At 39.5% G+C, this 127,662-nt stretch overlaps 11 protein-coding genes across 13 annotated transcripts; 4 read left to right on the top strand and 7 right to left on the bottom strand.

Moving 5' to 3' along the window:
* Positions 1-17,407: 17,407 nt before the first annotated feature.
* On the bottom strand, positions 17,408-17,905 carry LOC110726058 (RING-H2 finger protein ATL47-like). Its single transcript, XM_021905526.1, has one exon. It carries the CDS (start codon positions 17,903-17,905, stop codon positions 17,408-17,410), a length of 498 nt encoding a protein of 165 aa, XP_021761218.1.
* A 2,435-nt stretch (positions 17,906-20,340) lies between these two features.
* LOC110726048 lies at positions 20,341-23,476 on the top strand. The gene is made up of 2 exons (XM_021905520.1): positions 20,341-20,469; positions 22,595-23,476. The coding sequence occupies exons 1-2, from the start codon at positions 20,341-20,343 to the stop codon at positions 23,474-23,476; spliced, it is 1,011 nt and encodes a 336-aa protein (XP_021761212.1).
* A 9,680-nt stretch (positions 23,477-33,156) lies between these two features.
* Positions 33,157-34,243, bottom strand: LOC110727343 (defensin-like protein). The gene is made up of 2 exons (XM_021906910.1): positions 34,085-34,243; positions 33,157-33,544 (listed from the first exon to the last, which is right to left on the bottom strand). The coding sequence occupies exons 1-2, from the start codon at positions 34,146-34,148 to the stop codon at positions 33,372-33,374; spliced, it is 237 nt and encodes a 78-aa protein (XP_021762602.1). The 5' UTR covers positions 34,149-34,243; the 3' UTR covers positions 33,157-33,371.
* Positions 34,244-37,574: 3,331 nt separating this feature from the next.
* LOC110725425 (defensin-like protein 2) lies at positions 37,575-38,459 on the bottom strand. The gene is made up of 2 exons (XM_021904907.1): positions 38,245-38,459; positions 37,575-37,955 (listed from the first exon to the last, which is right to left on the bottom strand). Exons 1-2 carry the CDS (start codon positions 38,306-38,308, stop codon positions 37,786-37,788), a joined length of 234 nt encoding a protein of 77 aa, XP_021760599.1. The 5' UTR covers positions 38,309-38,459; the 3' UTR covers positions 37,575-37,785.
* A 6,246-nt stretch (positions 38,460-44,705) lies between these two features.
* On the top strand, positions 44,706-50,354 carry LOC110727333 (stomatin-like protein 2, mitochondrial). The gene is made up of 9 exons (XM_021906899.1): positions 44,706-45,129; positions 45,836-46,079; positions 46,618-46,767; positions 47,320-47,377; positions 47,482-47,574; positions 49,361-49,426; positions 49,522-49,577; positions 49,655-49,714; positions 49,804-50,354. Exons 1-9 carry the CDS (start codon positions 44,858-44,860, stop codon positions 50,032-50,034), a joined length of 1,230 nt encoding a protein of 409 aa, XP_021762591.1. The 5' UTR covers positions 44,706-44,857; the 3' UTR covers positions 50,035-50,354.
* Positions 50,355-58,394: 8,040 nt separating this feature from the next.
* Positions 58,395-59,497, top strand: LOC110725419 (protein TolA-like). Its single transcript, XM_021904902.1, has 2 exons — positions 58,395-58,639; positions 58,988-59,497. The coding sequence occupies exons 1-2, from the start codon at positions 58,538-58,540 to the stop codon at positions 59,372-59,374; spliced, it is 489 nt and encodes a 162-aa protein (XP_021760594.1). The 5' UTR covers positions 58,395-58,537; the 3' UTR covers positions 59,375-59,497.
* A 1,523-nt stretch (positions 59,498-61,020) lies between these two features.
* On the bottom strand, positions 61,021-63,943 carry LOC110727325 (UNC93-like protein 1). Its single transcript, XM_021906887.1, has 2 exons — positions 61,724-63,943; positions 61,021-61,498 (listed from the first exon to the last, which is right to left on the bottom strand). The coding sequence occupies exons 1-2, from the start codon at positions 62,869-62,871 to the stop codon at positions 61,273-61,275; spliced, it is 1,374 nt and encodes a 457-aa protein (XP_021762579.1). The 5' UTR covers positions 62,872-63,943; the 3' UTR covers positions 61,021-61,272.
* A 1,813-nt stretch (positions 63,944-65,756) lies between these two features.
* On the bottom strand, positions 65,757-67,120 carry LOC110727314. The gene is made up of 2 exons (XM_021906879.1): positions 66,569-67,120; positions 65,757-66,480 (listed from the first exon to the last, which is right to left on the bottom strand). The coding sequence occupies exons 1-2, from the start codon at positions 66,735-66,737 to the stop codon at positions 65,858-65,860; spliced, it is 792 nt and encodes a 263-aa protein (XP_021762571.1). The 5' UTR covers positions 66,738-67,120; the 3' UTR covers positions 65,757-65,857.
* A 1,618-nt stretch (positions 67,121-68,738) lies between these two features.
* Positions 68,739-78,588, top strand: LOC110727298 (endonuclease MutS2-like). Of its 2 annotated transcripts, none has more exons than XM_021906870.1 (20): positions 68,739-69,146; positions 69,225-69,353; positions 70,167-70,334; positions 70,451-70,534; positions 71,021-71,071; positions 71,270-71,326; positions 71,406-71,488; positions 72,786-72,909; positions 73,002-73,061; positions 73,594-73,839; positions 74,060-74,143; positions 74,221-74,368; positions 74,996-75,123; positions 75,513-75,560; positions 75,788-75,918; positions 76,050-76,132; positions 76,422-76,525; positions 77,024-77,094; positions 77,554-77,855; positions 78,051-78,588. In XM_021906870.1, exons 1-20 carry the CDS (start codon positions 68,844-68,846, stop codon positions 78,206-78,208), a joined length of 2,562 nt encoding a protein of 853 aa, XP_021762562.1. In that variant the 5' UTR covers positions 68,739-68,843; the 3' UTR covers positions 78,209-78,588. The 2 variants fall into 2 exon arrangements, with proteins under 2 accessions (XP_021762562.1, XP_021762554.1); XM_021906862.1 differs by having other exon boundaries at positions 78,045-78,588.
* A 1,851-nt stretch (positions 78,589-80,439) lies between these two features.
* Positions 80,440-82,857, bottom strand: LOC110725411. Its single transcript, XM_021904893.1, has 2 exons — positions 82,192-82,857; positions 80,440-81,202 (listed from the first exon to the last, which is right to left on the bottom strand). The coding sequence occupies exons 1-2, from the start codon at positions 82,351-82,353 to the stop codon at positions 80,660-80,662; spliced, it is 705 nt and encodes a 234-aa protein (XP_021760585.1). The 5' UTR covers positions 82,354-82,857; the 3' UTR covers positions 80,440-80,659.
* Positions 82,858-86,370: 3,513 nt separating this feature from the next.
* On the bottom strand, positions 86,371-90,447 carry LOC110727281 (probable ribonuclease P/MRP protein subunit POP5). Of its 2 annotated transcripts, none has more exons than XM_021906855.1 (5): positions 89,973-90,447; positions 89,160-89,187; positions 88,219-88,406; positions 87,988-88,125; positions 86,371-86,960 (listed from the first exon to the last, which is right to left on the bottom strand). In XM_021906855.1, exons 3-5 carry the CDS (start codon positions 88,394-88,396, stop codon positions 86,812-86,814), a joined length of 465 nt encoding a protein of 154 aa, XP_021762547.1. In that variant the 5' UTR covers positions 88,397-88,406; positions 89,160-89,187; positions 89,973-90,447; the 3' UTR covers positions 86,371-86,811. The 2 variants fall into 2 exon arrangements, with proteins under 2 accessions (XP_021762547.1, XP_021762542.1); XM_021906850.1 differs by having other exon boundaries at positions 89,086-89,187; positions 89,973-90,443.
* Between the last annotated feature and the right edge of the window lie 37,215 nt (positions 90,448-127,662).

The raw sequence follows: 127,662 nt of genomic DNA, 5'->3' as shown, positions 1-127,662 counted from the left end.
GGGCCAAGGTCAATAGTAGACAAATTCATGGGCTGGCTTAGACGGCCCGCAAGTGAAACAGATTCAAGAACTTGACAATTTATCTCAGCATCTCTTTCAACCTCGTCCATTTTTGCTCTTGATTAGTCTATTAAGAAATAAACAAGTGTATTGCGTCAAAAAAAAAAAAAAAAAAAAGTGTAATGTTATATTAATTGGAATATTATTATGGCAAGACAATATACTTGTACTGTGTACTTCGTATGAATTTCTGTATAAGTTGCTACGCATTATTTGTCCAATAAAATGTATTTCTTTTAACGATCATTAATAAAAATTGTCTAATAACTACTCGTAGCAGAATTTAATATATATATATATATATATATATATATATATATATATATATATATATATATATATATATATATATATATATATATATATATATATATATATATATATATATATAAGAGAAGGTATTGCGTCAGTCCAGCGGATTTTTGATATCTTATATTGGCTGGATAATATCCTTTACTGGATGATATCCTCTACTAGCTGGATGATATCCTCAACTGGCTGGATGATATCCTCTATTGGCTATATGATATTATCCAGCCATGATATCATATAGCCAATAGAGGATATCATCCAGCCATGATATCATATAACCAATAGAGGATATCATCCAGCAAATAAAGGATATCATGGACACAATCATAAATGATATACATATAACCAATAGACATCTAGCCATGATATCATTAGGCCAATAGAGGATATCATCCAGCCAATAGAGGATATCATCCAGCTAATAAAGGATATCATAGACACAATCATAAATGATATCATATAGCCAATAGAAGATATCATCAAGCCATAATATCATATAGTCAATACAGGATATCATCCAACCAATAGAGGATATCATCCAGCCGGTAGATGATATGTATAAAATATTGGAGGATATAAATTATTTGATGGAGGATATGTATAACTTGTTTGAGAAAAGGTATAATTTGTTTGATGATATGTATAACAATGGCGGAACCTCCATTGAAGATCTCATACTAAAGGTCATGGGTATAACATAACTTGCTCATTTCTCAACCAAAATACATGCATTTGTCATCAAACTGCTCACAATTCAACATACAATCATATGGGACAAACAATTTCAACAATTATACATCACATAAAAAAGCCCCAATTCGATTTTTTGGGCATTTTTCGAAAAATCCGAGACTTAAACTTTCTCTCTCTTCCGCCATGAATGACCTCACTTCTCTCCTTCGCCATTGATGTCGTCATCGTCATCGTCATCGTCGCCTACAGGGAGAGAAGGAGATCCCCCATTGTTGTCATCATCGTCATCTCCTCCACCGCACGAATTATTTGGTTAGGCTTGATTGACCCAATAGTTTGTGTATATATAAAGGGGAGTTTTTTCCCGAGATTTTAAAGCGCCACTTAGGATTTTAATTTTTTTAAAAATTATTAGAGAGCCACGTAAGATTAATATTTTTAAAACGCTACAATAAGATTATGCCACGCAAGATTGTCATTTTTAAAGTGCTATGTAGGTTAATAATAGAAAAAAACCGCCACATAGGATTAGTATTTTTAAAACGCTATGATAGGATTACGCCACGTAAGATTAGTTTTTTTTTTAAAGCCACCACGTAAGATTATAATAAAAAAAAATATTATCAAAGCCACTACGTAAGATATTTTAGAGCGTCACATAGGAAAATGTTATATTTTAGCCGATGAAAAATAGAATTTCTATTTATTATCTAAAATTTTATATTAATTATAAAAGCAAAATTAGCGCATTTTTTGTGGCTTGCCATATCGTGTAACCGCTGACCGTTCGAGTAACCCCTAATCAATCGAGTAATCCTTTACAGCCGAGTAACCTTTGACCAAGTAATCCTAACCACATGGTGGCCAACCACACATGAAACTTTGTGAAATAAAATACTATCTTTTTTATATTAAGAATTTTATCTAAATATGATAAACAAAATTTATAATTCATTTTATAATAAAAAATTCAAGTAGTAAACAAGTGAATATCACAAAGTTTATCAGATATATATATTTAGTAAATATTTTATTTGAAATAAATACAAACAAACCGTGCATCGCACGGGTTTCATCTAGTATTATGTAACTGACAACTAAAATAAGAATACAACAAATAATCTGTGTTTGGGTCCAATTTAGTCAAAATTGGGCCTGAGCACTAAATGATCCAATTAAAAGCCCAAGGTCAAGGTTCAACTCTCCAATTGCTCAAAAGTCAAAAGTCAGCCCACAAAGTAAGCCAATTGGGCTAAAGCCCAACCTCTCCAAGTATGATGAGGTATAAAAGCCCTCATATTATCACATACACTATCAGACACGAGAACACATACATCATCACATACATGATCTCATACACCGATTATTCCAATTTCGTATGCTCATTCTTGCATTGAGAAATACTCCACAAAAGCCTCAAGCTACAAACTCTCTTGCATAGTGTCTTCCTTTTTACACATTGTACTGACTTTAGCATCGGAGGGGCCTTCCTCGGAAACACCCCCGAGGCTAGTTTACGTGTGTTCACTGTGCAGGAAACCTTCGGCCCAACACAGCTTGGATCGAATCCAGTCTTCTCCATTTCAGTGGACCTTCGGCAAGGTCCCATTGTTTTCAACCGAAACAATTTGGCGCCGTCTGTGGGGAAGACTTTCAAAAATCTTTAAGCCAAATTCCTAACCAAGATCATCTTGCAATTATCTTAGCAGCCATGGCTAAGAACCGCAAGAGCAAAAGCCTCCGTCAAGGAGCGGGCGAAAAGCCTAAAACCCCTACACCATCGCCCTCGCCGGACCGGAACTCTCCCAAGGGTGCCGGATCGGGGGGAGGATCACACAAGGAGGATTCCCTATCTCCTATAATGCATGACTCTCAATATAGGCCGGACCACTCTCGGTCTAGCAGGGGTCAGTCTGATCATAGGACATATTCGGTGTCCCGAAGCCAACCATCGGCTGCACGGCCTCATGCCCACACTCGGCCGGGGACCCCTTTGACGGGGCCCAGTTCGGAAGAGGTGGCAAGAGCGCTGGCAGTACTCATGGAGGCAATGAGGGCACAGAATATGCCACCGCCTCGTGATCGAACTCCTCCGCATACCCGGCATCAGCGGAGGAAGTTAGACCATGACGGTGGGAAGCTTCCTTCCTTCCGGGAACTGGAAGAGTGGGAGGAGGATTCTTGGAAAAATGAAAAACAGAGGAAGAAGAACTCTCAATTATTTAAAGGATCCTCATCCTCAAGACCAGCAGCGCATAAGAGCAGCAGCTCAGCTTCTCGGCCAGAATCTACTCGCCGGGAACCTGAGACTGCTCGCAGAAGCGTCCTTGACCGACTCGGCGGCCAGGAACCGAGCGTGCGTAGTCGCCTCACGTTCCCTGCAGCCGAGGCCCAGACTTCCCAGCCAGGGACGAAAACCACTCCTACCTCTCTAAGAGGGCGGAGCGCGGTCCCTTCGGCCAGGAACAAGGGCAAGGCCATTATGCTTCCCGCTAGTTCACCATTCGAGCAATGGATACTGGAAGAGCGCGTACCCACGGTTAAAATACCGTCGCATATCACATATGACGGGACCACGGATCCGAAGGACCACGTGGCCTCGTATGAGACTCATATGCATCTTTGCCCCAGATCCGAGGCGACTTGGTGCAAATATTTCCCAACCACTCTCAAGGGGGTCGCGCAAGCGTGGATCTCCAAGGGAGTAAGGCAAGGCTCCATAACAGGTTGGGATGATCTGTCCTCCAAGTTCAGGAGCAAGTTTTCCACGGCAAACCGCCGAGAGAAGACTACCGCAGAGCTCATGGGTCTGCAACAGGGGGAAACCGAAAGCCTCCGAGACTACCTGACCCGTTTCAGTAACGAGTCATCAAGCGTCTCTCAGCTGGACCAGGGGCTAGCTGTTTTTGCAATGCAGAATGGCCTTCAGCCAGGAAAATTCCTAGACTTCATGGTCATGCATACCCCGCAGACCTTGGAGGAAGCTCTTAGTGCTTCGGATAAGTTCATCCGAGCCGAAGAATGGAATAAAGCAAAAACCCAACCTCAATCCGGGGGAGGGAAACAGAGGCAAATACCCTTGTCTGAAGGCCAAGGCCATAAGGCAAAGGGAAAATCAAAGGTTCCGGAGCCATCTCCGGCCAACGACCTAAAGAAGGACAGGTTTGCCTCATACACAGGCAGATACGAGTCCTACACTCCGCTCTCTCTTCCACGCGCCAAAATTTACAGTGTGACGAAGGAGGAGCAGAGTTACCGAAAGCCGAGACCACTCCCAGAGTGGTATCAGCGAAAAAATAAAAATCAGTGGTGTGAGTTCCACGAGTCTTCGGGCCACAACACTGAAGAGTGTATCCAGCTGAAGGACCAGATAGAAGACATGGTCCGGAAGGGATACTTGAAAAAATACATCGCGGATCACCGCGAGAAAAAAGAATCCGAAAGGTTAGCAAAGGACCCTCGGCAGGACCTTGATTTCCCTCGGAAAAACAGTAAAAAACCGGAGGGGAAATTCCCTCCGATCAATGTTATCTCGGGAGGAATATACTCTCGGAGGGAGCACAAGCGTCACCTTAGAGCTTTGACTCACCAGGTGAACAACGCTAACATTCAATCTCCCCAGTCGCCGGTGCCGAACATGACGTTCACAGCCGCCGACTGCCGGGGGATTACGTTCCCTCACGAGGATCCGTTGGTGATCATCGCCACGGTGGCCAACCACGACGTCAGTAAGGTCCTTGTTGACGGTGGCAGCGGAGCAAACATTCTGTTCCGAAAGGCCTACAACCAAATTAAGCTGAAGCCCAAGCACCTTACGCCGGTACCCTATCCGGTATCCGGGTTCAATGGGGCTTCAACTTATCCAGATGGGAAGGTGACACTTCCTGTCACCATCGGTTGCGATGAGGCAGCCCGGAACGTCATGATTGAGTTTTTGGTCATCGACGCTCCTTCAGTGTACAACGTGATTTTGGGGAGACCCATAATTCACGAGATCCAAGGGGTCGTCTCAACTTATCATCAGCTGATGATTTATGTCTCAGACGCCGGCTTCCCCGAAAGGATACAGGGCAACCAGAAGGACGCCCGAAGGTGCAACTACCTCAAGCCATCCAGTAGTCGCCCAGATAACGACAAGGAGGAGGAGGAGAAAGAAAAAGAAAGAGAGCCAAGCACAAAAAAGCCGAAAGGCCTAAGTGCTTCGGCCCAAGGATCAGTGCCCAGAGAAAAAGGTCCCGAAAGGGAAAAGGTTGACTCTTCATCTGAGCCGAAAGACTCAGAGAGCCAGCCGAAGAACACAAAGACTGGGACACCTGCTGACATTGACAGCAGACCAGATTCTGAAGAGTCCAGTCCATCGGCAATGGACATGGACCAACAGACTGAAACAGCAGAGTTGGCCGAAGGAGATGCTGAGAAATGTGTAACAATCGGGATGGACCTTGATCCTAACACCCGTTGTGAACTTATTCAGCTCCTGCGGGATAACAGAGATGTGTTTGCTTTCTCGGCAGCTGATATGCCCGGGATAAGTTCAGACCTCATCTCCCATAACCGAAGGGTCCATGCAAGGCCTCTCAAAATTGGGGATCTTGTCCTTCGGAATGCTGCTGCAGTTCAGAAAGGCCGAATCCATGGGAAGCTCTCAGCTACATGGGAGGGACCTTATGAAATTTATGATGAGCTTCAGCCAGGGACATACCGACTTCGGAAGTTGGATGGAACTGAGTTGAAGAATCACTGGAATGCTGATGTACTGAAAAAATACCATGTGTAAACCCTTCGGGGCAGAACAATCTTTGTAAGTACATTTTGAACTAATGACAGGCCTTGGAGCCGCCATTTATATAAAATTTACAACTTTTTATCCTTTCAAAATTTTCTTTGTTCTATCTACTCTTTGAGGGTTTTTTATTCAGCCTCGTCTGAAGCCTTCGCCTTCGGGTAACTGGGTTTCAGATTGCTGACAAAACCTGTCTTTTTAAAGAACACCGGTCTTTCAGCTGAAGTCAAACTTCAGTAAGACTTGTTCTCCAAAGACATGAGTCCATGGACAATTCTGGGATATTGCCTTAACTGAGCCTTGTATCCCAGAGAGCCATTATCCGAAACATTGCCTTAAGTTGGCCCTGTGTTTCGGGTATCCATTTTTTCAAAGATAGACAGAAAATCAAGGATAACAGCAACAGTTGAAAATTTTTAAATCAGCCTCGTCTGAAACCTTCGCCTTCGGGTAACTGGGTTTCAGATGGCTTACAAAACTCAGTCTTTTTAAAGAACACTGGTCTTTCAGCTGAAATCAAACATCAGTAAGACCTGTTCTCCAAAGACATGAGTCCATGGACAATTCTGGGATATTGCCTTAACTGAGCCTTGTATCCCAGAGAGCCATTATCCGAAACATTGCCTTAAGTTGGCCCTGTGTTTTGGGTATCCATTTTTCAAAGATAGACAGAAAATCAAGGATAACAGCCTTTTTAAATCAGCCTCGTCTGAAACCTTCGCCTTCGGGTAACTGGGTTTCAGATGGCTTACAAAACTCAGTCTTTTTAAAGAACACTGGTCTTTCAGCTGAAATCAAACATCAGTAAGACCTGTTCTCCAAAGACATGAGTCCATGGACAATCCTGGGATATTGCCTTAACTGAGCCTTGTATCCCAGAGAGCCATTATCCGAAACATTGCCTTAAGTTGGCCCTGTGTTTCGGATATGCGTCTTCTTTAAGAACGCTGGTCTTTCAGCTAAAGTCAAATTTCAGTAAGACTTGTTCTAAAGAGGTTAGTCCCAGAAAGCTAATATCCCAAGCATTGCCTTCAGTTGGCCCTGTGTTTCGGATATCCAACTTTCAGACAGTCAATCTTCAGTAAGACTTGTATCCCAGAAGCATTGCCTTCAGTTGGCCCTGTGTTTCGGATATCCATTTTGAAGAAGTTCAGAAATTGCTTATTCAACTAAAGTCATACTTCAATTTCTGTGGGGGCAAGAAGCATGCAGTGCAGCTATGTTCGGCAGAGTTGAAGAAAAGAAACAGTAAAGCATTCAAAAATAAAGCAACTGAAGAAAAAAAAATTGAGCTACAAGTTCAATAATTCAGTATCGGCAGCCGCCCACAAGCGGAAAATAACAGCTGCCGAAATACGTACATAAGCAAAAAAATAAAACTGCTGTACGACAAGGCAAGCTGAAGCAAAAAACAAGGCAAAAAAAACTCAGAAAGCGGCAAGTCTAAAGTTAAGCACATGATGAACCGCAAGATTCTGAAGACGACTGCCCGAGTTCCTATGCTTCAGCCGGCGGATCAGACTGATCAGCGTTGAGTCCCATGGTGGCCTCAGCCCCAGCAGCAGAAGAGGCGGGCTTTGCACTTTGCCGAGCCTCCCTTTCCCTCTGCTCAGCTTCCAACTCCAGTCTTTCAGCTTCCTCTTCGGCTTCCTCAGCCTTAAGAATTTCAGCTTCAGCTGGAGTTGCATACTTCATGTGAGGGTCTTCGGGATTCTGGACCCACTCAGCACATTTAGACCAGTCCAGTTTCGGCTCAGCATGAAGGCAGACTCTTCGGCATACTCGGAATCCGTTTCTGAAACCCATCTCATATTCCTCTTGGGTATAAACACGGACCTTGAGTGAAGCCTCAGCATCAGCCAGCTTCTTCTGGGTCTCCTCCAAGTCTTCCTTGGATTTCTTCAGCTCATCAGCGACTTTGGAGGAGGAACCCTTCAGCTCATTCAGCTCTTGCTGAATTTGGAAAGCCTTTGTCTGAGCTTGGGCCACTTCAACTTTCTGGATCAGCAGTTGATCCTCAGCCTCTTGGAATTTAGCTCTTTGGGCTTCAGCAGCAGCAGCAGCCTCTGAGAGTTGGACGTCTTTGGCCAGGAGCAACTCTTCAGCAGCCATTCGGCTGGCTTCAAGAGCCTCTAGACGCTGCTGCACTTCAGCTTGTGCAGCAGTTCCTTCTTGAATTCGGCTCTCAATAGCAGCCTTGAATTTGGAGACGTCCACTCCCATATGCTCCTGGAGGAATTTTTCCCCTTCCATCAGTGGGGGAAAAACCTCCATCTCCATAGCATCGCAGAAGGTTTTCAGAGCTTCGGCAGCTTTTTTACCGTACTCCTCAACCTCCTGCTGCTTCTCTTCAGCTGCTGCTTGCTTCAGCTTAGCAAGCTTAACTTCCTCTTCAGCCACCTTCCTTTCGTGCACAGCAGCGTCTACCCTATCTTGTAGGGTATCAATCAGCTCTACAGTGAGAGTCTGATTGTGCACGAACTGAAAACAGGAAGACAAAAAAAAAAATAATAAGTAATAAGAAAAAAAAATATAGAGCTGAATTTCGGAGGAAATGAAGGAAAATTACCTGCATCATCAGCAGTTGGTTAGACCTGGCTGGGTCAGGAACTGATCTACTGGATTCGCCCATCCCAGCAGTGGCCTTCAGCGACCAGATCCTTGCCCTGTCTACTTCGGACATGCCAGCAAAACTGCCGAAGTAGGCTTCAGCTCCTTCTCGGTTTTGACCCCATATGAGGTCCCAGATGTGATCTGGGATTGGAATTCGGGGGGCCGAGAAACCCATTTCTCCAGAATGCAGAGTCTGGAAAGAAGGGAAGGACGACGATGGAGCTTGATTAGCTTTGGTTGTCTCAGCATCATCCTTCTCAGAGGAGTCAAGTACTATGACCTCCTCTTCTTCAGGGGTGAGGACGAAAGCCTCAACCTCTCTGGCGATATCTGCCGTGAAGCCCTCAGCACTGGACATCACGGCATCTTTATTTTCGTGCTCAGCAGCACTCTCCTTGATTTCTTCTTGGACCCCTCCCTTAGGTTCGGGAGTTCTCTGATCCACCTCCATCTCAGGAGGTGGCGGAGGGGTCTTTTGAGGAGATTGGGGTGTTGGCTGGGGAACCCTCGGCGATCCATTGCCTTCCTCAGGTTCCCTTATTGCGACGCCGATGGTCATCGGCCTCTGCTGAAAGTCATGAGGGCCGATGATGGCCATCCTTCGGCGCCTTTTCAGAAGAGGCTGCTCGTCCATATCTGAGTCTGAAGACTCTTGTATTTGATCTTCGGGACGAACAGGAGCTTTGCCTTCTCTGTGTCTGTTACTCTCTTCAGACTGTAACAGACAGGGGGGAAGAAGAGTGTGAGTAAAAAAAAAAAAAAAAAAAGAAAAGAAAAAGAAGAAATGAAAACTCACCGAGGTTTTCAGCAAAGCCTCGTCTTCTTCAGCTGCTCTAGCTGCAGCTTCGGCTTCAGCAGCTCTGGAGGACCCTTCTCCTCCTTCACAAGCCTCAAGTACCCGTGCAACCTCTTCGGCTGTGCGGGCAGCTTCAGCTTCTTCGTTCAGCAGCTGAAACCAAGGGTCTCTCTTCTTCCACCAAGGCTTCTGCCTCTGATACAGAGCAACAGCCTCAATTTGGAAGTGGGAAGAGTCCAGATGAACTTCCCTATGCCTCGGCTCAGTGATAGACGGGGCCCGTTCAGTTACAACTCGCTCTCGGTTAACACCAAGACGAGCGTAGTTAATACCAACGTTGGTCTCGTCCCGCTCTGAAAAAAGGAAAGGGAAAAAGTTTAGCTCAGATATGTTGGCACAGCATAAAAAAGCAAAGCGAGAGAAGAAAAAGAGGTAGTTAAAAGCCTCGGCCCCAGCCGAAGAAGCTTACCATCCTTAAACTTTCGGCTGAGGCCAACAGCTGCTAGCATATTCTCTTGGAAAACGTAATGCGTATCGGGGAGCCAAGTCTCCGGGATATGCTGCATTCGACCACTCCCCCCCGGGTTCGGCAGCTTGCCGAAGATATGTTGCTGATCCAGGTTCGGATCCGCCCCGTTATCTGCGGGGGGACCTAGACTTCCCATTTCGGGATCAGGCTCAGCTAAGTACCGGGGAGCGCTGAAGACGCAAGGGTGGCCCGGATCTGTGGGTGCCCTAACCCAAATCCATTGACCTCTCCAGTCCTTGTCTGAAGAGTCATTTGGCCACATGGTCAAGTATTGGGGCCGGGACTCAATCCGATACCACCCAGAACCATGGCTTCCGTGCCCACTTTGAATATTTGGCACTAGCCGATGGAGCTTTCTGAAGCAGTGCAGGTTCGGCACGTATTTGAAGAACTTGCAGACCCATAAGTATGTCATCACCCTTCGGATGCTGGTGGGGGTTAGCTGACATAGGGAAATGTTGTAATGGATCAGCAAGTCTCGGACGAAAACGTCCAAAGGGAACCTCAGCCCATACTGAAGCTGTCTCGTGTACACCCCCACATACCCCGGGGGTGGACGATGGATTCTATCGGATGCTGAGGGCATTCGGCACCAATATCCATCAGCTTCAAAAATGCCGTAGTGCAACTCAATTTGCTCAGCAAATCGATATTGATCGGCGTTCTCTACCCACCATGAGTAGGGGCGGTTCTTTATCATGGCCGAAGCGACTTCGGCATTCTCCCACTCTGAAAACCCAGGGAGGATATCCCAAAGGACAGCGGGAATTTCATCGTCCCGTCCAGAAGCACTCGGCTCATCCGTTCTTTGAGGAGGAGCCGAGGAAAGGGGAGTCGCCCTAATCCCTTCAGCATGGTCAGACTCCGGCCTTCGACCATTCCAGGTCCCAATCCTATTCCTAGGATCGGGAATCGGCCTTGCTCTTCTTGGAGCACGGGCTCTACCTCTAACTCCTCTTGCCATGGATTATTTCGAAGAGAAAAGTCGAAAGAAAAGGGGAAGGAGTTCGAATTCGAAGAAAAATAAACTGAAATCAAAGGAATTTACCTTAATCTGAAGCGAAAGTTGCCGATTTACGAGTTCGTAGTGGCAAGTCTCAGTTTCTAAGCTCAATGCTCGGGGGAATTTGCGAAGTTTTGATGCGGGTTCTTGGTTTCTCTCTCGAAGAATTCTGGGTTTGTGTTGGTGAATAAGTGAGGAGAATGACGCGCCTCTGTTTATATCTCCAGGTACGGGATACGAAGAGTCTGTGCTTTAATTTCTCTTAAGTATCCACTAAGTAACCATTAAACACATGTCTTGTGATTAAACCGCCCATTATCCGTCCAACTTCCGCAAATCATTAACCGTTGTTATCTCATTAATTACGGTTTAAATTCAAATTTTTGGATCAATTAAATCATTTACTTCCCTCCTTTTCTGAGTTAAATCAAACCCGACCCGTCATTCTTCCAAATCGGGTCTGGGGGGCAAGTTGTTTGGGTCCAATTTAGTCAAAATTGGGCCTGAGCACTAAATGATCCAATTAAAAGCCCAAGGTCAAGGTTCAACTCTCCAATTGCTCAAAAGTCAAAAGTCAGCCCACAAAGTAAGCCAATTGGGCTAAAGCCCAACCTCTCCAAGTATGATGAGGTATAAAAGCCCTCATATTATCACATACACTATCAGACACGAGAACACATACATCATCACATACATGATCTCATACACCGATTATTCCAATTTCGTATGCTCATTCTTGCATTGAGAAATACTCCACAAAAGCCTCAAGCTACAAACTCTCTTGCATAGTGTCTTCCTTTTTACACATTGTACTGACTTTAGCATCGGAGGGGCCTTCCTCGGAAACACCCCCGAGGCTAGTTTACGTGTGTTCACTGTGCAGGAAACCTTCGGCCCAACACAGCTTGGATCGAATCCAGTCTTCTCCATTTCAGTGGACCTTCGGCAAGGTCCCATTGTTTTCAACCGAAACAATCTGGATTGAACAAAATTTTATTAGAATTTTACACTGAGAAAAGGCTTGAATTCCAACTTGTATGTGAAGCAAATCAAAATAAACAAAAAATTGCATCAAAAGCTACAAGTGCAAGTGCATGTTAGTTATCTTGAAATTGAATGCTTGATATAGTTTTTGAAATTATCAATTACAATGATATATACTCTAAAAATTATACAGAGTGTATAAGATAGAAACATACGTGATTTTGGTAATATGGAAGAGAAAAGCGCAAGTATAACAAATCTTCTCATTGTGAAACAAAGAGGTTCATTTTGATTATATATAATAATGGGTAAAGCTACGAGACTTGTTCAATTTCCATGGAAAGAACAAAAAACAAAAATTAAAAGGAAAAATTCACTGTAATAATCTCACCTTTACGCCATTCAAAATTAATATCCCACCTTTTGATTATTATTTAATAATCCAACCTTTGGGTGCCTTTAATTTTTATTGGTCCCATTTGACCAGAAACCGATTAAGTAGGTAAATTTTTTTTTTTTAAGTTTAATTTACACGTGTCACAATTTTATTTGTCCAAAATTAAAAAAAAAAAAAATATCCACCCACCACCACATCCCTTCCCCATTTCCTCCCTAGCCTACCGGAAACCACCACCCTTGCTCCAAAACAACCCGCAACCCCACCCTATCTAGCCGACCGTTCAAACCCCACCCCACCACACTAGCAACCTGATAAACCCCACCGTAATTCCAGCCCCAACCAACCACCACCGAACAACCACCACAGCCCCAACCACCTCCTCCACCTGCCCCGACCATCAGATCGAAGCTCATGTCGTAGCCACCTTGCCCCTCAACCCCATCCCCGAAACCCTTGTTCACCTTTGAGGGTAACGGAAATCGAACCCCCTCCCTTCTCCACTTCCAAAACCGGCCCACCCCATAATTCGGGCACCCTTTCTTTCTCTCTCCGTTCCCCACTGCCGAATCTGGTGGTCCTTCACCACTAAAACACCAGTTTTGAGGGATGGGGGAAAGAGAAGGGGGTGGATTTCTAGGGTGAGGGTTTAGGGTGGTTTCAGAGTGGGGGGTTCGAGTTAGGGGCGATTTGGGGGGGGGGGGGCTGGGGAGGGGGTCTGTTCTGGTCAAGTGGTTGTGGAAGGAGGGTGGTTTCGGCGGTGGGGCAGGGGAAGGGGTGGTTGTCGGGGCTGAGGCAGGGTAAGGGAGTGGTTGCCGGGACGAAAATGGACGTGGGTGGGGAGTTCAGTTCGGTCGTTTCCCTGGTGGTGGTTGTGATGGAGTGAACACAGAGGAAGAGAGAGGAGAGAGAGAAGCAGGAGGGGAAGGGGAGGGAGGCCGGCGGCCGGCGGCGCGCCTGCCGGAGCAGGTACCAGCGTCCAGCGGCAGGGGGCTGGGGTGGCTCCATGGTGGCTGGGTGTTTTTTTTTTTTTTTTTGCTAATTTTTTTTTGTTAATTTTTTTTTTTAATTTTTTTAGTTTTTTTTACCAATCACAGGCCGCCACGTGTCATGTAACCTGTTATAACAAGTTACATGACCGGTTGGGACCAATAAAAAATTAAAGGCACCCAAAGGTCGGATTATTAAATAATAATCAAAAGATGGGATTATTAATTTTGAATGGCCCAAAGGTGAGATTATTCCAGTGAATTTTTTCAAATTAAAATATACTTGAATAAGAACATAAGGTAAGAAGATAAAAAAAAAAAAATGGATCCCAACTATTACACTAATATTGAAGGGTCACAATTAATGGACTGATCAGTAAAAGTATACTTGTACGTAGTGTAAGCTAAGTAGATAAAATTGGATCCCAACTACTATACTAGTATTGAAGGGTCACAAATAATGAACTGATCAAGAAAACGATTGCATTTGACATTTTAGGAACTAAGCTAGTGTGTATCTAACTAGTGTATGTGTATCCCAGGTAGTGACGTAGTGTCCCAAGTTATTATTTTTAATGATTTTTGTATATGGGAAAATTTTAAAGTTATACGAAGTAATCAAGTAATTTGATAAGTAATTGCCTGACATTCGAAATCATTTTTAAATGTATCATTATCATAAGAAGTGGTTTACAAAAATCTAAAATACTTTTTTGTTATTATTGTAGATGTGGTGGAGGCATATTTAATTACGAAGTGGTATTGTAAGAATACATAATCAGAAGACTATTGTTTTTAATTTTTAAACATTTGACATTGATGTAATGGTGGATTAAAGGCTATGTCTACACTTTTCATTTAATAAATCATGTGTTTAAAACCTTGTGGTAACTAGTAACTATACTTAATTTTTGAATTGAGAAGCTAACATGGATATTGAACATTTGCAGGGGGGGAGTGCCATGTAAGATGGGACACCTAAACTTAATTTGGCGCACTGTTTAATACATAAAAATAAAAGTATAAATATAAATTCTAGTCGATTACGGAGTATTATGTAATAATAAATTAAATATATTTTTTTTTCCGAAAAAAAAATTAAATTACTTGGTACATTAATTATTAACAAAGTCGTTGCATGTCGTTGTCTAGATCCAATTGCTCTATTCATGCGAATAAATAGTCATTTTAATCTATTAATTTGACCTATTGATATGATTATTAATTTCATGCGGAGAACATGACACGTATACATATAGCCATATACAGAACATACTCCCTCCGTGTTTTAATAAGTGTTACACTTATTAAACACGACCGTGTTTTAATAAGTGTTACACTTTCTTTTTTGGCAAAAAATTACAATTTAATATAATATCTTTCTCCTCTCATGGTCCCCATCCAAACCCACTACTATTTTTTTAATTATTTCTTTCCTCTCTTATTATTTATTTTTCAATAAACTATTAACCCCACTATCTTCCTTTTACGAATTTTTTAATACTCTAATTACCCCACTTACCCCTTATTTTATTTAAGTCAATTAAATTGCCTAAAACTATGTACCGGTCAAAGTGTAACACTTATTAAAACACGGTGGGAGTAGGTAAAGATTAACTAAAAACACATTTTTTATACTAATAAACCGAACAATATCTTCTACAAATATGATGTAACTACTACTAATACAGTAGAATGGCTTGACTAATTATCCTCAGATGAGTAGCCAAATTGAGGTTTCTAATCTAATACTTAATTAAGAAATGAGAAATTCTCAATGGTATTCATCAGTTTTATTTTTTTCTTAATGGTAAACACTAAAATATTAAATTATCTTTAGTAATCCATAATTTGTAAAACTAATTCAATGGTAACATTAGTTAAGCATTTTAAGAAATATTAACCATGGTTAATGTTTTATAAGGGAGACAAAAGAGAAATGTCTAAAATACCCCTATGTTTAAAAAAAATAAAATACCATTCACTTCTTCCGCCTACCCACGACCCCGGCGCCAGCGCCGACCCCAACGGCTATTTCCTTTCTCTCTTTCATGGCGCCCACCATAATCATCACCATCACATCATCATCATTTCACCATCAACAGAACACCCACCATCATTCATCATTTTCACCATTAACAACAACCCTAGGTTTCGATGAAGATCGAACCGGGCTAGCGGATTTCCAGCTCAACGAAACGGTTCAACGACTGCGACGGTCAGAAATCGGTGTTAGATCATTGGAGAGCGTGGTTTTGATGCAGATTTGCTTCTAGATGTTTGTCGGAGGCTTTGCCGCATGTAACATGAATCGGGAGCTAACTTCACGAACCCTAAGACGAGATTAACGAGGTTGTTGGAGATTTGTCAGCATGGGAGTTGAAATTTCAGATTATATTTGGGGTTTAAGGTTTTCCGACGCCATTGTTGGTTGGGGATGGTTGGGGGGTTTTTCGAGCGTTAGGGTTGCGCCCTAAGGGTTTAGAGTTTCGTGGGGGTAGGGAGGGGGGCTAGTGGTTCGTGCGACGCCGGCGCTGAAGGGTCTGGGCGCGGCCGGCGCCAGGGGAAGGGGGATCGAGGCTAGGCGTGGGTGGTGGCTGGCGGATTGTTGGCTGTGGTAGCTGGGGGAAATTGTGTTTGGTGTTTTTTTTTTTGGATGATTTCACTTTTGCTACCACCAAAACACATGCATCTCACTTTTGCTACCCCTTAATTTTTTTTTTTGTTTTGCTATCACACAAAAATAACTTTGTCAAAATTTGCTACCTTTTAAAGGAATGGGTTAGGGTTCTGTTAAGTTTATTCAAAAAAAAAATTAAAATGTTTAAAAAATAAACCCATCCAGCCACCCTCCCCTCTCCCTTTCCTCCACCTATGCAGCCCACCACCTTCAATTGCCCAGCCAGCCCCCTCCCGTCAGCCAGCCTCCCCCCTGTCGGCGACCGGCGCCCAAAGTTTTGGCCGGCGTCGGCGACCCCACCCCAATCCCTTTCCCCCTCCTACGCAGCCACCCCCTCCCTTTTCCCCTTCTTGTTGCCCCGACCCCCACTCCGAACCGGAAACCGACCCCTTCCCCATTTGCCCCACCGGAATCGACCCCCCTCCCTATTCCCCCACCAGAATCGTCCCCCCCCCCTCCCCTACTCTTTTCAGCCACCCCTAACCCTAACCCACCACCCCTAAACCACCATAAGCGAAACCCTAAAACCCGTTTAGGGTGGTTTTGGGCTAGTGGTTTAAGGTTAGAGGTGCCGGTTTTTGGGTGGGGGAAAGGGAGGGGAGGGGGTTCGATTTCGGTGGGGGAATAGGGAGGGGGCCCGATTTCGGTAGGGAGAATGGGGAGGGGGGTGGTTTCCGGTTCGGGGTGGGGGTCGGGGCAGCAAGAAGGGGAAAAGGGAGGGGGGTGGCTACGTAGGTGGGGGAAAGGGATTGGGGTGGGGTCGCCAGCGTTGGCCCAAGCTTTGGGCGCCGGCCGCCGGCCGGGGGGGAGGGGGGAAGTTGGGCAATTGAGGGTGGCTGGGTTTTTTTTTTTTTTTTTAATTTTTTTAATTTTTTTAATTTTTTGAATAAACTTAACGGAACCCTAACGGATTCCGTTAAGTGGTAGTGAAATTTAAATTATGTGATTTAGGCGGTAGTAAAATTTTAAAAAAAAATTAAGGGGTAGCAAAAGTGAGATGCATGTGTTTTGGTGGTAGCAAAAGTGAAATTGTCCTTTTTTTTTAACAAAAAAAATTAGAAAATCTTATTTTCAAGGATATATTAGTCATTTCGCCTTTAGTTAACTCTGGTTAGCCTTATAATTGTAAATTAATCTCATTAATGTCACCACTGAATTAATAACACAAATAGTTGATTACCAAAGATAATTTGATTTTTTAATGTTTACCATTGAGAAAAATAAAAAACTCAAGAGTATTATTGAGAATTTCCCTTAAGAAATCTACTAGTTCAACAACATTTCAGTGGGATGTGTTTAATTAAAACCATTCTTCTATGGAACTAATCCACCCTCAGCTTCATTGCGATATTGACGTCTATCAGTCTATGTGGTTGGATTCCAATCCAACAATATTCCATGAAACTTACATTTATTAATCTACTTGACTATATCGTGCATATAGTAAATAGTTGTTGCATCTATAATAGAAATTTGAAATGGGTATGCACATGGCTACCTTAAAGTCACAAGTTCGATTAAAATGACTGATCGAATATGATACAAATATACTCCGTGCTTCATATTTATTACGTAAAAATCATTTTACAAACAGGACATTGAGCCTGTTTTCGAAGCCATGGATCGATACACTTAACATGGAACGGGTGAGCACAAGGCAACCGCCTTACGACGTCATCATGAGAGTATTTCTCCATGCATATTGCACAATTAGCTGCATCATCAATATTTTCCTCGGGTACTCTAACTCCAAATAGGCCAATCGGGTAAGAATCTATAGTGGGCTGATCAAGGCCTTTTAATGTGATGTTGGATCGTAATTGCTCATTACGTGTTCTTGGGTCGGGTCGGATCCAATCATCAAAATCATAACCCAATTCATGAAATGGATTTACCGGGGATTGGATTCTATGAAGGATATTCTCCTCATCTTCATAATATCCAATCTCTCTTCCACCTAATCTCACACATAATTCTTCCAAATAACAATATAGAAAGATGATTAATGGAATTACAACTAATGCAACCACGACACACATCACGATTAAATCGCTTGTGGAAACCATTAATTATGTGTGTTTTAAATGTCTTGAGTAAAAAAGTCAATTAATAAGTTACCACGTCAAAAATTTTAATTCGAAATTTGTTTGATTTATTAGCTTTTGTTATTTTTTTAAAAAGAAAATTCGAGTTAAAAGAATAAAAATACATGTACTAAAACCCTTTATAAAACATGTATAAAAACAATATAAACAAACAAAAACCAAAAAATATACGATGTATAAATTATTTACTTTGGGTATAGAATATACATGTGTTGATGTGTTATTTAGAAACTAGACATGCTAGTGTGTTGAATTCAAGACATGCTACCTATTATATTAAGAACTCTATACAATATAATTGTACAAGGAGAGTGAGTTTACCACAAGAGTTAGACCTTGTATAATTGTTCTTCAAAATTCCTTGCTACAATGATCCAAATGAGTACATTGCAGGATGAAAATCAGGATTATATCATATATATGGCTTAAGCATTTATCGATCTTTAATTGGATCGGATCTATATGTAGAAGAACACCAAGATAAAGAATTAATAGTGTATAGTACGAGTAGAAATTAAGGAATAATAAATCAATATTATATATAATGAGTGTTATGCCTAAATTTTCATCACAGGTTCACTTGTTCGCAGGTTGTTAGGTTACGGGTTACAGGTTATCACATAGTCAACTACCCAGTTCTAGGCTCTAAGCGAAGTCAAACAAAGACTCTTCCAAGGGTATCCTGAATTGAACAAGTCAAGAGAGGTGACTAAGAATATCGGAACCATAAGCATTTGCTTGCCGTTGATGAAGACTAGTTCAAACTACAACGGATAAGTCCTCAAAGATAGTGGCGAGGAAGTAGGAACTACCTTGACCCACTAGCTCCGCATCGGAATGGAGCCGTTGAAACCTTTCAAGTTAATTCTTATGCTATAAATAGGAAAATAATCATTGTACAAAGGCATGACAAATATTCCAACCTTATTACTCATAGAAATTAAGTATTCTTTAGCAATCCTAAGCATCGTTATTATCAAATTGTAAACCTAAATTGTACTTGTTTCAACCTGACAACCTAGTGGATTGGTGGACTTATTGCCACCCGCAGTTTTTACCCTTATTCTCGGGGTTTTGTGAGTCACCATTTTGTGTCTCTTCTCCCTTTCCCTTTTGCTCATTATTTGCATACCTTTTATCTTGATTTTTTGAACCTGCATTGTCATTTGCATTTCAATCAATCTAGTTGTTGTCTTATTGAGCCTGGTCTAATATAGCGATCAGATTTTTAACTAAACAGTTTGGCGCCGTTTATGGGGACACAGTTAGATCATTTTATCCATTTTATTTGATCAGTCAATCGCCATGGCCGAAATTCCTAATCAAGGTCCTACCATGGCCGAAATTGCTGAGCAGTTACGGGAAACCCGAGAAGAGTTAAGAGCTGCCCGGGAGTAGAATCTAAAACTCCAGAATGAATCTCAATCTCATCAGGCATCCTTGGAGAAGCTGAACAAGGAGCTTGAATCTATCAAGAGCAACAAGAAAAAGGGGTTCAAAACCAGTGATATTCCCCAATTCTCCCTGATTTCATCTGATGAATCTAAAAGGGAAGCATATGATCCCAAAAAGAATGATACGGAATCTGGCGAAAACCCTGATCATATGGCCCAGGAGGTGGCTATTATTAAGGCCCAGAATCGAAAAATGATGAAGCTCTTGACCCGGTTACCAGGTGTGCCAAAACCTATGGCCTATGAATCTCGTGATGGGTTTGCTGAATCCCCTTTTGTGGAAGAAATTTCCAAAGTCCTAATTCCCACGAAGTTAAATATCCCATCCTTCTCTAAGTTGTACGATGGAACCACTGACCCTCAAGATCATGTGGCCCATTACAAGCAGAAAATGTGGCAGCTATCCATTCCATGGGATCTTATTGAACCCACCATGTGCAAGTCCTTCGGTGCTACTTTATCAGGACCTGTACTCCAATGGTTGATCAACCTGAAGCCTAAATCTATCAACAACTTCTTTAGTCTGGTGAACAAGTTCTACCAGCAGTTTGCTACCAGCAGAGAGCTGGAAAAGTAGAGCAGTGACCTGTACCGAGTCGTCTAGAAGCAGAATGAGACGACCAAGCAATATTGGGACAGGTTCAATAGAGAGATGGTCAACATCAAGAACTGCGATCATTCACCTGCCATAGAAGCCTTCCGTAAGGGTCTCAATTACCATTCCAGGTTATATTATGAGTTGTCGAGATATTTTTGCGTCTCTTTTAAAGAAGTCAGAACCAGGGCAATGACCGAAGTCCGTGTAGAAGAGGACGAGCAAGCAAGAAATCTGGTTGGGAAAAGGCCAGTTGGGTATTCCGAAATCAATATTCTAGACCTAGGCAGAATAACTAGCGCGATAATCCGAGGCGCAACAATGTGAGCAATGTGTCAAATTCAAGAATGGGTGAAGGCTCCACCAGGCCGGAACCAGAAGATCATCCTGACATCAACTCGTATGGTTTAGATACCGATATAGTAGGAGTTGTCAATGCTCTGAAGGAAATTGGGCAACCTATGAGGTGGCCTAGTGTAGATACCTGATTGTGTCTCCCCAAAAACCAAATCCAGTGATGAGTACCTCTCATGTCTTTGATTATCGAGTTAGGTGAAGAGTTGAAGAGTCTCGTGAATTTCCCTTAAGCCTTGACCATTTATAACCTTTCTCTTTAAATGTTTTAAGAAAAAATCATTCATTTCGTGTCTTTAAACCCTAAATCATTCATTTTGTGTCCTTTAAAATCATTTATTTCGTGTCCTATTTATAAAATCGTCTAAACTAGTTTATTTTGGTCCATAATCCTGGTAAAATTATTGCTTATATGGATAGGGTTTGAAAAGAGCTTTCCAACGATATATTATAAGCTCAAATCCGACTTAAAACGAATAAGTTATGGCCAAAATACTAAACTAAGCCCAAACCGAACCTAGGTCCATCGTACCTACAACCCAATGATCATGTGGAGGGTCCAATACCTTAATCCCATTCCTAAAACAATTAGGATTCATCGGGAACTTCTATAAGCCTCTAGAAGGTTCTAATCTATCCTTTTTGAAAGATAAGATTAAAGAGTTTGAAATTGAATAAAACTCCTCTTTTTGATAATCCTTGTTCCAATCAAATTGAAATATGTTTAGACATGATTTTCGTGCCTCATAATTTTTATCCAAATCTTAAATGGTTGAATAATCCTTGAAATTATATTTCCAATGATATATCATAATCTTAATTCAGAGCTATAACGAAAAAGATATGAATGAAATACTAAACTCTATCCAAAACTGACACCGTTGCACTATTTCGTTCATATATTTTATTATATAAAATATTTTAATCTAATTCTAATTGGGTTAGAAAAAAGACTTTAAGATCTTTCCAACGACATATTATTTATCTTATTCCGATTTCTGGATCAAAAGTTATGATAAAAACAAAATCTGTAAAAACTATTTTTTATCGCGCCGCGATGATTTCATCGCGTCGTGATGGATCTAACGCGCCACGATAAAAGGATTTTTTTTATTCCGATTCGAATTTTGACTCTTTTCTAATCGTTTGACTCTTTTTTCCCCATAAATAGAGGTCGTTTTCCCCCGTTTCAATCATTAACAAGCTTGATCACCAACAATCATCATCTTTTCTCTCTCTAAGCTAAAGCTTATTCTTTCTTTCTCTCTCTCTTTCTTAACCCATCCTAAATACACAAACACCATACGTCCTTTACAAGACTCGAATACACCTAGCCAAGCTCAAAGTTGCCTCGCCCTCGACGTGAAAGGTTGATAATTCTGAGAGTTTGGTCCCAAAACTATATTTCAATTATTCTTTAAATTATTGTTTGATTTAATATTTTCCTTGAAGTTACTAACGTGTGTATTCTTTTAATAGAAAGAGGTACAAGGCTTCAAAGTGAGTAATTTGATTACTTAATTATCCTTTTGATATAGAAATCATGCTTAGAGTATTATTTTAATTCCTAATATCATGTTAGGATTCTTTTTATGGCTTTCTAGTATCATGTTTAACATAAAGCTTTGATTTTTATTGTTTAGTGACATGCTAGAGTTTGTTATTAATCCGTTTAGTATCATGCCTAGGATCTTGCTAATATTTTTATGCTTTAATGATGATATTATTATGATGATGATTGTTGTGTCAATATTATCATACATTGCTTGATTATTATTGTTATTGCTTGATCACGTCTTTTTTGCAGGTTTAAAGGGAATTTGTACTTGAATTACGCCTAATAAGATAATTAATAATTTGATTTTAGGGCTTAATATGATTTTAATTTCAAGTGATTGCCAATAATAGATTTATTTGTGCATTTATAATCAACCAACGTAGATTAAACAGGTTTAGGGCTAATTTGTTGATTGTATGTTGATCGGAAAGCACACATGAATATTATAAGAATAAAATAGAGGCTTATTTAGGGCGGGTTCAATCTCTTTTAGGTTGGATTCGTACCACCATCCCCGAATATCCAGTCATGGTTCCGGACCACTATAGAGTTAGCGATCTCTATGATCGTGAATGGGGTGTAACCTTCACACCCGTGAACGGTTTACAAGTTCCTAAAACTTGTTGGCGACTCTTTTGCTCTAACTTCTTTCCCTTTGGACACCACCATGCTTAAATGCATGATCACAGTGGGGTTCAAAGTTGAGTGTTGAAATATTCCCTACACCTAGAAAGAGCGATAAGCCGGACCACCAAAAAGATAAATCTAGGTGGTGTGAATATCATGGAGATCATGGGCATAGGATCGATGAGTGTAACGGTCTGAAAAGAGAGGTAGCCTGGTTTCTTAAAAAGGGTTACCTGAAAGATCTCGTAGGCAAGAAAGGAAAAAGGCCTGAAGTCAAAAGAGAAGTCCTGCCAAGTCCACCAGCTTTGCCTCCGCATAGCGTCGTGATCAGTGTTATATCAGGAGGATCTAGCATAAGCGGAATGACCTATTCCAATGCGAAGAAGTTAGCAAGGGTTGTCACATCAGCTTCCAGCATCCCTCAAACCTATCTCAGCAGAGAAGTGAAAGCGTTAGATGAAATGAAGATAGTGTTTGATGAAAGCAGATTCAATGAGCTAGAGCATCATGATTGTCTGGTTATTTCCCTCCATGTTGGTCATTGCAATATGAAAAGGGTGCTGGTAGACAATGGGAGCTCGGCTAATATAATATTCAGAGATGCCTTGAATCAAGCTGGGTTCAGTGAGTCAGATATCACCAAGAGGTCTACGGTCCTTGTTGGGTTTAACGGTAAAGGTATGAATACCCCGGGAGAAATCCAGTTGCCAACCTTACTGAAGGGTGTCAATATGATGTATAAGTTCTATGTGATAGATTGCAAGACCGCCTATAATGTGATAGTGGGAACCCCGTGGATCCATAAAATGAAGGCTATCCCGTCAACCTATCATCAGCTTCTGAAATTTCCAAGTCCGTGGGGAGTAGTAATAGTCGAAGGAGATAAAAAGAAAGCCAGAGAATGCTACCAGATCACCATAAAGCCCCATGGGCCCTCAATATAGCAATTACAGTAGAATCCAGCACCGGGACGCCCAGATGAGCTACAGTTAGATGAAGTGATGCTGGATAAATCCAAGCTAGATCAGATAGTCAAGATCGGAGCGGCATTACCTGCAGACCAAAAAGAAGCCATCATAAAATGCTTGAAGGAATATTCAGATTGTTTTGTTTGGTCTCATCGAGATATGAAAAGAATCAGTCTAGAAGTCATTACTCACAAGCTCAATGTAGATCCCAGCATGAAGCCGGTGAAGCAGAAAAGAAGGAAATTTGCACTCGAGCGTAACCAGATTATAAATGAAGAGGTGTGGAAGCTGCTAGATACCGGAAAGATAAGGGAAGTCAAGTATCCATATTGGCTAGCTAATGTGGTCGTCTTCAGCAAAAAGAATGGAACTTGGAGAGTTTGCATCGACTTCACAGATCTAAACAAAGCGTGCCCCAAGGACCCGTTCCCCCTGCTTCATATAGATTCAATGGTAGATGCTACAGCCGGGCACAAGGTTCTTACATTCATGGACGCGTATTTAGGTTACAATCAGATCCTAATGCATCCAGACGATCTAGAGAAGACCGCCTTCATGACAGATAAAGTAATCTACTGCTACAAGGTGATGCCATTCGGGTTGAGAATGTCGTTTCTACCTATCAAAAGCTAGTCAACAAGATGTTCAAAGATTAGCTGGGGGACACCATGGAAGTCTACATGGAAGATTGTTAGTGAAATCAAAGAAAGCAGCTGACCATGTAGATCACCTGAACGAGGCTTTTGGCGTGCTGAGGAAATATGAGATGAAGCTGAATCCATCCAAGTACTCATTTGGAGTATCCACAGGTAAGTTCTTGGGCTATGTAGTTACTCAACGGGGAATCGAGGCTAGCCCAGATTAGGTACGCGCCATTAATCTTTAATCACCTAGAAATCTTATAGAAGTTCAGAAATTGACAAGTAGGATAACTTCATTCAATAGATTCATCTCGAGTTCATTAGATAAATGTCATTTAATTTATAACGTTTTAAAGAAAAATAAAGGTTTTGATTGGACTGATGACCACGAAAAGGCCCTACAGGACCTAAACTCTATTTAATGTCACCTCCTTTATTATCCAAACCTGCTGAAGAAGAGAGTCTTTGCAGCTTTACCTTGATGTTAGCACACAAGCCGTAAGTGCTGTCTTGGCAAGGGATGCTGAGAGTCAGCAGTTACCTGTCTATTATGTTAGCAAAACTCTCCTTAGTGCTGAAACCAGATACTCATCACTTGAAAAGCTGGTATTAGCATTAATAGTAGCTTGCAAGAAACTATGTCACTACTTTGAAACTCACCAAATAGTGGTGAAAACTAACTACCCTATCAAGGCTATGCTACGGAATTGACAGGTTGAATGAGCAAATGGGCAATTGAGCTAAGTGGATTCGACATCAAGTATGAACCAAGAACAGCTATAAAGTTGCAAGCTCTGGCTGACTTTGTGTCTGACTTCAGCCCTGATCTAGAGCATCAAGCAGCTCAAGAAGTAAAACTAACCACTCAAGTCGTAAAACAAGGATCCTAGACCTTGTACGTCAATGGATCATCCAATTCCGAGGTGCAGGTATAGGTGTAGTGTTGAAGTCGCCACAGGAGGACATGATGGTACAATCTATCTATTGTAATTTCAAAGCTACTAACAATGAAGCAGAATATGAAGCTTTGATTGTAGGAATGAATCTAGCGAAAGATCTTGGAGCCTCCAAATTGCAGGTGTTCTGTGACTCTCTTTTGGTAGCAAGTCAAATGAACGGTGAATTCACGGCTAAAGATTCCAAGATGATCTTATACCTAAACTTTGCCAAATCACTAGCAACCAGATTCACTACCTTTTCCATTAAACAAATACCTAGAGACCGGAACGCACAAGCAGATGCCCTAGCTAACCTGCTAGGATCAGCTTTAAGAAAATCCAAGTTCTCATCCACTACCCTAATCCACCTATTAGCACCTGCCATCAACACAAATAACCAAACATCAAAACCCATTTACCTAGATTCCGCCAAGCTAGAACCCAATAGTTCAAAAGTCCTCGAGCCTGACTCGCCCAAACCTATCAAAGATAAACCTACCGAACCCAACATTATTACACCTATAGCAAATCAAACCAGCTGGATCCAAACTATATTTGATTACCTAGAACAGGACACCCTACCTGAAAACAAAGTTGAAGCAAGAGCACTCAGATTCAAAGCATCCAAGTACACGATCATCCAAGGTGTTCTGTTCAAAAAGTTAACCAGAGACATCTTACAGCGCTACATTGAAGAAGATATGTATGAACAGATACTCAAGGACTTTCACGATGGAGAATGTGGAGCTCATTCAGGTGGAAGAACTCTAGCCAACAGGATACTAACCTACGACTACTACTGGCCAACGCTGCGTAACGATGCACAGGTATGTAAGTAAATTGTGACAGTTGTTAGCGTCACTCAGGTATCAATCACAAACCCTCTGAACCTGTGCATCCCACTTTGACACCATGGCCTTTCATGAGATGAGGCATGGACATAGTAAGCAAGCTGCCTCCTACCCCAGGTCAAAAGGTCTATATGTTGGCACAGATTATTACTTTTCTAAGTGGATAGAAGCAGATGCATTCCAACAGGTGAAAGACAAAGAAGTTATCAACTTCATCTGGACTAACATAATCTGCAGATTTGGCGTGCCATCTGAAATTGTTTGTGATAATGGATCCTAGTTCATAAGTGCCCCAACCAGACATTTCTGTGATAAATGGAACATTACTCTCGTTTTCTCAATGCCTAGGTATCCATAAGCAAACGGACAAGCTGAATCCAGCAACAAAGTAATCATCAGTTCTTTGAAGAAGAAGCTGAAAGCGAAAAAGGGCAAGTGGACAGAAAAATTGCCAAATATCCTATGGGCCAACAGAACCACACCAAGGAATGCTATAGGTCAAACCCCTTTTTCCCTGGTATATGGATGCGAAGCAGTTCCACTTGCAGAAGTCACCACTCCAACAGCAAGATATGGCCTGCTAACCCCAAAACGCAACAACGAAGAGCTATCACGTGACCTAGATACCATCAAAGAACGAAGAGACCTGGCATACATAAGGATGGCTACCTATCAGCAAATGGTGGCAAGAAGCTTCAACAAGAATGTGAAAGCCAGGATATACAAAGTAGGAGACTGGGTTCTAAGAAAGGTATTTCAGAACACCAGAGAGCTCAACGCAGGTAAATTAGGGGCAACCTGGGAAGGTCCATACCAGATTGATAGAGTAGTTAGCAAAGGGGCCTACAGGTTAGCCACACCAGACGGTAAGTTGGTACCCAGAAGCTGGAACGCAGCTCATTTGAAACCTTATCATCTCTAAATTATTTCCAAAGTTGTTTCTAAAATTTCCTCCAAGTTATTCCTAAAAATAAATAAATAAATAAAACACAAAAATATTTCTTATCTATTGTTTTTATCTCTACAAGATCAGTACTAACTTAGACATTGCAGGGCCGTTGCTGAAAACACCAATGGTCAGCTCTAACCTGCTGTTTTGTAGGATGGAAGAAGACAATCCCAAGTACTAGGTGCAACCCAGAATCACAAAGGAACAAAGACGCAGCAAAAACATAGAGTAATCTCAAACTTTGCCCATTTATCTTTGTTTATTTTCACAACTTACTAACTTAAGCATCGGAGGGTCATTGGCCATGCCAACGGCCACCCCTAACCCTTGTGATGCAGGTACAGATTCAATCTACCAAAGATGCGAATGAACCACGGGCCTAAGCGCCAGATGTCAAAAATATCCAAATCAAAAAACCATGAGCAATCAGAAGCAAAGTTTAACATGCAACGAAGGTAAAATTCAAAGCCTACGTTACTCAAATAGACCTAGCATCTAGAGTTCAAAGTCAAAAGCATAAAACCTTTACTCCCATGAGCAAAGTAAAACACAAGTTCAAAGATATCAAAAGCAAATGTTTCAAGGCAAGAGTAAACATAAGAACAAAGAACCTAAACTAAGCTTGAGGACCCTCTTCCCCTCTTCAGCTTCCTTAGCTGGAACATCAGCATCATGACCTGGAGAAGTTTCAGCGGTGGACTTCTCAGGATCAAGCTCATCAGCCTTGGCATCCTCAGGAGCTAAATCCCTAATATGACCAACAATCATATATTCATCCACTAGCTGTCGAAGCTTCTTCTTTCCTGGTTCCCCCACATACTTACTCATTAGGAAACCATTAGCCATGTAAGCCTTGATCTTCAAAGTAGCCATCGCTTCAATGTTCCTATTGTCATCCTCTAGATCCACTATCTTGGCATGCAACTCTGTCATCTCTTCCTCCTTCTTCATCAGATTTTTCTCTTTTTCCTGCATATCTTCCTCTCTTTTCTTCATGTATTCCTCAAACTTCTTCCGCTGTTCCTCCATAGCAGTATTGAGATCCTTCTACGGGTGAAACAAATTTGGTTTAAAATCGAACCGAACCGAATTAGGAATATGGTTCGGTTCTTTTCTTAAGTGGTTCAGTTTCGGTTTGTAAAATCAAGATTCCAAAATTATATGGTTCGGTTTCAGAAAATGAAAAACCGAAAAACCGAAACCGAAACCGAATTTTTGGCCCAACCCCAAAAAAACTCTAGCCTAACTCTACATAGTATATAAAGCAAAAACAAAAAAAAAACCTAATCACCTTTCAGCTTCTCACTCTTTCCTTTTCTCTTTTCTCCCTTTCACTTTCCAAAGTTCTCATTTCTCAGTTCTCACTCTCTCTCCTTTCCTCTTCTCTACTCCGTCCTTTCTCTCTCCTCTTCGATTTCTTCTCCACTTTCACTCTCCTCTCCTCTTCGACCAGCAGTACTTAGGCAAACGACCAAGGACAACCACTAGTGTTCACATTCTAAAGGCTTTTCATGTCAAATTTGACCATGAAAATACTAGATCTAGAGTTTTCATGGTCAAATTTGACCTTTAAAACCCAAATTCGAGGTTTTTCGGTGGAATGTGAGGTATGTCCTCTTTTTCTTTCTTTTAATTTGGTTTGAGTTTTTGTTTTCTACTTTATTTTTATGGTGGTGTGTGATTGAATTGCGGTGGTGGTAGGTAGTTTTGGCTCGATCTAGGGTTAGGGTTTGGGTGGAAGGGATGAAGGGTGGTGAAATACGGTGGGTTGTGGGTCGTTGTGGGTTGTGGTGGGTGCAGATCTGGGTTAGGGGTGGTGAAATAAGGTTAAAAATTGTTTAATTATGTTTATATGGATTGGTTTGGTTTGGTTTTGTTTGGTTCGGTTTTAATTGGTGTGGTTTGGTTCCGTTTTTTTGTAAAATTTGATGTTTATGATGCTTGATAGGAAAATTCGGTGCGGTTTGGGTTTTTTTAAGAAAATCAAATTTAGGTGGTTTGGTTTGGTTCGGTTTTAAAGCTAAAGTGGTGCGGTGTGGTTTGAAAAAATCAAGAAACCAAAATATGGTGGTTCGGTTTCAGTTTGGGAAAAAAACCAAACCGAAAACCGAACTTTCACCCCTAGATCCTTCACCTTCTGATTAGATGCATCCCTCTGAATTTGCATGTCTCTTCTGACCTTCTCAGCTCTCTGCAGCTTCCTCTCAATTTCTTCCATGTGAGATTTAGAGTATAAAACATTCTGAAGGTCCTGTTTCACAGAAAAATCCAAGTAAAAAATGCACATAGTCATAAAGCATCACTCAAACACTTAGAGCAGATTAGCAAACCTGTAAAACCAGCTGATCCCTAACTGCCAAAACAGATGTACCATCCATGCTAGCCAGACACTTTTTCAGCTGCTGGGAACAAGAGTTTCTAAGCAGCTGGCCATATTCCATTACCAGTTCCCTCATCAGCCAAGAAATCAGTAGGAAAGCTAGCATCATAAGTATCTGGTATAACGACCGGATCAACGGGGGCATTAGACCTAGTACGATGAATCCTAGAAGGAATAGGTACCTCCCGGTTAGATAAGGTATTAGAAGGACTTTCTTCAATCTGCTGAACTGTGGTATCTACTGATCCACCTTGAGAACCATCCCCTCTCTTCCTTTTAATGCGAGTAAGAGCCTCTTCTCGAGACATCACATAAGCACTCTTCCCTGGTATAATCAAAGTCACTGATTCTTAGTTCCATGTCCAAAGTTTCACAGTAAAAACTAAGTCACAGAAGTAACTTGAAGCCATTGATACACTAGCAGCTGCAGACGTAACATATTGGTCACCAAAAGTCCTATCAGGTACAGAAACCTGGTACAAAGCTTTCACTGCTTCCTCTAAACCATCTTCTGGCTTGAGAGCATCCAAACGCAAATCTACAAATAATAAACAGAGTAAAACCCTTAGTTAATATACTTTATCCAAAGGCTAATTCACATAAGATTGAATGACTACCTTTGTGCCAGCCGCTCCTTAACCACCTTCCAGATTTCCCCAAGGAATCTTTCAAAATAAAGAAAAACCTTGTATTCCACGCTCGATCTTGAGTTTCATACCCAATAATTGGGGGAGGATTAAGTGAGGGTCGCTTATAAATAGTCACCCTATCCATATCCTATTTCCTTAATTCATAGCACCTGATAAAGTCAGCTGCATTCAGCTTTTCCTTCCAATTGGCCGTAATTTCATCCAGCTTACTCATTACCTTCCAAACTGCAGGCATCAGTTGGCCCGGGTTTAAGTCAAAAGTTTCTAGAACTTGCTTGGCCAAAGAGGAAAAGGGGTAGGTGAACCCATTCCTAAAAGGATACTCATAAAAAACAATGTTGTCGTCATTGCAAAGCTACGGCTTATCCTCAGGTCCAGGTACAATTAGTACGACAGACTCAGGGAACCCAGCCATCACCTTTAACTCCTTCAACTCAGCCTCAATGATTGCTAGCTTTATCCTCATCGGCCTTCCCCATCTTACTTTGATTAACTCTCAAGTTCCTATTTAAGTGTCTATGGCATTTTTTCTTAGCAATGTGCTTAATTTTTACCATAATTGAAACGAATTTCGCAACATAATACAACGAAAACAATAAAATCAAAAGAACAAAGAGAGTAATGACGTACCAGGATAAATGAAAAGCTCGACTCCACTACGGCAAAATCCCAGCTTAAATTGCACTTCACCGATGTCGATCTGTTTTCTCCAATTTTCGCAAACGGAACCCTAGATTTTTTATTTTGAAATTATCTTGAAAATTCTGACTTGAGGAAACTCTTTTTTATTAATTTATAACATGCATTTAATGGGTCCAACAGTACAAAGTTATCTTTTCAAGGGAGTATCATTTTGCAACGGATTCGAAAATTTGCATTTATCTTCTGATTTTTGATAATTTTCCATTATTTATCTTAGCTTATCTTTTTGAATAATTAAGCTTGCCTCGTAAAATTCACCAGAACATCAAGCTGGGGGCAAACTGTTGTGCCTAAATTTTCATCACAGTTCACTTGTTCGTAGGTTGTTAGGTTACAGGTTACAGGTTATCACATGGTTAGCTACCCAGTTCTAGGTTCTAAGCGAAGTCAAACAAAGACTCTTCCAAGGGTATCTTGAATTGAACAAGTCAAGAGAGGTGACTAAGAATATCGGAACCATAAGCATTTGCTTGCCGTTGATGAAGACTAGTTCAAACTACAACGAATAAGTCCTCAAAGATAGTGGCGAGGAAGTAGGAACTACCTTGACCCACTAGCTCTGGATCGGAATGGAGCCGTTGAAGCCTTTCAAGTTAATTCTTTGCTATAAATAGGAAAATAATCATTGTACAAAGGCATGACAAATATTCCAGCCTTATTACTCATAGCAATTAAGTATTCTTTAGCAATCCTAATCATCGTTATTATCAAATTGTAAATCCAAATTGTACTTGTTTCAACCTGACAACCTAGTGGATTGGTGGACTTATTGCCACCCGCAGTTTTTACCCTTATTCCTGGGGTTTTGTGCGTCACCATTTTGTGTCTCTTCTCTCCTTTCCCTTTTGCTCATTATTTGCATATCTTTTATCTTGATTTTTTGAACATGTATTGTCATTTGCATTCCGATTAATCTAATTATTGTCTTATTGAGCCTGGTCTAATCTAGCGATCAGATTTTGACCTAAACAATGACCTGACATTTTATTTGGAGTAAAACTTAACAATAAATAAATAAAGGATGTTACGTTACACGTGATTATCTAATGGTTAATGATCGACAATGTCATACGAATCAGGGATCAGTTTAGGATAGTTTTGGAAATGATGAAGTTTGAAGACCCATCATTTCTACTTTCTAGCACCAACATTCTTAGCAGGTTTAAAATACAAATATACATAAAGTATAATAATGTTTTCATCTTTACGATATTCAATTATTCATTTAGCGGTGGTGATACAAGATGGCCTTAGATTGTAAATCTATCTAAAGATTAATCTTACTTAATTATTAATTGTTGGTATTATTTTGACCATTTCTTAATAATGATCGTCTTATTTTACTTTTTTTGTCTTCTTTAAAAGAATATCCCATTTTCATTCTAGCTAACATGATCCTTATAAGTTAATATGATTATTTCTCTCTACTTTATATACTACACACACATTCTAAACAATAAATCTTCATTTAATAATGCCACAATTTAGAATAAACTTAAAAGGACGAAAAAAGTATAAGGAAGTGTCTCTAATTAGTACATACATTGATACATATACAAGTATATGAGTAATATGAGTACATGTGTACCTCTTAAATTTGGTCGGTGCATGCATGATGCGCTATTCTGTTCTAGACGTGTGGTCATTAATTTATACTTGTTTCATACTTCGTATTAGCTACCACTAATTAAAAAAAATACAAACAAAATCAATTTGTTTGATTACATAATTGTTTATATTGCCGTATATTTTAGGAAACTGTCAGAAAATCGCACCGTTTTTCTGATCAAAGCAAAATTATGCTAGCAATATTATTCTCTTCTGAATGTAGTTTTGTTACTATTTTGGATAAAATTATTGAAGAAGTGGAAATCTGACTCAAAAGTTTACAAGAATAGCTTAACATATTCCTTTCATATACGAGTACGAAAGTAGAACCTTAATTAAAAACCTTCATTCTTTTTGCTCACTTCATTGATTAGAATATTTCATTTGAAGAGGCATGAAAGTAGAACCTTAATTAAACACTCTCATTCTTTTTGCTCTTCATTTAGAATACTTCGTATTTCATTTGAAGAGGGACAAATTTTACCATTTATATTCATTAATTATATATAAGTAAGAAAAACATACCCAACTCCGTATTCATATAGTAGTATATGAGATCTTATGAAGTATCTCAATATACGTAGTATTGTTTTTAAAGGTAAGATGAAGGACACTACTGAACCGGCACCTCTCATGGGTTAAAACGAGCCTAGCTTTATAAGTCAACGTTTGAGAATAGAGGGGAGAGGTAAGGAAATCCCCCTACTCCCAAGTAAATGTAGTTGGTGGGGCCCGAATTCGTGACTTCAAAGTCACAAGGTAAGTTTCCCACCATCTCTACCACTCGATATATGTTATGGATTCAAAACATAACCTTTTTGTGTTAATTACTATACGTATATATATAGTATATGTGTATGATGATTAAAAAAAAAAAAAAATTGTAATCAAATATACTATGAAACTTTGAAGAAATGTAAATCAAATAAACAAAAAGGAACAGATGTAACATTAATTACTCTGTAGAAACATTAGGAAGGTAACAACATACGCATCTTATAAAAAGATAATACACAAAGAAGAACATTACTAGCTCATACACGTTGCTTAAAACAACAATTAGAACACAAAAACACAAAGGTACTTCAATGTCATGAGTTCTAGCTAACTAGCTAGCACTCAAAGAAACCGGACTGGATCGGAGCACGATACTTAGGCGCAAGGTTTGTAACAGAAACAACGGCGGCGGAAACCACGGCAACGGCCGCCGGGGAAACCCTCAGTTTTGCAAACATTAGCACAGTTTCTCCTGCTAACACATAGTCCCTTGAACCTGTAACTTGCTGACTCGCAGTATCTTGCTTCTACCACCTTTGCACCAATATCTGTATTTGATAATTTGCGCATTAAATATCATACGTAAATTGACAAGATAAAAAACATTAATAGGCTAACATTGTTATTGTATTATAAGTACTTATTAGAATTCTTTTTAAAGGTAAGAAAAAGAAAGTAAACACTATTACTAGAACAAAGTTGAGTACATCTAACTCTTTTTGTCCGATCTGTTTTCACAAGTTTATTAGGAGATTTATTTATAGCTTGGAATTGAAATAATATCAAGTTATATAAATTTGAATCCGATCATGTTGTTGAGACTCATTTATTTAGAGTTGTCACCTTAGACCGTAGCTTAATATTAAGATCAAGTTATTATTAATTACGGAGCTAGTATATACTTAGCATTTAAGGCTTTTCAATGGCTACATATATATACTATGGACATGTATTTCATATAGTAAGAATGAAATTTAATTATTACATGCTAAGTATTCAAACTCAAGCAAATAACAAATAAATTGAGTTGGGTTATAAATTAATTGAAATAGAATGAATCAATTGAAAGAGAATTAGAGAATATAAACCTGTGGAAATCACAAGCAGAAGCATGAGAAGAACAACTGAAAACACACGTGAGGACCGCTCCATTTTATTTTCTCTCTCTTTCTTCCTCTCACTACAACTTACTTGTATTAAAATAAAACTAGGGTAGATTTTGTGGCACACTACTATCACTACACTAAGCACCTCTTTATATAGCCAGACTGCCAGAGCTATCCTTTTTTTTTTTTTTTTAATTATTACTATTACTATTATTATTATTATTATTATTATTATTCAACAACAGACAAAATCATACGATCTATAAAAAATTAGTGGTAAGCCGAGATAAATATTATTATTATTATTATTATTATCTTTGTCCTTTATAAAAACTAGACCTCATATGTCCTTATTTAATTAATATGGTTAAGGAATTAGGATGTTCACCTCTTATAACCATTTAAATCAATGTACAAACTATATACTTGTTCGATATAAAATATGAATAATAATATTATAATTTGTTTCATGTATGGTACTTTATAATCGGTGTAATTGAAACTAAATAATAGATTATTAATCCAAGTTTAATATCCTTAACCAATAGACATATTCTTATATATGGTCTAGTGGATCTAGTTACACAATTAGTTCAATGATGGTGCGACCGTTTCATATATAAGACACTTAATTGAGTGATAAGGGTTATAATGACTAATTTTTTTCTTATATATAAATCATTACTTCTTAATTTAATTAACACTAGTTAAAATAGCTTGATTATGCATGTAAATACTGCAAAAGGTCTATTTAATTTGAAACAAAAGAATACTTAAGGATGGAAAAAAATATGATTAAGTATTATACTAATTAACCTACTAGCATGTTCGAGATCTAGAAAAAGCTGCATACTGAAAATTAAGATTTAGAAAAAGCATAGATCAACAAATTGAGTGATTCAAATGAAATAATTATGTATGCGGAGTAGGTCTCTTTTCTCTTTTGCGTTGGCTACCATAACATTGATGATTTCCTTTTGAAATGACATTTCACTTACATTAGACATTACTATATGTATAGTGTTACTATTATTTTCTTGCCTTTTTATCTCCTTACTTGTCATCAACATAATCGGGCATTATCTCGATCTTGTATCTTCTCTTTTTCTGGTCTTCCTTTAATTTTAAGTGGGGTCACCTTTTTCATGCAAAATGATTACTACTATCTTTTATTTTTGTATATCTTAGGTGTAAAATTTTGAAGTTAGGTCTAGTGTTTGGCCATCAATTATCAGTTTGAATTTTTTTTTTGTACAAAATTATCAGTTGGACAATTTTATCTTTAATTTCTTAGCTTTTTGCATGAAATTGATGAAAGTAATAATGTTCACCTAATTTTTGTTTTTTGTTTTTTTTTTTATCTTCTGGTTGTTTTTTTGACGTGCTAAACGTTTTGAGACTCATTTATTATATGGCTAAGAGTCTGTTCTCTTCAGCTTAAATTCAGTTCAATTCATTTTAGTTCAGTTCAGTTTTTAATTTCCTTCTCTTATAAACAGTTCAGTTCAATTTAATTCAGTTCACTTCAGCACAGTTCAGTTAATCAGAACAGACCCTAAGTGTAATAATTACTACGTACATATTCTTCCAAAAAAAAAAAAAAAAAAAAAAAACTTACTACGTATATACGTCTTCAATCATAATTATTCAGAGAAAGAATTAATTGACATGCATGATACAATTGAAGTTGCGGGTAGTATAATACGGTCCATCCGGAGTAATGCATTATCTAGTTTAACTTAGAGCGTTTGTCAATATTCAAATTATTTGATCGTTAATTTGTTTGATAATCTATTAGTAGGAAAATTTATTAGAAAGGAGGGATTTTTTTTTTTTTTTTTTTTTTTTTTTTTTTTTTTTTTGGTGAACACGAGGGTCAAGCCCAAAGAAAGGAAAAGCAAAGAAAACGAAAGCAAAAAACAAGGAAAATAACATAAACAAAGCAAAAAAACCAGAAAACTAAAGCAACTAAACACTACGAAGCAGCTCATTTCAACACCATCGTCAAGCAGTCTCTGATGGTACCATCCGAGGCTTCGTCACACCACCAGCTCCAGCAGGGCCTGGGTTTCCTTTGGAAGCGCCATCGGTATTTAAGCGAACCCAACCTTCACGAGGGAAGGTCCAGCTTATTAATTTCTCAGAGCGCTTTCTCTTTTTTGGGGCTGTGTCAAGTAAATTGCTCTCGTATGCTCTCCGAATATCACCCTCCCTTGCCATGATGAAACTGATTTGGTCAATTGGTATAGGTACTTTCTCTTTCAAATCAAAGGAGGTTCTTTTATAATCACATTTCTGTGCCACTTTATTTTTAGGATAGTGTTAACAAGCATCCCGGGGCGTTAGATAAAGTATAATATATTACTTAAAATAATATTAAGTTTCAAATGTATGACAAAATTATGCGTCGATCGGTGTAATTAATGTTAATTTTACTATAATATTTCCACATTTAACTCTCTTATCTAACGCCCGAGGGCGATTGTTAGCTTTTGCCTTATTTTTATAAGGTACTTTTGTGCCTACCCTATTAGTAAATACTAAATACTCTGTATGAAAATATATATATGATATATTGAAAAAAAAAACTTTAATTATTTAACATTAATCCAACAATATTATGATACAGAGTAACATATTACTAAGGCAATTAATACCGTGATTGTGTGATAATATATGGACATCGGTTTTTTGTAATAATATTAAGAGTAATCACCAGTAATAACATATCAAACTCTGTCATCTTGACATGTTCCTTCACTTATACAGTTATATTACGTATTATACATACATATTTTTTTTAACTATGCAATTTTGAAGTGGACTTGCGCAAGTCACAGCTAAGTAAAACACTAATTTGTACGTGTTTTCCTTCTGATAAATAATAGATTCACTCCAGCCATCTTAATCATATTAATTTTATGAATTAGGTCAAGTTCGTGGGCTTCGTGCTTGTATTTGTTAGATCAAATCGATTATGAAATTTCGATTTTCAATTTGGAATTTTACATAGGTGATTTTGAGTTACTTTTGCTAGATCAATAGCTGTAACATAAGAATATAATAAATCAGATTTTTGGCTATTAATAATAAATTAAATAAATTATTGTTTGAATGAGTCATCGCGGTTAAGTACTCTCGTTCTTTTATGTTTTTTTTTACGCTTTGATTACTTTTTTCTCACAAAATAATAATGTGTAGAACAAAAAGGAATGGAAGGAGTAGTATATATTAAACAATTTATTAGTCTGAATAATAAATATGTAATTTTCCACCCCTTGGCCCATGTCATCATCAATGGATGGTAAAAATAGATCAGAGTTGAGAAGAGGTACCTTTCACAGTAGTTTCACCAGATCAAATTCTATGAAATTTGTCAAAATGAATGGTACTAAGGTAATTTGATGAATGTGTAGATTGAATGACAAATTTTACTCAAACTAAAAAATTTAGTACATAACATAATTGTAAATGATATATAAGTATATAACTCCATTTGATTACATAAGCTTTGACAAATTTAAACCTCCACAACATGAAAAGAAACCACATTATTGATTATTATTCAAAACAACCCCAAATTGAAAGGTAACATTCATTACATAGTACATACTATCAAAATTACATATATGAAGTGTTGATATGTGTGTATGGAGTACTCTGTATGCATGCTAAATAATTAATTAGCAATGTCTAGTGCAGAAGCATCGACGACGGAAGCCTCGGCAGTGGCCTCCCTGGAAGCCTTCACCTTGGCAAATAGCAGCACAGTTAGCCTTCCTCCCACACAGCCCCTTGAACCTGTAGCTTTTAGTCTCGCAAGTTCTAGCCTCCGCGACATTTGGCCCTAGCTCTTTTTATGCACAACCATCAATAAAACACGTATTAATTCATGAATTTAGTCATTTCTCTACACTAACAGATGTATTAGTAATTGAAACTCAGTAGTTATAAACTTATAATTCTTTACACATACTAGATTATTAAGTAACGTGTGTACTTAGTTGATTGTTCTTAGGATTTTGTTATAATCTTTAGAAATTACCCCTTAATAAACATTTTTAGTAATACTGTGAACAAATATGTATAAAGAACGTAAACACCCTAAAAATTTGGTAATAATTTTAATCAGATCAACAAACCTGTGGCTGTAAACATGAGCATCACCAAAAGAATAGCTGAAAGAACACGAATGAGGCGCGCCATTTTGCTTCTTCTTAATTCTTGAAATCAAAATTAGTCCAGTAGTTTAAGAGCAATGAGACCTTAATAACACAGATATATATTACAGTGTAAAATATATGGTACATTTATATAGCAAATGGTAAAGGCAAAACCCAGTATATTTTAATTTTAACAAGAAGTTTAGGAATATTAATTAATACCTGGAAATGTAATGAATCAATATGTACACGTTACAAAAAGCAGGGTGCATGAACCAAAAGAGAAAGTTCAATCTCAAAAGAAAAATCCACGTTAGTTTGCATGATTGTATTCCCACCTATTGTAATGTTTTAGCTAAAAGAAGATTATATTACTACTAAATTGTTTGATTTTAATCGACACTTCACACTACTTTTAAAAAGAGCATAATCATTCATTTCACGATAATAGTCTAAGATTTAGGCCATTCAAATTAGATATTGGCTTGAGCGATATAACGGGTCATTATACCTTATACGTATGCACAATCTATCATATACTTTAATACTTTATATTTGGAGATTTTATATTCTTTCCAACATATGACTATATGAGGTCTTGAATTCAATGAGTCTTTTAAACATCAAACTTTTATAATTTTCGTTTCCTGTTCCATTGAAATTGCTTCAAATGCGGGTTTTTTTTTTTTTTTTATTAAGTTTTCCCGTTAAGTCCATAAATGATTAAGAGGCTACCATTAATGTTTAATCTTATCAACTTTATTCAATCAAAGCTTAAAAAGGTACTTCGTATTATAAATACTGTGTAATACGTAATACGAGTACGAAATTTCTCTATAAAGGCAATCCAATGGCAGGGTGGGATTACATGACGGTACAAGCTTAAATAGCAATGCAAATTGAGTTTTTGTGAACTGGATCTCACAAGATGGACAGCATCTGTTGTGGATGGGCCAACTAATGTATTGCCGGCTATTTGCTGCTGGGCTATTGGATTTCTTATTGAACTTTCTATAATCTTATGGGCTGCTTGACATTTGATATAACCTACAAATTTTTACCTCTCTATTGTAGGTAGAATTCCCTACACCACCCCCCGTCCCCACTGTATCACCCTACACCTTTCCCCACTATATCTCCCCATCCTTCCCCTCTTCCAAATTATAACAATTATCACCGCATCTTACCTTCAAATTATATATCCATCTTTATCAACTCTACCAAAGTCCAGCGATCTAACCGCCATTCTCTTTTTCTCCGGCGACATTCTATAACTCGTCCTGTCCGCGAAACCACTGTTTATATACTCCGGTAAAATCCCGAGATTGATCACTTTAAAACACTCGATTCGATAGATAGAGAATCTCGAATCTTTGAAATTAAATTTAGTGGTAAGTTAGCTGTGCTTCTTGTGAAAACAGTTGTGGTTACAGCGATAGTCGTGGTTATGTTGGCGGTAGGCGTATTGGAAGCAGAGAATTGAAAAAAGGCTTCCATTATATGGAGTAGAAGTAGGTGTGGATGATGATATTCCATCGCATCACCATCACCATAGATTGGAAACACGGCGACTTGAATTGATTTAGGATGGCGGTGGGGCTAGAAATATCGAACAGGGGAATTTCGAAAATTGTTGGCAAGCTTTTATTAATGAACATATAATTTCCAAATGAACATTTGTTTTCATAGTTGTAAATGAACATTAATCATGTTATAATTGAACATTTAATTATGGAGCATTAAAATTAACCTATTGCGATTAACGTATCACTTGCAAATTTATTAATTGCTTAGTGAAAAAAAAAACATCTTAGTTTTCCAATCTAAAAGTTAATTACATAAAAATAATAAGATATGTTAATTGTTAATATTTAGTAATATGCACGTGAACATATAGAATCATGAATATGTATTATTTTAATGTTCATTTTTATATGCATAATTCGTAAATGTTCATTGTTACATAATATAATAAATTTTATAAAAATAACTAATACATGATATAATAAGTGTTTTAGTATCAAAATGAACCTTTAAGTATATGGATATGTTCATTTAAATTAAATGCAAGTAATTGTTCATTCAGTATGAAATGATCATGAATCAAAATAAAAATGAGCATTTATTAATATGAAAATGAACGTTTACATATAATAAAAAAATATAAGTTATTTTTTGAAACATTAATAAGCATATTAGTGTATACTATAGAAGTGGAGGTTCAATATGTTAACGATAATTTTATATATTCAATGGGTAAGATGTGTAATAACTAACAATACGTTTTATATACAGAGTAAATTTTTTAGAAAGGTTGTTTACAGTAGTTCTAAAAACTTTATGAGTGAATTTTTAAATTAGAAATAATCATAATACTAGCTTCCAAAATGTACATATTTTTCTTTTAAATTGAACATCCTAGTATAATTAAAATGTACATTTTTGGAGTTGATAATTATTCAAGAAAATTAAAAAACAATGCTAAATCATTACTTCAATTAAGTTGTTTAGATTTTCGAACAATTTTTTTTTTTTTTTTTGTTTATGAACATGCATGTTACTTTCCTAATATGAACACTTTATAGAGTTTAGGAGATCACCCCATAAAATGTTGGTATGTCATTACTTTACCCATTTTACTCTTAGGATTTAAAATATACAAGTATAATTTATTGTGAACATTGTGAATTTTTTAATGAACATATATATATATATATATATATATATACACACGAATTGGCAAGTTGAGACTTCTTTCCCTAAGATTTGATCTAGCCTTCGTGGGTTTATTATTTAGGATAAATTTTATCAATGAAAAAAATTTAAGAATCATGTTAGTAAAGAGTACCTCTTTTGTTATTGTTTATGAACATTTAATGATATGGTAATGAACATATAGTTAAAGAGATGATATAGCATTGAGATTTTGATGAACTAAAATTGAGATAATAATGAACATGTTCATTCTACTTTCATTTGCCAAAAAAAAAAAAAAAAAAAAAAAAACTTTTTTCCCCTATCGATTATTATATGAATTTTAACATACAAAATATATAACTCGTTTATACATCAGATATGTTAAAAACAATATACTATTTTAACAAGAAATTGCTTATAACTCATTTATCATCAATCTTCTTGTCTCCCTTCGTTTTATCTTCGATATATTTCATTCAAAACATATTAGTTGAGGCGTGTATTTGATAGGCAGTTTCTTAATTTGATATTCCTGTATAATAACAAAACCAATATAAATTATAGTTTATTATTGAAAAAAAATAAGTGTCTAAAATTTAATAATATAAACGTAATAAAATATGGTGTAGAACATACAATAACATATAAATGAACGTATAGAAGTGTGATTATGTATATTTATATTATTTGTCTTCAAGTCACAAATTCGTTTTTGTTTTGGGTATGGGACATAATCCACAAGTCCACACTGAATAACCTTATATAAAGGTTGTCTACACAGTGTTTGTGGACTTGTGGTGTTGTATATATTAGTATATGGTTTCAAAATAAACTTTTTATTAGGAAGAAATGAACGTTATGTTTTTTCAATATGAACAATTTAATGATTATTACGATTGACAATTGATATTATATTTTTAAAATTCATTAGCTCATTTTTGAATTAATGATATGTAAATGAACATTATTCGTTTTATGAATGAGCATTTGTTATTTTTACAAATTAAAATCAAAACAAAAATGAACATTCATCACAAAATCTTACATGATAAACTTAAAATTACATTTCAATAACCCTATGAGTATTGATCAAATTATCCAGAAAAGTAGAACAATTAAAATCTATTTTTAAGTTTTGTGTCCAACACTTTTGTAATATAATAACACACCAAAATTTAATTTAACACAAAATAGAGCATACAAAATTCAACTATAATTATAGAAAACCACAATAATTTAATGGCTTGAATTTTCTAGTGAAATTGTAAAATTAACAATAAAAAAAAAATCAATAAGATACAGAGTGTGTAACTGTGTATACCTAACGATGAAAACCAAATTAAAACGTCGACGATAATCTAAATTGTTATCAAACAATCAAATTGAGGAAAAAAATACGGTAATACAATAGTCAATGAACAATCATATCGTTTTTTTTTTTTCAAACTTAGACTTACATTCAACAACGATTCACAAAATAATATATCAAATTGAAAAAGAAGAGAAAATTGGTGGTTTTTTTAAAAAAAAAGACAAATTGGTACCTTAATAACGATCTTGTGTTGGCAATGAAGATTTGGTGAAAAATAAAATGAATGGAGAAAGTTTCTGGACGGAGTAAACAAGAGAGGGAAAATAGAAAAGTTGTATTTAGTATTATGCGCGTCGTTTTGACAAGGGTGTAGGTAGAGTTCCCTACTCTAGAATGTAGGGATATATAATTAGATATAAACTAGGATGGAGATAGGGATCATTGTCTAGGAAAGTCATTTCGATCCAATCTGGTCCATGTGGTGGACGTAGTCACGTAGCAACCGCTAACGTCAATATTGTCCACATAGCAACTTTACAAAAAAGTTTTTCCTGCCTAAATAAAATCTGATGTCATTATATTTTACTTTGAACACTTATTTAGTATATTAAGTAGTTTTCGAATTTTTTAATTTTTTTGATGCTAAGTCTATAATCACAACTTCTTGATAAGGATTGATTGATTCCTGGTCAATTCTTATTTATAACAATTAATTATTTTGTTAATATTCCAAAGTTAGCTCCTAAACTTTAGATTTGTATATATTCTTTCGCATATGCTGCTCATAATCAATGCAAATTAACAATAAGAACTTCCCTCAATATATTCTATCCATTCTCTATATGTATCAGATTCCTTGATCCTAAAGACCTACTCCTTTTCTGTAGTTCTATTTTCACAAAATCTTCAATGGCAGCACAAGTACTTGTTGCGAATGCTACAATCTATAAATTATATATATAAAAAAATTGATTTAGAATTATTTTAAAATCATTTACAAGTACATTGTAAATAGATGAGTAGAATTTTTGTAAAAATCATGCAATGCACAGGCCTAACCTAGTCTATAACTAATAGTAAAGTAACAACTGCTGATGTCATTTTTTTTCCAAAGATGTAAAACGTACTCTATATATTGCTTTTAGTTCACTTTTTTGATTTTTAATTTTGTTGTTTTAATTTTGTAGGTACATAATGCAAACCGATTGAGAGGAAATTGTGATTTGCTAAGATAGATTTTTTAGAAGGCTTAATGTTTTTTGTTTTATTTAAAAGGGTTTACCTAATTTCATCTAATTGCTCCCTCTTTGTTTATGCACCTCTATGTTGTAAAAGATTTTCATATTTCAATTTTTTTAATAACTCCAGTGAAAATATAATACGTGAATTGTTGGCCTTTTTATATACTCCATATTATGCAAACTTTAACCAATTTTAATTGTGAAACCCGTGCATTGTACGGATGTTAACCTAGTTCATTAATAAAAGAAAGTCAAATGACACTTTTAAACAATGAGCCTTATCTCCATTTCCTCCTCTTAAAAATGTTCTTTTGATAAATTGCCTTGTAGTTGATGGATATAATGAATTGTATTAACTAATTTGACTATTTGGTTGTAAATAGTTGTTTGTGTGAAATTGTTTGGTAATTCTCTGACAATTTTTAATTTATCAATCATTTGATGTATTTAATACTGTAACAAAAAAACTAAATGTTCAAAAAGTTTTTTTCATGAGTTTTTTTTAGCCCAAACAGCTATTTCGATAAGCTGTTTAATAAAATCCCAAAGTAGTTTTTTTCACAATGGTCTAATATTTAACAAACCAAGCTCACTAAAAATCTCTATAAAACCCTTCCAGCGTAATAGACCGGTTTACTTGCTAGTTGGACTAATTTAACTAGTATACCATTAAGGCATTTACCAATACCATCATCACTCCAAACTCGCTTGAAATAAATTTAAGGAAAATGCTATATATAGCCCTTAGGGCTATATATAAACATTAAATTTACACTAGAAAGTCGTTTAAATTTAGGAAATCATAAAAATATAAACACTAATTACACTGATTTGCGTGTGTTTTTGTCATGAATTCCTAATTTTATACATTTTCAAGAGTGCATTTAATACTACATATAACATTACCCTAAATTTAAAAATACTATCATACATTCATACACCCTATATAATACAAGAAGCAAGGTGACCCCTGTTAAGGAGGTCAAACCAATATTCCAAATTATATGGTAATTTTTTATAAAAGTATTTTTAATGGTTAATTAATCACTCTTCAGTCTTCAAGCAAACATTTTCATAAAAAGAAAATTAAGTATTTTTTATGTTTATTTATTTATTTTTTGACTGGGTTAATTAATTACTCTTCAAGCAATTATTTTATTTTATTTTATTACCGAAAATAAAACACTCAAAAAATTGTTCTACAAGCAAACACTAATCATCTGTATAAATTCTCCCTCTAAAAATGATCTCGTCCTCTTAAAAAAAAAGGGTTTTAGCTTGAACTTCGTTTATTCTAGGGCTTAAGCACAGAAATTCTTCAAGCTTTCAAAACCTGCTAAAAATGTCGATCTCAAGATTAACAAGAACTAGGGTTCTTGAATCTTCTGCAAAATCACTTCCAATTGCATATTCTACAATTTCTCGTCAATTTTTCACCAATTTTTCGCACCAAAATTCAACTACTTGTTCTTCTCCAATTCCCAATCAACTAAGAAGTGTCTCTACTTCATCGATTCTCAATCAATCTCCTTTTTATCCCTCTAATCATTTCTCGTCGCTACTTACTCAGTCTCGCAATTTCTCCTCTGGTCGTAATTTTGATCCTTATGAGAGGTATATTTTCTTGATTTCGATTTAGAAATGTAATTTCGTTTCTAGTGGAGTAACATTTTGTGTTAATGTGACTTAGAATTTTTGTAGTTGTAATTGAAAATGTTCGTTATTAGTGTGATTCTTGAAATATTGAAGTAATTGTTGCTCTTAATATTTGGTATGAAGTTGTAATTTCTTGAGAGTGTGTGATTTGTGGCGAATTTTATGCTTAAATGAGTTCAGATTTTGGTTTATACTTTGATTATTGTGCTCAATTTTTGTTGAATTTGTGTTATTGTGAAAATTGAAGTCGTGATTTGCAAATGTTGTTGTAAATGATGTTCTTATTATTCAACTCCATTTGAGGTACATTATTCTCGGGAGCGGCGAGATTTGCGATAAATTGTTTGCGATATTTTATACTCCTCTTTGCTTTCTATTGTACATTTTTGTGTGCTTTGCTAAGAAATGTTTGCTCAACTACAATCTATAGACCTTAGAGTTTATGTTGGAGAATTTTGTTCTCAATTTTCTATGTGAGATAATATGTTGTTTGTTGAGAGGACTTGAGAGTTGAGACAACAATTTGGATGAACAAAATTTTGCAAATGATGAATAAGTGGTAGATACAAATGTACAATGATGATTTTGGAGGTTTTTGCAATTGTATTGTGTTAGTATGTTGGGATATCAGTGTAATTTGTATGCAACTTGACTATTTGAGTAGGTATATGAGAAGGACAGCTATCAATTGGGGTATAAGATTTGTACCTCAACAAGAAGCATATGTCATTGAACGTTTTGGGAAGTTCAGTAGTGTTCTTGAAGCAGGGTTGCATTTACTAATACCATTTGTGGACCGAATAGCATACATACACTCACTGAAAGAACAGACCATCGAAATACCTGAGCAACCTGCTGTTACTACTGACAATGTTAGCATTAGGGTGAATGGTGTCCTCTTTGTCAAGGTATTCTGGTACTTTCTTGTGTTTTTGTGTGTGTTTGTGTAATGTTTAGTTATAGCCAGATTGTTATCATACTCCACAGCCTTTTGCCACTTGGTATAAACGTTGTTATCGGCAAAGCAGTGACATATTGGTATAATAATAATACGCACATATGACTCTTTTTAAAGTTGTTATTGGTGAAGCAGTGACATATTAGTAATTCACTATCCAGAGCGTTTCTTTACGTTATTGAGAGTTTAATGCACTTAGTGCTAAGTGGGAAAGGAGAGGAATGATGAGAATGGGGAATAACTAAAAAGTAACAAATAGACTAGAGTAAATATAAAATATTGCAAAAACAGAGAAAATAATGACATGAGCCGTTTGTGCATGCTCCAGTACAAAGCTATGTTCAAATGTTGCCGCCTATTTAGTCTTATACCAATATGTTACCGCTGGTGATTGGTGTTATACCAGTGTGACAAAAGGGTGAAAAGTTTATCAATCTGGCTACTGGCCATTTGTTGCGTGTGCTGAACTTTGGAATGTCAAATTGTAGGTTGTTGATGCAAAACAGGCGTCATATGGCAATGATAATGTCCTCTATGCAGTAACTCAGTTAGCACAAACTGTGATGCGTAGTGCTATTGGAAAAATGCCACTTGACAGGACCTTTATGGAGAGAGACACTATAAATGCAAACATTGTGGTATGATTCTTATCACCATGTCCTTAATCCTTTACTATTATACTTTTATCTCTGAATATTGACATATATATTCCTTATGCTTGCAGTGTATGATCTTATTTGCCTTAGTAGGGTTTCTTCATATTGTGTTTCAATGTGTGATGTATGAGTAAGTTTATATTTTACATGAATTACTAGAATTAAAAACTTGCATAAGTAACAACATTTTGATGTTGAGGTCTTCAGTTACAGCTTATGAGAAACCCATACTGTATTTCCATGCAATTGACGATATCATTTATAGATTTGTCATTTACCACATTATACTTTGTACTGTATGCTATCGCCTATCCTTTATAAAAGTTGATCTATAGAAACTCAGGTGATCATAGTTGAGATAATGCTTTTTTTTTTTTTTTTTTTTTTTTTTTTTTTTTTTTTTTTTACTAGTTCTTGATTGCTGTGCTTAACTTTATCTGGCTCATATATTTGCTCCAAGTACGCGCATTAAAATTGTACTAGTATTTTAGAGAGATTTCAACTGATTATTGCTTTATATATATATTTAATCAGGAAGCTATCAATGAAGTTGCCTCACAATGGGGTCTTATCTGTCGCCGTTATGAGATAAGTAAGCGGCTTTTATCACCAACTTAGAATTATAACTTTTTTATTCAACCTAAAATAAATTTCCCCCCTAAATGCTTTTCTTTGTTTATTATTCAAATTCTTCAGGGGATATTCTTCCACCTCCTGGGATACGAGAAAGTATGGAAAAGCAAGCTGAAGCAGAGAGGTTGAAAAGAGCTTTAATCATTGAGGCAGAAGGTCTGTCAAGCTTTATCCTTCTATTATTCATGACTTTGGATGTGAATGCTGTTAGGTGTAGGTTATTATATACATATCATCATGAGCTGAACTCCCATACTAAGTATCATCAGTTGGCTATTGGAGTCTGTCCATCTTACTTAGCCTTTTGGAAATAAACGTGTGATGCAATATTGTCTAAAATATGATGAGTCGAGTAGAATTTGTTCCTAGTATGTATTGCCTTATTAATCGATTCTTCGTCCCCAATCCACAATCGTGGTGCTCTTGACTCTATTCACACACATGTATGTTCTTTGTACTGTCACTTGCATCTTCTCATCTACTCTGATGCATTGAAATTGTATTTTTGATGTATCAATTGTTCTTTTCATTCAGTTTTACCCCTGTACAAGCATATGGTAAGAATCAAGATGATGCAAAATCATAGTGTTGTTTGATTATAACTTTTGAAGGTTGATTATAGTGGGTAATGTACTTACTTTTGGCTGTTCATTATATGCTGTGTTTTTGTCCCTTTTTGCGGAAACCGCTCCTAAAATTTGCTTCTAATATTTTAGGTTATGATTAGGAATTTTTTTCTACGGTTGGCTGTAGGATTAATGTTTGATGTTTTCTGGTTGGTATCTATGAAAACTAGTGTCGAAGTTGTTAAGAAATGGGATGGATTAAAAAGCCATGATAGTCAATCAGCAGATGACATGAGCTTTCTCATTTTACCCTTGTAGTGCAACTTTCACTTGGAAATGAACTAGAAAACCCTACTAAATTGATACTCCAAGTTTTAGCTGAAACTGTAGTGTTACAGGTTGATTATGCTTCATCACATGAATTTTTCCTGGAAAATTTTCTCTCATAGGTTGTCAATTTTTAACTATGCAACAGCTTTAATCTCTTCTGTATGCTTTACGAGCAATGTTGATATAGTGTTTTAGAGCTGTGAAAATGGAATCATTTAACCTCTTCTATTACCATTACCAATTGTTTGGGATGAGAGTTTGGGTAACACCCTCTATTTCCTAAGGGTAACATTACCACCTATCAGTTTCCCTTCCCTACCCTGTTCTAGTGCTCCCTATGGTAACAGATACGTTTTCTTCTTCGATCCCCGATTTTATATGAAGGATTGCTTTCCTTTGGTAGATAACGACCAATAATAAAGTAACACTTAACATTACCCTTCCGCTTTCTTATATGTTTCCATTCTATTTTCTTCCCTAAATTTATGCCAAACATGCACTTATTTCCTGTGCTCATTAGCATAAGGTTTATGGCCTCATGGGTGTGCAATAATAGTTGTCCTACTCCCCTAGCCATAGTTTCCAAGTACTTTTTTAAGCATCAATTTCCTGAATTACATCCTTGTCTTTGGTAATGTTATCATCCTGAATCATTTATCATACCTAAGGTTTCTACTCCAGCCTTGGTCTAGCAAGCAAGGCATGGTAGTCGGTTATAGTTTAGGGATAAGTACGTTTTTGAAAACTTTTTTTCTGACATGAACTAAACAACAAAATACGGAGTACTAATTTTAATGAATCAATCAGCATGTCTAAGGTGCATATATGTCCAAAAATTCTCTGAACTTACCTGGGTTTGTCGAAGTGTCATACAAGCTCTAGGTTTGTGGTTTATCAACAAACTGAGCTGCATTGTTGAAATTGGTTTTTGTTCTGCTGAGATGCCTGAAAAACTGCATCTTCTTATTGATTTGGAAATTTACTGTGTCTGCAAGACAGTCTTTTACTGTCAAATGTTTATTTATTGTGTCATTTGTGTGTAACAGGAAAGAAAGAAGCTGTTGTATTAACTTCAGATGCTGCAAAGATGGACCAAATTAACCGGGCAACAGGTCTATGTTATGCCTTAATTGATGCCATTTGAATTTGTAATTTTTGCTAGTCATTGGGCTGTTAATGAACTATGTATAATCATATGTGGATATAGGTGAAGCAGAGGCCATCCGTATCGTTTCTGAAGCTCTTAAAGGAAACGGTCAAGCGGTATAGTCTTCATGTTCATTTAGTTATTGTAGCAATAAACTTATGTTGGTATTTATTGACCTTGTGAAATTTTGTAGGCTGCAAATCTCAAATTGGCCCGAGAATATGTGCAAGCTTATAACAACATGGCTAAGGAAGTACATAACTGACCTATAACAGCTCTTCTAATTAAGTGTTCTAACATGAGGTGTCGATTTAATTTTTGCCATTTTTGTTGTTTTTTCAGTCTACAATTATGGTGCTTCCTGCAGCAATGAATGATATTTCCAGCACAATGGCAATGGGTCTTTCTCTCTATCAGAAAATGTTTGCAAACAGCAAAGGAGAGAATCCAAGTTTTATGTCTTTCAATCCAACATCGTCAGCCACACATAATGAGAGTAAAGATGATAAAAAAGCTTCAGCAGCAGAAGACAAACCTGTTTTTTCACTTCAAAGCCCGAAGAAACCTGAGTAGGAGAATTATAGGACATACAAGGGAGATCTACTTTTAGTTTGTTAAATAGAGAAGTGAACTCGGAAAATTTTGCTTGATGTAATGTTTCATTCATTTAGCCTTTAAGGTACGCAAACTCATTCTGCTTAACAGATACGTCTAGTTGACCTAATTGTTTAGCTTAATGGAGGAACCATGCCCTCATTTCTCATTCTGTTGGAATGTGCTTGGGGCTACCTTCAGGGCGTCAGGCTCCAGTCTGTCAGAATAATGTTTTGAACAAAATTGTGGTTTTGTTCTTCCCTCTTTAATGATGAAGGTATCAAACCAATTGTGGAATATTTACTTGATTTATGATGCCTCTTCCTTTTATGTGACATAACTACTACTCATGTATGAAAGATGGCACCCGAGCTGAGGCATGTCTCAAGACGTGGCTTTGCATGATGAAGTATGGCAAATGACGATGATGGTGCAGTGGGAAATACGTAAAACTTGGCCAAGACATGGCGTGGCATGGCTCTGGCATAGAGCCATGTAAAGCTACTTCGGACTAAGGTGTCAAGATCTTTATATTATGCTTTTGAAAAGACTTTTTTTTCCACAATTACAATATACAAGATATTATACATTTATACTCATAAAGTAAAGAGTAAGAAATTTTCATATCAATATGAATTTGTCAAATACAAATACATACATAAAAGAATAATAATCACACCCAAAAATAAATAAATTACAATCCTCTGAAATTAGAACCTAAAATCAAACTCATTTTCTCAAATACATACAACAATCCCTTCTACAAAGAATTAGTACAAATCTCAAATTTTCAAAGCAACCCACAAAGAACAGAAAAGCCTAAAACAATCAACCAAATCAAATGAACCAACAAAAAAGCTTGACCCGACAATGGGCCCGACCCACCATTTCCCACCTGACAAAACCCACGTTTGGCGACCCGAGTACCAGCGCAATGAGCATCTGCGCAACCGCACCAATAAGTCACCCCATTTTCGCCGCAAACCGGGTCGGGTCGAAAACATTTAACCGGGCAGGATTTCCCGGATGATTCTTCCGGCGAGCATAATTCAGCATTTCTGGAGAAATCGGAAGGTAATCGAATGACGGAAGTTTGGGTGTCGGATTTTACAAATTGAGTAAAGGAAATTAGGAGGAGGGAGAAAATTACGAAAGAGAAATTTAAATTTCGGTGAGTCATATTAATGGAGATTAAATTATGAAATTTAGGGTTTGTGAGGAATTGTAATTGGGGTCCTCAAACCCTAAAATTTGGGGATTTTGGGGGAGAATGGAAGAGAAATTGAAATGGTACGCCAGGTATGGTATGGGTCAAATGGTGGTTGAGTTGGTTTACTGGTTATTCTTTGGTTAGCTGTTGTACGCTGTTTTCTTTACTTTTTATCAAAAAGGAAACATGCCGTTGATATGAATTAACTATGGGAAAATGTTTTTTCTTATCAAGTCCTTGTTTGTTTTCAAGTAGCGGTTTTGCTTGTACGAGTCATATTATGAAATTAACTAGAGCTCTCTAGTTTGAAATCCCATTATACTTCCTTTGTTGCATAATGATTGATAGTTAAATTTGACATATATGTCAATACTATTATCGATATCACTTGGATGGTTATTTGTCTTCTATTATTTTACCTCGCGTGTTGATCGATTAAAGTATAAGAAGTGATGTGTTTTTAGGATTGTAGCTCACCTTGAATTTCACGGTGTTGCCTTGAATTTGAACCCTCATCGGAGTCGGGCCATAAGGAGGGTTGGGAATGAGAGTTGATATAAGAGTTATTTCTAGTCTTCTAGATAGAGCCTGGGGGTGTTTGGTACATGGGAGTTGAGGGTGGGATTGGGAATTTTAATCCCAACTCAAAAAAATTTCCTTGTTTGTTACTCCCTCTATCCCTATTTTTTTTTGTGAATCGCTAAACATCGCCCGCAAATTACCATATAAAGCCCACAAATATGACTTGGTGTGACAATTATGCCCTTTTTCTAAAATTGAACAAATCTCGATTTAAAAACCGTGGAGCCGTGCTAAGTTGCTGCGGTATTCCATTTTCTATAATTGAACAAATCTCGAATTAAAAAAAGTGGAGCCGTACTAACTCGCCAGGGGATTCCATTTTCTAAAATTGAACAAATCTCGATTTAAAAAATGTGGAGCCGTACTAACTCGCCGGGGGAGACTGGAGGGCAGGCCGGAGTTGTGGGGGACGCCGGAGGTACGTCGTCGTCGTCGGAAAACGAGGTAAGTCACCGTTAAAATTCACGGTTTACCGTAGGGGTGGCTCCGGCGCCTAGGGGGGACGCCCAAACCGTAGCACGGACGTCCAAGCCAGACGCCAAAACCACCGGCCCGGCGTCCAGCCCAGACGCCCCAACCACCAGACTGGCGCCTGGCCAGGACGCCAGTCTGCTGGCTGAGGCGGCCCTGCCAGGCGCCAGTCCAGTGGCTGTAGCGGCCCTGGCAGACGCCACCCCTATTTTTTTTTTTCCTTTTTTTTTTCCTTCTTTGATTTTGTTGTTGGGCCTAATTTTTATTTTTTAAAAAAAAATAAATAGAAAATGAGTTTTTAAAAATTTCAAAATGGCTTTTTTTAAAATTAATTTTGAAAATTCGAATAGGTTTTTGTAAAATTAAGTTTGAAAATTCGAAATGGTATTTTTTTTAAATTTAGTTTGAAAATTCGAATTGGGTTTTTTTAAAAATTAAGTTTGATTGTTGAGAAAGGTTTTTTTTTAAAATTAAGTTTGACAATTCGAAATTGTATTTAAAAAAAATTGAAATGGTTTTTTTGTTTTTTTTTTGTTTTCAATTTATTTCAAATTGAAAATTCAAAACGGTGTTTTTTTAAAATTATGTTTAATTATTTAATGTGTTTATGTATGTAGTGAGTAGATTTGTGTTAATGTATATCAAAATATTTAATTGTTTATGTGACTTTTATAAATGAGTGTGTTTAAAAATTTCTATGTGTATGTGTATGAATAATATTATACGTAATTATGTTTTTTTTTGTGTTAATTATGTGTAAATATAGAAATTAAATGTATTATGCGTTAAATGTATTTATTATAATATATAATTCATGCAGAATTATGGTGGAGACGGAAATGATTACAGTGGGATATTTGGACATGATGGTCCATTCGAAGAAGCTCAACAAGCGATTGATTGGGCAAAACAAGTTGCAATTGCAGCTGGATTTTGCTTGGTAGTAGTAACCCATAAATCTCAACGGGATGGTAGAATGAATCGCATTTTGAGATGTGACCGTTATCGCAAAAGAGAAGAAAGAGATTTTCGTACAACCACTCGGTTTGATATAAAGCGGAAAGGCTGTGGGTGTGAGTTCAGAGTAAAGGTCCGACAACTACGGAGTCGTGACGGTTGGGAAGTGATTGGTTACTCTAAATGGGGGTATCACAACCATGACATGATAGTATATGAAGAGGGTCATCGACAGCTGAGCGGCTTAAGTCCTGCTGCGAAACTGGTTGTGAAAGAAATGAGTGATGCTCAAGTCAAGCCTGCTAAAATATTAGCATCTGTGTTAGAGAAATTTCCAGAAGAGCATCCAAACCGAAGACACATCTACAACGTCAGACAGCAACTCAGGTTTGAACGGTCAGAGGGAAGGAACCCTATACAGCAGCTGCTACACCAGGCACAATCACGTGGTTACCTGTTCTGGTTTGATTCTGATGAAGATACAACGGAGGTGACTCCCTCCTCGACGCCGACTCCCAATGCGCAAGGGTCTGTTCCAGACTATCAACAGTAGCTCTCACTGTTGCACTCATGCTGTCCTTCTCCAGAGAGAGTTTCTGTACGTCCTGCATTATCTTCCCCATCCACTGCATACAACAAAAAATAAAATATGAAATACAATAACAACATATAAAACAATTAAAAAACAACGATAAATATTTTATGAGACATACAGCTTCCGTGGCAGTAGACAGTGGCAAACAATCATCATCGCTGTGGTCGAGATCTGCGATCAATCTCGGGTGCGAATACCGGTTGAACCATTCCATGTAGTACTGGTCACACATGGGAGGAAGCCCAGAGGGCGCCCGCTGCAACTCCGCAGTCCATAAGCGGGCCACCATCGGAAACTGGTCCCACGTCGCAGTCATGATATCTGGCCATCGCACGACGTAGTCCCTCGACGATGCAGTCCTGGGTACCCTAACACTAGGGTGCGGGCCGAAAGGCATCCAGTTCACCTGCACATAGTTTTAAAATTTAATAACATGAATATAATATGTGCAAATAATAAAATGTAGAAACAATTTATAAACGTTACCTCTAAGGGGGACAACCTGTCAAGCAATAACCGTATCGATCGGAGGCGGTCAACGGACTTCTTCTCCGAGCGCGGACTCCATGCACATGCACGCGGCATCCCCTCATCAATGGGAACCGGGTCACGATGTGGTCGCAATGCAGGAAAGTACTCGTATATCCAGGTCTGCAATAGAGTCAGACACCCAGTGACACCTGCCGCGTCCGCCCGACTCGCAAATCCTAGTTGGCGATACAAATACGCCAACGTAGCCGATCCCCAGGAAAACTGGCCTACGCTGTCGGGGTCAGACGCCTCTACTATGTCGCGTGGCCTGAGCTTGTTTCCGCCACTCTTATCCGGAAACAAGGTACATCCGAGGAGTAGAAAAACATAAGCACTAAGCTGTGCGTCGTGCGTCCTACGTGCGCTGGGGTACAAACACCGCCGCAACACGGATACGATCTTCACACCGCCGTGTTCCCAAACACCCAGCGCCTCGGTGTACAGTGCAACCCTGTCCACCGCCAACAACTCCGCCAGCAAATCTGCCTGATCCGCATTAGCCACAGCGCAAAGTCGTTTACCCTCAACACGAATCCCCAGAATGGCCTCGACGTCATGTAACATGATCGTCATCTCACCAAACGGAAGGTGAAAAGAGTTTGTATCCGGCTGCCATCGCTCAACGAAAGCCGTGATCAGCGTACTGTCAATCTTATCGTGCATGATGGCAGGAACGTGATTCACCCCAGTGCCCTCCAGTCGCTCGAACATCTCGCTCTCCGCCGGCCAAGCCTCAGCCCATGTACGCAAAAAGCTACAAGTCTTTTCCCGGGTATGACATTTCAACAACCCCGTAACTGAAGGCCTCTCCTGGTCCTCCCACATACGGGCAACTATGTGTCCTAGAAAGCTAGGAATCACACTCCCGTCAACAGGCCCACCGGGCAATTCACTCCTAACAACCCAAGAATCATTAACGGCCCTCGACCGTTTCCTACTTGCCCCAGATACAGTGGACGTAGATGATGTGCCAGATCTACTAACAAACCTACCACCCCTACCCTTACGCACCTCCACCATATGTGCCTCGTACATGTCATCAACCCTCTGACTGAATGGACCGTAATCTTCATACGGTCCACTCCCATCGTCCACATCCTCATCCTCATATGCGCCCTCCTCCTGCTCCTCCTCCTGGTCACCCTCCTCAGCATCATCATCGTCATCGTCATCCTCATCCCGCCGGTGGATCCGTTCTCTACGAGCCGAGGCCGAAATACCTCGGGATCTAACATGTCTATGCCCCGACCTCTCCACTGAATAGGTTCTACTAAGAAGCTCTACATTCTTCCCCGCACCATGACGACCCAGTGAATTCTACAAAAAATTTAACAAATTATTTCAACTAATTAGGACACAAAACAAAAATTTCAAATTATTTCAACTAATTAAACACAGAATAATATTATACGGCATACACAAATACACACATAATACCCTAATATATTACAAAATGTATGATTTCCAAAAAAAATAAAAATTATTTCAAATAACTAACCATAAAAAATAAAAAACAAATATATTACACATACACAAATACACACATAATACCCTAATGTATTATACATTTTAAATAAAAAAACAATTACACATTAACACAAACAATTACCACATACTACATCAATTAAGGCATAAAAAATGTTTAAACATCAAACATAAAAAAAAAATAAAATATAAACACAAAAAAAAAATCTGATTTTATAAAAATAAAGTATACACGATTTATTAAAAAAAACACATAAAGTTGATAAATATTTAAACAAAAATAAAACACATTAACAAAAAAAAAAAATAGACATAAAACTAAATTATTTTAAATAAAACTAATTTTCTGATTTTGCAAAATAAAAAAAAAAACCAAAAAAAATCAGAAAAAACAAAAACAAAAAAAAAAAAGAAAAAAAGGGGGGGGGGGGGGTTGGGCGCCTGGCCAGGACGCCCACCCACTGGCGGTGGCGCCAGCTCCGGCAGCCATAGCCAGTGGGCAGGCGCCTGAGCTAGAAGCCCACCCAATGGCACAGGCGCCAGATCTGGACGCCACAGCCAATGGGCTGGCTCCTGGTTTGGACGCCTGCGCCGGTGGCTGGGCTTCCAAGCCAGACGCCACCCCACCGGCTTTGGTGGCCGGAGCTGACGCCACCGCACGCGCCACCGTCTTCTTTTTATTTTTTTTTATAAAAAAAATAATTAAATAATTACCTTGCCACCAGGTCGCCGCCTTTCCTCCGCCGTCGCCGCCGCCACCTCTTTCCCTTGCCGCCGCGACATTGTCGTAATTAATTTTTTTAAGAGAGGTAGATTTTCTGATTTTTTTTAGAGAGAAGTATAGAGTGTTTTTTTTAGAATGAAAAGGGCAATAGAGTCAAAACAAGTTATATTTGTGGGCTTTATATGGTAATTTGCGGGCGATGTTTAACAAATCCCTTTTTTTTGCCCCATTTGACTGTGTATGGTCTCCAAGACGCGTATTAAAATGTCTATATCTTTATTTCCATACACATAAAAATTATAAAAACATGATATTAATAAAATATACAATGAGACAAATCTAACAACACCACTCATGACTATATTGTCTTTATACACTAACGGTAATTTATGGTCAAAATTTTCAAAATTTGACCCTAAAAACGGCAATGGGGCAAAAATAAAGGGACGAAGGGAGTAGATGGGATTGGGAATAAATGGGGGTGAATTCCCACCATTTTATTAATTAGGGAGGGTAGGTAATAAAATGGATGGGAATGAGAATTGGTAAAAAATGACATTTTTGCCATTATTGAAAAGAGAGGAAGAGAAAGATTAGTAAGGATAATTTTGTATTTTTTGTTATTTATTCCCTACCTATTCCCATCCACTACCCAAACAAGGTATTGTCATAATTTTTATATATTCCCAACCATCAATTCCCAATTTCATTCCTATATTTTATTACCCAAACTCCCATTCCCACATTCCAAATGCTCCGTAAGAGTTAAGACTTGATAAAGGAGATTGATGTCCACAAAAGATTGATGATCATTACAAACTCTCAAATCTTAGACGATCTATTATATTCCACACTGCGGTAGTTTATTTTATCACGAATTCAATAAAAATCAAGTCTAGTTTGATAAAAGTAGATTTAAATTTGTAAAAACAAGTAGAATTAAGTAACATCAATTTTAGTTACTCTGTAGTATATATTAGTTTCATAGGAAAGAAATATTATAGATTTACAATGAACCACTAGAAAAATTCAACTTTTATACTCCGTAGTAATCAATTTCAGTTAGTACAAATCAATAATTTAACTACATGTACCACTACTCCACTAGCCATTAGTCTCAGAATTTTATTTTATTTTATTTTTTTTGGTTAAACTACATTTTTAGTATGTGTGATCAAAACTGATGCATGCACTCACAATTAATTCAAGGACATGCTGATTTGTAATTGATCAAAAGTTGATAAAAATTACACTGTTGTAACTTTTTAGGCATTCTTGATCCCAAGTTCCCTCTAGATGCAAAAAGCATTAATCAAGTCCCCAAAAAGATTTCCCATCCTAGTTAAATTGCTAATTTCTAACCAAAAAGAATGTACTAAGTGTCTACCTCTCATATGGATACTATAAATTTGTTTAACAACATAGTCGAAATGAAATAATTAAAATATTATGAGCATTTTTTTTTTAATAAATTAATCGAAGGAAATGAAAGGGAAAAAAAAAAAAACCCCTCGACTTCCTTAATTGCGGTTATTATTATAGATAATCTCTTGCAAAAATAAAATTACTATTAATTTTATTAACGGTTTTAATTAACCAACTAAATAATTGTGTAACAGAAAAAATGCTATCCTTGTGAAAAAGTCATGCAAAAATGAACCACAAATAAATTGCAAGGCAAAAAGCCTAAGAAAAAGGAACAGAAAGTTGCGCATTGTTTATGGAGCATTGCACATTTGCACTCCCTATGTTTAGAGCTGTCTTTCATTCTATAAGAGATGCCTCCTTCCATCATCCAAAGCAGCCTCATTTGTGGAATAAAACAATAAAAACTTTCAATAAAATTACATTCATCCAAGTTTTTTCCCATTCCTCTCACTTCCTAATCCTCGCCCAAATCGTCCTTATTTACAACCCCTAGACGATCATGGGCGGCTGTGCTAGCAGACCTAGGGACTTGGACATCAACGAGCCTGTGCCCGCTGAGGCTCCTGCCGTTGATAAGCCCGAGTCTGACCCCGTTGCACAGGTATACATAACCGTTGATAAGCCTACTTCAATTTCTAGATGATTAATGTTATACATCAGTCTGATTTACATTTAAAAAAAAGGTGCAAGTCATAACTACGGCCTCATGTGTGCATGACTTAACATTGCCAACCGTTATATGTCTCAACTCTCAAATAATAAGTCACATTTCTATTATACGTACATTTTCATCAAATAATTGACCGTAAGAAAATTTTTGAGCTTTTCCATACTGTCCTTAATGATCAGAATTCCAATAAAACTATGTAGTCTATGTTGATATGCCAGCATTTTTTTTTAGTAAAACATTTGTTGATGATTTTCCGCTTGTGTGTGTGTGTTATGATAGGAAAATAATGGAGGTGAAGAGACAAAAACAGAAGAGCCCTTAGTAAGTCTCTCTGAAACCACAGAAGAAGCAAAAGAGTCCTCAGAATCAACACAAGCCAGGGAGCTTATCACAGAGGTAGCAGAAACCAAGGCCGAGGAGAAGATCGCGGCTGAGGAGAAGGTTGAGGCTGAGGCTGAGGCCAAGGAGCAGACCGAGGCTAAGGTTGAGGCTGCTCCGGCTGAAGCTGAGGCTGCCCCAACTGAAGCCGCCGAGGCTGCTCCAGCTGAGGTTGCTAACACCTCTGAGATAGAGAAGATCCCTGAGCCAGTAGAAGAAGCCAAGGTAGTTGAGGCTCAACCCTCAGAAGAAAAAAGCGATGCACCTCTCGTTACAACTGAACATTGACCATTATAGAACATTATACTTAAGTGCACAGATATATAATACCTGAGTAAAAATTCTTTTTTGTAATTGGTACAGCATTTAGTGAGTGTTTGCATCTAAACCAAATAAAATGTCTTTTTTCCATTCTGTTTCTGTTATTTACAGTTATGCATATACAACTACTAACATGTATGTATAGGTGATTTGTCTCACATGATACTCCAAAAGGCAACATTCTAACAAAAAATTCTTGGCCTAAACATCCAATTGCCAATTTGTCCTGAATCATGACAGCAAGGAAGCCTAATAGATGCTTAGTTTTACTTACCTGTGCACACGCTCAATAACATTCGTAGTTTGCACTCAAAAGCAATAAAATCCACATATCAAGCAAAATCTACAGTACTTTTCACTCGATGTCACAAAGGCATATCTTGTTTCTTTATCCCCTCCAAAAACCAGGTACAGTAAGTTCTGAGCATTAATCCTGAACCTGTAGCCTACGGCTCTACTAAAGCTCGCTTTAGCCAAACAAAGACAATATAAGTCAAAACATTACAAAAATTATTCCTATACACCTACATCGTTTTTCTTCAGGGGTATAGGGTTTGAAAAGGAGTTCACTGGTTAGGCAAAGAGCATAAGGACCCCCTATTAGATTGGCAAATAAATAAAAAAGAACAAGGGAAACAGATGAAGCAATAATCTTGGTACACAGATTAGTACCAATCTTGATAATGAATCCTGGATGATCAGAGTATGGTCATTCTGTTGAGTCAAACAATAAGTAGCAGCATAATATGGTAATCGTATGTTGGGAGGATACATAAAAGCAGTCCACAAGTTCAGAATATGCCAACAAAAGTTGGCCAGATCAACACATCAAATGCAGTTAATGATATCCCAATCTGTTGAACACTTCCTTCCTTTAAAAAAAAAACTCTTTCAGTATCTGACATTTTGATGTTTCTAATTATCAAACTTTAGTACATTTCTTTAAAAAAAGCCTTTTATCCTGACTGAATCCAGTGTAGCAGACAAAGTTCAATAACAATGGATGAAGTCCAATTTTACATATGCATGATTATAGATGCTTCATGTATCACTAAAAGGGATCTTCACTTCCCCGTCTTTTCTTAACACCGAAATATGTCAACATTCATCAGCTCTTTGCTGATAATTCTAAGGTGACATCCCTGTTCACAGAGCATGACAAACCTTACACTTCTTTCTAGCCATCAGCATAAATTCTAGAATTTTCATTTGTTGTTAGCAACATTGAAGTAACAGCCTATGTCAAGTTAAAAAGCACAGCTTGAGTTCACATGCCGTTTAACAGCATATCTTTTCCATCCACTCATACAGACTAACAGAGGGCAAGAATCAGGGGCAGCACTGTACAGCAGCAGTAAATTTCCTTTGGCAGCATACATATAAGCAATAATTAATATTTGCAATTTTTCGCTAATAACCAGATTTCGATAGTCATTCGTGTCCTACATGCCAGCCTAATGATCTCTAAAACTGCAGAAAGGACGAGAATATTCACTCTTTTTGTATCTTGCTAACAGGTCTCTAATAATAATTAAGTAGGCAAAATTCAAAATTACATGCCTAACAGAGATACAGACATGTATAAAGAGGATTAACTGTGAGAAATTTTCCAATCGATAAAAATAATACTGTTTATCTTTTTATAAACACATTATTTCATTAAGTTGATTAACAATTTGACACTATAAGTATATAACAGATATATAAGTCAGACACGAGTCAGCACATGTCCTAGGCATACTGATTTTTGATGTGAAACCTGCCTCCATCTAGGAGTGCACTTACTTCCTAAACTTACATCATTTCTTCATTATGACTATAACAATATAGCACGAAAAGCTGAAGGTCAAGAGGAAGCATAAACATCAAGACAAACTGCTTAGCCTATCATTCTTATCTTCTAAGAATTGTTCTCTATTTACACTTTCATCCTTCACTCCAAACATTATTAGTAGAAGCAGGAGGGGATAACTGACTGTAGTCAATACCCAGTTCACAATCAACTGGTTCAGGTACGAGACACTGTGTACATCAATTTGCCAAGCAACTGCTGCCCCTGCACTCTGCACTCCCTTGTAGAAGCCGCTGTACCTGAAACAATTTACAGAAACTAATGTTTCAGTCCACATCAATCCCCCCAATACCAACTTGTCCAACTACAACATCAATTATACAACACCGCCAATTATCATTACTCAATTTATCATTTTCACTACTAATTCCAATTCCGTAGCAGATTCATAAACTACAATAACATTAAACAGCAAAACCAATTACTGAGTACTGCATAACATCAATCGAAAAGTTATGTCTTACCTGCTAAGTGTCTCAGGATCATCTGCCAGAGCACCGATAACCCAGTAAACCATGCTTTGGAACATGGCATCCAACAAGCCAAAGCTAAAATATAACAAGAAGGGACCGGCATAAGCAGCACCCGAATCCTTAAAATCCAACTTCTCAGGAACATTATTCCTTGAGTACCTCAACTGATTGGCTAGACCCCCTCCCCAGATTGCAGTTCCAAGCAAAGCAACAACCATAATCCCCAAATATCCCCTTTTCCTCCTACTCTGAAAGCTGAAATCCATCAAGTATCCTATCCCAATAGACCCCAACATCTGAGCCCCCCAATAAAACACGTTATTAAGCCCCCTAGTCCTCAAATTAAACAACTCCCCATTCACATTATTAAACTGATAAGTATAGAAAAAATTGCTCCCCCAAGCAGTTGGCACAATCAATAACATCTTCCAATTCAAGAACAACTTCAAAATCTCGACGACTTCAGTTGTTACATTCGAGTACTTAATATGAGTACACACACTCCCATCATCCCTAATCACCTCATTAGGTGGCAAAATACACAAAGAAAGAAGTACACCAACACCCATAAAACACATAAATCCAATATAAGTCCCATCATTAACAGAACTAGCCTCAGCCCTATTATAATTCAATATAAATGGAATCAACCCACCTATAACTCCCCCCATATTAAATATACTCCAAAACATACTAATATAACTCCCTTTTCTCTTAGTTGTAGGATATGAAGTCATGATAGCTCCTTGACCAGCCCATAACAAACCAGCACCCACACCCAAAAGTGCACCTGCAGTAATCACAAAACCCTGCGAATGGTGGTGATTATAGTTCACAAACGAGCCTGCGTACAGCACATACGTCGAAGACCCGGCCAGCAAGGTCAATCTAGGCCCTAATATATTGTAAATTCCACCACCCAAAATCCCAAATACTGCAAATGTAGTGTATAAAGCTGTATTAGCATTGTTTGCTGCTGTATGATCAACCTGACCACCACCCCCCATACCAGATAATGCATTGAACATACCTGGGCCACAAAAACATACTAAACCTATTAATATTACTTGAATTAAAGGAGAATTATACCTTAATTTTGACATTTTTGTGGGTTCTTCTTCTTCCCTTTCCAAACCCATTTATTTATATTGTATGATTTGAAATGGGGTTGATTGATAATACTTAGAATATTGGATTTGATTGAAAAGATGTTAAAGAATTGTATTTAGAAAGTCAAAAGGGAGAGAACTTCGATTGTGATTTGTAACTTAATGGAAATAAAACTGACGGATTTGTCTTGATCTGGGAATATTTATGGAAAATTACTCAGTGAGTTGACAGCTTTGTACGCTATATAGGAAAGAATGACAGACAGTGAACCAATCATATGAAGAAATAAAAGATATTTGGCTTAATTAATATAGAAGGTTCACAAATCACAAGAGAAATGAATATGTTGATTTTGTGATTCTATCCTATTTTTTGTTTGTTTGTTTCTCGAAATGAGGTTTTATAATTTATAGCATCTGAGTTGTTTTGTTTTGTTTTGTTTTGTTTGTGAGTTGTAATTATTCTTGAGTTTAATCTGTAAAACAAGTTTAGTATTATTTTTTTTAAAAAAAAAAAATTTCATCAAGCATTTTCTTTTTGACAGATATCATGAAGTATTTGTGGAATAATATACATGTACATATTTTTGTTTGGTTCAGGGAGAGCCGTATTAATTTATATGTTAACCAATTAAATTGACATTTATTTTAATATGTAAGTACATTTTTGAATCAATTTTTTAAATTAGGAGAAATAGAGGTCGAGATTCTCTTGTTGTGTGTTATGAAGTACATAATTGTCTGTATTATGTCAAAGCTCATGATAATATATATCTTGTCAAAAAACATAAGATAAGTAACCAACTAAAAATGAGAAGAAAAAAAAAAAAAAAAATAACGCATCAAACAAGGAAAATCATCGGTTAATAGCTTTTGTTAGTGAGAAATGGATCTTGTATGGACTATGGAGTAGAACATTTTAGTAATGAGAACATTTTATTTGATGTAGATACTCCATCAGTCTTTTACACTTATTATAATCATGTATGACTTCTAAGATGACTTAACCTAAACATATACAATGTTGATCAACATTAGAGCCATTCCTAAAATCCAAGATAGATTGTGTGCTTTGGGCATGTCTATTTAGGTTTGAGTAGTGATACAATGCACCTATTCCCCTTATAAGATAAGTTTATAAAAAAAAATTGATAAAAGGTTACCTAATTTCAAATTACTATTGAAATAAGGTTAAATTAATTTAGATAATATAAAGTTAGCTTAGAAAGGTGAAAATCAAATAAATAAAACACACAATTATACTATCTTAATATTAGGTCCAATAACCTATACTCCATAACAATTAGTCTCTTATTTAGTTGTTCCCAAATACTTGCAAGTTGCAACAATTTAACTAACACACTTATTATTCTCGTGTATGATTTTGATGCTTAGTGATCTAAAATACAATTCAACTGCGGTGTGTAATGTGATTTTGTACTCTGTATAATTAAAAGTTACCGTATACAAATTAATGTTTAAAATAAACATACATTGAGACGAATCCAATTGATTAATCGAAAACAAGTCAAACAACTCCGTTCACTTCACCTTATTTTTGCTGAATTTAAATTATTTTTACTGAATTAAAATGAATTTTAACTGAAATTATTTTTGCTGAACTAAAATTATTTTTACTGATTTCCTATTATATTTACTGAATTGAAATTATTTTTACATTAAATTAAAAGTTAAAATTATTTTTACTTTATATTACTTTTTTTTTAAGATAAAGTGAATGGGGTCTCATTAACAGCTATGCGGTTTAATCTGTTACTACAGCGGTCTAAAAAAGTGGGAGCCACGTAAAGTTGGAGGGAGTAATACGTACTCCCTAGTATCTCAATTGCTAAACATCGCCCGCGAATCTCCACATAAAGCCCACAAAATTAGAGTGAATTGTCACTTTTGCCCTCAAAGTAAAAAACACAATTTCTTCTCTCAATTCTCTACTTCCACTTTCTCTCTCTAAAAAACTTTCCGAGCGATGTCGAGGCGGCCCGGCAAGGAAGTGGCGGCACAGGCGGCGGGTGGACAGCGGTTTTCCGGCGAGAAGGTATTTTTTATTAATTTTGTGTTTAAAAATTAAAAAAAAAAGGTCGGAGGCGGTGGTGGCGCCTAGGCCAGACGCCGTGACGGTGGCGGTGGCGTCTGGCCCAGGCGCCAGAACCACGGCACCGGCGTCTGGCCTAGGCGCCGCCGCCGTGGTAGTGGCGTCTGGGCTAGACGCCGCCGCCACCGTCACGGCGTCTGGCCTAGGCGCCGCCGCCTTTTAATTTTTTTTTTTAATTTTTTTTTGGTTTTAAATTTGAAATTTAATTTTCGAAAATAATTATTTTTTTTTTGATTTTTTTTTAAATTTGTTTTTCTTTTTTTTAATTTTAAATTTTATGTTTCTGATTTTTTTTTTATTTTGTTTTAAATTTTGTTGGTTTTTTTTAAAAAAATTTTATGTTCCTCTTTTTTTTTTTTTTTAATTTTTAATTTTATGTTCTTGTTTATTGTTCTTGTTTTTTTTTTTTTTTGAATTAGTTTTTTTACTTAAAAAAAATTTTATGTTCCCTTTTTTTTGTTATAAATTTTTTTTAAAATTTTGATGTTCTTCTTTTTTTAAGTTTTTATAATTTTATATTTTTCACTTTGTTATTGATGACTGCAACAGGCAGAGCTGTTATTGATGAACTGCAACAGGCAGAGCTGTTATTGATGAACTGGAACGGGCCCTTGAGCAGTGGCAGTGGGCGTCACAGAGAGATTATTGATATGTCGGCAGTGCATTTATAAAACATTTTCCTAGTTGTTTGTAAAAGTTAACATTATCTGTTCTTATAATTATTATTTTAAGTTCTTAGAATTTGACATTATATTTTTAGTTTTTATAACTTTTATTTTAAGTTGTAATTAGTGGGCATACGAAAACTAAATACAGGTTCACATTTAAATGGGAAAACTAAATACGAAAATTAGAATCCGAAAATTAAATAAATGGGAAAAACATAGCAATAGCAATATTAGGTCACATAGAAAAGGCAACTAGATTGTTCCACTGCTGCACCCGGTCATGATATAACGCATCCCAGCCCTCTACGCTTGCTGTACGAATGGTGTACCACGTTGGTATAATCGGTGGGACCGGAAAATCGGGTGACAGGTCCAGTCGGATGAAATGTCTGTATGACGGCCCCAGAAATCCAATAGCAACCTCTCTTACCGGTCTGGTGACGGTCTCACGCGAACACCAAGGCAGAACCGTGGTACACGGATAGTAAGCTCGACCATGCAAACCAAGGCCGAAATGCATCACTGCACACTTGTAGATGTTTGCAACGGCGAAGAGATCAAGGGGCGCGTCGAACCAATGATTTTGACCGCAACGTCCTCCTCCCCACCGGATACGCTGCAGAGACCTATCCAAGTCCTGTCCGTACACGTGGCGATAAACAGCTCGGTTTGAGGCGATTTCACTGTACATCAACTGACGCACTAAACCGTAGTTGTCTTCACCCATCTGAAACACATCAGCCACAACCCGAAATCCACAGTTACCATCTGCAACCACATCATTCCACCCGTCCAGGAACGGCATCATGATGTTAGGGATCCTGTCTTTATATGGAAAATGTTCAATGTCCATTCTGCCTGTTGCACACATCAAAAAACACAATTAACAAGTTAGCAGAAAACTAAACAAACACTCTAAAAAGTAAATTAAACTAAAGTACCGTACCGGTGCCGGGCATATTCACCGACGAAGATGTTTGACTACCACTTGATGACGATGTACGACCACGGCACGTGGCGATAAATGAAGAACTTGGTTTGTCCAATATTTGACAAACTTTTCCCTCTGAGGCACCCACTGCTGCATCACATAGTCTACGATTGCCGGGCACCATTGGTATGCATCCTTGAAGTTATCCAAGGCTCGGTCGTACTCTGCCTCCGTGGTAGCTTGCAGGATCTTCCGCCACTTACCATTTACCAATCTCTCTGCTGAATCTAAGTTCTTGTTGAAAAGGTTGTAGGCTTTGACTTTCACGCATTTGTTGATGTGCCATGTGCACAGTAAATGGCTCGACTCCGGAAACAGCTCCGCTATAGGGGCAAAGAGACCTCCCTCACAATCGCTGACGATGGCCGATGGCTGAACACTTGGGCCGATGTAATTTCTCAACTTCTCCAACACCCAACGGTAACTCGCAACCGTCTCATCCTTCATAACTGCATAACCAATCAAAAAGTTCTGGTTCGTTGGAGTCATCCCAACCATCTCAACCAGTGGAAACTTATACTTGTTTGTCTTGTACGTTGAATCGATCAGAATCACAGATGGCCAAGACGAAATCATATCAGCACAATCAGGATGCACAAGGAACAAATGAGTCACCTCCGATGTGTCTTCATCAGATTCAAACCAGTACAGGTAACCACGTGCTTGTGCCTGGTGTAGAAGCTGCTGTATAGGGTTCCTTCCCTCTGACCGTTCAAACCTCAATTTATGTCTGACGTTGTAGATGTGTCTTCGGTTTGGCTGGTCTTCAGGAAATTTCTCCAACACAGATGCTAATATTTTAGCAGGCTTCACTTGAGCATCACTCATTTCTTTTACAATTAGTTTCGCAGCAGGACTTAGGCCACTTAACTGTCGATGACCCACTTCATATGCGATCATCTCATGGTTGTGATACCCCCATTTACCGTAACTCTTCACTTCCCAACCGTCACCCCTTTGCTGTTGTCGAACCTTTACTCTGAACTGACACCCACAACCTTTCCGCTTTGTATCAAACCGAATCGCTTGACTGAAATCTCGTTCCTCCCTTTTGCGATAACGGTCGCATCTCAAAATGCGATCCATTCTACCATCCCGTTGAGATTTATGAGTTGCTACTACTAAACAAAAACCTGATCTAATTGCAACCTGTTTCGCCCAATCAACCGCTTGTTGAGCATCTTCGAACAGACCATCGTGTACAAAAATCCCACTATAATCATTTCCGTCTCCACCATAATCCTGCAACAATAACATATAAATATAATCACATAAGAGTAGATTAAATTAATACATTTGACACAACATTAGCACAAAAGCAAAAACAATAATAAATTATAAACAACAAACAAAGAAATAAACAAAAAGTATTCAAAAAAAAAAAAAACAAAACACAAAAATAAAAAACATAAACAAAACTTTAGATTAAATAAATAAAAATAAACCAAAAAAATAAAAACAAAAAAAAAACATAAAACGAAAAAAATTGTAAAAAAAAAATAAAAAATAAATAAATTAAAAACAAAAACAAATTAAAACAATTAAAAACAAAACAAAAAAAAAACCAAAAAAAAAGAAAAAAATTGTAACACAAAAAAAAAAAAAAATAAACAAATTTTAAATTAAATTAAAAAAAAAAAAAAAAAAAAAAATAGTGGTGGCGCCTAGCCAGGACGCCGCGACCGTAGTGGTGGCGTCTAGCCAGGACGCCGCCACCGTGGCGGTGGCGCCTGGCCAGGACGCCGCCACCGTGGCGGCGGCGTCTTGGCCAGACGCCACGGCCACGGTGGCGGCGTCCTGGCCAGGCGCCAGAGCCACGGTGGCGGCGTCCTGGCTAGGCGCCACCACTACGGTCACGGCGTCCCGGCAGGACGCCAGCCGCCAATTCGTGGTTTTAGATGGCTTCGTACCTCCTTTTCCGGCGTCAACGGCGTCTCTCCGGTGCATCTACCCGACGTTGAGGGCTCTTCGGTTTCACTCGGCGATCCAGTCCTGCTCCACATTTTTTATGAGTGAAAAATTTTATTTTCGGTAAAAATTAAAACAAGGGCAATAATGTCAACATTTTTAAAAAATGTGGGCTTTATGTAGAAAAACGCGGGCGATGTTTAACAAATCCCCCTAGTATTATCCATTCGATCATCTTCAACTTCTGCCATTTTCCCACGACTATTTTCATCCAGCAAATACTCTTTAGCTTACTCTCCCACTTCAAAAACCCAGAAAAATTATGATCACATCATCTATTTTCCGCAATTCAATCACCTCAATTTCTATAATTTCATCAACAAATACTAAACCAAAATCATCAAATTCAAACTCAATCAGAAGTTTCTCTATTCAATTCAGAATTCGCGCCACTGTCAAACAGCAGAAACCCCTTCAATCTCAATCTCCAATTGAAGATTTCGATGAGAGAGAAAATTCTAAACCTAGGGTTTTGCTCAATAGTCTTAGGGTTTTAGAGTGGGATAAGGTTTCCGACGCTGTTTCTTCCTTCGCTGGGACTTCTCTTGGTCGTGTTGCTTCTAAGGTTTGCTGAATAATTTTTCTCAATTGAATCGCAATTTTATTGAATATGATTTTTAGGATTTTGATTTTTTTGTTGTAGGAGCAATTGTTGTCGCTTGATCAGACGTATGAGGAGAGTTTGAAGTTGCTAAGAGAGACAAATGCAGCGGTTGAAATTCGCAAGCATAGTAATTCGTCTCTGGATTTCACTCCCATTGATGTCGTTCTGGTTTGTGCCTTCGTTTTTATTTTTTATTATCTTTTATATTGCATCATTTATATGGAGGGAATATGTTCGAGTATTTTTGGGCAATGGCAGTTTGATCTCATATAATCATGTCTGATTGTTTGAAGGATTATTGAATGTGCATCCGGGCTCAAAAAAATTAAGCATAGTTACTATTTTGGGATATTCGGGAAAATTTGACACTTTTCTTCTCAAATACTCCGTAAAAGTAATGGTTTATGATTGGTCTATTTAATGTGACCCTATCTTAATTGAGGGATGGAGAAATGGTAGACATTGCCAAGCTGTTATAAAGATTTATTTTTTTCCTGTTTGAAATTTTGTCATATGCATTTTATGAGGGGAATGATTATGTGATAGCTGTTTCTAGACTGAGGTATTACTTTTACTCTCGAAAATATGTGATGGAAATTTCCCTATTTAAATTCAATGTAATGGTGTTTACTTTTAAATTCTAGTATATTGATTAGGGCTGGAATGTTGATGTCTGTAACTTAAAGTCAAGCTGCAAATGAGGACAATGAATTTTTAGTGTGGAAAGTTTGAAATTTGTCTATGTGCTTCATTTTGAGCTTAAGAGTATTAGTGTAAATAAGGTGAAGGTAAGCAAGGGAGCTGCTTAACGTACACAGGACATAGTTGTTTGTAAGTAGTTTTTGGTTGGTTTGTTTGCTCACTTCAATCGAACAAAATATTGGACCTAAATAGTGGTATATCTGCAAGGGGTGGCTAGCTAGACAAAGTAAGCTTACATGTATTATGTACTTTGAGATAATCTTAGTGTGAAATTCATAGGCGAGGTCTGCTGTAGACCATGCACGGAGATCTTCACCAGTGGCTGGACAAGAAGCTATGGCTGTTGCAGTTTTGCTACAGATGGCAGAGGCTTTGCAGACTAACATCAAAGCATCAATCAAAGAAAATGCCGATATGCTTGATCGTTTCATGCCCCTGGCTGATGTGGTAAGTATAAGATAAATAGTTTTGTAATTTGTATTGTCTCTCAGTTATTTTTTGGATGGATAATCTGTGATTTCACTCTTTATCTTTATGTTTTCCTTTCTCCTTAATCAATGCAGATACTGGACTGGGTCACCAACAAATCACTAGTCAGATCAATACTGCAAGTTATTGATGAAGATGGCTCTGTCAAAGACTCAGCAGTACGTTGCCGACCAATTTAACATCTGAAACCAGAGTATAATGTTGTCTTGTTTCATTTCAACTTCTTAGACAAAATTGTTAACTACGAGTACTTGGGAGAAGTGTGTTAGAAATTTTGGATAAGAAATAGCTTTGGATGAACAATGAAATGATATATAATGCAACCATAAGAGGGAATTAATCATATTAAGTGAAATGGCCCATGGTAGATTACAAGATCTTTAAAGTGGTAGTAAAAGAGTGTAAATTTTAAAAGAGCTGTTAGATGCTTTGCATATACTTTACGTTTAGAGAGAATTTTTTTTTATCTAGAGTTATATGTTAATATGATTTTATCTGCTACCTTGAGTTTAAAGCTTGTAAAGAGTATTTCCTATCTATAGTTTTATATTAATATAATCTGCTACATTGAGTTTCAAGCTTCCTTAAACAATTGTCTTGTTTATTTTTCTAATCTAATCTTGTATTAACATTCTTTGCTTCAGAGTGGAAAACTCAAACAGGCACGTTGGCGAGTTTTGAACCTCGAAAACAAGGTTAGGACATCTCTTGATTGGTACTGATTCTACTGAATCTGTGAATCGTGTTTGATTCCCGCATACCTATAGAGACCATATTTATTTCCAAGTTAATTTCCATGTAACATGCACACATGCTGTCAGCAGTACTTTTTTTAATCAAATAAATATATATATTTATTTTTGGTCTCAATCATTTTTGTACTTCTTTTGCAGTTGCACCAGTTGATGAACACTCTTATTGCAAATGAAACAAATAAAACTAGTTCTTTGGTAAGAAATTCAATCTATGCATCTGTTGCATTCTTTGTATTTTACTTCCTGACCTCATCTAACATGTGAGAAAATTCAGGAAGCAAGTAATGTTGATGGGAGATGGTGCATCAGATCAGGAGCACGTCAACTGACAAGTTTTAAAGGTTTATTGCTCTCAAGGTGAACTACTTATTCATGCAGCTAGGGTTACTTTTATATTTTTTTGACTCATATTGCATAAAATTACTGTAATCTTGTCCCTGGTTCATGCTTTTCTTAGATTAGTATGCACTTCCTCCATTTTTTTTTTAGTTGTCCTTGTCCCTGGTTTACATGCTCCACTTTGACCATCTTTGGTTGTAAAAGATAGCCATGTGAGATTTTGTTAGATACATCTCTATAAGTATTTTCATTATGTTGACATAAGTGGAGGGAGTTAAGAACGATACGTGGAAATGGGGTTTATATTAGCATATTGCACTTGACAGAAGGGGATGGAGGGATAGGATCTTTGTCAACATCCACCAGAGATATAATCTTGGCTCATGCAGCTGACCCCATCATATTGGGATTAAGGCTTTGGTTATTGTTGTTTAATCTACATTTATAATTATCCATCCGTGACCTAGTTCCTATGGCATCATATTTAGTTTCTTCCTTATGAAGAATGATATCTTTAGAATTGATAGGTTTGAATTAACTAGGATATCAAGAGTCAAGATGAAGTCAATAAATTACAGAAGTTGCTGACAGGAATTGCATAGTCTTTAAATGGCTTGAATTCAGTGAGTGGGGTGGAGTAAGTATATTATATTTGGAGACATGAACTTTGACAAGTTGAGTAGGACTTCACTTCTTATTTTTGTTGTTACCTATGGTTATTTTTGTTGGAACGTAGGATTCATATCCTTTATCATCTGTCCGCATGTGAATTGATCTGGACACTACAATCTCTTGATACATTTTTGAGGGAGACAGTAGGAGTACTGATTGGGGTCCATGGTTCTTAACAAAAAACCAGGAAGTTCTCCCAAGTTATACGGGATTACAGATAATGGCTGCAATGTAGAAGTACCCTCTACCCATTTTAGTTTTAGTTTTTGTGGCTTAAGGCTGATTTCTGATTTCTCTTTGTGAAAGGAGAATTCTATGGTTTGAAGGTCTAGAATGCCTAGAAACGTTGCTTTGACAATCAACATGTTCTTTATTCTTCATCATATGTATTTGTTTTTACATGATGGTTTGCTTACCATCTTCAAGCTTCCTTTTTTTTTGATAAAAAATTTCGTTAGAGACAAGATGATGATGTGAACATGCCCCTTCTTGTGTGAAAAATTATCTTTCATTTGCTTAGAAATACTATCCCTTTATCTGTTATTGTTGAATTTTTATCTTAATCCATTTTAACAGTCTTATCAATTATCATCCATACCTTTTTTTAAAAAAAAAATAAATAAATTATTTTGTGTTGTTATAGCGGAGCTGGCATGGGGAATATTATTGAGCCAGTCTCTGCTGTGCAGCTAAATGATGAATTAATGGAAGCAAAGGCATCTATTGCTGATGCAGAGGCTGAAGTTCTTTTGGATATAACAGAAAAGGTAGTATATTTCGTGCTATGGATTGTCTCCCTTTATTTGGTTTGACCTGGACAAGCTATCAATGACTAGGAGCTTTGCTTTATCTTGAGCAGATTAAACTGGACCTTGATAACATTGAAAAACTATTGAAGAGTGTAATTGCACTTGATGTTGTAAGTATAGCTTCTCTGCCTTTTCCCTCTCTATATGTCCTCTATCTTTCCATGGCTTGAAAGTTTTGTAGAAATTTCTTATAGAGGCAAATACTGTAAATACTTTACCAAATTGGTGAAACTTGCTTATTACATTTGGTTGGGATGAAAATGTGATTAGCTAATTTTGTTAAAAAAATCTACATGCTACTTGTAACTTTGTAAGCATGCAACCATTTCAGTATTTTTGCTTCATGGTGGAACTTCTTTCCATTTTTTTTATTTTATATTTTTTTTATTCTAGATGAAATAGTGTTCTTCGGTTAAGCAGAGAATCGTAAACTTGATCTCTAGATGCCAAAACATGTAGACTTTAAGTTAGTTGGGCTAATTCATACTTGATGCTTCAGAAGAGAGCTCTTGATTTTAATTTTTTCATAAGCTTTATGGCTTCATATAGATCCATGTGATGGTCAATTTATTGGTTTGCTGCCAAGATTAACAAATCTGTTTACTTCCGTCATTTCTTATACCAGCATTTTACTAAATGCAGGTAAATGCTAGAGCCAGTTATGGCCTCTCATTAGAAGGAACCTGTCCTGAGTTACTTCTACTGGATGATAAGAATGCACCATCATCTTCAGAAGGCTTCTTGCATAAGAATAGTTCTATGAAGCTTGCCTACTCTACCAAAAAGCAATGGAAGTTGTGTATGCCAAAAGCATATCATCCTATTTTACTTCAACGACACTGGCATGATCTACGCGAAGCCAAGAAGGATGTTGCTAATGCTATTGCTGTATGACCACTCACACTTGTTTTTCCTATTTGTTTTACTTTCATGACAAAGATATTGTTATTTTGCTATTGCATTATTATTGGACATCACCCTTGACCTTGTTTGGACTGAGGTATAGATAGGTAAAATTATAAATATTTAAATTTTTATATTTATGCGCTTATCTAGTTCTTCTTGGCATCGTCTTGATCAGCTGGGACTCGAACTCTAATTTCCGTAGGAACTTCGGAGAAGAAAAATAAACGGGACAAATTTTGGCCAGCAAGAAGTCACGCAAGAAAAAATTGATATCCTACAAGAGAAGGTAATTTTGCAGTTTGTAGAGGTTCTTGCATTTAACTATTGTCCCACTATGTTGGTCTAATAAATTCCACACTGTAGGTTACTCAACTGGAACAAGCTCACCCAGTTCCTGCTGATATAATGATTGCTAAGAATACAAGAGTTCTTCTTATAACTGGACCTAATACAGGTGGCAAAACCATTTGCTTGAAAGCAGTTGGATTGGCTGCCATGATGGCAAAAGCAGGTGAGGTCTCTTCCCCATGTTAAATTAGTTAAAAATGTAAGTAACCTAGATCTATATTGCACAGACCTGGATATGGATATTAGATTGATATGAAAATAATTTGTTATAAAAAAACGTGTATCCAAGATTAAGCAGTGTCAGTATTGAACATGGTACATACAGCTATAATTGCTATTGGTACCTTAACCTGGACCATCTTCCTTTATGTGTATTAAAATATATTTATTCCATAAAAACTGACCACCACTCGATGAAGAGTAGGTGGTCTTTTGGATCATTTTATGGTGAAGATGATCAGAAGCTTCACAACATTAGGTATGTGTCAGTGTTAGTGGAGGCTAGGAAGGGCTCTTTGTTAAACTAATTGGCCTAATGAATGAACCCCAAATTCCTCCCAAGGGAAGGCAGACAAATTGTTAAGAATATTTGTTCTTCAGTTTTTATCTGGCCTCCAGCATATTATTATGTGAGTTTTCTCTTAATTTTTAGAAACATAAGGAATATCAAATTATCAACCGTGGTTTGAAACAAGACTGGCTGGAAAACCAATTTTGGGATTTTTCGCCACAAATTATGTCTTTTTATGTCACCTCACTATAATGGATTAACAATATCTTTTATTTTCAGGCCTGTATGTTGTATGTGCTGAACCTGCACAGGTTCCATGGTTTGATTCTGTTTTCGCTGATATTGGTGATGAACAGTCATTGTCTCAGTCTTTATCAACCTTCTCAGGACACCTCAGGCAAATCAGTGTGAGTATTGTGCTTGAAATTTGATTCCGTCTTTTTATCTTATTTACATTTTGATTTGTTATGACTTAAGAGTTAAGACTGAATTAATGCTGTGTGTGCAGGGTTTTTTTTTTTTTTTTTAAATACTTCCTGTGTTAACTTTTAGATGCAACACTTTGTCTTTCATGCTTACCAGTGCATAAATACAAACATTGATATCTTCAATTGTCGACAAGTAAAAGTTATTAAAAAAATTAATATTTTGTGTGTGTGTGTGTGTGTGTGAATGGGGGAAAGATGGGCACTTAAATGTGTGTGTCACAAAATTCCTGGTTAGATGTTGTATCTTCGAATTGTTTGCTACATACTTGTAAATAGCCTCAAGTGTTGATCTTCTGTGTGGCTCACAGAATATACAAGCTAGATCTACTAGTCAATCCCTGGTGCTTTTGGATGAGGTATGTATACATTATTCACCTTAATAGTCATTTCATCTCTAAAACATCATTTGTATTATACTTCTGATGTATCTTTAATACACTGCAACACAGGAAGTGGTAAGAAAATTATGCTTTGCCCTCTATGTAGCTGAAGCTAAGAATGATATTTGTTCATGTGGATGCAGTGCTCAAGCTATAAAGACATCTTTGGATACTGACTACTGTTTAATCTTTACCTATTTTAGATTGGTGCTGGCACTAATCCTTTAGAGGGAGCAGCACTTGGTATGTCTATTCTTGAGTCATTTGCTGAAGCTGGTGCCTTACTAACCATAGCCACAACACATCATGGCGAACTTAAAACCCTCAAGTATAGGTATGACTGGAAGAGACTACCTGTAATTTCTAAGACTAAATATTAGAGTTATTAGTCTTTCTGTCGCCTGAGGTGAGCTGCAAGCCCTCAGAAGATTTGAGGTTTTTGTTTGAAAATTATCTCTTTTGCAGCAATGATGGGTTTGAAAATGCATGCATGGAGTTTGATGAAGTCAACTTGAAGCCAACTTACAAAATTTTTTGGGGAGTTCCAGGTTGTTATCTTAAAAATCTAAGCAAATCCAATTCAAAAAATCCTAATATTGGGGCTTTCTTTGTCTGTGGCAAATTATTCGATATTGTGCACCGTGGGTGAAGCCAGTGAATTCCTTGCTATCAGTTCTATTTTGTTGCCTTCAGGATTTTTTTTTTTATATAGATTTTGTTGTTTAAGGTCTTGCAACCTGGCTATTTCATCCCACTTCCTCTTGTACACAATTACACATTATGCTTTTGTACCTAATGTCTTCAAGACATGCTGATACTGTCATTTTTGTATTGCAGGACGTTCAAATGCTATTACTATTGCTGAAAGGCTTGGGCTTCCTAAAGTAATTGTAAATAACGCTCGTGGACTATATGGAGTGGCCAGTGCAGAGATTGATGAGGTGAATACTTTTCTTCTGTTGTTCTCACTCCAAATCCTCTCACGGACAGGAATTGGGGAGTGTTGAAGTTTATTAGGAAGAAACAATGGAAATTTTGAGGGCCCTGTTCTTTGTCCTTCTTAGTGGAAGTTTTACTTTTTAATGTTTGATCAATTTGTGCTCGTGTTGATCTGCAAGCATTGCAATATAGGCACTTGGCTCTCCATAGAATGCTGGATTCCCAGGTCACACGAGTTCTTTTTTTTTTTTTTGAAAAAAGGTCACACGAGTTCTACTTTAGCTAAACTTACGCACACAGTACACCTTGTAGACTACCTTTCTTTTTTCTTTGACTTTGTTTCAATATTACATCTATTGTAATTAGTTTAATTACCCTCTACTACTAATATGCTACATGTGCAACTAATTACAATCATGTTTGTGCCCTTTACTTTTCTTGATCTGAATTGTGAATAAATGACCTTCACATAATGCTTTATTGTTTTTGCAATGTTTTAGGTCATATATGATTTGGAGAAGTTCAAGCTAAATGTTGAAGAATATAAAGATGAAGTGCAACGTTACTTGAGGTTAGATCTCCCTAATTTTCAAGTACTGTGATTATAAAATTGAATCTTAGTGCAATTTAAACTCAAGTATGATATCTTTTCCTTGTGTATACCGGGGTTGGGGTGGGGGAGTGGTGACGGTTTCATGATCAGTTTTTTTTTTATACTTTTTCTTGAGTACTTTAGCTTGTCCATTAGCTTTATAAATATTTCAGACATGATGTCTAAATATCTTCAAAATCTGCATTGTCATGGTCCCTAACTGAGTGACTGGAGAAGACTTTCTTGATCATGTGTATTGTTTGCTATATCCCTTTAGCTGTTTATATGAGCTGGGTTTGATCTGCAATAATGCCTTCGAGGTGGCTTTTATCCTTCAATCATAGTGAGATAATGGGAACTGTGAGGAATGAATGTTGTGGGAGAGTTGGAAAGTAATTATAAGCACTAATAAGTCTCCTTACATGTCAATTATGATAGGCTTTCCAGGGATCTTCATGAGAAAGTACAGCATACCCAGAGGAAGCTTGATGAGCATAGCTCTAATCTTAAATATAGAATGGTGCAACAAATAACAGAGCTTGCATCTACGGCACGTTCAAATCTTCACAAGAAAATGCGTCAGTATCGTGCATCTGCACATAAGAGTAAACATCCTGCAGAACCCAACACACATCCAGCTAGTACACTGATTAACAGCCAGCATTATACAACAAGTTCCAAAACTGTCGTCCCAGAAACTAGAGGTGCATCTTCTGCTGAGGTCAAGCCATCATCATCAGGTATCACCAATCTATATTCCCTTTAATCTTACATATAATCCCCTTTACTTTTTAGCACATTTCTTTGTAAAATTATATAAAATAATACGAGGAACTTTATTTTGGGACGGACTTGGGGGGTGGGGTGGGGGGGGGGGGGTGGGTGGTAACAGGGCCTTCCTCTTGAATTCTAACAAGCTTTCATTGAAGGTTCAGAGAAAAAAACTATAATCCCCAAGGTTGGTGATACCGTGCAAGTTCCTTCCCTACGGATGAAGGCAACAGTTCTTAAGGTGGAACCATCCAAAGAAGAGATATTAGTGCAAGCTGGTAAACTGAAGTTGAAGTTGAAAATGTCTGCAATTAAGTCTTGACTGGTAATAATGTTGTGCAGTTGTAAAGATAGATAGTGTATGTCAATTTATCTTTCAGTCAGCATCGTATTTGGTAATCTTCTTGACAATTTAGAAAAGAAGTAAAACAAAAGGTTGGATTGCTGAAGTGCAGAAGATTGCTCTATTTGGCAATATGGTGGCATTGTGCTGCACTTGGAAAGAAAGAAAACAACTATGTTTAGGTTAGAGTTTATTACGGCTATTGTATAGCTGCGTGCATTAGATTAATGACTAAACTTGATTTTTTCAGATGTAAGTACATAATATAATAGCTTTAAGTGCAGGATCTATATTTTAGCCCTGTTTTTGTATACAAGTGATACCGCTTTGTGTATTTATAAAATTATAATATTAACATATATAATTATGTCTGGAAAAAAATGATATCAAAATTATTTGCTCCATATTAGTTAACATAATGTTGGAATGCAGAAACTCCCTTGTAGTCTTCTACCAATGAAGAATTTAGTCGGCATTGGGGCTTGCCTATTTGGAGGTCATGAGATGTTAATATGACATGAGCTGGTTTGGCACGACCTACATTTTTTTTTTTTTTTTTTTTAAGTAGGACAAATCAAATTTAGCTGTTGATTCGGAATTGTAGACCTTTGAGATGGTGTTTGTTTAGGGGGATAAAAAGGGTGGGATAAGGATAAAAAATAGGGATAGAAGAAATGTAGTGTTTGTTTAGAGGGATGGAGATTAGAAGGGGGTTAGGGATAGGAATAAAAACACCCACTTATCCCTCCATTTCTATAACTAAGGGCAGTGGTATAAGGAGAAGGGATAAGAAATGGGTTTAAAAGACCAAATTATCCTTAATGAAATTGAAAGGGTAAGGAAAAAGGGTAGAAGTTAATAAGGGTATTTTTATAAATTTATTACTTATCCCTAATTTATTTCTTATACTTATCAAACATGGGATAAAAATTATTTGTCCTTGTCCCATCTATCAATTCCTTATCTTTATCCTTCTTTTTTATCCCTGTTATTTTCATCCTTCCAACCAAAAGCCCTGTAAATGAAAAATGTTGGGACGGAGAAATAGGGGATAATAGTGTTTGGGTGCTAATGAGATGAGACAATTTGCAAGCTACTAGAGCTTAACTTAATCAACTCTTCCAATGGATAAAATAGTGAATGGCTCGGCAGGTAAATACTTAAATACTTGAGCCAAACTAAACTTTCCGCGCAAATCACATGAATGCATGATACACCCCATCCTTTAATCTTTTTCTACCATCAGTTAATTTAATCAATCACAACTTAGAAAATTTGCAAATTTTAAAAAAAGTTTCCTTTTTTGGCAATTTTTTTTTACCAATTAAAATAATCACTAAACTATAATGTAAGCCATGTGAAAAATTATACTTATATATTATTAAAAGATTTATTAGATGAAGGAAGTAGAATGATTTTGACACATCAAAAAGTGATTTCGGCATGTTATTGTGAGAGCACAATTTTCTATGCTCGTCTCACGTAGAGATGTGGCAAAATCAATTTTCATAAAGTCTAGAAAATTTCCATAGTCATTCAGTATTAGATGTGTCCATATTAATCAATATATGTGTGATTTCAATTACATGTAAAGACGCAAGTAAAAGCAAGGGAAGAATTCAATTTTCCATATATAGATATACTTCATATATGTCAACCAACTTCATTTATAATGAATGTTGCAATTGCTCTTACAAGTGTGAAGTGTACGACTCACCCTATATGGGAAGGCATGCAACTATGCAAGTTGTATGTATCATAGTTTTAATGGCACCACTTGGAAGTTGGAAGCCCATATATGTTTGTTATAATGCTTGCTGAGTCTATAAACATTACCATGTACTTCTCTAATTTTCCTAGCTACTAGGTAGGAAGGTAACAAACTTGGTGCATTCAAAAGTAAATATTCCTATTGAAGTAATTTTGTAACAACTTAAGAGGGGTTCACTCCATATATGTATCTAGTCACGTAGATATTGCATCATTTGTCAAATGGGTAATCGAGTGGTGTCATGTAGATATACTCTCTTTTCACCCAAAAAAATGTAGATATACTCCCTTTGTCCAGAATTAATTATCACGTTGTTATGCACATAGATGTACTTTCTTTGTTCGAAATTAGTTGTCACATTATTATTTGACAGAGAAGTAGATGAACTAGAAATGTGTTAGGTAGAAATTCTAAAGGGGCAATATGAATGTTAGCTTTTGCAAATTTAAATCTACTAAAGTAACATACAAAATTACTACAAACCAAAGAAGTATGTTGCACTATAATGCAACTCAACTCAACTTTGATTGAATTTGAGTTGCTTTTGTAATTATTTATGATGTTTCTATGAGATATCAGTTGATGATCCTACCTAAAGGAAACCTAGTCGAACTACAAACAACCCACCATACATGAAACTATGTTTTTAACAAAGTCATCTACCTAGCTTGTTCTTCATCATGACCATCCAACACACATTCATCATCACTCAAAGCACCAAATTCGACTGTGAAATCTAAGAAATAGAACAAGATAACCAAAGAAATGCAGCTGCAGAACATAGGTATAGGACCAAAGATCCAAAGAAACAATGGGAACGAGAAGTAGAAGGCACGCAATCCGAGGGACCAGAAGTAGCCTCCTCTATTAACAATCCTCCCTACATAATCAGCAGTCATGTATGGAGAAGAAACCTTCTTGAATGGTACATTGATGAGGATGCTAGCATGACTATAATACCTTATCGATTGCACATTTAGCAAGAAGGCCAAGAGGAAGCATACCACAAGGCTGAAAAACTTAACAGAGAATCCCATTTGGCTCGCGTCCCCTAATACAAGACCGAACATACTGCCACTGCCTCTGCTTGTCATAAGCACCGCGATCACTGAGCTAAGCATGATGGCTGTTGATGCCAAGAGGGTTGATGCCATTATGTTGTTCCTCAGTGTTTGTACTGCTAATACTGCGTTCTTTGTATCCTGCCATATTCATTAAATATTTTTAGTAAATTTTTTTCAGATGGCCATTCATAGTAACAAGAAAGTAAAACTTTGAAATACTAATGAGGCAAAAGGATGACCCTAAAGAAAATCACTCTTTTCTGAATGCCCATAGGCAAGATACATTGTGATCGTTTGATTAGCCGTAGAAAGTATCCCATTCCATTAAGTTGTGATTGTTTAAAAGTGTCATTAACTTTCACTTCACAATTTTTTTTTATACTATGGCCACTTCACGATATAAATAAAAGTGTCATTAACTTTCACTTCACAATTTTTTTTTATACTATGGCCACTTCACGATATAAACTTCGTATATATATATTATGTTATGTCAACTAAGCAATCACTTTATATATTCTCTTCTTAACCACTAGACCAACTTCAATCGAGTGATATGAATGACATCCACTTAGAAATTCTAACCGAGTGTCAATTTCATGCAAAATTAACAATTCAATCTGATTTGCACATGATGAAAAAACCAAAAAAAAATTTAAATTTTAGCTCCTATACGGCCACAGCAACTAGTATTACCAATTCTTGGAACATTCATTATATAAAATAAATCATATGGAGGTACCTATGAGAAATTCAAAATAAAATTCTCAATGGTAATCATGTAAAATTGCAATGGTAACCATGTAAAATTGCACATTCTCTAAAATATATACTTTGTATATGTTAACATTTTAATTGACCTGAATAATTTACGTGTATGTCATTATGTGAGTGTGTGGCACTAAAACATTGATCAATCTCCGATATTAACATAATGAAAACGGATACTAGGTTATTAAGAATGAGACACTTTAAAATTACTTGTATTGATCTCATATTGATCCCAAAAATACAAAATGATGGACTCTTCTCCAATTATTATTTTTAAAAAAAAAATAATGCCGACAAATATGAAAATGAAAAACAAATAACAAGAAGAGCAGAATATATAAAATTTGAGAAAATACCTCCATCATAGCCTCAACCCATAAACGTCGATTAATAGCATGTATCCCAACGACAGTTTTGGTGGGTTGTTTCATAATTTTGTAAAAAAGACAAACATGGTATCCCACCATTATCAATAAACCCAAAGGAACCAAAAAATAATCCAATACTTTCTCCTTCATTTTTGTTTTACTTGTATTTTTGTATATAGAAGAAGAAGAAAAAAGAAAGAAAGAAAAAAAAAAAAACCCTATTAGCTAAATCTTAAATCTTTTAAATGATCTAAAATATCATAAGAATTAACACACTCCCAAAATAATGGAGGATATTCCCAATTTATACCCTTTTTCTTAATCTTATTATTATATGTAGAAGAACAAAAAATGAGAAAATAAAAATTTAAAAAGATGGTAGAAAGAAGAAAACAGAGGAATTCAAGTGTTTAACGAAATGCATAAGATTAGGAGGAAAATAAGGAGGAATTTTATGACAACAAAAAATGGTGTTAACTTAGGAAGTATTTATAAGTAGTTACACTTATCAAAAATTAATTACTTTTTGACTTTAATTGTGATTTTTTTTGGAGTATGACTGTATTTTGTGTGTGAAAGTGTGGAGTCTGCTACGTTGCTTGTGATGCCCACCAAACCTTCTTCATAAATTTAATCCAACGCCGCTAACTTTTTAACTTTCATTATGATTAATTTTGGTTCTACAATGCATTTTATTAACCACTTGGTACATTTTTCTTTAAGACGGATGTAGTCTTTTCTACTCGCGAGATAGAGCAAGCATGTCAGGGGTGCAGGTTAAATAGTAGATCCGTGGGGATGGAGATAAAAAGATTAAAAATCATATTCGCCATGGGTGATGGAGTGGGGATGAATTTTAGGTTGTACCCGCCCCATACCCATATCTATATATTTAAAAAAATAAAATTGTGTACTTTTATATTATTTTATATTAATAAAAAAATTATTTAAAATAAAGTGGAGTAGTAAATACAATACATCCTAAATTAGAAGCCTATTTCTAAATAAAGAGAAAGAGACTTCTAATTTAGGGACGGAGGGAATATATACAAATATTTTAAAAAATAAAAAAAGTGTAATGTTAACAATGATTTTTTTTTTTAATGCAATCTATACTACTTCGTATGTAATATTGTTGTATTTGGGAGGCGGGGATTAGGTGGGTCTTGGGTAGGGAATAGGTGAAGGTGGATATCCAAGTAGGGGGTGGGGCGGGGATGCATGAGTTTGGAATTGTACCCGCCGAGATAGGGATGAATTTTAGACCCGTCACGGGGATGGGGATGAGGATGGGGATGGGGATGGGGATGAAAATGTTAGGTGGGGATGGGGATGAAAAAGAAAACATCTGCCCCACCCCGCCCCATTGACGACATACCTACATTTATCCCAAAATATTGCAGGAGTGTTTGGTTCATCAAGTTGGAATTGATTGGTATAAAATCTCATACTAGAGAGGTATGGATTCTAAAACCATACTAGTTCAAAGTTATTTGGTTTTATTGTTGGAATAAATTCTTTTTTTTATTAATAGAATGGATTGTGAATCATAGGGGGAGAGGTGGGTATGAGATTCCATAGGTATGGGGGGGGGAAGGAATTAGAACCCTTTGGATATGAGATTCCATTACTAAAAACCTCAACCAAACAAAAAACTAGATAGAATGGATTCTAACTCCATTCCAAATGATCCAACGAAGTACTTCATATGACTTTGGCAGAAACATTATATACTCCCTCCGTCCTTTATTTACATGTCTACTTTCCATTTAACACGGGAATTAAGGAACTTAAAGCCATGATTGAGAAGTACAAATATGCATGTGGGGTTAAAGAGAGATAGAGAGAAAGAAAAGGTAGTTGGTAATTATTAAAGAGATAGAGAGAGAAAGTATTGGAAAATGATGTCAAAAGTACAAAAAAAAAAAAAATTAATGACAACTCATCAAAAAGAGAGAATATTGTCAAAAAGTACATTATTAAAATAGAAATAGACATGTAATTTTAAAACCTTCAAAAAAAAAAGTAGGCATGTAAATCAGGGACGAAGGGAGTAGTAAATTAATACGACCAATTCTCCCCTAAACATATACTTGTACTTTGTAATAACTTCTAATAGTACTTTATTATTAGTTATAAGTGAGTAGTGATTTATCCAATTATCCCAAAGAGATGTAAAATAACAAACAGATTTAATTTCCTAAGAATATTTTTTTCATAAATGGTGTAATTGTTAGTACTTGGTAACTTTTATGATAAAGGAAGGCGCACTAGTGGTAAATGGTAATATTACGTATAAACATTGTGGAAAGATATGCAGGAGAATTTACTATGTATCCAAAGATATTTGCCCAAATTAAACAATATGGAGTACTACTCTGTATTTAATAGAGAACGAAAGAAGCAACTTTCTAAGAATATCACGGAGTAAATTACTTGTAACTTTCAATTTAAGATTGCCTTAATTAATTCGGGATCGAATCCAGCAATAATGTCCACAAAAGGGTTTCTTGTACATAAGTATCGTTACCATTGTTAAGGACAATAAGCCTAAATTGCAGCATCAAATAGGCACACAAAAGTACTATGTAAAGGTTGCTTAATGAAAATGCTATCTTAGACAACTGTAAGTGGTTAAACAAAAGGGGGATTAGCTAGATAATTGGCACACAATCATCTTCATATAATGGGTTGTTGAAATCTTATAATCTACCTTCTTCATTATGTTTTTAAAATCCACGAGGCCTGTCAATATTGACTCTGAAATAATGCTCTTTCCAGTGCAAGGTTTATTCTGGCATCAAAACGTTTTTATAATAGATGCATGACGCCTATTATACATTAATAACACTGACAAACGTATAATTTTGTCATACATTTTTAATTAATACAAAGTACTCCGTAAATCCGTATCATATTAGGAAATATGTTACGATCCTAATATCAAGGCCACCTCTTATTAAGTCAGAAAGACAACTCTTTTTACTAGTTGATCCAAGCATGTGATGGTTTTATTTACTGACACATTCACACAATGTAAAGCCCTTGATTAAAATTCACCAAAGACTGAAGCCATGCGCTAAATACAGAATATTCTCTGATCTAAGTATATAACATAATGAGCACGAGTGTAAGAAATATGACTGATGTCTACCAATTTCTCTTATAAAGGTGGTAAAGTCTAAAGGCCGGTAATCAAGATCTAAGATCAACTCTCGTCTACATGACAAATTAACTTAGCATGACCTTGCACAAGAATAGGTGCACAACACAAACTACTGTAAATCTGTAAAGGTATTTGTTTGTATGCAGTAAAATTTTCATGGCATCAAATCCCAAATCTGAATTTAGGTAATATAACATCTAAAATCCATAAGCCCAATTTTAATTTAATACTTGTAGCAACATTAAATATAGGCAGTAAGGTCCATATTCATCTGCCTATATTAAAATACATCTGTATGTATTAAACACCCTACTGTATTTTATACAAGAGGGATCAACACTCGAACACCTAGTTTATGATCCACACTGCATGCCCATAAAAGAGGAGAGAATTTAAAGCTACATAATCTGTTCACCATTCAGACTATATTTACAGAAACTTAAGACTCGAGTCGGTCATGGTGAGAGCATCTCCAACCAAATTGACAAGGATTCCGTTCTTACCGGGGGCATGGCCGCATGGAAGCCTGGGAAAGGTGTGATGCGTGGGGTTGTTAACCCAAGTCATCATCCCAATCCGGACCCACATGTATCACATTTAGTTATGTACCTTTCCCAAGGAAAATGCAGAAACATAAAAACTGTGACTAAATGCTGATAGCATCCAAAAGGATCTGGATACGGTAAAGGAAGAAATCTTATAGAATCAGAATTACTGTATCTGGCTTTCAGTAAAATCTTACCAAGTCATAACAGTTTGGTTGGGCTTGGGTTGGCCTGGCTCCTTGGTCATCCTAGTTGCTCTATAGATTTCACAGGAAAAGGCCTTCTTGCTCGGATTCTCGGCCTCTAATTGTTTCTCAAATGTAAAATGTTACCAGCAGGTCAAATAGTTTGTAGATCTCAGATGTTTATAGAAGTATGTAGCAGCATCATATAAGAAATTTGCTGCCTCAACTGCTAACTTCTAACTCCATATATAATCCACTTGAAAGAAACGTAAGAAGAAACTAAAAACAGTTTTAGATGCTCAGAAAACTTCTACAATATACAGAAACTTGCCTTAGATCACATGTGTTAGGGACAGCACGACATGGCCTTTGATATCAATCGAATCACGGGGCCATCATCTATCTACAATACATATAAATTGGGTTCAAGGTATAATCGTAGACTACATGAAGCAAGAGAACTTGATTCTGGAACTCTAAACAATGGTCCAGAATTTCAAGGCCATTCAAATAGCTCAAACTAAGTTGTGAAAAAACTTAATAGCAAAACTGAGTTCATTTCACTGAACTCTATGCGGGCCTTAAATTAGCTGCCGACTAGGCATAATCTTCACTCAACCTAATTCATATGGAGCATCATACAAAATTGGAAGATTATCTACGCATCTTCAATTCCAGAACTACAATAGTGAGTTCAATACAGGAATACTCACTAATGTTCCAGTACTTTTATCTTCTCGAAACAGTCCTGCATTTGGCGATTCAACTCATCTGTAACTTGACCTCCCTTTAAAAGCTTATACTGCGCAAATTTTGCTTCTTCACAACTCAAGGCAGCTTTTCTGCAAGCTTTGATACTCCCTGTCATAGATAAAAACTAAGGGGGTCAGCAAATGACATTCTCAGCTCAACCAAAAGCCCCTCAATTGAGGCCATGGAAACAAACAAGAAGAGCAGATTTTTTACTTTGGTAATAGTTTATAATCACGTTGAATCTTCAGAAGTTAGATTAGCTGACTATAAGGGTAAATTCACCTCCCTGAGTATGGCACTATGGCCCATGTGAATATTAAATAAACGCTGCACCAGGCCATCTAGATTGAAAGCATAAAGTGAGTTCCAGGTTTCAGGAGAAGCTAACTGATATATGCACTAGAGCTTGTTCGGTGATGTTAAAGAGCAAAAGCAAAACAAAGGTGTGGATTGTGAGTCTATCTGTCATTCCTAGGTTGTCAATCTAAATAATCATCAACTAAGTTACTATTTTGGCAGTCAACATGAGGCTAACAAATCTTAAAGACAAGAATTGTATACAAATGACCTTTAACAGACAATGATTAAAATCAAAACCTCATTCAGTCATTCTTCATTTCCTTCTCTTTGGGTTGAAATTGTTGAATAACAGGCCTAGTATCAACTGAGTGCTCCATTAGCCTCCTTTTTTTTTTTCTTTTTTTGGGTAAGATGGAGTCTAAATCCATAATATGGGACATGGACCCTAGACCATAGGATTTTGAGGTGGGGAATAATGCAACTATTCCACCACCTCAACCCCATTACTTACTAAAAAGCATGTCAAACAAACTTCTATTATAATTGGATTGTTAAATACATATAGACGATATAGTATCATTTTGCCCAAAAATCAACATGACAAACTTAACAGGGTTTTGAATGCTCGAGCTCTAAGACCACAGCACTTAACATAAAGTTACTATAATTCAGTGATTCCCCCACAGATCAGATCAAAAAGCTCAAAGCTTAGAGAAGATCTGTGAAGTAGTTGCTTACTCAGACCAATCAAGAAAATAGAGCACATGTATACAGATTACAGAATTCAGAAAAACTTGATTTAGCTATTTCAGTTTTCAATAGTTGTGCTACTCACCACTTAGATCAAGCAGATTAAATAAAGCAGGGCAATTTCCAATGCTTGAAACCATGGTAATTGCACACCAGACTTTCTGGTAGTCCTCCCTTGATGTTCTAACCATACACAACTTTGTAATTGGATTCACATACTTAACTGCAGTTCATGCCTCAAGTCAGGAAAAAAAAAGGGGTAAACAGCCATTTTGAATCAAATTGTTTTATACACAAACCTTGTATAGTCTCTTACCTTGGAAAGAGCCAAGGGAAGAAGCAAGACCACACTCCCCAAAGTTGACAAGAATGCTGTCTTTTATTGCTTTCGCCACATTGAACTGGGTAACAATAACAGGATCATCCACCATGAGATCCTTGTTAGGATCCAAAAAAATTTCCAACACCATGTACCTATTTTTAAATCCCACCATGACTTCTCACCTATATAAATGACAACAGACAAAGTCACCCTGCATCAGTTCTTAATCAATCAAATTTCAGGAAACGATACGCGATCAAATTCATGCAGAAATGCCGATTCAGAGAAGACTTTAACTAGCAGCAATACGACACAGCAAAACAAATAATAACCACAGGCAAATGAATTTACCCCATACCACCAAAATTAACCATAAGAAATCCTTGAGGACCTAAAAAGAAGAGTGGTTTTGCATGAATGTCAATGAAAAAAGCAAACATTTGTCTAGAGCAAATTCACAACATGAAAAAACAATGGACATAGATTGATCAGGAGCGAGCTACTAAAAAATTGCCAAAACAATAATAAAGTTGTTTCTCGAAGAACTACCAAAAATTGTATCTATAATAATCTCAAATGTTGAGCTTATATTCAATCATATTAAAAATGCCAACATCAGCACATTTCTAATGAACTCAACCTAAAAAAGATCTCATTTTTTGTACTTATAGTAATTAAATTATGATTTAGTAATTTCAAGTTATATAACCGGAAAATGTCCATGACAAGTGCCTTGAGATATCATTAAGACATACGGAGTATAGAGTAATTAGTCAAAGATCAGATTGATATCGCTTTCGTTAAATTAGGTGAATTTCATCATTTCCCAATTAATTGATGATAAGTTTTTCAAAAGAATACCCAAGTTCATAAGCAACTATGAAGTACATAATGGAAATTATCACCACCATGAGGCAGATCCAGGATTTCCGAACCTGTGAGTCACCCAGAATTATAGATCACCTGTGAAAGTACCAAAAAAAAAAATCAGATCCAAAACTACCAAAAAAAATATATATTACAACCAAATTGATTTCGATCAAACAAATAGGAGTTATAGGACACAAAAAGTCAAAAATCCATACTACAACCAAATAGTAATTAAAAAATCCATCTTACAGCTTACAAGCCGAAATTAATACAAAAAACATATTACAAACACATAGTAGATAGTACTATAAAACTATTACAATTGTTCACAACTGAGTTTTCATGTTTAGATATTGATCTATAATGTCATCCATTTTAACATTGGAAAACAAATCACTCTCTAGAAAAGTAATCAAACAATCATTCAACACTTGATCTCCCATGCTATTACACAATTTATCTTTCACGATTGTCATACCAGAAAATACTCTTTCAACACTTGCCGTTGCAATGGGGAGAACCAACACAACTTCAAAAGCAAGTATACCCTACTATGAAATTTTTAAGAAATAACAAAAAATTCAGCAATTCAATTGAACAAATTCATACAAATTCAGCAATTCAATTGAACACATTAATACAATGAAATAGCAATTAAATCTGAAACAAATCAAAGTATCAAACAATAACCCAATAACCAACACTACCAAAGTACCAATACTACCAAATAAAATTCAATTCAACACAACAATGAACAACCAAATAGCATCAACAAAAGTTCAATTCAATTATTCAAATAATTGATTCACTGATATGATAAATAATTAAAATATATACTAAATAACAAATTAATTACTTAATAATTTAAAGTTTAATACCTTGCTCAGTTGCTCTGCTTCACTGCTTCAATTGACGGCCACAGGGTCTGGGTCACTCCGGTCTCGCCTGGTCGGTGCCGTAGATCAATGGGCGGTGGCGGCAGGCGGTGTGGCGGCAGTGTGCAGTGGCGGGATGTTGCAGAATGCAAATAGAAGACTTGGAGAGTTAGAGTTGATTGTTGGTGAAATTCTGAAAGAGAATGGGAAAAGGCCAAAATTGGGGTTTTTTTTTTTTATAAATCATTTTGTCCATAATTTGTTTGGGTTTATGGGCCAGCCCATAATTTGTTTGGCTGGTAAAATATGCACATTTAAGCTTAAGCTTTAATGTAGGATCGTTTGAATCGGAATACGATCATGATCCTACTAATCCTATAGGATACGAATAGGATCGCAGTCATACTGATCCTATATTTCTATATGATCCTAATGATCCTAAGCTCGATTATGTGCAGATTTGATTATAAGCATGATTCTAATCGTTTGATGATATCTGTAATATCCTACGATTTGGATCGCAATTTTGACAACATAAGATCGTATAACTCCACATTTATATGTATTCACCTTCTTTTGTCTATCCTCTATTTTTTTTCCTTGCTCGTTTATTGACATGTCTATTATTGGCCCAATAATTCGCGACCTACATTGACCCAAAGTATCCAATCCATTTTCAATGCTTGTCTCGATAAAATTTATCTTATTTTGACTCTACTTTTCATCAAGCTGCACCAACCTTAACCTAACCCACTATTACTCTAGTTATTACAATCTTATTTCCAATTATTGACAATTATGGGAGGTCATTTTCTCTATTATTATAGGATTATCCCAGCCACCAATCCTCTATCTTTATCCCTTTTATACATATCCCTCATATCAACCATGAAAAATATATTTCCGCTATCTGTGTTAGGCAATTTCATATATTTCCCCCTACCTTGCTTTATTTCTTGTCCTGTAAATGTTTTTCTTTCATCTCTTCCCCCAAACTTAAGTTAAATTTGACATTAACTTATAGGTAGAGAATCTACATTATGAATTATGTGTCTCCATAAATTGAATACTAAAAATAACAATATTGTTAAATAACCATGTACTTGGTACAATGAAGAATATAAGATAAGGTTCATGCATGAGGCCACTAAAATGATTAGTTAATTAATTAGTTTGAAACCATTTTCAAATTGTTATTCTTTCACTACTGTTTGGGTCCAATTCAGTCCACCGAATTGGGTCTAGTCCAAATAACTCAACTCAACCTCAAAGCAAGGTTTAACTCTCCAAAAGCATGCTAAGGTCAATAAAATCCCAGTCAATGTAGTCAGCCCACTTGACTTCAAAGGCCCAATTCTCCTCAATTGAGTCAAGGTATAAAAGCCATCAATTATATCCATTTACATTCATGCAACTAAAGCCTCAAGCACATAATCTCTTGCATAGTATTCTCTCTCCATTGAACTGGCTTTAGCATCGGAGGGGCCTTCCTCGGCAACCGCCCCCAAGGCTAGTTTACGTGTTCTTTGCTGTGCAGGAAATCCTCGCCTCCAACGTTCTTTGGACCGAGACCAGTCTTCTCCACCTAAATTGGGCCATCCGAAGGCCCCATTGTTTTCATACAGAAACAATTTGGCGCCATTTGTGGGGAAAGTACAAAAAATCACTCCTAGCGAAAAACATGACTAAGAGTGGCAAAAGCATCAAAAGTGCTAAAAGGAGGGGCGATCCTACCCCCTTAAGGAGGAGGAGGGACATGATCACGGTGAGGGAACATCAGCCAATTTTCCCATCACCGAAGCCATCCTCTCCTTCCTCAAGAGCCCCCGATTCTCAGGAAAGGGAGGCCTCAAGAGCCCCCAGCTCTCAAGAGAAGGAAGCTTCAAGGGGCTCACCCTCGCACCATACTCGGCAGCCAACAATGTCACCGAGGCCGAGTGGGTCTAATGCGAGGAGCCCTCCGCCACACAACAACTGGCATTCTAGGTCCCAGCCGAAAGAAACCCCTCCTTCGGGGCCCTCTACGGAGGAAGTGGCTAGGGTCGTGGCTGTCTGTATGGAGTTCCTTAAGGCCCAAGGGGCTCCACTCCAACCAACACCTCCCGAGTCACCATCTCTTTAGCCGAGACACCTGAGAAGGAGAATCGGCCAAGAGAACGAGGGACAAGTTCCATCCTACCAGGAGCTCGGGAAAAAAGTGGCAAGAGGAAACATGGAACTCAAGCAAAGAAAGGAAGAAGAACACACAATTCTTCGACCATTTCGGAGCTCGGAACTCAATGAGTTTCCGGAGCAGCAACACTACCTCCGAATACACGGAGTCTGCTCGCCGAAGCGTTCACGAACGCTTAGACTTAAGGGAGATGAACGTGCATAGCTGCCTCACCTTCCCAGAAGAGACCGGGTCGCACCCTGAATTGTCTCGGCCAGGGACAAAAACCACTTCCACCTCTCTGAGAGGGAGAAGCGAGGTCCCTTCGGCCAGGCATAAGAGAAAGGCCGTTATGGTCCCTACAAGCTCGCCCTTCCAAAGTTGGATATTGGAAGAGCATGTGCCAACAGTGAAAGTACCGGCGCACATCACTTACAACGGTACCTCAGACCCAAAGGATCACATTGCCTCTTACGAGGGGCACATGTATCTTAACCCCAGGTCCGAGGCTACCTGGTGTAAGTATTTTCCAACAACCCTCAAAGGTGTTGCACAATCGTGGATCACCAAAGGGGTAAAGGAAGACTCAATCTATGGTTGGAAGGACCTCTCCAACAAATTCAAGAGCAAGTTTTCTACGGCTAATCGCCGAGAGAAGACAACTGCAGAACTGATGAGTCTGCAACAAGCCGAGGATGAAAGCCTCCGCGACTATCTGACTCGCTTCAGCAACGAGTCGTCCAGAATTACAAGTCTGGACCAAGGCCTTGCCGTATTTGCACTACGGAATGGTCTGCAAGCCGGAAAGTTCCTTGACTTCATGGTCATGCATCCCCCGCAGACTTTGGAGGAAGCTTTGGACACCTCGGATAAATTTATCCGAGCCGAAGAATTGAACAAAGCGAAATCTCAGTCCCAATCAGGGGTTGACTGGGAGATCAAAAGGACAACTGTCTGAAGGCCCGGTGCCGAGGAAAGGGAAGTCCAAGGCCTCAGAACTGTCCTCGGCTGCCGAGCCGAAGAAAGAGAAGTTTGTCCCCTATGCGAGGAGATACAACTCATACACTCCCCTTACTTTTCCTCGCGCTAAAATCTACAGCACGACAAGGGATGAGGGGAGGTTCAAAAAGCCTCGGCAGTTGCCTCCGTGGCATCAGCAGAAAGGCAAGGACCGATGGTGCGAGTTCCATGAGTCTCCTAGACATCGCACCGAGGACTGCCTTCAGCTGAAGGACCAGATCGAAGATCTGGTTCGAAAAGGCTACTTGAAGAAGTACCTCGTGGATCGCCGCGAAGAGAAGAAAGCCGAGAGAGACTCTCGGCAAGATCTAGACTTTCTCCGGAAAAAAGACAAACGGCAAGACAAAGGCACCCTTGACATCCTTGTTATTTTCGGGGGAACTTCCCGAAGCGCAGCCAAACGCCACTTGTGGGGTTTAACCCATCAAGTAAATCATGCTGAGCTTCGGCCGCCTCAGTCTCCTGTGCCGAACATCCTGTTCACAGCCGAAGACTGCAAGGGGGTGGTGTACCCCCATGATGACCCATTGGTGATAGTGATGGGCATCGCAAACCGCAACGTCTGGCGAACCCTCGTCGACGGCGGCAGCGGGGCGAATATCCTCTTCCGGGGAGTATTCGACTAGCTGAAAATGGAAGCCAAGCACCTAACTCTGGTACCCTACCCGGTATATGGATTCAATGGCTCTTCATCATATCTAGATGGGAAGATCCTTCTTCCTGTCACCATCGACAAAGGCCGAGCAGTGTGGAGCATCATGGCTGAATTTCTAGTCATGGATGCCCTCTCTGTGTATAACGTGATCATGGAGAGACCCCTCATTCACGACATTTAAGGAGTCGTCTCGACATACCATCAAACAATGATCTATGTTTCGAACAAGGGACACTCCGAGAAAATAAAGGGCAGCCAAAAGGAAGCCCGAAGGTGTAACCACCTCAAACCATCCAAGGGTCGCCGCAGCGACCGGGATGATGAGGAGGAAAAAGAGCGGGACCGCAGCGCGAAAAAGCCTTGAGGCTTAAGTGCTTCGGCCCAAGGAACCCCAGCCAAAGAAAATTCTTCAGGGGGTGAAAAGGCTAGTTCTTCATCTGAGCCGAAAGACTAAGAAGATCAGCCGAAGTCTGGAAAGCCTGCTTATATTGACAGCAGGCCGAAATTTGAGGAGTCCAGTGCCAAAGCTATGGAACTGGACAATCAGACATAATCAATAGAGTTGGCCGAAGGAAATTCTAAAAGGTGTGTCAGCATCAGACTGGGACTTGAGCCAAATGTTCGCTGAACTAATCCAACTCCTTCGAGACAACGGAGATGTGTTCGCATTCTCGGCAGCAGAAATGCCTGGGATTGATCCGAACCTCATCTCTCATAAGCTTAATGTCGACCCATTAAGTAGAAAAAGCGGAACTATTTCACGCAAAAGAACCAAGACATCGCAGCCGTGGTAAAAAAACTCTTGGATTCTGGGTTCATCAAGCCTTGTCAGTATCCAGGGTGGCTGGCCAATGTGGTGATGGTTCAGAAAGCAAATGGTAGCTGGAGAATGTGCGTGGACTTCACGGATCTGAATAGGGCATGTCCAAAAGACTTCTATCCCTTGCCAAGGATCGATCAGCTGGTCAACTCGACAAGCGGTCATGCCCTACTTAGCTTCATGGACGCATTTTCTAGATACCATCAGATCTTCATGCACCCCGATGACCGAGATAAAACGACATTCGTTACAAGTTTCGGGGTGTACAGTTACAAAATGATGCCCTTCGGATTGAAAAATGCGGGGGCAACATATCAAAGGCTGGTTGATCAAGTGTTCGCCGAGCAAAAAGGCCGTAACATGGAAGTCTATGTTGACGATTCCATCGTCAAAAGCAACGAAGATAACGACCATGTCACAAACCTGGCCGAAACCTTCGCCACCCTTCGAAAGCACCAAATGAAGCTGAATCCGAAGAAATGTGTCTTCGGCGTGAAGTCAGACAAGTTCCTCGGCTTCATGGTCAGTAAAAGGGGGATTGATGCTAATCCTGCCAAAGTACAAATAGCTCTCGATCTCCTTGAGCCGAAGACAAGGAGGGATGTTCAGCGCCTAACTGGAAGAATGGCTGCTCTGTCCAGGTTTATCTCAAAAGCCTCGGACAAAGGGCTACCTTTCTTCAAAGCGCTTAAACTCCCAAAATCAAAAGAGCTCGGCTGGGGAGACGAGCAAAAGCAAGCCTTTCAGAAACTCCGCAAGCACTTGGCTCAACTCCCAACGCTGGCAAGACCAGCTGAAGGAGAAACTTTGTACTTATATGTGGCGATCAGTCCGGCCACAGTAAGCGCGGTGTTGCTAAAGGAGGAAGAAAAATTTCAGCAGCCGATCTATTTTGTCAGCCACACTTTGACAGATGCCAAGATACGCTACCCCCTACTCGAGAAAGTTTCATATGCAGTAGTGGTAGCCGCTCGGAAGTTAAGACCCTACTTTGATTCCCATCAAATAATAGTCCTAACTGATCAGCCGCTAAAAAAAAGTCCTCGGCAAGGTGGAAAAATCCGGTAGACTAACGAAGTGGGCCTTCGAGCTCACCGAGTTCAGTATCAGTTACCAGCCGAGGGCAGCTATCAAGGCGCAAGCCTTAGCAGATTTCCTAACCGAGTGTTCTTATCAAGAGACACTTGATGAAGGAAAGAAAATTTGGACTGTCTTCACGGATGGATCTTCCACCTTGAATGGTTTAGGGGCAGGGGTCGTCATAGCTTCTCCCGAATGCAAGTCCTTCAAATATGCACTAAAATTCTCATTCAAAGCTTCAAACAACGAAACCGAATATGAAGCAGCAATTGCTGACTTAGAGTTGTGCATAGCGTTGGAAGCTGAGCATGTCTGTCTAAAAACAGACTCTCAGCTCGTCGCAAATCAGATCAGAGGTGAATACGAAGCCAAAGAGCCTTCAATGGTGGCTTACCTCGCAAAGATCAAAGCAGTTATTGCGAAGCTGAGAACTTTCAAAATGGAGCTGATCCCAAGGGGTCAAAATGCTCAAGCAGACGCACTCTCCAAACTTGCAAGTTCAACTTTAACCGAATTGAACCGGTCTGTATATGTGGAGGTGCGCCGAGAAAGAAGCGTAGCCGAAGCGATTAACATATGTTGTGCGGCACAAGAACCGAGCTGGATGGATTCCATTTTAGCTTACAAACTTCGGGATGAGCTCCCCGAGGATCGAAAGTTAGCCTCTAAGATAAAAAGAATCAGCTCAAGATTCGTTGTCTTCAGGGGTGAACTTCTGAAAAAGTCCTTTTCTTCCCCGCTATTGAAATGCGTGGGTCCAACAGATGCAGATTACATCCTTCGGGAAATTCATCTCGGCATCTGCAAAAATCACATAGGGGGAAGAACCTTAGCCCATAAAGCACTAAGGGCTGGGTACTTTTGGCCAACCATGATCACTGATGCAAGTTAAAGGACTTGGTCAGAAATTGTAAGAAGTGCCAAAAATTTACACCGGTTATCCACCGGCCATCCCGAGATCTTCAGCCAATCTTGATTCCTCTTCCATTCGCCCAATGGGAATTGGGTAAATTGGGACCATTTCCTGAGGCTCCTTGTCAGAAAAAGTGGCTAATAGTCGGCATAGACTACTTCAGCAAATGGATCGAAGCCAAGGCTGCTTCAAACATTACAAAGCAAACTGTCAGGAAATTCATATGGCAAAACATAATCACTCGTTTCGGGATTCCGAAGGTTTTTGTCTTTGATCATGGAAAACAATTTGATAATCTGCCGCTGAAGCGGTACACGGACCAGTTTGGCATCAAACTGGCATATTCTGCAGTTTGTCACCAGCAAAGCAATGGCCAAGCCAAAGCTGCAAATAAGCAAATCCTCAACGCTTTCAAGAAGAGAGTTGAAGATCAAAAATTCAAGTGGATAGAAGAGCTTCCTGGAACCCTCTGGTCACTTCGGATGACAGAAAAAGAAGCGACGGGGCATTCACCTTTTGATTTGGTGTATGGATCCGAAGCTGTGCTTCCAGTGGAAATTAGCTCAGAAAGCCTACGAGTAAATCTCTTCTCAGCCGAGTAAAATGAGCAACTCATGAAAGAGTCCCTTGACTTCCTTGAGGAAATCAGAGATTCAGCTCAGGATAGAATGGCTGCATACAAGCAGAGAATCAGCAAATTTTACAACCGAAGAGTCCACCAAAGACTTCTCAAAGTCAGAGTTCTGGTTCTTCGGAATGCTGCTGCTGTGCAAAATGGCCGCATTCATGGGAAACTCTCAACAACTTGGGAGGGACCCTATGAAATATATGATGAACTTCAGCCAGGCACATACCGACTTCGGCAGTTGGATGGCATTGAGCTGAAAAACTATTGGAATGCTGATGATGTACTCAAAAAATATCATGTGTAAATCCTTTCGGGGAAGAACAATCTATGTAAGTGCATTATTTCTTATCAATGAAAAGGCCTTTGAGCCACCATCTATTCAAATTCAGATGTATTTCTATTCTTTCTATCTTCTATGGGTTTTACAAAAATTCAAGGTTTTCGTTCGGCGTTGTCCGAAGTATTGCATAATGATGCATCGTACTTCGGCAAGTCATAAAACCTGCCGAGATGAGGATAAAAGATAAAAGCCCGAAGTATTGCATAACGATACCTTGTACTTCGGATGAATCTGTTCCTTTGGGTAAAGAGGTCATAGGCGCATTCGAAACATAGCCTAAAAAATAGGGACTGATAAAGCCCCGAAGTATTGCATAGTGATGCCTTGTACTTCGGATGAATCAGTTCCGGGTGGTGGTTGCATTTCCGAAATATTGCATAGTGATGTCACAAGAGTATTGCTCTCAGAGTCTAGGGCTTTTGAGCAAGAAATCAGAGCTTTTGAAACAAAATAGAAGAGAAAAAAGCGAAAATGAGAAAAACACTGGAAAAATTTTCACCAAGACAAGTTCCTCGGCTTTGCCAATAAAACAAAGGCAATTATCCCAGAATTCAGAAGACATCATCTTCAGAATTCTAGGGGGGCAAGAGGCACTCACTTGGCAAGTTCCTAGCTGAAGCTTGGTACTTGGAAAAAATTTTCACAAGCTGAAACATCCGAGTAAAAACGAGTAAGGCAAAAGGAGCGAAAGCAAAGACAGAGCACTTTCAGATAAAGGGAACTCTTAGACAAAGTAAATTCTCAGTCAAGAATATCTCCAAGCCGAAGTTCTACACTTAGCAAAATTTTGAAGAAATTTAGAAAAGCAGCTATTGAGAAAATACTAAGGCAGGAAATGAGAAGCAAATTAAGAAAATATTTCTTAAAAACAATAAAGTGAGAATTCCAATTGTCAAGAGTTAAAAGAAGTTCTAAAAATCGGCAGCCGCCCACAAGCGGAAAACACAGCTGCCATGGAAATGTACTTAAACAATAAGAAGTTAAACAAAGCAAGGCTAGCTGAAGCAAAAAGAGAGGCAAAAAGCAGTTGCGGCATTGGTCCAATCAAGAGCATGTATATTTGCAAGATTCTGCAAACGACTGCCTGAGTCCCTATGCTTCGGCATTGGATGGATCTGAGGTTGGAGCCTTCGAGGTCTCAGCAGCAGAAGATGAGGCAGGGTGAACAGCGTCAATCTCCTTGGCCGCATCCCCATCTTTAGCCCCATCTTCCTCGGCCTCAGTGATGGGCGTTAGAACGGTCGCACATTCCACACTCAATCAAATAAATTTATAAATCCTAAAACTAACCCCTAAACAAGTCTAGTGGTAAGTTCGGAGTCGAACCACAAGGAACGGTAATGCTAGATTGTTCTTAATCTAATGCCTAAGCTATGCCGAAGTCAATTTACGGATAAAGGACACTACAATTACACTAAAACACATATAAAGAACAAGGTATGATAAAGTCTACTAGGGGAAAAGATCCACTTAGAACAATTAATAAGCTAATGAGGATCCATTTGATAATCAATCATGCAAAGAAAGAATTATAATGAGAATTAACTACACTCAAAAGTAATCTCTCAAATTCCTAGCCTAGATCCCTCATTGACTAGGTGCATAGAAGAAAATTACCCAAAATGCAATCAAATATATCAATTCTAATTCACAATCCCTTGTCAAACTAAAACCAATATGCAATTAAGTGTGCTATCATGGGAGATCAATCCAATCTAAAACAAACAACATGCCAACATCAATTCAATCAATTTAATCACACAGTTATCATCAAATTTATCTCAAATAACTCAAATAATCATTACAAAGCCTCACTCAACACCTAGTAGAAGGGAAACTACTCAAGCATAATGAAAGCAACTAAATAAAGCAATAAGAGAAGAGAAAGTAAGAAATGCTCATTGATATAAGATGGAGATCTTCAAATTCCTCATTTGATTATCCAAAATCCATGAAAACCATTGTGCTCCTCACTTTCTCTCTCTAAAATTTTGAGAGTTTCTCTCTCTAAAACCTAAAACTAACCTAAAATCTATTCTAAACTGAAAATTCTTTTTCTTTAATGAGCAAAAAAATCTATTTATACCCCTTACAAAATTGCTTAGGAAGCTCCGCAAAAAGTCAGCTGGAACGGGAAAAGGTCCGACCGAACTCTGGGTAGGTTCGGTTGGACTCAGGGTAGGTTCGGTCGAACCTCCCTGATCCTTGTTTGGTCGAACTTTCCTGGTTCGACCCCTCCTGTAAACATGCTGAAAACTTGGTTGAAACTACCTTGGAGGTTCGGTCGAACTTTTCAAAAGTTCGACCACACCTTAGTTCGACCGAACCTCTTAGAGGTTCGGCCACACCTCCTCTTGAACTTCCTCTTCTTCCCTTTTGCTCCTCTTGTCTTTGTCCATGCCTCCATACTTGGCCAAGGGGCCTCCTACCGTGCTTAGGACCGCCATGGAACCTGCAAAAGATAGCAAAGATCATGAGAGCATGGGGATGATAAAATAATGCATAAAGATTATCAAAACAAGCGCAAATAAGCATACTTTTCATCCACAAAAAAAAGGAAGCCATAAGAGGAGAAAAGAGGTAGAAAAACCTAAGAAAAACAGGAGAAAAGAGACCAATACACTACCCCTAAGGGTAACATAAATGTCACTCATCAAACACCCCCAAGCTTAACTTTTGCTCATCCTCGAGCAAAACAAAACAAACACAACAGAAAACGATGTATATTTTTTTTAAAAAAAAAAATAAAAAAAAATAAAACTAGAAGAGAAATAATATACACTAACTCACTTTCGTAGGAATCACGAATGCATTTAGCGCATGCATCAAGCACTTTAAACCCCATAGATCGCTCTAGAGGACGAGTATGCTCTCGTAAGGGTATCCTAAGAGTTTAACCCATAACTCTTGACAAAAATCAAGGCAAAGCAATAAACAAATAGATAAAATAAATTGAAGTAAAAGAGAGGTTACAAGCGTTCTTAAGTGGATTTTTACAATGGAACAAGCACTAAAAAATGTCAATCTTTCTAAAAAAAAATAAAGGTATGCACGTTCTAAGATGTCCAAGGTTGATTGAAACATAGCATATGCTAAGCATAGAGAACTAACGGAAACACATTCCACCTTTTGTTCCAACTAATCAAACCACAACCTCTCTACAAGTTTCAAATCTACTTTCAAGTTAGATTCTCATGATTCCACGAAGGAACCGGAAAATAAGTAAGAAATTCAAAACATGAGAACGTTACCCAACATCTTGGCTATGCAAAATCGCTCTATAGTCTTGATTCCTATTTCCCGCCACCACTAAATGACTTAACCCTCTAGGATCAAAAGGACTTTCAAGGTTGTAATACACAGGCTAGGAGAGGAAAGGTGTGGAAAACTTTTGAAATTGGTGGTAAACCTACATGTGAAGCTCGGGTGGAACTTTTTCCACAAGATCCAAACGAATCCAAAACAAAAGTACCAACTATGCTCATAAAATAAATTTCCCCCAAGCTTATTTAAAACAAACTAACAAAAATAGGGAAAAAAAAACAACTATAACAAAATCATTTTGTGCTTTTCATTCTTCTTTTACCTTTTTTTTTCGACATTTTTTTTTTTCCATTTAAAAGTCCTTGCCTCTTTAACTTTGGACGACTTTTTGTCAAAATGCATTTGCTTTTATGCACAAACTTATATACAACACATACTTGCTTTGCAAATAAACTCATAATTCTAAACTTGCACCATAAACAATAAAACAAGCTCGAAAACTAAATTGCTTCACAAAACTAAAGGTAGAAAGTGAAACCAAGGCTTCAAGGCTTGTATTGTGGCTAGAGAAAAGAAGGTATATGGCTCAAAAGGGCTAGCAAGAGGGGCAAATATAAACTAAACTCAAAAATAGAAAATCTATCCTATAAAAAGAGAAATTCCTTTGTCATCCCCTAAAGTGGCACGGTCGCAATCTTGGGAGCTAAAAGTCAAGTTCTAGATACGAGAATGCAATAGCCAAGGATCCAAATATGCCGCTCAACAAAGTATGATGAAGGCTTGAACAATTTACCTCACTAGGGATAGCAATAACTAACTCTTGATTTCATATCCACCATAGAGAGAAACTCCATCTTACCACAAGCAAGTGAACTAGGGCTTCATGGTCTCAAAGTTCTTAACAACTACCTTAGCATATCATATCCTAGAGTCAACCTAACACATTCTCAAACCGTGCATACCTTTAAAATTTAGGAATAAAGACATTCAAGAATACAAGTCCAAGCGTATTATGTCAAAAGTAAGAACAAAACAAAACACATTGCAAATTTGCCTTGATAGAAACAAAATCTTTTTGGAATTTTCAAAATAAAGAAAATGGAAATGCATATACAAATGTGCATGGCATATATGAATCAAAATTCCACCAAACATGATAGAATACCCTCCCCCAAGCTTGAATGAGGCAACATGCTCAAACTTTAAACCAAAGAATCCATGGGAGGAGAAAAGAAAGAAAGTCATCCAACCAACCAACATATGTCCAACAAGTCACAAATCATTAGAGGAAGAGCAAGGAAGGATATTACCAGATATTAGGTGGGTATAGTACTCGCAAATGACCCAATTAAACCTTCTTGAAGCCGACTACCTCTAAAATTGAATCTTGTTTTCCATGTGCTAGCAAAAGTGGAGTCAAACTTCCTTGATTCTTGATCCAAACCAATGCATAAGAGTATATTAAGTTATGTACCTAGCACCAAGCACACAAACATTTCCATGAGGCAAAAACTATTCTAAAAAAAAAAAATGAAAGCAATAAACACGGGTTACTTCCCGAGAAAGGCTTGCTTAAGGTCCAAGCTTGACCGCTCTAGTAAATAATATTGCAAGGATCGTAAGAGCTTATCAAATGCACTACTACACATTTCATAAGAAAGAAGGTAGGCAAATGACGGGAAGATAACGTGCAACAAGGATAGTGCACGCAAATGAGGAGAGAGATGCCAAGAAAAAGAAGAAGAAGAATCAAAAGAAAATTCAACAAAAGAAGAAGAAGAAGAAAAAGAAAAGGAAGGCAAACTCTCCTTAAAATGTTTTTTGGTGGCAAAATCACCCTTTTCCTCAATAATCGATGAGTGGGGAGCTTGAAGATCACAAATAGAAAGAGGGTCCCCAATAGGCTCTTTGAGAAAAGAAGGGAGTGACATGGGATAGGAGGGAACATGATCAAATTTTCTTGAAAATGGAATATGATGACGTGGGGGATAGGAGAAATGGTCTCACAAATGATCTCATTTTCACCACCTTGCCTCTCATCACTAATAAGGGAATGAAAATTAATCATTGAATTCTCAAAAGAAGAACACTCATGATCTACATCTCCCTCAAACAACCAATCTCCAAGAGAAACAACCTCATCTTCCAATTCCCTATCACGACGATAAACAACATTTCCCTTAGAAATCTGAAAGCCTAAGATCTCAAAACCATGCATGAATGGATGCAAATTCATCTCAAATTCACCTCTTTCCCATGAAGCATTCTCAATGAACTCACTCAAAATGTCATTATTTTTCATTTGAACCTCACACAATAAATGGGACATAATCTCAAATGAGTCCAAATACTCATGAATAGAGGAATCACAAACATGCACTTGGTCAAAATAAGAAAGAGGGTTTTGATTCATAAAATCATCATTTAATTCACTCTCAACTCTCTTTCCTTCACTCAAAAGCTCATTGTTGTCTTCCTCACAATCTTTTGATTGCACAAAAACATCATCATCATCATCTTCAATACACACATGGGATTTGAAAGATTCAAGATCATGCAACAAAGATGACAATTGGCTTTCTAGCTCTTCCTTTCTCCTTATTACCTCCTCAATACGCTCTTCACTCATATTCATCATCTCCAATTGACTTCTCATAGAATTTAAAAACAACTCCGTACTTGGCCCAAAAGTAGAATCAAGCTCAACACACCTAATAAGGGATTCTAAATAATCAATCGGACACTCACAGGATGAAGAAAATTGAGGGTTAACAAAGGGAGAAGGATCACAACAAAGATTATAAGCATCAACTTTAGAAGGATGAGTATAATCATCATCACGGGGAGAGGGGGCACAATCAAGCATATAAGATTCATTATTGGGAGAAAAAGGTACATCACAAGAAGGCATGCTAAATAATAAAGAATATTGAAACACACCATGCTCATCAACATTGGAATGCACCTCATCATCATAAACAATAGGGGAAATAGAGTTGAAATCATTTGTTCTAGGTTCACTAATGAGATCATGTGACAAATCATGGGAATGCATGCTAACATTAGAAGAATCGACACATTGCACATTAATATTAGAAACATGATTACCCTTATTGTAAACATCCCTAGCAAACCATACATAAAAATCCCAAGCATCATCAGTTGATAATGCTTTAAATTCACCATTATACATGCTTTCAACAATATCCCTAGTTTGCTTATTCAAACCAAAATAACAAATCTCACAAGCCTCCCAAAGACTATAACAATTACGATCTACAAGTCCCTCAAGTCTATTGAAATAATCACAAAAAGGCTCTGTTTCAGGGTTTTTTATGTGTCCTGCGGGAGAGTTACAATTCCGAGAATGGCTTGCTGACCGGCTGTGTACCTGCAAAACAACGAAACTCCGGTTGGGTGGAGTTCCGCCTCCGACGATCAAGTTAGGATTCGTACGAAGTGAATAGTGCGGAAATAAAATGTTTTTCTCCCTGATTCAGGGAGAATAAATGCTTGTTGGTATTTGTGTTTTCTGTGTTTGGATTTGTGAATGCCCAATAAATGAGGTATTTTCCTCTATTTATAGGGTTGGGGAACTGTATTCCCTCAAATAAGGACGTGCCACGTGTCAGCCTGGGATTGGCTCCCACTTGCCCTTTCTGGGGCTGACACGTGGCGCCCTCTGATTGGGCCACGTGGCTAGGGTGTTTTTTACCCTAATCATTTGCCCCTCACAGATGACACGTGGCGTGCCACGTGGCATCTGTGACATGGCCTGCCACGCAACGCTGCTGTGACAGTTGTCACTATGAGGGAAGGGGACGGCTGGTCTCTTTCCCGCCACTTTTTTTTTTCTTTTTTTTTTGGAAGGGGGCTGACGGTTCGTCATCCTCCCAACTTTTGAATTTTGAATCAGGGAGTTGGCGATTCGTCTTCCCTGACCCCTATATAAGGAACCCCTCCTCAATCATTTGCAACATTTGCAAACTTCCAAAAAATCAAGAGAGCTCTGATACCGGCTGAGAGAAATCAACAATCGTTCCTTGCTTTTCACATCCGGCTTTGCATCAATTCCAGAATCAGAGCACCCCGTATTCTTCCGGCTGAGGTAAATTTCAATTCCCTTTTGCATACTTAACCGGGGAGGGTTAGCTTGCCATATTAGGATAGCAACCGGATTTATGTATTTTTGCACAACCGGCAATCTTTGGAAAATTTATCACATCTGCTCAACAGACCCCCATCCGGTATAATCCGCCTGGGGTGCTGTTGAGGAATTTGTGGGTTGCCTCTTCAAAGCTACCAAAGGGCCCCCATCCGGTTATGACCAGCTGAGGGATCTTTGAATGACCCTATTTTCTCCAAGGCTCCCCAATATACCCCCAACCGGTTTTAACCGTCTGAGGACATTTGGGGGGATTCTGAATTTTTTCAAAGAGCATTCAATACACCCTCATCCGGTTTTAACCCTCTGGGGGCTTTTGAGTTATTTGTAATTTTCTCAAAAGCATTCAATAGACCCCCATCCGGTTTTAACCGTCTGAGGTGCTTTTGAGCCATTGTAATTTTTTTCTCAAAATCTTTCAGTACACCCCCATCCGGTTTTAACCGTCTGGGGGGCTTTTTGAGTTATTTGTAATTTTCTCAAAAGCATTCAATAGACCCCCATCCGGTTTTAACCGTCTGGGGTGCTTTTGAGCCATTGTAATTTTTTCTCAAAAGCTTTCAGTACACCCCCATCCGGTTTTAACCGTCTGGGGGGCTTTTGAGTAAGTTTGACCAAAACGTTGACCAAACCAGATGGGGTGTTTTTGGGTAAGTTTAACCAAAAACGTTGACTAAACCGGATGGGGTGTTTTTGGGTAAGTTTGACCAAAAACGTTGACTAAACCGGATGGGGTGTTTTTGGGTAAGTTTGACCAAAAAACGTTGACTAAACCGGATGGGGTGTTTTTAGGTGAGTTTGACCAAAAACGTTGACCAAACCGGATGAGGTGTTTTTGGGTGAGTTTGACCAAAAACGTTGACCAAACCGGATGGGGTGTTTTTGGGTGAGTTTGACCAAAAACGTTGACTAAACCGGATGGGGTGTTTTTGGGTAAGTTTGACCAAAAACGTTGACTAAACCGGATGGGGTGTTTTTGGGTAAGTTTGACCAAAAACGTTGACTAAACCGGATGGGGTGTTTTTGGGTAAGTTTGACCAAAAACGTTGACTAAACCGGATGAGGTGTTTTTGGGTAAGTTTTTGAATCTTAATCGCTTGGATCCTTTTTTGCAGGTATCTGAGACCGTCTGCTGTGCTTCCAATCAACCTTCAACTTCCCAATTACATCAGTATCAAGGTACCGCCTGTAATCCTTTCATTCTCTTGTCAATTTTCCGGCTGACTAGGTAGTTAAATGGACTCACCCAACACACACTTGGCCCAACCTAGAACTGATGTCAACCGGTCACCAAGTACGGCTGAGTCTAGGACTGGGGATGCCGCCTGGAGGTGTTTGGTCCATTCTTGTGATAGAAATCCGACCGTCTCTGCTCATGTGCGGGACAGAATGGCCCGAACAAGATGGACGGCGGTTGATCCGGATTACCAGTCTGAGGATTCAGCCGGACCTCCGGTTGAAGACGTCCCCTATGACCAACCGGGTGTACCCAGTACCCCAAGTGATAGGATATTGGAGATGTCTGAGTCTGGCGAGGAGGATATTGCTCAAAGGTCCGCCTCTTCCTCTTTCGCAACAACATCCGGAGAGCCGGATGTTCAAGAGGTTGACAAAGAGGCCTTCAAATGGCTGTCTATGAATAATCCCTATGAAGCGTCAATGAGCGCCAGGGACATCGTCACCTTAACCGCCACTTTGCCGGCTTTCTTGGCAAAGAAACCAATAGGGCCCGGCTGGGATCTGGTTGTGCCGCCGGCTGAGGCAACAGTTGTCTGGGATGACAACCGGGACCACGCAGACAACTATTTCGGCTGCTATGAGGCGGCCTTCAAAACTGGTCTCCGGTTCCCCCTGCATCGAGCAATTAGAGCCATACTGAGGGGGTATGACTTAGGCGTTTGGAAACTCACCCCCAACTCTTGGGTGAACATTTTAGGATATATTGCCGCCTGCGAGATGCAGGATGTAACGCCTAGCTGGGAGGCGTTTGCACATATGCACTACATGAGTCGTGCCCCAGGCGGTTGGAATGCGTGGTATACCCTGACCACGCACCCGGAATACATGATGATCCTGGACAAGCCGTCCAAGTGGTCAAGCTGGAAGAGCAAATTCTATTTGGTGTCATCACCGTCTCTTCAGCAGAACCGGAGGCTGCGCACATATAACAAACAGCCGGCACTTCTTGGAAGGAAGTGCGCTCTCCCAAAGATACCGGGAGAGGCCTGGGATCAGATCATGGAGCCGGGGCTCTTAAAAAAAACAACCATGCCTTTGGATGACGGGACACATATCATCGTGCCCAAATTTTGGGTCCCTCATCCCGACTGGTTTGGAGACGAGGCGTTTCTCTCCGCCTGCGGTCTGAGTACGATGTTTACCAAACGTACGTCATAGACAACCGGCCCTTTCATCCGCCTGTATTATCCTTTGACTGTTCTAACCTTTTTCTTTAGTTTTGCAGAACAAGGTAGAGAGATGGTTTCCCCGGACATGACACCGGCTAAATCAGCGGCTGAGCTCCGCATGGAAAAGCTCGACAAAAAGAGGGCTCAAGTTGCAGCCCGGAATGAAGGGGTAAGTACCGGATACTTTCTCTCATTTTTGCCGGTTGCATGAGTTGTAGCTCATGCCTTTTACTCTGGATGCATATCAACTTGCTAATATTTGTATTTCTCTTCCTTTGCAGTCTGGGAGCAGGGGGGTTCCCAGGTCCCTCCGGCAGATGACCAAGAGGCCCGGCGAGGCTCTCCCTCAGCCGGCCTCTTCCCGCCAAAGAACCAACCCAATTCCTCCTCCTGCCCCTGGGGCCAGACCGCCTGCTCAACAGCAGCGATCTACTTCCGGAGGAAAAAGCCTTCGTGGCCTAACTCCTGGCTCCCAGGCGGGAGATAATGAAACTGAAGAGCCGGAGGCTCTTTCTGGCCGGGTGCTTGCTGTAGCATCCGGCTCAAATGCGGCTGGGGGTGTTTCAACCCCTCAACCCCAATCTCAAGGTATGGCCTCGCCCTTTGAACACCCCTGGCCGCTTGGACCTGCCAGAGTCAAGTCCTAGGCTACTCAGTCGGGCGATTCTGCAGCCAGCCGGCAAAATATAGGCGGTGCTTATGCCCGTTACTTAACCGGTCGATCTGTTAATGCAGAGACTTCTCGTTGGCCTGACTTGCAAAATTACGCCAAGAGAATGGTCCGGACCCTCACCCGGTCTGAAAGGGAGGCAATCTCGGGTGTGGGGCAGGTCAACATTGACCAACTGCAATCTCTTGCGGCTGAGGTAAGTGCCGGCTGTGTTACTTTCATACAAGCTTTCATTTTACCGGATGCTAACTTATCTTTTGCCGGCTGCTTTGCAGTTGATGTTACGGATAGATGGGCTCCGGGGCCCTCTCCGCCGCAAGCAAGAGGAGGTAAGGGATGCCCAACGAAGGGCAGCCGACTTAATAGACGTCCATCAGTATAATTCTATTATGTATCAAGTTGAATCTAAAGCCCGGGAGATGAAACAGGAGGAACTTCTCCAAAGTGTTACGGCTGCTGCTGAGGCTGCTAATAAGAAAGCAGCCGAGTTCGAGAAAAAGGCATCTGATGCCGAGCAGAAAATTAAGTCCCTTGAGGCAGACGTCCAGAAATTGACGGATGCTCAAAAGGGCTATGACGAGCTGAAGGAGGAGGCGGCCAAGGCCAAGAAAGAGCTTGCTGAAGCTCAAGAGGTCTTCAGAGGCAAGCTGGAGGCTGAGCAGACCCGCCTGATCAATGAGAATGAACGGGACTGCGAGGCCCGGATGAAGATGGCATGGGGAATGCTCTACCCGGGAACGGATTACGCGTGCTTCGACTTGCGTTATAGATACGCGAGTGAAGTAAACGACGCCCAAGTTCTCGGGTTGGACCAGCCGGCACCTTTTGACGAATGGGTGCAGGCGGAGCTGGAGGAGGAAGAAGAAGAAGAAGTGCTGGCTGAGGGTGCTGAAACCCAAGGCCAGGCCATTGAAGCTCCCCCAGCCGGCGATAGCCAGCCGTTTGTTGACCAGCCTGAGCAACCTCAACCTTCTCAGCTTTTTATCTTTTTGTTTCATCTCTGGCTTGTATGCCATGTACTGATTCAACTCTGTTTTTACCGGACCTTGATCCGGGTAACATTTATTGATATATATTAACTGGTACAACCGGTTTTCTCAAGTTATCTTTGCTTTCAATTCTTTCAATTTTTTGCAAAAATTTTACAACTGTTGGGTACGTATGCCCCTGGACGGGTGCATGCTTCAAGTTAACCAACTTGGAGGAGGCAGCCGTCCACATGGATAACCGGCTGCATAAAAGCATTTGCCGGGTGCGAAGCCGCTTACATTGGTAATGCATAGAGCCGCCTGTAGGGTCCGCAGATGAAGACCGGCTGCAGGGGCTTTTGGCTAGAACACCGCCTGTAGGGTCTTCAAAGGAAGACCGGCTACAGGGGCTGTTTGTAAATTACCGCCTGTAGGGTCTTTGAGTAAAAACCGGCTACAGGGCCTTTGGTAGACTACCGCCTGTAGGGTCTTTAGGTAAAGACCGGCTACAGGGGCTGAGCGTTGGACACCGCCTGTAGGGTCTTCAAATGAGGACCGGCTACAGGGGTGTTGTGCACTAGTTAGTGCATAATTATGGCTTCTGTGGGAGTCGGATGTACTACTTCGAGTTCAAAGCCGGATGTACTACTTCGAGTTCAAAGCCGGATGTACTACTTGAGTACAAGGCCAAATGTACTACTTGAGTACAGGACCGGATGTACTACTTTGAGTACAAGACCAGATGTACTACTTGAGTACAAGACCGGATGTACTACTTTGAGTACAAGACCGGATGTACTACTTTGAGTACAAGACCGGATGTACTACTTTGAGTACAAGACCGGATGTACTACTTTGAGTACAAGACCGGTTGTCTGTCCCTTTTGGGCAGACGGTTTATGATTGTTGCTTTTTGTTATTCGCATGCCCCTGTAAGGCTTCAAGATTTTAGACGCCGCCTATATCACCTTTGGGTAATAGGCGCCTGTATCTTGAATTCGAAGGATCATTCAACTGGCGCTGAGTTATGATCCTATAACAATGTACCACCCGGATGGGAGATGTTCTCTTCGACGATTGTAGCCAAATTCAGATCGCCGGATGTCTGCCTTTTTGGACAGACGGTTTAAAATGAAGGCAATTTATGCGCATGCCCCTGTAGGGCTTTCTTTGAAAGCCGGCTACGTTGGGGGCTCCAAGATTTAAAGCGCCATCTGTATTACCTTTGGGTAATAGACGGCTGTATCTTGAATTTGGGGAATCATTCGACTGGATGTTGAGTTATGATCCTAGAACAATGTACCACCCAGATAGGGAGATGTTCTCTTCAACGATTGAAGCCAAATTCAGATCGTCGGATGTCTGCCTTTTTGGACAGACGGTTTAGTTTTATAAGTGCCCGGTTGCGTATTACGCATGGGTCTTTCAAGGATCCGGATGAGTATCCGGTTGTGCTTTGCACAATTACAAACAAATATATACAAGTATTTAGACCAATAAATGCCGGCTGCGCATTGCACAGCTGCGGCATGATACAAATTGAGAATAAAGTTTCTATTAATACTCTATTACAATTTATCAAAAGTAGTACTTTTTTAAGTTATCTACGTTCCAAGTTCTGGGTAGCTGTCTACCGTATGGAGTTTCCAGGCGGTAGGTACCACCTCTGACTTCTTCGGTAATCCGATAGGGGCCTTCCCAATTAGGGGTTAGTTTTCCTTGCTCATTTACCCTACCGGTTGCCTCCATTTTTCTCAAAACAAAGTCACCCACTTTAAGAGGCCGCTTGTGCACCCGTTTGTTGTGGGCTCTCGTCATTCTCAGATGGTATATCTCATGACGCAAGGCGGCATTGCCCCTGCGCTCCAGGAGAGAGTCCAATGCTAGCCGCATGGCCTCCCAATTAGCCTCTTCGTCATAAAGCATGACTCGAAGTGTTGGCTCATACAATTCAATTGGCAGGACGGCTTATGTGCCGTATGTCATGAGGAATGGGGTTTCACCGGTTGCCCCTTTCTCAGTTGTTCTGATGGCCCATAGAACATGTGGCAATTCATCTGCCCATAGACCACCAGCCTTTTCTATCTTCTTTTTTATGTCGTCTGAGATGAGTTTGTTGAAGGCCTCAACTTGACCGTTTGCTTGAGGACGGCCTACGGATGCAAAGCAGTGGGAGATTCCTTGATCCCCTAGCCAACTCTTGAGTATCGAAGTCTCAAACTGAGGACCGTTGTCAAAGACCATGGACATAGGCACCCCAAACCGGGTGATAATGTTTCTCCATATGAAGGAGATGACGTCCTTTGTTTTTATGCCCTTGACCGCCTCTGCTTCCACCCATTTGGTGAAGTAATCTACAGCCACTAAGATGTACCTACGCCCGCCTGAGGCTGGTGCGTATGGTCCTAAGATATCCATGCCCCACTTTGCAAATGGAACCGGGCTGTAGATAGCCGTCAGATCTGTTGCCGGACGGTGGATGAGCCGGCCAAATTTCTGGCACTTGTCACACCTCTTCACCAAATCCATGGCATCTGATTCAAGAGTAGGCCAAAAGTATCCCTGCTGTCTGGCTTTCTTGGCTAGGGACCTGCCGCCTATGTGCGATGCACAAAAGCCTGAGTGCAGATCTTCCAAGACCTCTTTTCCCTTTTCAGGGGTTACGCATTTTAAGAGCGGCTGGAGATATCCTTTCCTGAAGAGCTCCCCTTGGAACATTTCAAAGCTGGTTGCCCGTTTTTTCAACAAGACCGCCTCAGTAGGAGCATCCGGCAGGATGCCGTGTGCTAGAAAATTCCGTATGGGGTCCATCCAGGTAGAGCTTCGGTCCAAAACTCCAATGGGATCATGTTCAATACTTCTTTTTTCCATGACTTCCCAGAAGACTGACCTAGGCGTATCAGATGTGGCGGATGAGGCCAGTTTGGACAACGCATCCGCCTGGTTGTTTTCTGACCGGGGCACCTGACTCAGCTTGAATTCGTCAAGTGTCCCGGCTTCTTCTCTGACGGCCTGCAAATATTTGACCATTGCCGGATGGGGGGCTTCGAAGTCACCATTGAATTGGCTAACAATCAATTGAGAATCTGAGCAGGCGTCAACCTTTCTTGCCCCTTCTGCCTTACACATGCGGATACCGGCTAACAGGGCTTCGTATTCTGCCTCGTTATTCGAGGCTTGAAATTTGAACCGTAGTGCATATTCATAGGTATCCCCTTCCGGGGATTTGAAAATTACGCCTGCACCACAGCCGTTCATTGTAGAGCTCCCGTCTACATACACCTTCCAGACCTGATCTGTGTTATCCGGCTGGGGTGGCCTTGTCATTTCCACAATGAAATCGACAAACGCCTGACCCTTCACTGCCTTTCTAGGCTCGAAGGTAATTTCTAAGCTTTGGATGGCGATTGCCCATTTCAGAAGCCTACCGGATGAGTCCAGCGTTGTCATTGGCCTCTTGAGAGGTTGGTCGGTATAGACCACCACCGGATGTGCCAAGAAGTATGGTTTTAACTTCTTGACAGCCATAAATAGAGCGAGGCCAAACTTTTCAACCGTGGGATACCGGAGCTCTGCATTCCGGAGGACATAACTTATGAAGTAGACCGGGAGCTGCGTGTCGTCTCGCTCAGCTAGGAGAACGGAACTGAGGGCATGATCCGAGGCGGCTAGGTACATGTACAACACTTCACCGGTTAAGGGGCTAACCAGCCGGGGTAACGAGTGAAGGTGTTCTTTTAGTTTCTGAAATGCCGCCTCGGCATTCTCCCCCTATTCAAATCTGGTCTTCTTCTTGATAGCTTGGAAGAAGTATAGGCATTTGTCACCCGACCGGCTCAGGAATCTGCCCAAGGCGGCCAAGCAACCGGTAAGTTTCTGGACTTCTTTGACGGTACGGGGTGACTTCATGTCAATCACCGCCTGTACCTTGTCCGGGTTTGCCTCTATTCCTCTTTGATCAATCAAGAAACCGAGAAACTTTCCAGAATCAACACCAAAGACGCATTTCTTGGGATTTAACATCACTTTATGCCGTCTGAGTGTTGAGAAAGTCTCCCGGAGGTCAGCGAGGTGATCCGTCTGCTGCTTGGATTTGACTATCATGTCATCAATGTACGCCTCCACATTCCTTCCAATTTGATTAATGAAGACCGTATTAATCATCCGTTGGAAGGTGGCAGGCGCATTCTTCAACCCAAACGGCATCACCGTATAACAGAACAACCCTTGATCAGTGACGAAAGCCGTCTTCTCTTGATCTTTTTTCCACAAGGGTATCTGATGGAAGCCGGAGTAGGCATCCATGAAGCTCATCAAGGCATGACCGGCTGTTGAGTCTACCAGACTATCAATCTTAGGAAGCGGATAGCTATCCTTTGGACATGCCTTGTTCAGATCTGTGTAGTCTACACACATCCGCCAGGTACCATTCGGCTTTTTTACAAGAACAACGTTTGCCACCCAATCCGGGTAGTAGCATTGCCGAATGAACCGGGCATCAAGGAGCTTTCTGACCTCGGCGGCTGCCGCCTGAGATCTTTCCTCGCCATGGTTCCTCTTCTTTTGCCTAAGCGGCTTTTTCTTTGGATCCACAGCGAGCTTGTGAACTGCAAGATCCGGATGTATACCCGGCATCTCGTCCACTTCAAAGGCAAAAATGTCTTTGAATTCTTTGAGAAGTTGGTGCAATGCTTCACCCAACTCCCCTAAGGCAACCGTCTCCACCTTGACGGTTCTCTCTGGACGGCTGTCTTCCAGGATGAGGTCAGTGTTTTCACCAGCCGGTTGGGGACGGAATTCATCTGATCGCTCCCCAATCAGTGATTGCTATTTTTTGCCTTTCTTGGCGGCCAAGGAATGATCCGCCTTTCTTTTTTGGCCGGCTGCTAAGGGAGCAGGCCCGGCTTCCATGCTTTCTCCCAAAAGGGGGGGTTCCTCGTTGATGCCGGCTGAGTTCACAGTCGGCTTGACGGCTGTTAGGTAGCATTCCCTTGCCGTCTTCTGGTCTCCACTCATGGAACCCACCGTCCCATCATCCCTCTCAAATTTGATCAACATGAGAGAAGGGATGATGACTGCCTTGGACTCATTGAGGGTTGGACGGCCCAAGATTATGTTGTAGGCGGTCAGTTCTTCAACCACGAGGAACTTAACCACCATATGCCGTCCTTCCCCCTTCTCGCCCATCCGGATGGGTAGGTCAATCCTCCCCACCGGATGCACTACTCCTCCCTCAAAGCCAACTAGGGGGTGAGGAGCCGGCTGCATGCTACCAGGCTTGTATTTCAGCTTCGCGAGGCACTGGTAGCTGATAAGATCAGACGAGCTCCCGGTATCTATAAGGATCTGGCCTACTCGCTGATTGGCAACCTTACACTCTACGACCAGAGGATCGTCATGAGGCTGCCTGACCTTGCCCCGGTCCCTCTCATAAACGAGGACTTCGGGGAAGGTATCCGGCGACGCCTGGCTCTCATCTACTGAGTTGACCAAATGCCGGATGTTATCTTTAGCCCCCCGGATGGTAGGACCCCCTCCGGCAAAGCCGCCTGCTATGGTAAAGATTTGTTCTTCATCCGTATCAGAGCTGGCAGCCGGCCTCTTGGACGGATGCCCTTTGTTTTGCTTGGCTCCGCTCTTGGGTTTTATTATGTAGGACCTCAGGGCCCCTTCATCAGCCAGGCGGTCCAGTTGCCGCCTGAGGGTATAGCAGCCACTGGTGTCATGGCCAATGTCCTCGTGGAATTGGCAGTACTTGCTCTTGTCCCGGCTGCTAACGGGACTTTTCATGGGAGCCAGTTTCTCAATAGTCATCCGGTTCCTGACCTCCACGAGGATGGAGGATGGGTCTTTGTTGAACTCATACTTAGGGACGTACGGTCTCAACTCCCTTGCTTTCTTCTGGGACGGCTGACCAGTACGGTCGGCTGCCCAGACTTCCTTCCTCTTGCCCTTGTCTTTGGCAGCCGGCTGGGCAGGCCGACTGTCTTTTCTTTCGGACTTCTTAGAGTCCGCCGACTGCCTGATGGAGCACAGCTCTGTCGCCTGTATATAGGCTTCAGCTTCCATCAGTGCCTCTTGAAGGGTGGCAACCCTCTTCCGGACGAGGTCAAACTTGAAAACTGACCCGTCCTTCAGACCCTTGAAGAAGTCTGTATAGGCAACCTCATCCGTCAGGCCGGCTATCTGAATTTGGGTCAGATTGAACCGCCTGACGTAGGACCGAAGTCCTTCCTTTTCCCCCTGCTGTACTGCCCCTAGATCGAGGCTTGTCTTCTTGGCGGGAATGTTCATGGAGAAGTTGGACGTAAAGAGATACGCCAACGTTCTGAAGTTGTTGATGCACCCGGCTGGGAGGTTGCCAAACCACCTCTGGGCTATGCCCTTGAGGGTAGCCGGGAAGCACTTGCACCAGACGGCGTCATCCAACCCCTGCAAGTACATGAGGTTGGTGTATGCCATGAGGTGATCTTCCGGGTTGGTGGTACCGTCGAAGGTACCTACCAATACGTTCTTAACCTTGGTCGGCTGAGCCGCCTCGGCTATTTCCCGGGATAAGGCTGACGGCTGCTCACCTAGGTTGAGCAGTCGGAGCTGCCAGTCGGCCGACTGGATGGGTGCCACCTGACCTCCGAAGTGACCCGGCTGCATGTATGGAGACCCATAGGGCATGTATGGCGGCTGGGGCGCATACCATGCCGGCTGGATCACTTGAGGGCCAGTGCGCGCGGATACTCCAAGCGACTGACTTCCTCTGTTGGTTTCCAAATGCTTCATTGAAGTATTGCGGAAGCTGTCAGGGAAGGTCGAGGTGGAAGCCGACCCAGACAGTTGCTGACTTCTCTTTTCCTGGATTAAGATCCGGGCATCAGAGTAAGTCTTCTTAGACCCATCCGGCTGCATCTGCCGGATGGCTTTCCGTTGCCCTGATTCAGGGAAACGGAGTCTTAAAAGATCAATTTGGGGCCCATCCGCCCCCTTTGGCTTAGGGTGCGGAGTAGGCACCCGGTCTTTTACCGCCTGCCCCCTCTTTGAGGGAGAAGGCTTCTTTGCCGCCTGCCCCCTCTTTGAGGGAGAAGGCTTCTTGGCCGCCTGACCCCTGTTGGAGTCAGTAGACCTCTTGATGATGTCCGTCAGCTCCCCCCTGAAACTAGTCATGAATTTCATGAGTTCGTCTCTGGTGACGGGGGCTGAGCCCTCCGCCGCCTGGGGTACCCCAGCAGGCTGGCCGGCTGGGGGGCCATGGACTGCATCCAATCCCCGTTCCCTTATTTCTCGAGAACAGGTGTGTCGCGACCTGAGTGACCCGTCTGGGGCCACATAGGTTTCGACCTCGTTATCATCACTACTGCTTGGGTCCGTGTGGACCTCGGCTTCGACCATAGGCCGTTTGCCTTCAGCAGGCGGTACATAGTCGGAAGTCATCTTGGAAGTACTCTCCCCACAGACGGCGCCAAATGTTTCGGGGTTTTTTATGCGTCCTGCGGGAGAGTTACAATTCCGAGAATGGCTTGCTGACCGGCTGTGTACCTGCAAAACAACGAAACTCCGGTTGGGTGGAGTTCCGCCTCCGACGATCAAGTTAGGATTCGTACGAAGTGAATAGTGCGGAAATAAAATGTTTTTCTCCCTGATTCAGGGAGAATAAATGCTTGTTGGTATTTGTGTTTTCTGTGTTTGGATTTGTGAATGCCCAATAAATGAGGTATTTTCTTCTATTTATAGGGTTGGGGAACTGTATTCCCTCAAATAAGGACGTGCCACGTGTCAGCCTGGGATTGGCTCCCACTTGCCCTTTCTGGGGCTGACACGTGGCGCCCTCTGATTGGGCCACGTGGCTAGGATGTTTTTTACCCTAATCAGGCCCATTATCATATTGAGGAAATGAGAAACATGCCATTTTTTTTAATTTTTTTTAACAAAAACAATCAAAAAATAAATAAACAAATAAAAAAAAAGTATACACAAAGACCTAGACTCAAGCAATCAAAAACAATCAAGCATTGACATCGTTCCCCGGCAGCGGCGCAATTTTGATGGGCGTTAGAACGGTCGCACATTCCACACTCAATCAAATAAATTTATAAATCCTAAAACTAACCCCTAAACAAGTCTAGTGGTAAGTTCGGAGTCGAACCACAAGGAACGGTAATGCTAGATTGTTCTTAATCTAATGCCTAAGCTATGCCGAAGTCGATTTACGGATAAAGGACACTACAACTACACTAAAACACATATAAAGAATAAGGTATGATAAAGTCTACTAGGGGAAAAGATCCACTTAGAACAATTAATAAGCTAATGAGAATCCATTTGATAATCAATCATGCAAAGAAAGAATTATAATGAGAATTAACTACACTCAAAAGTAATCTCTCAAATTCCTAGCCTAGATCCCTCATTGACTAGGTGCATAGAAGAAAATTACCCAAAATGCAATCAAATATATCAATTCTAATTCACAATCCCTTGTCAAACTAAAACCAATATGCAATTAAGTGTGCTATCATGGGAGATCAATCCAATCTAAAACAAACAACATGCCAACATCAATTCAATCAATTTAATCACACAGTTATCATCAAATTTATCTCAAATAACTCAAATAATCATTACAAAGCCTCACTCAACACCTAGTAGAAGGGAAACTACTCAAGCATAATGAAAGCAACTAAATAAAGCAATAAGAGAAGAGAAAGTAAGAAATGCTCATTGATATAAGATGGAGATCTTCAAATTCCTCATTTGATTATCCAAAATCCATGAAAACCATTGTGCTCCTCACTTTCTCTCTCTAAAATTTTGAGAGTTTCTCTCTCTAAAACCTAAAACTAACCTAAACTCTATTCTAAACTGAAAATCCTTTTTCTTTAATGAGCAAAAAAATCTATTTATACCCCTTACAAAATTGCTTAGGAAGCTCCGCAAAAAGTCAGCTGGAACGGGAAAAGGTCCGACCGAACTCTGGGTAGGTTCGGTCGGACTCAAGGTAGGTTCGGTCGAACTCAGGGTAGGTTCGGTCGAACCTTCTTGATCCTTGTTTGGTCGAACTTTCCTGGTTCGACCCCTCCTGTAAACATGCTGAAAACTTGGTTGAAACTGCCTTGGAGGTTCGGTCGAACTTTTCAAAAGTTCGACCACACCTTAGTTCGACCGAACCTCTTAGAGGTTCGGCCACACCTCCTCTTGAACTTCCTCTTCTTGCTTCCTCTCCTTCCCTTTTGCTCCTCTTGTCTTTGTCCATGCCTCCATACTTGGCCAAGGGGCCTCCTACCGTGCTTAGGACCGCCATGGAACCTGCAAAAGATAGAAAAGATCACGAGAGCATGGGGATGATAAAATAATGCATAAAGATTATCAAAACAAGCGCAAATAAGCATACTTTTCATCCACAAAAAAAGGAAGCCATAAGAGGAGAAAAGAGGTAGAAAAACCTAAGAAAAACAGGAGAAAAGAGACCAATACACTACCCCTAAGGGTAACATAAATGTCACTCATCACTCAGCTTCATCAAGGCGAGCCAAGTATGCATCTTCAGCCGGATGGGCAACCCGCATCTTCGGATGGTTAGGGACAGCTGCCCATTCCTCGACCTGGTCCTAGTTGATTTCTGGGTAGGCATGGAAGGCCAGGCGCCGAGCAACGTTGAACCTGTTGTCAAAACCCTCTTCGTACTGCGCTCGGGTATAGATACGGACCTTCAGCAAGTCATTGGCAGCCGAGAGTTCTGCCTTAGCCTTTTCAGCCTCTTACTTGGCCTTGGCAGTTTCCTCGAGCTGCGGTGCCTACTGGTCCTTTAGCTCTTGCAGACCAGACTTCATAGCAGTCAAGTCAGAGTCCTAGGTATCCAGATGGCTGACAAGCCGCTGAGTCTCAGCCTCATGATGGGCCCTCTCCATCTCCAATTCCTCGGCCATAACTTGCCGAGACTCTGCCTCTTTCTTCAATTTCTCCTCAATCTAACGGCACCATACTCCTGGATCAGAGCATGGCCCTCCTCAATCTAGGGAAAAACGGTCCGCTCGATCCCTTGGCAGAAGTCTCGGAGCTGGGCATCCACCTCCCTCATCCGAGATAGGCTTGCAGAAGATTCATCTTCTACCTTTTTGCATTTAAGCTCAAAAAGCTGAGCCCAACTCTCAGCTTCCTCGGCCTTTAACCTTAGCTCTTCATTCAGGCCAGTCGCCAACACGTTGTTGTGCACAGCCTGGCAAAAAAAAATAAAAAAAAAACGGAAAAGATGGAGGTGAATGTGAATTACCTGCATCAACAACTTCTTGTTTTCGGCAATAGGGTCAGGCACCCTCTCCAAAGGTTCAGCCACTCCCGTATCAGCGCGAATAAACCACCTCTCTAGTTCAAAAACGCTAGACAGGTCGCTAAAAAGGTCAAGGGCTGAGCCTCGGTGAAGCTGCAGACTTTCCCTGGTAGCTTCAGGGACTACCACCATGGGGGTAGCCTCAAACCCCATCTCTTCAGACTGGAAGGTTCTGAAAGAGTACCCAGTAGATGATGGAATATCAGAAACTCTGGGACCCTCTACTCTTTCATCCGCCTCCTTGAAATCATCGGGCCTCCCCGACAAAATCTGCACATTGTCGTCCTCGGAGTGCTGCACAATGAGTGCATCAGCTTCCCTCTGGACTTCATCTGTGAAATCCTTGGCGCATGCCAAGGAGACCCTGCTAGGACGGGAGGAGTCCTTTGCTGCACTTCTTCCTCCTGATGCTCAGGATGAGGGGGAGTTTTTTCCTTAATTTCCTCGGCTTGGGTCTCGGCCAGCCGATGTCTCTTGTTTTCAGGCTCTGAAACCTGGAACTCTCCCGGACCAACAACAACCCTCCTTAATATCCTTCTTCCAGAAGCCATCTCTTTTTCAAAAGAGTCGTCTGAAGAGGAAGCAACTTTTTCAATGTCCTTGTTCTCTTCTTCTTCGTCAGACTGTAGTAAAAGAAAAAAGGGGGGCAAAGGGAATATCAGTACCATCAAAAAAAAAAAACAACAACAAAACAAAACAACAGGGCAAACTCTCTTAAAGCCGAGACTTGACACTTAGAAAAATTTTCAGAATCATTTCACAAGTTAAAGGGTTAAGCGAAATTCTAAGTCAAAGCAGAAAAGTTCAAAAGCACTTAAAAGGCTTACCGAACTTCTTAGCAGCTCTCAGTCTGAAGCTGTGAGCACGTTCGGCCCTGCAACAGATGTTGATGGCTCAGCGTAGCGCTCGGAGTTAGCAACAAAAACCCTAGCCCTAGTAGCAGCTGCAGTAGCAACAACATGCTCTTCGGGGCCCAGCAAAAAGAACGGGTCCCTCTTTAGGTACCACGGCTTCTGGGAAGAATACTTAGATGGATTTACAATTTCCAACTAAGAAGGGCGCAGCGCAGGAGCCCTAGCATTTGGAGGAGGGATAACAGGGTCACACCTCGTCACCTGCCGAGCTGCGTTGATTCCAAGCCGGTTGTATTCCAAGCCGCAGTTTCCTTCGTGCAGCACTGAAAAACCACAGAAAACAAAGGGTTATTCTGCATGAAGATATAAGGCTTTAACAGAAGAAAAAATAAGCTAAGTAAAGATCTTCGGCCCCAGCCGAGGTTCTCACCATCTTGAAACTTTCAGCTGAGGCCGACAGCAGCTAATATCCTCTCTTTGAAGATATAATGGTAGCAGGGGAGCCAGGTCTCTGGCAATCCAGTTTTTCGGCTGGCACCCCTCGTAGTTGAATCTCTTTTGAAGAGTTTCAGCAACTCCTCTTCCTCGGCAGAAAAGTCATCGGGGACGAGGATGCTCATTTTCGGGTCAGGCCTTCTCAAATGCCTCGGCCCCCCATAATAGTTCGGATGGTCCTCCTCAGTAGGAGCCCGAACCCAAATCCATTGACCTCTCCATTCCTTGTCCGAAGTGTCGTTCGGCCAAGTGGTCAAATACCCTCTCTAGGTCTCTATTCTCCACCACCCAGGTCCATGATGCTCATTGGACTGCTGGTTCGGCACCAAATTGTGCAGCTTTCTGAAGACATAGACGCTCGACAGAAATCCATAAAAGAGACTGACCCATAAAAACGTCATGACTCTTCGGATGGTGACCGGGGTCAATTGGCACAGAGAAATATTGTACCCGTTCAGCACCTGGACAATAAAGGGGTGGAGAGGGAATCTGAGACCAAACTGCAGTTGTCTAGTGTAAACGCCCAGATAGCCAGGTGGAGGCCTGTGAATTCTATCTTCAGCTACGGGCATTTGACACAAATACCCGTCTTCCTCCATTATATCGTAGAAGATTTCTATTTGTTCGGCGAAACGGTGGAGGGCATCCCCTTTGACCCACCAGTCGTAGGGGGCAGCAGTCATTAGCCCGCCCTTTTCAGGCGGATTTTGCCATTCCTCGGCTCCTTTCGGCAATCGCCGAGGCCCTTGCCTGGAGCCACTGGTTGAGGTTGTGGCCTTTTCCCAGCCTCTGTATGGCACTGAGTTTAGGGGAATTGCGGCGACAGGGGTTTCAAGGGAGGAAATCGAGTCTTCTCTCCTTGGAAGCGGGGAGTTGTGGCTGTGGCTGAGAGGGGGCATCCGTTGTAAAGGCTGGCTGCGCCAAGCACCCCACACAGTCATTTGAATATCTTCCTCCTCACTCGAAGAACTTTCCCTCTCGATTCTACTTCTAACCATTGCTACGAAGAAATGGGTACTGGGAAAAAAGGTACACTACTCAAAACAAGAGAAATCCGAGCAAATTTCGAAAAAGTTTACCTTGGCAAGACTCGAAATTCGCCGATCTTTAAGTTCGCAACAATAAATTTATGAATTCAGCAACGGAATTGCAGAGATTAAGGGCAATTAAAAGCTAGGGTTTGCACTGAGTTCAGTAAACTTGGGGAAATTCGTGTGTTTGTGAGAAAATGTTAAGGAAAGTGGAGAGGGTGCATTTATATAAGAATTTCAGGAATCAAGAATTCCAGAAGCCTTAAACCCCAAAAAACACCACGAATTCCAAATTAAACACGAATTATCACACGTTCCAAGTTAACTATCCACTAAACCCTCTATCTTCCCTAATTAATCTCCTTAATGGTGGTTAAACATCATTAATTGCCTAGATTCCTTCAAAGCTCAAGTTGCCGTTATTTGTCTTTCCAAATTCGCAAGTCAAACCCAACCCGTCTTTCGGCCAGATCGGGTCTGGGGGGGCAAGTTGTTTGGGTCCAATTCAGTCCACCTAATTGGGCCTAGTCCAAATAATTCAACTCAAGCCCAAAGCAAGGTTCAACTCTCCAAAAGCATGCTAAGGTCAATAAAAGCCCAGTCAATGTGTTCAACCAACTTGACTTCAAAGGCCCAGTGTTTCGAGGTTTTTATGTGTCCTACAAGAGAGTTACAATTCTGAGAATGCGCGTCTGACTGTCTGTACCTGCAAAACCACGAAACTCCGGTTGGGTGGAGTTCCGCCTCCGACGATCAAGTTAGAACGCGTATGAGGAGTATAGTGCGGAATGTAAAATGTTTTTCTTTCTGATTCAGAGAGAATTCTGCAATTATATTGCTCGATTTTTTGCGTTTGTATTTGTCAATATTTGTGAATGTATAATAAATGAGGATTTTCCCCTATTTATAGGGCAAGGGGATCAGTTCCCCTCTTTAGGGTTAAGGTGCAACGTGTCAGCCAGGGATTAGATCCCATTGGGCCCTTCTGAGGCTGACACGTGTCAGCTTATGATTAGGCCACGTGGCTAGGGTAATTTTTATGCTAAACATTTGCCCCTCATAGGCGGCACATGGCTTTGCCATGTGGCACCTGTGACATGGCTTGCCACGTAGCCATTGTGACAGGTGTCACATTCTAGGAAGGTGACGGTTGGTCTCCTTCCCTTTCCTTTTTTTTTTTTTTTTTGAATTCGAATTACGAATTTCAAACTAAGGGAGGTGACGGCTTTCCTCCCTTAGTTCCTCTATAAAAGGGAACCTTCCCCAATCATTTGCAACATTATTGCAAATTCCAAAACTTCTGAGAAAAAAAAAGCTCTGACCCCGGCTACCTTATTCACAACCTTTCTTCTTTTTCTAACCCATCCGGTCTACCGTCTGAGTTACTTTTGTTCAAATCTCTTCAAACACCGTCCGACTTCAGCAGGATTTCTTCAATTGCCTTTGGGATACCCACAGCCGGTTCAACACCATCTGGGGCACCTTGACTAATTTCCCTCAAAAACGCCTGACTCAGCCATTTTTTTCCACTAGCTTTCAAAACACACCTATCCGGTCTGCACCGTTTGGGGTATCTTCGAACCATTTTCTTTAAAACCGTCTACCTAACCGGTTTTTCCCTTTAGCTTTCAAAACACCCCCATCCGGTATTAACCGTTTGGGGTATCTTTGGACAATGTTTCTAAAAAACGGTTGGAGGATCTTTGCAACTTCAACAACTTTTATTTGAAGAAGGCACATCTGGAATCCGCCTGGGCTATCACCAAGAAACAACTTGGAAAACCGGCTGCTTGATTCAAAGAGTCTACTTTTCCCAGTTTTCTTCAATTTCAAAAGGTACCGTCTCTGCTCCTTTCAACTCTTTGTGCTCATTTCCGGTTGTATAGGTTGTTAGTGTAATGAACTCACCCAACACACACACGGCACGGCCTAGGACAGATGCCAACCGGTCACCGAGCACGGCTGGGTCTAGGACTGGGGATGCCGTCTAGGGGTGTTTGGACCACCTTTACTCTTCTGCGAATCCAACCGCCTCTGTACATGTGTAGGACAGAATGGCTCGGACAAGACGGACGGCTGTTGATCCCGACTACCATTCTAAAGGCTCAACCGGAACTCCGGTTGAGGATGCTCCCTTTGACCAACCGGGCGTCCCTAGTACGCCCGGAGATGAAATATTAGAAGACTTGAGCTCAGGCGGTGAAGAGACCGTCCAACAATCCAACTCTTCTGAATCATACGGGATCCAGATGCCCCTGAAGAGGACAAGGAGGCGTACAATTGGCCTTCAATAAATAACCCAATCGAGGCTTCCATGAGTGCCCAGGACATAGTAACTTTGAATGCCACGCTACCGGCATTCTTGGAGAAGAAGCCGGTTTGGGAAGGATGGGAGATCCTGGTGCCGCCTGGTAACGCAACCGTCGTTTGGGAAGACGACATTGACCATGCAGACGACTATTTCGGTTTCTACGAGGCGGCATTCAAAGCCGGGCTCCGGTTTCCCCTGCATAGAGCAATCAGGGCCATTCTAAGGGGCTATGACCTTGGAGTCTGGCAATTAACACCCAACTCAGGGGTGAACATCTTGGGTTACATTGCCTCCTGCGAGATGCAGGACGTGACGCCAAGCTGGGAGGCGTTCGGGCATATGCATTACCTTAGCCGTGCCCGAGGCGGCTGGAATGTGTGGTATACTTTGACCACGCATTCGGAATTTATGATGACGCTTGACAAGCCGTCTAAGTGGACCAGTTGGAAGAGCAAGTTTTACATGGTCTCGTCTCCCTCTCTTCAACTCAACCACCGGCTGCGTTATTATAACAAGCACCCGGCTCTTCTAGGGAAAAAGTGCGCCTTTTCAAAGATACCGAAAGAGGCATGGAATCAGATTATGGAACCGGGTCTTTTTAATAAAACAACTATGCCGCTGGATGATGGGACAGAAGTAATTGTCCCCAAACATTGGGTCCCTCATCCGGACTGGCTCAAAGACGAGGCGTTCTTTTCCGCCTGTGGTCTAAGTACCATGTTTAGCAAACGTATGTTGAAAGTTAACCGGCACATTAAGCCGCCTGTATTATGTTTGAATGAGTTTTGATTGTTTACTCTTTTTTGCAGAGAAAGGACGCGAGATGGTGCTCCCGGAGAAGACGCCGGCTAAATCAGCGGCTGAGATCCGGAAGGACCAGCTCGAGAAGAAAAGGGCCCAAGTGGCGGCCAGGAACGAGGGGGTGAGTGTTGGATGATTTCTTAACCGCCTGTATAACAAGCATCTCATTTCAATAATAACCGGATGTATGAGTTATAGCTCATATTGGCATAATCCGGATGTTTAAGTTGTAACTCATGTTAACATAAACCGAATGTCTTGTAGCTTTTTGCTTGATACTAAACGAATGACTTGTTTTCTTTTGCATTCGAGGGGCAGGAATGTTCCTCGCTCCCTTCGCCAAATGCTCAAGAGGCCAGGTGAAGAGGCCTCTCAACCTGCCTCCAAGAGCCGGAGGACTACGGCTGCTCCTGTTCTCGCCTCTACTGGGAGGCAGGAATGTTCCTCGCTCCCTTCGCCAAATACTAGGGTCGGCTGAGGCTGTAGCCGGGGAGCCCGCAGCTCCTTCCAGCCGGGTGCTTGCTGTTGCATCCGGATCTGGTGTGACTGGGGGTGGTGCAACCCCTCAGCCAGAAAATCAAGGTACGGCTCTTGCATTTGACCCCCCTGGCCGCTTGGACCTGTGAGAGTCAAGTCCCAGGCTACCCAGTCAGGGGATTCTTCAGTTAGCCGACAAAATATAGGCGGTGCATATTCACAATACTTAACCGGTAAATCTGTTGATGCAGATACTTCTCGTTGGCCAGATCTTCAAAACTATGCCAAGAGAATGATAAGGACCCTTACCCAGTCTGAAAAGGAGGCGGTACCGGGTATAAACCAGGTCAACATTGACCGAATCAACTCACTACTTGCTGAGGTACTGCCCCGGTTGGGGTGCTTTCATACCAGTTTTCTTATTGTCGGTTGCTGTTTTAATGGAACACTAACTCTTTACCGGTTGCTTTGCAGGTGATGAGAGTAAACGGGTTGAAAGTCCCTTTACGCAAAAAACAGGAGGAGGTAAGGGATGCCGAAAGAAGGGCAGTCGATCTCATTGACGTTCATCAATATAACTCCCTTATGCTTGAAATACAAACTAAAAGCCTGGAGATGAAACAAGAGGAGCTTCTAAAAGATGCTACGGCTGCTGCTGATGCTGCTAACAAAAAATCAGCTGAATTCGAGCTTAAGGTGAAGGACCTCCAAGCAGATGTCAAGGCATTGGAGAATGCTGACAAGGAGAATGCCAAGTTGCAGGATGATGTCAACCGGATGAAAAACGAATTGTCTCAAGCCCATGCGGATTATAAAGAGAAGTTCGCGGCTGAGCAAAACCGGCTGGTCACTAAGAATGAGCACGACTGTGAAGAGCGCATGAAGATGGCGTGGTCTTTGATCCATCCGGACACTGACTACGCTTTCTTCGACCTGAGGTATAGATACGCTACCGAAGTGTATGACGCCCAGGTTCTCAGGGCCGAGAAGCCGGCTCCTTTTAAGGAGTGGGCCGGCATGGAAGAGGAGGAGTAGGCGGAGGATGAAGTGTCGGATGAGGCTTATGAAGCCCAAGTCCAGCCAGACCAAGAGGCTCCTCCAGCCGACCAAAGCCAACCGCCACAACAACAACCGCAACAGCAGCATCAGTTGTTTTAACTCTTTCTGTTTTATTTTCCTGATCTGGCCTGTGATTCGTGCGTATTCAATGCATCTTCTGTACCTCCTTCCCAGACAAGGATCCGGTTAATAATTTCTTTTTAATGTATATATTTTCCAACTGTGTCGGTTTTGACTTTACATATTTGCCAATTTCTACAATTTTTGCTTTGCACATTTTGCTTTAAATTTTGCAATTATTGTTGATACATGCGGTATGCCGGATGCATATATAAGCTCCGTTTGCCCCTAGACGGTTGTTTGCTTGAAACTACCAACTCTAAGCAGGCAGCCGTCCATACCAGCATCCAGGTGATCAAATAGTTGGTCCTTGACCAAATTTTAAAACACTTATTCTAATTTGGATTAACAGGCGAAGCCAGATAGGGCCAACCTAGACTATTTAAATAACCGGTTGCGGATTACTTATTGAGTATTCATTATTGTCGTAGATTGGTATGCAGGAGGCCATTGGCCAGAAGCAAATTAACCAATAGGTTTTTAGGTAGCCGGATGTAGTGCTTTTAAGCAAAAATCGACTACATTTGTTTAAAACTGCAAAATGCCACCTATAAGGCTTTTGGGTAAAAGCCGGCTACACACGATCAAGATTATAGAAAATCGTCTGTGTTGCTCTGGAACAACGGTCGGTTGTATCTTGATTTTGATGGATCATTCAACGACCATTAGTTATCTTTAACTAGGCATTCGGTTAAAGCCGGTTGAGTTATGATCTGTAGAATAATATACCACCGGAAGGGAGATGTTCTCTTCGACGAATTCACCCAAATGGGCGTCGCCGGATGCCTGCTCATTTTGGAGCAGACGTTTTAAAATATGTGGCCATTGGCCTTTTGAATAACTAAGTTCGATACTTAGCTTTCAGCTACTCAATGTAGAGCAGACGGTTGCCCGGTTGTGCATTGCACAAATGGGACTTGCAAAATACAATAGATAGCAGATGGGTGCCCGGTTGCACATTGCGCAGGTGGGACTTAAAAAATACAATGGAAATAAAGCGCTTTCATTAATATACTCTATTTACAAAAAATTACAAGTCCTTAGAAGTAGTACTTTTTCAAGTTATCTACATTTCAGGTTCTGGCTAGCTGCCTACCGTCTGGAGTTTCCAGGCAGTAGGTGCCGCCTCTGACTTCTTCAAAAA

The sequence above is a fragment of the Chenopodium quinoa genome, unplaced genomic scaffold (genome assembly GCF_001683475.1).
Source record: "Chenopodium quinoa cultivar QQ74 unplaced genomic scaffold, ASM168347v1, whole genome shotgun sequence".
Taxonomy (NCBI): Eukaryota; Viridiplantae; Streptophyta; class Magnoliopsida; order Caryophyllales; family Amaranthaceae; genus Chenopodium; species Chenopodium quinoa.
This window is presented reverse-complemented; position numbering and strand designations above follow the sequence as displayed.

Coding starts and splice junctions, on each gene's coding strand:
- LOC110726058 (XM_021905526.1), bottom strand. CDS start 17,905: ATGGTTTCCACAAGCGATTTAATCGTGATGTGTGTCGTGGTTGCATTA.
- LOC110726048 (XM_021905520.1), top strand. CDS start 20,341: ATGGGTGAAGGCTCCACCAGGCCGGAACCAGAAGATCATCCTGACATC. Junction 20,470..22,594: donor AACCTATGAGGTGGCCTAGT/GTAGATACCTGA, acceptor GCATGATCACAG/TGGGGTTCAAAGTTGAGTGT.
- LOC110727343 (XM_021906910.1), bottom strand. CDS start 34,148: ATGGAGCGGTCCTCACGTGTGTTTTCAGTTGTTCTTCTCATGCTTCTG. Junction 33,545..34,084: donor TCTGCTTGTGATTTCCACAG/GTTTATATTCTC, acceptor TATCAAATACAG/ATATTGGTGCAAAGGTGGTA.
- LOC110725425 (XM_021904907.1), bottom strand. CDS start 38,308: ATGGCGCGCCTCATTCGTGTTCTTTCAGCTATTCTTTTGGTGATGCTC. Junction 37,956..38,244: donor GCTCATGTTTACAGCCACAG/GTTTGTTGATCT, acceptor GTGCATAAAAAG/AGCTAGGGCCAAATGTCGCG.
- LOC110727333 (XM_021906899.1), top strand. CDS start 44,858: ATGTCGATCTCAAGATTAACAAGAACTAGGGTTCTTGAATCTTCTGCA. Junction 47,575..49,360: donor TTTAATCATTGAGGCAGAAG/GTCTGTCAAGCT, acceptor TGTGTGTAACAG/GAAAGAAAGAAGCTGTTGTA. Junction 49,715..49,803: donor ATAACAACATGGCTAAGGAA/GTACATAACTGA, acceptor TTGTTTTTTCAG/TCTACAATTATGGTGCTTCC.
- LOC110725419 (XM_021904902.1), top strand. CDS start 58,538: ATGGGCGGCTGTGCTAGCAGACCTAGGGACTTGGACATCAACGAGCCT. Junction 58,640..58,987: donor AGTCTGACCCCGTTGCACAG/GTATACATAACC, acceptor GTGTTATGATAG/GAAAATAATGGAGGTGAAGA.
- LOC110727325 (XM_021906887.1), bottom strand. CDS start 62,871: ATGGGTTTGGAAAGGGAAGAAGAAGAACCCACAAAAATGTCAAAATTA. Junction 61,499..61,723: donor GATCCTGAGACACTTAGCAG/GTAAGACATAAC, acceptor AAATTGTTTCAG/GTACAGCGGCTTCTACAAGG.
- LOC110727314 (XM_021906879.1), bottom strand. CDS start 66,737: ATGGTGCCCGGCAATCGTAGACTATGTGATGCAGCAGTGGGTGCCTCA. Junction 66,481..66,568: donor GGTGAATATGCCCGGCACCG/GTACGGTACTTT, acceptor TGTGTGCAACAG/GCAGAATGGACATTGAACAT.
- LOC110727298 (XM_021906862.1), top strand. CDS start 68,844: ATGATCACATCATCTATTTTCCGCAATTCAATCACCTCAATTTCTATA. Junction 75,124..75,512: donor GACACCTCAGGCAAATCAGT/GTGAGTATTGTG, acceptor TGTGGCTCACAG/AATATACAAGCTAGATCTAC. Junction 75,919..76,049: donor CTTAAAACCCTCAAGTATAG/GTATGACTGGAA, acceptor TCTCTTTTGCAG/CAATGATGGGTTTGAAAATG.
- LOC110725411 (XM_021904893.1), bottom strand. CDS start 82,353: ATGAAGGAGAAAGTATTGGATTATTTTTTGGTTCCTTTGGGTTTATTG. Junction 81,203..82,191: donor GGGTTGAGGCTATGATGGAG/GTATTTTCTCAA, acceptor TGAATATGGCAG/GATACAAAGAACGCAGTATT.
- LOC110727281 (XM_021906855.1), bottom strand. CDS start 88,396: ATGGTGGGATTTAAAAATAGGTACATGGTGTTGGAAATTTTTTTGGAT. Junction 88,126..88,218: donor TTCCCTTGGCTCTTTCCAAG/GTAAGAGACTAT, acceptor CATGAACTGCAG/TTAAGTATGTGAATCCAATT. Junction 86,961..87,987: donor TAATCTGCTTGATCTAAGTG/GTGAGTAGCACA, acceptor TATCTATGACAG/GGAGTATCAAAGCTTGCAGA.